General features: G+C 39.1%; 1 protein-coding gene across 1 annotated transcript; it reads right to left on the bottom strand.

Annotated features, from left to right (window-relative positions):
• Positions 1 to 49,076: 49,076 nt before the first annotated feature.
• LOC127653051 (leucine-rich repeat-containing protein 4B-like) lies at positions 49,077 to 119,080 on the bottom strand. Its single transcript, XM_052139556.1, has 4 exons — positions 118,993 to 119,080; positions 90,439 to 90,603; positions 55,750 to 56,268; positions 49,077 to 54,256 (listed from the first exon to the last, which is right to left on the bottom strand). Exons 3-4 carry the CDS (start codon positions 55,993 to 55,995, stop codon positions 52,298 to 52,300), a joined length of 2,205 nt encoding a protein of 734 aa, XP_051995516.1. The 5' UTR covers positions 55,996 to 56,268; positions 90,439 to 90,603; positions 118,993 to 119,080; the 3' UTR covers positions 49,077 to 52,297.
• Between the last annotated feature and the right edge of the window lie 999 nt (positions 119,081 to 120,079).

Here is a 120,079-nt window from a genome sequence, read left to right as displayed (position 1 = left end):
CTCCTCTGGGAGAAGCTGCGGCCCAAGGTTCGCCAGCACCGGTTCAATCTCACCAGGACTGCGCTGCTGTTTCCTGGAGCCAAGCTGGATAAGGTGGGTTCAAGTGTTTTCCCACGAGGAATGCTCCAGAAAGGAGAAAAGCCATAATAAATTAGTTGATTTTTAACAGTACCACCTTTTTTTTTTTTTTTTAAATGGAAAGGATGTGAAGACATGATACGTTCCTTTTAAACCAAGTAAAAAAATAAAAAAACACACACAAACTAAAGCTACTCCGAGTGACCAGCAGATGGCGCGGCTAACTAACTAAAAGCAGATGACGTTGCCAACACACGCTTTCAGGCTGTCTCTGCCAAATAACAAGACAACGTGTTTCAATGTAAAATTTATAAAACATAGCAATAAATCTTGCTCGAAGGATTTTTCCATCATCGTGAGACTTGAATTTCCGGGTCGCTGAAGCAAATTTACCACTGCAAAGCACATCAGCGTGCTCCTGAGATGCAACAATTGAGCGATTCAACAAGCATTCCATCGATGTCTCAGCGGAGACCACAACACTCATGCAATCCATTTAAATTCTACAGGGAAACGTCCACTTTAAAGAAATTGTTCACCCCAAAATGAAAATTCTCTCTCCATTTACTCACCCTTGTGCCATCCCAGATGTATATGACTTTCTTTCTTCTATTGAATTCTAGTGAAGATGTATCTCAGTTCTGCTGGTCCATAAAATGCAAGTGAATGGTGGCCAGACATTTGAAGGTTCAAAAATCACATAATGGCAGCATAAAAGTAATCCATATGACTCCAGTGGTTAAATCCATATCTTTAGAAGTGATATGATGGGTGTTGGTGAGAAACAGATCAATATTTAAGATATTTTTGACTATAAATCTCCACTTTCTCTTTGACATTCTTTTGTTTTTTGAGATTTCCATTCTATGTGCATATTGCCACCTTCTGAGCAGGGAGGAGAATACAACGTATCTCCTCCCCACCATACAACAATTGTACATTATTTGACTTCTGTTAAATGTCCCAAATAGATTGATTTAGCCATTCTTTTGACTTCTGACCAGGCTTTAAAAATCACTCAGAACAGAATGAAGAGGTTTTAAGGTTACATTGAATAAATAAATTAATTTAGAATATTATAACTCATTGTCTTTGTCAGCTTTTCTACTTGTGCATTTACATGTTAAGCAATATAATTATCAATCAAACAATGACACAAAAATAGAGATTAAAACACATTTAATAAAAACATGGTAATAAATGCTTTACTAGTCTCTTTCAACCTTCTGTTATTTGCGGTTCAAGCTGATTTGTTTGAACAGTCATTTGAGTTCAGAATACTCTGAAAATGTCTGGACCTTAAAATCATCTTCCAAACAATCATTTTAAGTGGAGTTTCAGGAGATAGGCCACTATAGCATATTATAAACACCAGTGATGAATTCTCAGGGCCAGCAAAGCCTTCTCTGCTGGACTAACATGCCAAATAAATAAAAAATTCTCAATCACCCTTTTGCCGATGTATTTTTAATTGCTTTCCACTCTTAATTAATCTACCACAAATAGAAAAAAACAAAAAGTTAATCAAGTCAGAATTTATTCCTTGATGCTTCAAGCGAAGTGTGACAGCTGTTTCACAAATCGCATGCCTGAAGCTGTGCGTGAGTTTGAGCTCCACCTCCTCAGGCCTTCAGAATTTCCACAGAATCCCTCAACAGTGCAAATTAATGAGCAACTAAAGTCAGATTGGCAGATTCATCAGCCAATCAGATTAATTTATTTGTTCTTGGTGGGTGTGATCTTTAGGATATGTCCCGGTCAAGGCCTTCTATCTGTCCGTGAGTGATGCAATCATGCTTTAAGTGACGTAATTTGAAAGCGAAGATTACTGCCGCTATTGCCATTGAGAAGGAGTTCCTTATGGATTTGAAAACACAATATGTTCTGCATGACTGTGTGATTGCTTAATTTATTAATCAGGAAAGGAGGACTGACTTTCACTTCAAGAAATTTTTGAATAGTGCTTTTTGCATTGTTATATAAACATCAGGAGTTTTCTAAAATGTTAAATGATCTGCACTTATATATCCTTAGAGGTTACCAAAGCGCTTTACATTGTGTCCCATTCACCCACACACCAATGGTGGCAGAGCTGCCATGCAAGGCGCTAGCCTGCCATTGGGAGAACTTGGAGTTCAGTGTCTTGCCCAAGGACACTTCAGCATGTAGAGTCATGTGAGCCAGGAATCGATCCGCCAACCCTGCGATTAGCAGCCAACCTGCTCTACCACCTGAGCCACAGCTGCCCTAAGTGTAAATTAGCCTGCTTGAGCATTCAGTGTCAGTTTTGAAAAGTAGTGCTGCATTCCATTCAACTCGGAAAGTCGGATTTTACAACATCCTACAAGGAAAATTGCAATGGAATGTATCTTGAAGACAGAATTACAACTTGTGCAGAAATTCTCAACACCGATTTCGCCGAGATGCAGGGGCATGGTGTAACACAAACATGTCAATACTCAGGGAGATATACAAAGTAAGTGATAAACATTCACTTTATTAAGTAATATAGATAAATGACTTAATTGCCACATTACATGATATTAAAGCTTGTTTAACCTGTTGATACGCTCCTGCTTTTTGAGCACAAACCATAAAAATGACATACCTGAACTTAAATGGTTGTATTTACTGAACTCTTTTGAGTATGGACACAGTTGTAGGATCTTTTGAAAGAAGACACTTTGGGCTTTATTTCCCAAGTCTCAGACTTATTATATGTTGTTATTTTTTTAAGGTTAGAGAAGCTGAAATTTATAGTAACGGAAATATTGTTTTGCTGAACATGTTTCTATAATCTAAAAAAATCAATAATAAAAGTACCAAGACAACACAGAAATACAATGTTCTCAAAGCCACAAAAAATTAGGTTCCTGCAAGCTTTTTTCTCTGTAAAATCACTGGAAGTGTACAGAGTAAACTTAAGGCTCCACCTTTCAAGATAACACACAATCTGACTGCAGTGCTTGACTATTGTGAATAAAACTATGCCCCATTTTTACATCATGAATGCTGCTCAGATTGCATAGTTTGTTGAAGAACGATAACGAAGGGTAATTCTTTCAGGTGAGATCTCATGTAAACAATGGAGTATATATCAATATTTCTCAGATTATCACTTTTATGGACAAAATGCTATTGGATGTTTTTCAATGAATGCTTGTCATGGACAATTGACCCAAGTGTGGCAAACTGGATTCATCTGGCGATTGCGTTTTCATAATAAAGGTATGAAGTCCCGTTTTGATATTGCATGTTTTCATTTGTACTCCTGGCACTAATAACTAAATTTTTGTTTCTGGAGCATTGCTATGGTGAAACCAAGATTGGAAATGTAGGATATTTGGTATGCTACATTTAGAAGGGAACCATTAATGTGCCCTCATTCTCACACCATTATATTTAAGGGTATTTGGTACTGATGAATTTAGACGGGAACCGTTAACGTTAACACCAATATATGTAAGGGAATTTAGGGTCTCGAAATATGTGAGCTATGAACTAAATTAAACCATTCTTATTGTTCATTATTAGGTAAAGAACTGTATAATGGAATTAGTTGCATTTCACAGCCATTATAAATTAGATAAATTATAAATAACTAGATTATTTGTCTGAATAAATTCTCCACCATTAAAATCATAATACAACATCTCGTTGTATCCGCTCACAATTTCTAATGTAAGGAATTAGCTTTAATAAGTGAATTATGATTAATTCACTTATTGGAGTGATTTTATTCTCATGGCTTATTGAAAATAATATCACATTTTGGCAGGGCGGAGGGCGGGGCTGGGTTGTGATTATACACACCCGGTCCCTTATCAGGCTAATTAAGCCTCCGAGAGGGATAAAGGCCGATGACAGACGGTGGTGCGAGGAGAGAGAGATAGTTTACGGACATGTACGTCGTGTGTGTGTGTGTGTGTGTGTGTGTTTGTTTTTTATTTGAGTTTGAAATTGAACTATTATTTATATTGAAAAGCCGGTTTTCGCCTCCTCCTAAACATGTATTTAGGTACAGCTTTGAAGCTAAATCTTTTAGAAACAGGGATGAGATTATTTATCAAAATATACCACAGTCATTCATCTTTGAATACAGACAAACTTTATTGCTATTCTAAACATAAATCTAATCTAACACATATATACATAAGACAGGTTGGTGAGAGGAGTGACATAATGTGAAATAAATGATTAATACAGTGAAAATGAACTTTATGGAGTCTGTTGACATTGCCTTAAGAACCATTTAACCTTATTTGAGTCTAAATCGATTTGCTATCAGATTACCCAAAGTATTTAACAAATACACTAGCACTTTGAGCACAATGTTGGAGATGTACTTGCACGTATCCTTGTACTTGGTGTTTCCTTGCGTTCTTTGTGTGGCTTGGTTCTTGGCTCTTGGTCAAAGTTCGTTCCGTCGATGTTTGGAACTCTGTAAGATCGGAGTTATTGTCTGTATGAATTATGAGGTTGGCTTTGAAGCGAGGCCTTCTCATGGGTGTGTGAACCGTAGAGAGTGACAAGCTTCCTCGGGACTTTGAGTCCTGAACTTCCTTGGACCTCACATGGCATGGATCTGTTTCTGCCGAGATCCAGAGAAGACCACATGGGAAGCGTTAGAGTGAAGTCTGAGCCGTCAGAAGAGCAGCAGAGACAAACAGCGAGGGAAGAAGATAAGAGAAGCGAAGAAGAGCGCATTTGTCCTGTTTGGAAACATTTGAACTGAAATTTGCCACATCCCCAAAGGTGTACTGTTTTCAGAGTCACATGGTCAACTGGGCTGTCTTTTCCAACAGTGGATATATGGTCCTTTGTTTTGGATTCTTACAAATCTCCCACTCAAGAATACTGCATATTTAAACATGAACTTTTATATCTTGAGAATGGTACAAGAGACATGATATTCGTTGTCATCAGCTTCCTCTATGTAACCAAGCATACTAAACGACATTCTTTCATTAATTGAAAGGTGTGAAAGGTGAAACATTGTAGGTGTAGGTAACAAAACATGAAAATCCCTGGTTACAAATCATACTGGTTAATTCATTCGTAATACAACATGGATAAAACATTACACACATTTTAAAGAGGTATATCAGGCTATAATTAATTTGTCAGTTATACAAGTTACCACAGTTCAAAGCAATTGTCAGAATTACCTAGCAAGCCTAGGTATTGTATAAACCGTGGATTTAAATGCATTCTGTACATTTTAGAAGGTTAAATCTGTAAAGTACTGGGTCTTTGTGTGAGATGTTTCTGGATTAAGGAATGTCCTTTTTAAGATGCTGGTTGCTGAACAATGATCACGATGGCATGTGATCTGATGAGTCTAAGTGTAGGAAACTGGTTTATATTGGAGGACAGAATCTTGTGTGTCCCGAGTCTCTTGAGAACTCCAAGAGTGTGTTTTGAAACCTTTGAACTTAGGGAATGTATCTTTGTAGATATATCTAAAACTTCTCTTTGTAGAGAAGTTTTCAAGTAATATGAGATCTAGACAAGTCTCTTTGTTAGTTTTATTGTCCAGATGTGAGACTTACTGGCACTGATGTCTTTCCATTTATGACGTTGTGGAATTCCAGGATTAAGATTGGGCATTTCCTAGATTCAAATCATGTTGTTTCAATTCTTCTGCATGTATAATACTACATATCCCCATTTCGATTGTTGAAGATGTTTGAAGTGGAAGCAAACATCTGCAGTCCCTGGAAAACAAGCAGAAGAAGACAAACACAAACAACAACAAGACAACACCTCCATCCAAGCTAAAGCACTAGTGTAGAATAACTAGTTATTCAGGAAGTGTTCTAGCATTGAGGATTCTTGGGCTGTTTTGGTACTCTTGGACTATTCTATGATTGTTCATGTTTTAGAGTCATCCTTAATCATCTTAAGTGTTTCAGAAACCTGTAAAGTGTAATTTGGTTTTTATTGCGGTGAATCCTTATGAAAACGATTAAACTGATTAGTGTCTGTTCCGTTAGATGAATTCTTCCGCCTTGTTTCTGTCGCAATTCAGAACCAAAGGTGAAGGAGTACCCATTTAAAACAAGGAGGATTGAGTTTCATTTGACACACTTCACTCGGGAAGTACTGATGGCTAAGTCATAACATGAAGGTTTACGTTCTTTTGGAAATTGATTCGCATGGTTCAGTTGTATAGTGTAACGTGTTAAGCTCCTTCAATTTAGTTGGGACAGTTTCTTTGTCCACAATATTGTGGCATATCATGGATAAATGTCTTATTCGCTTTGTGAATGCTCTATGAATTCACGGTGGCTCGTGAACGAAAAGCATAAGGAGTCAATTTTGATATAACGCCCTTGAGGTGGGTTGACAGTTACCTGGTGCTTCTCTCTGCAATTTATTTCCAGATGTGGCTGCGTTTTGGATACCGGAATTTGGATTGCATTGATAAACACAAAGAAAGTAGTTAAGACTAGGGAGAACACACACAATTTGGTTAATGATTTGACATTTCAAGATGACTATTATTGATGACAAATATTTTAACCAGAATTATCTGTGGTTCAACAGGCTATGTCTCTAGACTGTAAACAGTAGGGATAGAGAAGTTAGAGGAAGACAGAGATTAAAAAATGTAATGGAAAATAAAGACCAAATGAACAAAATCCACCAATGAATATTCTGTTGTTATGCTTGATAGTAATAACAGGGATCCTGATTGAGGCTTTGTGCTCGATGATCGTGATTGTGTAACAGAATTTTATAGGAGGGATTTGATCAATTTAAAATTTCACAATGGGGAAGTTTTATTTCTGTATTGTCAGAAGACTGAGTTATTTATGTCCTAAGTGGGGGCCCGTTTACAGAACAGAATCACTCAGTGCCCAACACACAAGTTACATAAATGAAAACTGCCAATAAGTAATTAAAATAAACTGGAAACTAATGGGTGGCAGATAAGAATGAGAGGCAGCTATAAGTTTTCTGTAAACGTACACTGTTTCAGACTTTTTATCAGGTAGTTCAGCTTGGATAAGAAATTGATTAGTGGATATAAAGGAAATGTGAAGAAAATATAAATTTTAATCGGCTCTCCAAACTCTTGTGTTTGTAAAATGAGATAATGGAGAGGGAGAAATTGAGTAAAATGCATGAGAGAGAGCGAGAAGGTTAAAGTTTGAGATAAAGGGTTAAATTGCTTAAAGTTTGTTCACAAACAATCTGTATTTAACTGTTACAGCTATTTAACTGCTAATCACTAGCTTTTGGTGCTAGGGTTATTATAGAATTTCAATGAAAGATTGCTAACTTTAAACTAAGTTTAGTGGTGCTGTGTTATACTGTTAGCTTAGCTGTGTTTTTTTCTAATAGCTTAGCTGTACTTTGTTTACAATATGGCGTCGGCACGTTTTGCATGCGTGGTAAGTTGCCCCGGAAGAGTCTCTTTAGGACTTCCCGTGAACTTTCGTCGTCATAGCAACCAACACCAGTGAATGATCTTGGTTCAGCACTAATGAAATCAGTTTAATAGGTGCATATGAATGTAGGCACGTTCCACAATGCACAAATAAACCGTGAACTTAGCAGTTTGCAGTGTGGTATTATCACTAGTTCTTGTAAAGAGCAATTATTCAGCATTGCAAGTTACAGAAAACTGTAGTAATCCGTTTACGGAGTGGCGCTTATCCTTTCAACTAGTTTGGAGCGAGATTAATCTATATTTAAGTGGCACGTTAACTGCGAATGTTTAAACAACTAAATTTGATCAGAGCGTATTTTGTGTCAGATTTTTGATAAACAACAGGGTCTTTCACTGAGGTTAAACCAGATTTACTGCAAATCTTTAGCAATCAAACATTTACACTCCCATTCAAAATTACACTCGGAATGTTATTTTCAAATTCGCTCAGCGAGCAGACACAAAAATATGAACATTTTCTTCCAACGATTAACCCACAGACAGTTAAAAATAGTCTAGTTGCACTGAAACATCGCAATGTCATCAAACTAGCTATCAAATAAGGCCTTTCAGAAAGAGATAGAGGAACATCACTCATATCTTTTCTTTACCTGAAATTAAACCTTTATTAAAAGATGTATAATTTGTTAACATTAAGTATTCCGTAAATGTCATCTTCCGAATATTGGGGAATGGAATGCATTTATGGTTTGAGATATGATGTAGGAACATCCCACATCCAACTTGAATGTAACGCAGCATAACTTTGTTCCCTGATGAAATGAAATTTATTGCAGCCACATTTAAATTGCAAATATTATTTTATAGATTGTTCCAGTTATTATAAACCTCCTTGGTAGATTAATATGAAAAATGGTGATTTATGTATGTCTGTGACATAAACAGTCATGCTGCAGTTAAAATTAGGCTTGCTTGAGCATTAAGTGTCGTTTCAAGTTCTGACTTTCGTGTGTGGCAACATAATGTAGGGTGTCTTATTCATTGTGAAACTGTTTACTTAATGGCATGAATCACACTGAAGGCCTAGACTTTTAATGCACGGCCCACCACTGGTAAACGCATATAACCGTAATCTAGTGCGCCAGATTATTTCAAAGTGGAAGTACATCATGAAACAAGACAAAGTGCTTACGTCTCTCTTCCAGATACCATATTAAAAATATATATATTTCATCATACTAAAAATCATCCTTGCAAATATTGCACATTTTCCCCACAGTACATTAAATTTAACCAATGACATGTTAAGACCAAATGACTAATGCTGCATTCACGTGCTATCGGAATTATCGTAAATTCGAATTTCCCACTCAGAAGTTGCACATGAACGACCCCTCAAGTCGTAATTACGACTGGAAAACTCTGAGATAATTTTGATACCCGAGTTTCAGAGATGGGATTAGTTCTAAACTTTCAACATGGCGGAGGAGAGTTCTGTAGTGAATGACAGGTTTTGTAAATATTTTAAAATACAGCTAATTGTTAGTGCTTGCCGTTTTGGTCAGATTTATTTATGTATATCAGCAACAATTCTATGCATATTGTACATTTTTTACACTGTGAAAATAGCTTGTATTTGACCAAAATTCCATTATCGTCAACAAACTAACTGGGTGATATGTTTTATAGTGTCAAAATAAAAGTCCCTCAAGAAATATGTAGGAATGAACCTGGCATCGTCCATGTTTCCCATTGATAATTCTGATAGCACAAGAAGGCTGCATAAGTTCAGGCATGCAAATCTGAATGGCACAAGCTGGTAGGTTCTTTGCACTTATTATCTGTTAGCCAATCAGCTCACATGGTGTAAGCTGATAGGTCTGAATTTATGTCTAATTGCAGCAGCATGTCATATATGCTTGATGCAGCATGTCTTGTGTTTTCTTTTTAATTTTGCAGCAGCAGCATGTCCACATGCTTATCTCAGTATGTCTGTGTATGCTCTAGCAGTAGCAAGAGTCCGTTCTTGTTCTGCAGCAGAAGCAGCAGGTTAGCAGATTTGCAGCTTCCGTGCATGATATATTTCTGCATTTGTGTCCAATTTTATCAGCTGATTTGAAAGAAAATGTTCCCTATATGCTTGTTATTTTAATGTGTTTTAAAATTAAAAACACACCAACACACGGTTGGGATGAATGACACAGGAGCTGGTATTGCGCTGCTAATAGCTAATTATTATCTGTTACCCAGATGGATGGAATTGTAAAATTTCTGTCAAGGGGTGGGTTTTCCAATAATGTTGCAACTATAATGCTTTTAATGTCATACCGTTGTATGTTGTTTTAGGATGGAGGAATGCCTGTTTCCCAAATCAGCACATAGATCACTTATTCTTCATTCTTCATATAAGTTCTTTGTATGGGAAATGTCCATCTGAAAAGGTGCTGAACTAAGCCCAATATTGTGCTGATTTTTAGCTCCCTGGCATGGTTATGTTAAGGGGTAGGGGTGATTAAAATATTCTTTGGTGGAATGAGCTTCCATCCTCCACACGATATGTTTAACAATAAAAAAAATCCTTGCCTGTCTCTTTCTTCTCGCTAGCATCTTTACTACTCCAGCCACTTTGAGAACTTGGCAGTGCGATACTGAAGTAATTGTTGACTTTTTTATGACAATTGCTTATGTTCCTCATTTGAAAGGTGCTTTGGATAAAAGCATCTACTTTATGACTAAATGTAGGGACCAATGACTCATTACTATAGTTAGGGGTTTGAGACGGGGTGTATGGGGCTTTAGAGATAGAGACCAGTTAGAATGAAGAAAATAATCTGGCAAGGAGTCGGATTTTGGCATAACACATGAACTTTCGACAATGTCCAGGAGTTAGTTTTCTCAACATAAAAATAGTACGGAAACTACCAAACATGGACATTTTATATAATCTTTTCAATGAACTAAAAGTTATTAAATGGTAATTAAATTACATAAAATAAATAATGAGACTTTGGTAAAACAGGGTTTCAGATGTACGGTATGCCTGTTTGTCAAATATATGCTTATCACGCTGTAATACGCAGATTGTTTTAAATGCCTTTTCAACATGTTATTTTATCCTATTATATATCAGTGGTACAATTGCTTTCACATAATGGTGTTACGAGTGGTCTAAGGCTCCAGTTAATTTATGATAATTTTTACATGCTATTGAGACATGCTACTTACATGCAATTAACACTCTACTGAGTGCTTCAGTAAACCTTTATTTTTATCCATTCTAATGTCTATTTTCATTTAATTTCTGATAATTATATAGTTATGCCATTCCATTTACGTATGTTCATTTAATAATATAGTGAAGTGCAGAAAAGCACAGCTCTCAAATCTATTAAGAAAAGTGTGGCATTGCACTTCCTAATCTAGCTGTCATGGTTCTATCAGTGTTCCACTTTAGCTTTCCATGCTCCTTTTCAGTGACATTCTGTTGCTAAGCAATCATACTAATTGTACCTGCTGGGACGTCACATTCACATTCTCTCCATAAAAATCAAATGGGTAAAGTTGACATCCTTGCATCTCTCTTACCAAGGTCTCTTAACTTCAGAGCATAAGGACTCATGCAAACACTACACAAGCAGGGACTTTACACTACTCTTTCTCAGCAGGCTCTTTCAAACACTCAATTTCGATAGTGTTCTGGAAAGGTTTAAAAATAATTACTGTAACCCATACAATAAATGTGATGATAGAATGGCCTAGAATACAGTATATGCCTCTTGATCATTGTGAATGAGTGAGAGAAAGACAGCTTTGGTGAGCAAGACAAAACCATAATGGCAGAATGGAGAGAACTATAATTATGCAAGTAAATATGCATGAATTCCATGAGAGAGAGAGAACAGGGGGAGATTTTCATGCATGTAATTACAGTATAGAAACTTGGGAAGACAGAGGAATGAAACGCTGTAACATTATCCACCTCAACCTCATTTATGACAAACAGTGACACACACATACATATACACACAGATATTCTTGCATTTGCATGTACTAAATTGTGCTTAGCTGTCTCACGCAGCAGCCCATAGTCAAATACGGACATGCATTTATTCACAAATTTTCCACATTTTTAATGGGTCTTGGTGTGTTATATTCTTTCTGCTGTTCTGATCATTAAGGTGGCCAGGCTTTGACTCCACAAATGACCCATGTAATGAGCTAAACATATCAGGGTGAGTGTACTCATAACATTGGTAGATTCATAATTTTATTTCATACTCTAGTAATACAGATTGCTATATATCACTTGTATGTGTTCAGTCAGTTTGTTTATTTTCCAATCTGTTAGTCTTGTATGAAATGTTACTTTAAAGGGGTCATGACATACTCTTTTTCTAATAATTGTATTATCTTCCCTAAGTTCCACTTAGAATTTTCCACCTTGTCATTCATGTGAAACGCTCGGTTTTAAGCTGTCTGGCCCTTTAAGACTTTAATGTAAACACCCACTGTTGTGATTGGCTAAAATCATGAAGCCCTTCTAATACAGGCATATTTGAAATGCAGTCCGAAGAAAATAAACCAACTCCGCACAACATTAAAAGTAAATTTTGCGGTTAACATGTACATGCTGTGGTTGTGATAGTTTATAAGCCCATATCACTATTCTGGTATAATAATCTTTTAGTTATTTACACTGCTAGTGGAACTTTGTCACATTCACCGGAAATGCGGCTACTGCTTACTTCCGCGTTGTAAATTAAGGTGGATTAAGAAGTTTTCAGTTCTGAAATTTACAGTATGTTTTTTTTATAGCACAATGGCTTATTATGTCAAAAGATCAAGGAAAATGTTATTCCTCATGTCATGACCCCTTTAAACTTTATGATTTAATTCATAGATGTCTAAAATCTGAAGTGGAGCATGGCAGTCACTACATTACCAACAATTCAATGAGCCTTTTCCCAATGTAATCACTGGCTTGCCATATGTCCTTGAAATTCTACATCAGATCCTTGTTAAAGTCCTACACAATCATATTCTGGAGACTGCTGGACCGCATGGTTTTGCTTTGTTTGGCTAATTGTCAGTGACACTTCTGCTGTAGGTGTATGGGCTCATCTGCTATCACAGACTGTCTAAAAAGGCTCTGAGGTCTTTTAATTAAAAGAATTACGCTAATTACAGTTTAGTGGCTGTAGGAGAAAAGGAAAAGGCCTTTTATTTCAGGTTGAAAATGAGAACAAAGACAACACACAGGAAGCCTTAAGACAAAGAGGTGTGTTGTGTTGTTGACGGTCATCTGTTGACATCCCTGTGACCCTTAGACATCTCTTAAGCTGAGATGGTTTTAGAAAACCGAAAATAACCAATATCTTCCTGGATTTTTGACACTTGACTCTGGCTCCTAAGCTTTTTCCCCCCACATCTTATAGAGTTTTTTCCATGACACAGTCCTGTTTGGCTTGCTCTCTAGTGGCATTTAGACAGTTTCATTTTATGATGATGTTCTATTTGTTTCTCTGAGTTACCAACATAGTACATTGACAGTCTTGGTCTTGGTCAGAACGATCAAAATAGCACTTTTAAAAAAAAGAAACAACTTTAAATATTCAACTTTGACAAGTGTCTTTCTGTACATGGAAGCAAACACATCCTCATTTACAGCAGTAGTGGCAGGCATCATGCTGGGACTCGGGACCCAATTTAGGTCCTCACTCACAGGCACAGTGGGAAAACAGCAGAGGTGGGAGTAACTCACACATATTCAAGTCACAAGCAATTACTTACCTTCAAGTCTTGAGTCAAGTCTCAAGTCTAGTGCACACAATCAAGCGATTCAAATTGAGTTCTGCTAAGAATCGTGTCAAGTCAGTACCAAACAGAACCTAGCTGAGGTTATACCATTTATTAATTTCCCTCTTGGAATTATTAACTTTCTGAATTTTGAATTAGACATATCTGGTAAGAAACATACTGTTGCTTCTACATTACATCAATATCTGAAAACTTAAATGTTTAATTCTGCCAGCTGTTTATAATTTACAAGGTAGAAATATACAAACAAAATCACAAACCCGCTATTAGAGAAATATTACAAACATTAGTAATATTGTTTGTAATATTAGAAAAAAATTAGACAAGTAAACCGAGTCTAATTTCATTAGTTAACAGACATTTGAACATAAAAAATACCTCATATTTGCATCTGGACTAGCCAAAGCAAACCTACCACTTACCACAGGCTTTTAAAGAAATTGTGAGTACATTTTGTGCTTTTAAGAGACTTCATTAAATAACATACTTTCAGTACACATTTGTGTTCTATTGTTGAAAACATCCCTTTTTATGTGTCCGGAATATAAATTGCATTTGAACTAAGATGTCTGTCACATGTCAATAGTTCTTTCCCATATAAAGTTGACAGAATGCATTGTAATTGGCAACAGATGAAACGGATGAAAACATGCTTATAAAATGGCCACATATATTTGCAAAGTATTTATTATTATTATTACTATTATTAAAGTATTTGGACACTGAAGTCACACATACAGTATATTGCATGAATTTCATTGCATTACATACAAAATATCAAACCAAATGGCATTTTGCTAACAAACACTTTTTGCGATTTTCAACCAATGGTCCTTTTGGTCATTTTTAGAATAAAAAGTTGACATCCTCTTTGGGTGTCTCTCTGGCACTCTTATGTCACAATAAATACTGTTGGCTTACTTGATCAAACAATTACTGATGTCTGCACATTACACTGAGCAATACATTTATTCAGCTCTTATTGGAAATTTGTAAATTGTGTACTGTGCTGTAAATGCCGGCAGTGTGTTAGAAAGAGAAGCATTCCCTTCTTTCTTTCAATTTGCTGTGGGTTTGTTTTAAGGCTCTTGATTGGTTACCCCTGTTAAAGAGCAACTACAGCTGTGAGATTAAATTTTGGTTACAGCAATTTTCATTTACTTACACACAAAATCACTGTCACATGACAGATGCATTTGTTCTAACATGTGTCTGTTGCTCTTCTGCTGAAAGTGTGGTACTTTTCATCAGATGATGAAAAAGGACGGTCTGATTTAAGGCCAAACTGAGCTTAACACAGCACTAACCCCCTAACCCCATTTCAACAGTTTTTCATCAGTTAAAATTCCCCAAAGTAGTATCTTATTATTTAAATGGAAATATGATCATATTTTAACAGGCTTTGTGTGCCTTTTGTTAACACCTGCCTGCTACATTGGTTTTGATTCGCTTGGCTTTCCTTGATCTTTGGTTGATTTTAGATGCAACATAAATTTTTAATCTATTACTTCTGCTTAAATATATTAAAAAGAGTCATTTGAAAATCATTTGGTAATCTTTATTAATGCTCTTTTTAACTTAATCTTGAAGAATTGGGCAGTCATTTAAAGCACACACATGTATTTAACACTCTGCTCTCTAAAGACTGTCCCACAGAGAAAATTAAATTTGGAGATGATAGTGGATCCAAGTGGAAATAAAATAAAATACAATGAAGCAACTTCACTTTAAACACCCCAAAATAACATTTTTGGCTGCATATTTTCACTGGATCTTGCCGAAAGCTGTCAATGCAGTCTATATTAGTGGTGCAGATCTATTAACCATAGAAACGATTCACAAATATTTCATCAGACTTTTTCCCGCTGCATTCAATTAGAGATCTCTGTCCCTGCAAACAGGGGACATCCCCACAGTATTTTTTACAATGTCTGCTTAGGTTTGAATTTGGTTAATTTATTAATGTTTGACACAGGACGTTTTGGACGCAATGTTCTGAAAACCACGTTCATGGGACATTTGCGAACCTGACTGTTTCGCCCTTTTAACATATGTTTCTCTTTGGTCCCTCAACCGACGTTTTTACAACATTCTTGCATCTTGCATTGAAAGAATGCTTTTAATTGTAGGGATGCATTTTACAGATAAGGGTGTATTTACTTCAACTTCAAACATTTGCAAAACATATCCACCTGTATCCATGTGTTTCCTTCTCTCATCAGAACTACTGACACCTTGTTAATCTTTCAGCAACATGTTTTACCACAAATAAAAAAAAAAAAACAGCATTTTGATATCTCAGGCTTTTTAAAGATGTGGTAAGTTAAATATGTGCCACAAAGTTTTATTAGGCAATAATGCAATGGAAACAGACACCATTGCAAAGTTATATATTAAAACTATCAGTGTCAATATTACAAATGAATAGTGGTAAAATTGATACATTAATTACAAACAATAATTACTGTGTCCCCATACACCTTGATATTGTCAAGTCTGAGGTTCTTTTTAACATAAATTGAAAAGGATGCTAAAGGACTGGTACCGAACGTTCCCTAAAGGTCCCCGAATGTTCTCTGGAAGTCCTAGGCACGTCATTCTGAATATCCTTTTAACGTTTTAAGAACCCTACACAAAGACGTTTAGAGAACATTCGCAGTTGCCATTTAGGGGAAGTTCTGGCAACCTTTTTTTTTTGTTAGCTAAGATTTCCTTAAAAAGCTACACTTTCATTTCAGCATATTTAATGTCAAAATGTGAGTAACTCTGGCTACTTTTCTGGCTAGATTTTCACCAGTTGATCTGCCATGGTGTAATTATCCTTGAACATGAAACGCACAGCTCTTGCGATATTCTTGTTCCCCATTTATTATCCCATGCTCTGGGACAATGAGGGCAAGTACATCTTCATGCTTAATCATTAATACTGTAGAGCGAGAGTTCATACATGTTAATTAGAATGAAGGGGGAAAGGTCACAAGTGGTCCTCTCATCCCTCCAAACACTGTTACTGTGCATGAACAGTCTGTTTATATCTAGTCGGCATAAGTGAGCTGAAACGGAAAACATAAGCAGAACTTTGGATGAAACTTATATTAAACTGACTATTTGCACAAGATGTAAATAGCACCTGCCATATATTTGTACTCCAATAGTATGGTGGAAACATATAAACCTTCCCCCATACTATATAAACCTTCATATAAACCTTCCCCCCACCCCCCAGTGTTGCTGTAATGATATAGTGTGTAAAGATGGTGTGGATGTGCTTTTTCATGCAGACGAACCTGGTTCGATTCCACGTTATGTCCCACATTTATCCATTTGTATTTCCTGTCTCCACTCTTAATATTTCATTTAATACTACTTATAATAATTTAAATAAATATTAAATATATATAGGTTGAATTGCTTACAGTGATTTGGTCACAGTGAAGTTAGGAGTTGAGAGAAAGGTTTGATCCGTTTAAAATTAACCATGGTTTTACTATAATATAGTATAATAATATAGTAGTTTCCATGTTTTTGGCGGAAGCCAGTTTTAATGCCATTTAACCATAGTGTTACTACAGAAATATGGTGTGTATATAATAAACCATGTTTAATTCTGTGGTTACTACGGTTTTCCCACAAAATACCATAGTGATACTTTGGTTTCTGTAGTAAAACAATGGTTTATTTTGTAGATTAGGGTTAGGTTTATGGGTAGGGGTTGGTATAGGGTGTCTGTGGGATTCTAAATGAGCACAATAAACAATTACTTAGTGTACATCAAGTCCTTTTTCACCACCATGCCACTTCTTACTGACCTAGTCTTGATGAAATGGTTATGTAGTTCTTTTTCCATTGTGGTGCTGCAAAATCAGGCTTAGAATGGCCTGACTGAGCAAGTGACCACATCACTATGGTAGAAAAGAACCTTTGAAGTAAGCAGAGAAGGCTGCACCTTTTAGAGAGGAAATTGGCATGGTATTTAGGGAGAGTGTGGGGTGAGATGTGCCAGTGTGTTCGGTCACCTTGTAATCCAGGGAACTGTGCAAAATGTTTGTCAAGTAACCATATATTTAAAAATGTCCTATCATATACAGCTGCTTGTGGTAGAGAGATGCACATGGGAAAGCGATATGTATCTTTTTATGCAAAAATATTATTTTTGCATTTCAAAGTAAGTGTTCTATAGCAGGTAAAAAAACCCTACTGTATGTTATAAATGCATCTAATTTCAGTTGATGGCAGACATCCTGAATTATAATTAGGTGTATTAGTTTTACCTCTACTGTATCTCCTTGACTAATGGACAACATAAAAAGTGGCACATTTTACCACATTACACCATATGCATACTGCAGGCTTTCCTTATATTGTCAAAATAACACCTTACCAAGAGAAAGTGAACACAGGCATGCCGAAATACCCGTATAGCCGAAAGACATGAATAACCTGCTGAAAAGACCATCATAGGTCTCCAGTGTATGTTGTGTTTTGGATGCTGGTCATCAGCATGGGATGCTTGTGTGCTGGTGTTCCCCATGGCTTCTTAAAATAGCTCAACCAGCAAGATTTCCTTGGTCAACCAACTTCACCAGAATGATTATGAGTCAGGCTAGCATCATCAGCTATGTTTTGTTGGTGCACATCATGTGCTAAACCAAAATAGCATCAACCAGCGTGATTACACAGGAAATTTACATGTAGCTTCAAAAAGATAATGTACCCTGAATTCAACCCCATACTGCCAATTTACTGCCAAAAATCATCCCCCATCAGACATTTTTTGCATTCACACAAACAATGGTGACCACAATTTGGTTGCATTTTGGCACTCATTTTTTTTTCAACCGATGGTTAGGTTTAGGGTTAAGGTTTGGGTTGGGGTTAATATGCATTTCCTGTTGACTGTTTTGCATAATTTACAACTAAAATGACAACTGGATTTTTGGAAGTACACTCTGGACCTTTCTCCTGTAAACCTGAGCTCATACATGCCCATACATTCAACTACACTTCCAGCTTGGCCACTGGGGGAAGTGATTTGAATTTCGGTAAGCACAGACCAATTTCAGTAGGTGAATTTTAAGTCAAGTCAATTTTATTTGAATAGCGCCTTTCATAACACACATCGTTTCAAAGCAGCTTTACAGAAGATCAGGAATTAACAGACTATAAAACTGTAATGTCTATCTTGTCGATGAATCATCATTACTTTAGTGACTACATATCAACACTAGAATTTTAGACCTACTGTTGCTGATTTTAGATTTGTCTGAACCAGTCTACAAGTCTTTTCAACAGGGAAGTATGCAGTAATAAACTGAAATGATTGCTCTGACCTGTTGATATGATTGTCTGCATGTGTTCAATCATTTATACAATTGTATACATGTACACAATTTTGGTTTCTAAATGTCTCTTGAATTTCAATGGTTTCATGCTCTCGGACAGTAATTCACTGCACAAAGCAAATTGTAGTCGGAATAAAACATGTTTATCCTCGCTGCAAGTATCAAGAACCTGTAATTAATGTAGTCTGGGTTGCATTTTTTTCTTTTTTTCTAGCATAACATTGTACATGGTTTACAAGGATGAGGGAATGTCATGAGAGACACTGAGTTAGAATATTAGGGTTTGCATCCATGTGGGAAGTGTGCACATTTTCTGTGAGATGATATACATTCGAATCACTAATGGAATTTCTTTTATCATCTGAATGTTCACATGTGACATGAATGTGGCACTAGTGGAATTTACACATGTTCATGTTCACATGCAAACAAGTCACATGCTCATTTATACACACAGAAGTGTGCATGCACTGCCTGACTAGACCCTCAGAGAGTGGGGGAATAAATGCAGCAGTTTTGAAAGCGCGTTTGGCTCAGTTCAAATAGTTGCCATGGTTTCAAGATGTTGCCATGGAAACACAAGCTGCCAATAAAATGAATCTGAACACAATCTTTGCAGGGAGAGGGACAGAGGGAGGAAAGTGAGGATGAAATAAGAGTAAGCAGAGAGAGAGAGAGAGAGCGACAAAAAGTGCAAGAGTTGGTGCCCCTTCCGTATTGTGTCCCGCAGTAAAGTGAGCAGTGAGGTAGATGTTTAGGAGGGTGAGGAAGTGTGCAGGGAGGTAAGAGTAGAAAACAACACCACAGAGAAAGCAGGGGGTGAGAGCTAACTATTTTAGGCCACTTGTCGTCATAGTAACGACGGTCTCGCCATAGCATAAGGAGGTAGTGTGAGAAATATGGTGAGGGAGAGAGATAAACATATAGCAAAGATTTGAGGGCTCAGGAAATGTGTCCTATTTGAGTCATGGCAATGACTCTTCTCAAAATGCCATCGCTTTTATGTGCGTGTGTGTGTGTGTGTGATGAGATTGTAACTTCAATTGTTTTTCAGATAAGGCCTTTAATGCAGTCTGTCAGCAGCACAAATTTCTCTTTCATATCTATAAGCATCCCTGCTGGAAGAAAAAAAAAAACCCTGACTTAAAGCAGCCTGAGATGGTTCGCTGGTCTTTTTTGGTTGAAACATAACCTGCTTAATCCCGTTTTATCTAGTTTAAGCTGGTCTCTCAGCCTGACCAGATGAAATGTTTGATGGTAGGCCATCTTAAACCAGATAAGACCAACAAACAAATGTGTCCCTATCTCCTCTGAAACCGGCCATCAAAAAAGCCTAAACCAGTTTTAAGCTGGTCTCCTAGCCTGGCAAATTTGTTCTCTCAGCCTGACCAGTTGAAAAGTGCCCAAAATCAATCTGAAACCAGCCAACAGTCCAGAAACAGTTGATATGATGGTCTCCAATGGTCTCCTAGCCTGACCAGAAAAACTGATCTTAAACCTGCCATCAAACTGGAGACAGACTGAATAAAAATCTTAAATCAGCCTAAGATAGTTTGCTGGTCTTATCTGGTTAGGTTAGATTTATATATTTTTTATCTGGTCTCCCAGCCTGGCAAAGTTGTTCTCTCAGCCTGACCAGATGAAAAGTGCCTAAAACCCCTATAAACCAGCTGAAAGACTGAAAACAGAGTGAAAATAGCTTAAACAAACCTAAAATAGTTTTCTGGTCTTATCTGGTTTAAGATGGACTCCCAGTTTGGCCAAGTTGGTCTTCCAGCCTGACCAGCTGCAAAGTGCCCATAACGCTTCTGAAACCAGCCAACAGACTGGAAACAGATAATATGATGGTCTTAGCTGGCTTTAAGGTGGCTTATACCTGGTGTCCTAGCCTTACCAGAAAAACCCCTCTGAAACCAGCCAACAGACCAAAAAGAGACTGAAAAAAAAAAACTTAAAGATGGTCTCTCATTCTGAAAAGCTGACAAGTGTCTCCCATACTGAACAGGCTGGGAGACCAGCTAAGATCAGCAAACCATCTTAGACCATTTTTTTTCTCTCTCTCTTGCTCTCTTTTTTTGCATCCACTTCCTCTATCTCTCTTTCTCCCCGCAATCTCTTTTTCTCCCTCCCTCTCTTTCCTTCCATTTCTTTTCCTCCTCTCTGAAGGACAGTAGTATTCCCACATTTCTAAGTCGTCATGGCAACGTTGCAGCAAGAAAGAAAGAGAGGCCACGAGAGAGAGAGAGAGAGAGAGAGAGAAAGAGAGAGTAGGGTGAGAAGAAGAGATGAGACTGGGGATGTGTGAACAATGCTAATTCTACTTCACTGATCGCCAATTGTGTATTTACTCCTCCTCTTCTCTCTCTCTCCCCTCGCCCTCACTAGCACTGTTTATCTCTCTCTCCTCTCCCGTCTGTTCTCCCTGCAAGCTGAAAACTCTCTTTTTAAACAGTGCTACCATTGTTATCTGTATTATTGTTGGGTCATTTAGCCGACGCCGGTATCCAGGGTTACCAAGGAGATGTGACATTGGTTCCCCATGTGAATACAAATATAGACAAGTATTCATCAATATCCAAAAGAGCCATTATGGGTGTAATGGCCGAGGCATCCCTGTCAGACCGCTCTATAAATAATGCAGTTTCATTAGAGAATCCTGCTGTACGTCCAGCAGACTTAATTTTAACCTAATATAATTCTGAAAACTCCAATATGCTGATTAATCTCAAAAATCAGCTTATTTAAAAAAATCTGACAAAGAAAACCATGTTTACATGAGATTTGAAATAATCACAGTATTCTCCGCTTTTGATGTCAAACTGTGAAGAGACATACGATCAACATGTGCACACATTGGATAAGCCGGTGAGAACACCGGTAAAGGTGTTTACATGTCACACGTAATTGGTGTAAGTGGCAAAAATGGGAGAGAATTTGTAGTAAAAAAAACCAAAAATATTGATCTGTTTCTCACTCACACCTATTCTATTGCTTCTGAAGATATTGATTTAACCACTGGAGTCTTATGGATTACTTTATGATGCCTTTATTTCCATTTTGGAGCTTGCATTTTGTGGACCTACAGAGCTGAAATAGTTTTTTGCAGAAGAAAAAAAGTCATACACATCTGGGATGGCATGAGGGTGAGTACATGATGAGAGAATTTTCATTTTTGGGTGAATGTTTCATTTAACATGTAAATGATTTAGATCGCCATGAGAAATATAATGACGCTACAAATATTTAAATTATATCAGTTAGAGAATTAACTTTGGCATACCTAAAATACTAAAGCTACAAATAGAATATATATGTTCATTTATGGCTATATTAAAAAAATATAGTCCATATATTTGAACATACTGTATATTTACATAATCAAATGTAATTCGGGAAAATGTTACATATATGAACCATTTTTGTCTAGATTATGTATCCGATTATAATTATATAAATCACATACTGTATTGTCATTTCATTAAATGTTTTTTTATGGATTAAATGATTACATGCTGATTACAAAAATCGCCTGAGAGATAGCAAATTGTAGTTTGATTTAACGTTTACCATTTATTACTTATTAAATTAAATCATCAAAACATGCAATTAGTAATAAATATGTGACTTTCGTATTACATACTGACAATATATACACATAGTTTTTTCATATACATGTATATTACTATACGTATATCAGATTTCTGTTTTGGTAAAACTAAATATACTAAAACATAAAAATAAAGTGAAACAAAAAACACAGGGAAAAATTTAATTATTACTAACAATCATAGTCATTAAAAGGACAAATTGAAAATAAAACTGAAATCAGAAACTAAATTAAAAATGAAAACTATAAGGATTTGTGTGTGTGTGTGTGTGTGTGGGGGGGTACAAACTGGTAATTACAAGGGAATTATGCTATAAATGTGGTTCCCCGTCTGTTGCTCACTTCGACGTTGTGTCAGAGAAGTGACACTAGGGGTCTCTCTTGAGAGCCTTTTGCATCTCTGATCTATGAGAAAAGGCCAATGAGAAATTGGCAGACAGAATTTGCCGGGATTGAGGACGACCTGGCTGACGGAGGCGATTTGGGGATGGTAGCGGGCGCGGTTTCACCTGGTACGTCCCCGCGAACCACTCGCCCCGTGAACCACCCGCCCCCCGACATGCTTGTTAACTTCCGTCCGGGCTTGAGGCAACGGCGGCTCGCCTCACGGCCAGCACACCCAGTCTGAGGCTGACGCCCAGATGTCCGACATGCTTTCCTGGGCCGCTGCCAGCGTGGGGCTGGACTGGAACAATCTGTCCTCCCCACAGCCTTCGCGGCTGGATGATTGGTTCCTCGGGTCTGCGTGCCCCTCCAGGACGGGCCGTGCCCCGTCTGCCTGCCGAGGGCGTCCTCCTGCGGCACCTAAGAAACACACAGCTCCGCCTCAACCCGGGCCCAGCTCTCAGCCCCAGCGTGGAGCACCTGGCAGGAGGCGCACACCCCCATCTCATGAACCCCTTCAAGGACCCGGAAGGCTCCCAAGCGTTCCTGAGACGGACGACCCAGGGACCAAGGTGTTTGCTCCGGAGCTGGTAAGCAGACCACTCCGTCCCCCAGTGGAGGGCCGGAAGGAGAATTTTCAGTTAAGTTATTTATTTTGCCGCACCCCCTTTGGGCTGCGGTACCCACATTCTCAATAAAAGAGCTATTCCCTTTGTCTCTGGGTCACCTGGCCCGCAAATGCCGTTCTCACGGCACTCTGCCGCCACACCTCAAAAGTCCCTGCACATTGGACGCAGACCTCTCACATCCTGTCCCTACAACCGAGATGAAGAAGGGTTTCTACAGCCCTTACTTCATCGTACCCAAGAAAGACGGCGGCTTACGACCGATCTTGGACTTGCAAGATTTTTCCAGGCTTTGCACAAACTCCACAGATGCCTCCAAATTGGGTTGGGGCGCCGTGTGCAACGGGCACGCAGCCGCGGGCCATTGGAAAGGGGCCCTGCTGCGCTGGCACATCAACTGCCTAGAGCTGTTGGCTGTACTTTTTGCCCTGCGGAGGTTTCTCCCGCTAATTCAGGGCAAACATGTCTTGATCCGATCAGACAGCACCACCACGATAGCGTACATAAATCGTCAAGGTGGCGTACGCTCCCGCCACATGTCACAACTTGCCCGTCGTCTCCTTCTTTGGATTCAGCAGCAACTCAAGTCGCTGCATGCTACTCACATCCCGGGCAACCTCAATGTGGTAGCGGACGCGCTATCACGACAACTCTTGCCCAGTGGAGAGTGGAGGCTTCACTCCTAGTCGGTCCAGCTGATTTGGTAATGGTTCGGCAAGGCCAAGTTAGTCCTGTTCACCTCCCAAGAAATCTCCAAATGCCCGCTCTGGTACGCCCGAACAGAGGCTCTCCTCGGGGCAGTTGCGGGGTTGTGCAAGTATGCATTTCCCCCAGTGAGCCTGCTTGGCAAGGTTAGGGAGGACGGGGAACAAGTCATTCTAGTGGCTCCCTATTGGCCCACTCATACTTGGTTCTCGGATCTCGTACTCCTTGCGACAGCCCCTCCCTGGCAAATCCTCCTGAGGTAGGACCTTCTTTCTCAGGGATGGGGCACGCTCTGGCATCCGCACCCAGACCTCTGGAACTTCCACGTCTGGCCCCTGGATGGGATGCGGAAGATCTAGCCGATCTACCACCTGCTGTCGTAGACACAATCAACCAAGCCAGAGCCCCTTCTACCAGGAAACTTTACGTCCTGAAGAGGCGCTTGTTCGCAAATTGGTGTTCTTCCCGGTCTGAAGACCCACAGAGGTGCGCAGTTAGGTCAGTGCTTTCATTCCTGCAGGAGAGGTTGGAGGGAAGGCTGTCCCTCTCCACCTTGAAGATGTATGTAGCTGCTATCGCAGCCCACCACGACAGTAGATGGCATGCACAACTTAATTATCAGTTTCCTAAGAGGTGCCCGGAGGTTAAATCCCTCCCGGCTGAGCCTGTTCCCCTCCTGGGATCTCTCAGTGGTCCTCTTGGGCCTTCAGAGACACCCCTTCGAGCCGCTAAAATCAGTCAGACTCAGGGCCCTCTCCTTGAAGACCACTCCCTTCAGGGACCAGGTAGTGAACCTGCAAGCGCTGCCCCAGGAGGAGGCAGGCCCAGTCCCTTCAATGCTGTGTCCGGTACATGCTTTGCATATCTAATTGGACAGCACCCAGAGCTTTACACATTCTGAGCAGCTCTTTGTATGCTTTGGTGGACAGCGGAAAGGGAACGCTGTTGCCAAACAGAGGCTTTCCCACTGGGTAGTGGACGCCATTATGTTGGCCTATCGCAGCCAAGACGTGCCCCCCCCCCCCCGCGGGTCCGAGCACACTCAACAAGAAGTGTTGCATCCTCATGGGCACTGGCCAGGGGCATCTCCTTAGCAGACATATGCAGAGCAGCGGGTTGGGCAACACCCAATACCTTTGCGAGATTTTACAATCTCAGGGCTGAGTCTGTTTCATCCCATGTTTTCTCAGGTCCGAGCCGGTACAACTCTGTACACACTGACAAACTGACCAGGTGGACCGTTTGCATATAGCACCCTTTCCCTCCGCTGAGGTAATATCGTGCGCCTTTACCCCAGGAGATCCCACGAACTCCTCCCTAGCCCTCTGGTCCGTAAATTCAGCAGAGGAATTTGCCGACCAAGACCAATGCGGGTACTCAATTGACCCTGTACTGGAATAGGTGCTCCACAGGACGGGTTCCCACGTGGACTTTTCCCCCGTGTGTATTTTCCACAGTACGGTCCCCTTGCGAGCGGACCCGCGTCTCCCTTGGGCAGTCCTCACGGACCCCCGGTCGCCGTGTTTGTAGCAACTTCTCCCTCCCAATGAGGTATGATCTACCACCGAGCCATTCTCCACATGTGACCTAAAAGCCCATGTGATTTATTTCACCACTCTTTACCTCCCCCAGTCTGGGCAGGTGTGGTCTCCGCAGGGTCTTTCCCCCCTTAAAGAATAGGAAAACTGGGGAAGATCGCCTTCCCCAATGCGTATGCTAGCGTTAAGATGGCCCCAGCCGCTTTAACTCTATGCGAGAAACATAGAGAGAGAAAAGGTGCGGCTGGCACGGCCTGCTCCCATGCTTGGCACATCGCCTTGTTCCCCCCTGTCGGGGGTAAAGAACCAGAAGGCTTTGACGATTTTATGGGGCGTTGGGTAAGGGTACATGCAGCCTGGCACAGCTGGTCGCTTTGGCACGTAAAATACCTGCCCGCTCCTATGTCAGCAGTACACATACACGGCTTCGCGCATGGTGTGATTTAAATTGGACCCCTAGTGTCGCTTCTTCGACACAACATCGAAGTGTGCGAAAGACGGGGAACATGTAGGTTACGGATGTGACCTCCGTTCCCTTATGGAGGGAAAGAGACGTTGTGTCCTCCCGGCCACGTCGCTGAACCGAGCCACTGTTGTGGCCGAACCTCATTGTCGGCTCCTCAGAAAAATCCTGAATGAAACAGATGCATTTCCCTCCCTTTATACCCGTATGTCCATGGGCGGGACATGCAAATTCTGTCTGCCAATTTCTCATTGGCCTTTTCTCATAGATCAGAGATGCAAAAGGCTCTCAAGAGAGACCCCCAGTGTCGCTTCTTCGACACAATGTTTCTTTCCCTCCATCAGGGAACGGAGGTTACATTTGTAACCTAGACGTTTATGAGGACATTTCTAGTGTTCCCATAATTCAAATTGCTTAAAAAACATACTAAACAATGTTTTATTGAAAATGTAAAAATGCAGAAAGTTTTTCGTGAGGGTGAGGGTTAGGTTTAGGGGTAGGGTAGGGAATATAATCTATATTTCGTACAGTATAAAAATGATTATATCTATAGAGTCCTCATAAGGATATCCGCACCAACGAGTGTGTGTGTATGTGTGTGTGTGTGTGTGTGTGTGTGTGTGTGTGTGTGTGTGTGTGTACAGCCCAAGCAGCCGATGCTAATATACTAGTGGGAATATGAGTATGCTGTGTGTGTAGCTGAACACCTGAGCCAAGAGAAGATCCATCTGTGACATTCAGTACCTGAATGAGTAAATAACCCTGCCATTAAATCAACTCAGGTACTGTGCACGTGTGCCTCTGCTAGTATCACCTGTATTTACAAGCAGAATTCTCTTTCGTCCCACAGCGTGCATCTCTTCAACTTTTCTTGGTTTAATATAGATAATAGATCTCCTTTGATATCACTAATTTGATTGAACTCAGCCTGTTAACACCTCCTGAAGCCTGTTGAAACAGCCAATTTAATATAAAGGTAGCCCAATCCATTAAAACAGAGCATGAAGACTACTTTGGATGTGCATTTATTTTTCATGTGTGAATTAATGCCTAACCAACCTGCAAAAGAGTCCGCTATGTGCAATATGCTCTGCAATCTAGAGTGTGAACTGTATTGATCCCTTAACGATCCATGTGTGTAAATGCATTTATGACTAAGACATAACATTGCCAAACTGCAATGTTTAACATATGTACTGTATATGAATATAGAGTTGGTAAGAACAGTATGTTTCCATTAAGCACTCTGCATTTCTGTGCGCACTATACCCAGAAAAATTATTTTGAACTCCAAACACACCGATCCTCAATCCTCTCTGTGCCATGGAAACAGCATATCTCTGATAGCAACAGTGACCGTGGTGATATTTGTGATGTCACTTGATCTTCTTCCATTTCTACAATGAACAAATGTTTATGAATCTCCTTTTTCACCATGTTTGTTATAAGAACATGCTTATTGATGTGTCTCTAATTACCGATCATTTAGACGTGTTACTTGTCTGATCTGGTCTGTGTTTATTTAGAGAAACATATTGAAATAATTTATTCAAAACAGAACAGGCTATATTTACTACCTTGTTGGCTCAAATTATCCCATTGTCTGACAGAGGTGTGAACCTAGAGACCTGCAAATTTAGCTGTCTCGCATATATTTCGCAAGCTTCTGTGAAAGCTTTTTAGTCAAGCCGTAGACAACATATGCACTGGCTGAGTTTCACATCTATATCACCATTAGTGTGGAAAGGCACTGCTGTAAGTAATATTTTATTACAGTACATGCATGAGTTTCTGCAATACGGTGTACGTTACAGATTAAATTGTCATTATGTAAAATTGTACTCTCTCTCTCCCACTGTCTTTCTCTTTCTTTCCCTCACTCACTCACTCATGCAACCTGCTTGGCAATCAATAACTCATCTTTCAGCGTCGATTTTCCTTTTCCCCACAGAAAAACAAACGTCCTTCTACAGGACAAACAAAGAAAGAGAGAGATAATGACACACCAGAAAGAGAGGACAGGATGTGAGGGTTGATCATTGGAAAATTCACGAAAACCCAGTAAATATACTGAAACTGATACATGCCATTATTTAAAGACCCCTGAAGTCAAAATAAGAGTTTTGTGACTTTCAGTCCATGTGTGCTTGCTTTGAGGTCATCTGTATGTTAGTGTACTCCTAAACATTGACAAATATCGTTCTGTCCAGATATAGCATTTAACGGTCTTTCTCTTCCCAAAAAAAAACAGACCAAAAATATTGATGGCTCATCCTGCACTACACAGATTTTAGAATGAGAATGATACTCCATCTGCAACTGACCAGCAAAAGGAAATGGTTCAAAGCAGTGACAAAACTAACACCTACTGGCTATTTTTTTTAAAAAAAAGTATGTCTGACCCAAACTTCCTGTTTCAATAGGAAATATGTGAACACAGGAGAGACAACTGCACTCATCAAGTGATTTTATTGAGTTTTTAAAGGGAAGGAAAAATTGGTGCCAGAGCATGGAGTGATTGGTGAGAGCAGGAGATTGAAAGGGTAGTTATGGGATAGATGATTAGCCCTTGTCTCCAAGGTTACCCTTTAATGCTATAAAGGAGCAGATTGGAAGAGATGAGGAGGGGTTGATTGAGGGGATGGCATATGGAGGGGATGGATCTTAAGTCAGCACAGAGATCAAAGACCTGTATTGACCTATGCTACAGCTGCATTAATTTTATATAGCTCAGGCTGCAAAAGATAGACATGTTTTGAGGCACAGAGACATGTGACAACTCCACATCTGATTTCAAGAAAGAAATCAAGGTAGTGCTAAGTTCATGAAATTTGCTGACAAATAGCAGGTTGGCTGTTTAGACTCACTTGGATGCTAATAGTGGAGATGTAGTGGCTCAGATAACATAATAATGATGCATCTCAATTCTTCCAATTGTGCCTTGCCTTTATAAATATGTATACTTAAAGTATTCTTGTATTCTGAATACATAACTTTTTATATGAGGTATCAGAATGCAATACTTAATATTTTTAAGAGAGTGTTTCGTATTCGGCTCAAACCTGCACTCTAATGCCTAGAACGGACACCACGTGAGACGGTGTTGATAAGACCAGACCTGGACCATTTCAGACATTTCTTTGATGAGATACAAAGAATGAACCAGAATTCAGGGATCCAGTTTAACTCTTTTAAAATCTTTTGCTGTTGGAAGCAGATTTAACATTCTGCATGTTAAGGTGATCAAAAGAGCTGTGAACTCGGGGCCCAGCCAAGGCTGTGGTTAACGCTAGGGTACTGTATGCATGTGTGCAGAGATTAGAGAATGAGGATTGTTAAGTTGCTTACATAATTTATTCAGTGCGTGTGTGGATCAGGCACCCTAGGTGAGGTGTGTGTGTCACATCGGCATTGTAAAGGGCATACTCATACCTCTGGTAGCCTTGACTTTACAGTACCTCTGAACGGCTTAATAAAAACACAGCGATGATTTTAGAGCTTTGAGATTCGATATTTGTGCATCAATTTTGTTTTAGACGTTTATGCAATTTGTAGCTTGTATGCTAATTTAATGTTTACATTTGATAAAATTTTGTTTAAGAATTTCAACTGAAAATAAGTCTCTGGATGTTTAAACCATTTTTTATTTTAATTAAAAATGTAAATAAAAATCAAAATAGTTTTGTACGAAACTGAAAACATGCTCATTATAGTAGAGGTGAATTAAATGAATTTATAGTAGAGGTCATGAAATGCATTTTCAAATCTTTATATAATGTTTTTAAAGGTTAGTTTATGAAGTTAGCAAAGTTTTTTGCTCCAGTAAAGTTGAAATATTTGTAAAAATTATATTTTTCCATCCTTTTCCATTTTCCATATTGTTTTGTGTGAATTGCATTTTAATGTGTTTGAATATCTTGAATAATATGCATTATTCATTATCTAATTATAGATCAAGACAAAAAATTATAATGACCCACATAATATATATATCATGGTAGTATAAGATTACCGTATTCATATACAATTTGATTTATGTTATACTCCAAGGTACTTCTAATAAAACCATGCTTTGTCTATTGGAGAAGTGAAAAAAATTGGTACCATGTCCAAAAAAAATTACAAATAAAACATTTGGTATTTATTTATTTATTTTGATAGTGTAGTGAATTGAGAATAAAAAAACATCTGCTTAAAGCTATTCTTTCATAATACACATGTACTCATGAACGTTATTCTTTCATAATACACATGTACTCATGAACGTATGATCACAGACACACTCCTTTTTATTGATGTTATTAGAAAACACATCTACTGGGTTGGAATAAAACTTCACCCCAACCTTTATGCAGAAACATACAGAGCAAGTAGAGCAGCGTTCTTCTCTGGAACATTCTGAACTTTCCTTGTTTTTTACATCTAATATGCAAAATACAAATGGACATGAAGGAACACACACACTATGTCACCCTTGGGTTAGCCAATATGTCACACACACCCTTGGGTTAGCCAATAATTGTAACCCAGAGTCAGTAGTATTCTGAAGCTGACCCCATAGCTATCCCCCACCCATCATAGGAGCCATGTAGACTGCAGGCAAAACATCATCCCAGAAACACACACACACACACTCACTCAAAAAACATACAGCACAGGAGGAGGTCAGCCATCACGGTCAATCTAAACACCCTACAGCTAGCAAGTCACAGCTTTAGTGTCAAAGCAGCTGTAACACACTGACACAATACTTGCTAAACACATATATACCAATTCCTTTTTTTTTAAGAAAAACCTAATAATGGAAACATTTCTTAAAGGTGTATTCAGTAACATTTGTGTTTGTGTCATCTTGGATCAACAGTGACACCTAGTGGCGTGGATGCAGCATCATTCAAAATCAATAGTTTTAGTAGATGCCATTGTAGAAATTCACTATTCACAGTCAGCCATGAATAATTTAATCCAAAAGTAAAAGTGTCCAATATCTAGGTGGTAACTGAGATTAAGTGAGTGTATTCGACTGGTCACGTGATTGTAACATGGCAGCCCCCATGAGGTGACCCTCTCCATATAGAATAAAACAGGTTTTACTGATATGACGGGAGTCTTCTTTTCATGTGATTGCGCATGACTTAATACCTATGTTTCAAAATTACAATACATTTCTTTAGGAGTTCAACTTTTTAATGAGGAAATAAGAACTGAGTGCACCTTTAATGGCTGATAAATGATACAGATGTTTAAAGGTGAAGGTGTGCAATTTCTGCACTACTAGTGAAACAAAACAGAATTTCAAAAATAATGATTGTTTTCAAATTGGTTTCCCAAACACACCAACATATGTCATTGGTCAGACAAACAGATAGTCCCGTGCCGTACTCCGGTCATTGGTTGAGACAACCTGTCAACAAGAACGCTGTTCTAAAAACAATGTTTATTTTTGCAATTGCGTTTGGCGGTGCAGAAATTACACACTTTAGGTTTGACATCCAAAAAATTAAACACTCAAGTCAAATTAAAATCAAAATTAACTATTTACTTTTATACTTGTTCATGGTTTAAGTGATGTCAATCAGCCCTCTTATTTTTCGACTTCTCCACTCCAACCACCTGCCACAACTTTTCACAATCTAATCAATTTCTGATGGGGAATACTTTTCTCTTTCAACTGGAAATACATCACACTATGAGGAGTTGGAAAATGTGTTATGTTGCCTTTTAAAGACATCTAAACTCATATACAAGAAGACATACAAAGCACACACACATACACTTACTCTCACATCCGCCATGTTACATTCTGTTTGTTTGTACCTGTTTTTGACCCAAAAAACATCCAAAATAACCACCCACAGTTCAATACGCATTTTGTGAAGAAAAAAAAAAAAGAACATCTTTTTTTATTTGATAAATTTATCAGTATGGCACAGAAACAGAGCTTGAATGATCTGAAAAAGATTTGGCACATTACCATTACAGCAGAATGAATCTGCCCTCCTCCTCCACAATACACACACATTCAAACAAACAAACACACGCACGCATATAAACACACATGACACATTTCTGATTTTAATAAAACACACATTCCAGAGCGATTTATCTAACAGGTTCAAACAGAGTCAGGAGAAACAATCACATCAACTACTTTCAATAATTCAGAGGGAATGTTTAATTGAACAGAGGGAAGGAAATATCTGAGGAATCAGTTTGCTTCTCTGTTGTGTTTTTGTTTTTTATTCCTTTCAAGAGAGGATTGTGGTTGCATTGAGTGTGTCTGTGTGTTAGAAAGCAGACAGTTGAGAATTTCTGTTCTCCTACAGGATGAAACAATAAACAGGAGGCTGATAAGAGAGAGAGAGAGAGAGAGAGAGAGAGAGAGAAATCTGGAAGAATTTGCCACTTTCCATGAACGGGGTACAAAAATAGGGCCTGAAACTATTGAAAAAATAAATTTTTCTTTTTCCTTCTTCAACAAATGGTCAGTAAAAGCAGGTGTTAAACCTTAAAGGGATAGTTAATCCAAAAAGGAAAGATCTGTGGGTCCATACAATGCAAGCAAATAGTGGCTATAACTTTGGTGGTCCAAAAAGCAAATAAATATATAAAAATAATCCATACAACTCCAGTGGTTAAATCTATATCTTTAAAATCAATATGATAGGTGTTGGTGAGAAACAGATAAATATTTGAGTCCTTTTTAAAAACTATCAATTTTTTTTTTTACTATAAATCTCTAGAAATTGACACTGAATGTGGAGATTTATAGTAAAAAAGGACTGAAAAATGTATCTGTTTCCCGATTAAACCACTAGTGTCTTATGGATTATACCATTATGCTGCCTTTATGTGATTTCTTTTTTTTTTTTTAGCTTCAAAGGTCTTGTCACTGTTCACTTGAATTGTATGGACCTACAGAGCTGAAATATTCTTCTAAAAATCTTCGTTTTTGTTCTGCAAAACAAAGAAAGTCAAACACATCTGAAATGGCATGAGAGTGAGTAAATGATGAGAGAATTTTCATTTTTAGGTGAACTATCTGTTTAAGAGAATGTTGATCGTCAAGCCAGTAAATTGAAATATTACATGAGCCATTTTATTTTATAATGATTTTATATATAAAAACACTTGGGATATGACTAAATATAGTTTAAAACCCTGATTTGTGATTCTTTTATATTCTAGAAAAAAAAAAAGAAAAAAAAAACACTATGCCAGAATGGGTAACTGGGTTGCAAATGTTATCTAAAATAAGTTGCCACACAGTAAAGGCTAGTTTGGGACAAAATGTTTTGTGGTTATCGATAAGCTTACCCATAAAATAAAGCAAAAATATATGTTTTGTCACCTTTTCTTTCAATAACTTAACATGGGTGAAAGTTTGATAAATGCAGTCAGTATGACAATTTCTGTAAAATTGGGAAAATGGAATGAGATCATCTAATTCGTCCAAATAAAGCTGAACAGCTTAAGCCTCTGAGGTAGGACAGGCCCATTTTAAAGGAAACTTTTCATGTTAGGTTAATTTGATCTTAGGTTACAATTTATCTAAGATATTTTATATTTCCCACAACAAAAGCATTGGATTGGTGTCTCAATTACTTAAAAAATGCATACCAAAGTGCACTGTATTTATGTGCCAAGAAGGGAAAGGAATGAGATTCAGTAAAGGGGTTCTAAATTAAAGGGCAGAATGAGTAGGAAGAGGAAGGGGAGGAAGAATGTCCCTCTTTTTCCTCATTCTCTTTCTCTGTAAGCTGATGACTCTGAAAGAAAAGGTCTGATGTGTTATCCGCATGTCAAAAGATATAGACATAGGGAAGGAGAGAGAGGGTGAGAAAAGGAGAGAGAAGGGTGATGTCAGCTGTGCACCTCTCATTTCTGCAGGTTACAAACAGTAAGGTCATCACAGCCTAAAGTAATGCTTGACATACATGACAAGCAATGTCCCTACATACACACACACAGACACACAGATGACTGCTCAATTTGGCAGAGAGACAGACTTGTACAATCTTTCGTACACACAAGCTTAATGTCAATGAGCAAACGCACAAGGCTCACATAGTGGAAGCAAGTTCACACAGAAATGTACAACATACACTACATCACACAGATGACAAAAACACACACAGCGGTATATGCCCAAATAATCACTGTAATCTGGACACCTGAATTGACTCTTTAAAATGCTGAAAGTGTGCTCGACTACACTGTTCATCTAGATAAACACCAGTTATAATGCTCATCTACATCATTTGAAAATCACTTGATTAATTGCTGCTGCCATGATCAATACAAAATGTAAAAACATCTATTTTTAATAAAATTCAGTTTAACGCAACATTCTGCAGGAAGCACAAGGCAAAAAGTGTTGTGTTTTGTACATAAGGCCGGGGGTTAAATTGGGGTGGAACAGTCTGGAACTGCATTCCGGCACCTCCGATTCCAAATTTCTTTTTTTTGTTGGCAGTTTGTCACTTCATTCTATTTCCATTTGCAGGCTCCAGTTCAGTTTTTGATGCATTCTGTCTCCATTTAGCAAGTGTGCTCATTTGAAAACACCTTTGAAGTTCTTTAAAGTTAATTACGTAAGTATTATGCCTCCGTCTAGTCTGTATCAGAACCTGGTCCACTATATTCTCCAAGAACAGCACTCTTTAAAAGGGGTGTGTTAAACCAAGTGGGATGAAATGTGTGGTTGCAGCGGGGTGTGTTGGTTTGGGGGGTTGGGGGCTTACTTTAAATACTTACAGCGCTATTTTAGCACATTTTGTGCCTCATTAAAGGAATATGCCCTCCATTTTCTATAAAAAATGCAAAACAAAAATCAAGGTTGCAGTGAGGCATTTGGAAGTGAATGCAGACAATTTTTGGATGGTTAAAAAGGCAGAAACGTGAAGCTTATAATTTTACTAAAGCACATTAATTCTTCTTGTGTATTTTTTGAGCTGTTATGTTGTTTAAATCGTTTTTATAGTAATTTTAAATTTGTAAAATTGGCTATAACTTTACACAGAAAAGGTTAGAGATTTCATAACATTAAAACACAGATTGGCCCCATTTACTTCCATTGCAAGTGGCGCACTGTAACCCAGATTTTTATTTTATTTTATCGAGGGAAACGTTTAAATACATTTTTGTATTTGGTTATCAAAATTATGCCACAAATGCTTTTTATAGAGCTTGACCTGACTGAAACTGAAATATTTTTAGGGATTTTGCAAAAGTGCAACATCGGTTTACTGAATTTCCCCCTCATTGTTTGGTAGATGTATGAACACCTTTCCTTAGGATACAAAATCACTGATGCAGGCAAGTGTATGCATGCATGCGTGCACACACACGCACACTGAAATAAGACAAAATGTGAAGTGACAAGACATGTCCGAACGCCCTATAACAGCCAGCCTCATCGCTCCTATTTCCCCGCTTGATTATCAGCAGAATTATAATACAAGACACAAGGGTATGCCTATGATAAAAAGTTTATTTGAAGGATAAAACATGTATGTATTCTAATGTGACGTGCTCTATGATTAGGGTTTTGCGAAAACCACATTTGACAGGGAAATAGTTCTAAAAAGAATTACGACTCTGCAAACCTAAATCAAAAACTCAGCTCTGACAGAAGAGGGGAAAAGTTAAGTAAAATCAATAGTTCTAGTTAAACTTTATTTCACATTGATAAATGTTTTCTGTTATGCCGCTCTGTGCCTTTTAAAGTTTTTGCACCAAAATCTGTGTGCGATTTCATGTTCTGAGATAATGGCATGCTTTTGCTTCACCTCTTCTGCTAATCTTGTTCCACGTACCACCACTCTGCACTGTAACTGGGTCACATTCAGATCCTTCATTTCGCTTAGTGTTAGATGGCAGCAGTGCCCTGACCCCGAGAACCCAGATGAGGTTCTCCTGTAGCTCAAGTGTGGGTAGCTCTATGCCAACACAGCGGGAGTCGGATCTTCATAAGATGATCAGGTCACAGCTCGTTGCACTCTCACTAGTCCCTCCGCAGGGAGGCTGGCTGGAGATTGCGCACTTCAAAGTTTTTCCAATGCACTGCCTCTCTGGCATAAACCATCACTTTCCAGCTTCTCTTAAACAAACCTCACACAGGGCATTTAGGCATTACGATGGCCATAACCCATGAACAATAACTGTAGAGCCACAGTATGAATGGAAAGTTCATCCTTAGAGAGATGCTGCTTCAGCGATTTTAACAGTGCCAACTCACTCAGGACACTGGCACACCCTTCCAAAGCCCTAACAGAAAAAGATGTAGTGTCATAAGACTTTCTAAACCAGACAGCAGAATCACACGGTCTCTAAACCAAAGAGCATTGTGGGAGGACACACAGGACTGAAGAAGAATGAAAACAGTTTTTCAAATGGTTTGTCCTGACAGATCTATGAAATAATCTATGAGTGCTGAAATTAAGCAATATTATTCATTACCATAAGCAACTCGCTCAACTGTCACTATCCTCATAGCCTTTGCAGAATCCAATATAGCTGTTTGTTTTAAAGACGTCAGTCACACAGAGGTGGTCTATAATTTATGGAGGAAACTATCCATTAGTATTCCTATTCATCTCAATTGATGTTGCTTCATACAGAATTCTCTAAATGCACCTCGAGGATGCTTGAACGAGGAAGCGCATGAGCATCCTATGCTAAATAATTTTTGGTTGCACACACAAATTCTCCTCCCCCTTCACACCTGACACAACAGTTTCAATTCATGTTGGCACATACTTTACCTGTGCATCTTGAATTATTAGACTTTATTATGAAATTATCAATTCACCAAGTTTCAACAACATAAATGCAGCTTCACAGAGATGGTGCTCTGAAGTATAATGTGAGCAGGAAATTTCATTTTACAAGTACATCTTGCTTCGATTCCTCCATCCTTGTTTTTACTTTCCTTGCATCCTTATCTTGTTTCCTAAGAGAGAGGAGCTAGGACTCAAGAAAGGAAGCAAGGAAAGGAAACGAGGATGGACCATTTAAGAAATGAGAAGGTGTTCTTGCACTTGGGAACCACAGAAGTTTTTGAGCCAGTCATCTGGGCCCTAGAAAACAAATCACTCTGGAACCGCTACTTTTGAATGGCCATCAAGATAGGAGAAAGATACTTTTTGGGTCCAGATGGTGTAGTAATGGCACAGCTAGATCTCATAAAAATTATGAGACTTTGGCAACATTTTTGAAAAATGACATTACGTGGTTCATTACATTACGCAAGTTCCTTGGTGAAATACCCATTGTGTGGCGCTAAAAACAAGTTTAATGTTTTCCCCAAAAAGTTTTAAACCAACCAAACCTATCGTACCTCTTCACCTTCAACCTAAACCTAATTGATAGTGTCATAAAAAGCAAATATGTGATGAAACACAGATGAGGATTTTAAGGTTAATGCTTTATCGAGTTTTCAATCAACATTGCAGGGTAAGAAATTAACTTTTTTGCCCACCAGCCACAATGGCTGTTGAATGCCCAAGCCACGTTGTTTATATATATATATACACTCACCTAAAGGATTATTAGGAACACCTGTTCAATTTCTCATTAATGCAATTATCTAATCAACCAATAACATGGCAGTTGCTTCAATGCATTTAGGGGTGTGGTCCTGGTCAAGACAATCTCCTGAACTCCAAACTGAATGTCAAAATGGGAAAGAAAGGTGATTTAAGCAATTTTGAGCGTGGCATGGTTGTTGGTGCCAGACGGGCTGGTCTGAGTATTTCACAATCTGCTCAGTTACTGGGATTTTCACGCACAACCATTTCTAGGGTTTACAAAGAATGGTGTGAAAAGGGAAAAACATCCAGTATGCAGCAGTCCTGTGGGCGAAAATGCCTTGTTGATGCTAGAGGTCAGAGGAGAATGGGCCAACTGATTCAAGCTGATAGAAGAGCAACTTTGCCTGAAATAAACACTCGTTACAACCGAGGTATGCAGCAAAGCATTTGTGAAGCCACAACACGCACAACCTTGAGGCGGATGGGCTACAACAGCAGAAGAACCCACCGGGTACCACTCATCTCCACTACAAATAGGAAAAAGAGGCTACAATTTGCAAGAGCTCACCAAAATTGGACAGTTGAAGACTGGAAAAATGTTGCCTGGTCTGATGAGTCTCGATTTCTGTTGAGACATTCAGATGGTAGAGTCAGAATTTGGCGTAAACAGAATGAGAACATGGATCCATCATGCCTTGTTACCACTGTGCAGGCTGGTGGTGGTGGTGTAATGGTGTGGGGGATGTTTTCTTGGCACACTTTAGGCCCCTTAGTGCCAATTGGGCATCGTTTAAATGCCACAACCTACCTGAGCATTGTTTCTGACCATGTCCATCCCTTTATGGCCACCATGTACCCATCCTCTGATGGCTACTTCCAGCAGGATAATGCACCATGTCACAAAGCTCGAATCATTTCAAATTGGTTTCTTGAACATGACAATGAGTGCACTGTACTAAACTGGCCCCCACATTCACCAGATCTCAACCCAATAGAGCATCTTTGGGATGTGGTGGAACGGGAGCTTCGTGCCCTGGATGTGCATCCCACAAATCTCCATCAACTGCAAGATGCTATCCTATCAATATGGGCCAACATTTCTAAAGAATGCTTTCAGCACCTTGTTGAATCAATGCCACGTGGAATTAAGGCAGTTCTGAAGGCGAAAGGGGGTCAAACACAGTATTAGTATGGTGTTCCTAATAATCCTTTAGGTGGGTGTATACTCTATAGATCTTTTCCCCCTACTTTATATACTAAAAATAGTATAGTTGAACATAAACTCAGCAAAAAAAGAAATGTCAATTTTTCAGGACACTGTATTTTAAATCCAAATATTTTTACAGATCTTAATTGTAAAGGGTTTAAACAATGTTTTCCATGCTTGTTCAATGAACCATAAACAATTAATGAACATGCACCTGTGGAACAGTCGTTAAGACACTAACAGCTTACAGACGGTAGGCAATTAATGTTAGTTATAAAAACTTAGGACACTAAAGAGACCTTTCTACTGACTCCGAAAAACACCAAAAGAAAGATACCCAGGGTCCCTGCTCATCTGCATGAATGTGCCTTAGGCACTGCAGATGTGGCCAAGGCAATAAATTGCAATGCCCGTACTGTGAGACACCTAAGACAGCTGATTGTCCTCGCAATGGCAGACCTCATGTAACAACATATGCACAGGATAGGTACATCCGGATATCACACCTGTGGGACAGGTACAGGATGGTAACAACAACTGCCAGAGTTATACCAGGAATGTACAATCACTCCGTCAGTGCTCAGACTGTCCGCAATAGGCTGAGAGAGGCTGGACTGAGGGCTTCCAGGCCTGTTGTAAGGCAGGTCCTTACCAGACATCACCAGGAACAATGTAGCCTATGGGCACAAACCCACCTTCACTGGACCAGGCAGGACTGGCAAAAAGTACTCTTCACTGATGAGTTGCGGTTTTGTCTCACCAGGGGTGATGGTCTTTAAAGGAATGAGTGTTACACCGAGGCCTGTACTCTGGAGCGGGATCGATTTGGAGGTGGATGGTCCATCGTGGTCTGGGGCGGAGAGTCACATCATCATCGGACTGAGCTTGTTGGCACTGCATGCAATCTCAACGCTGTGTGTTACAGGGAAGACATCCTCCTCCCTCATATTATACCTTTCCTGCAGGCTCATAATGACATGACCCTCCAGTATGACAATGCCACCAGCCATACTGCTCATTCTGTGTGTGATTTCCTGCAAGACAGGAAAGTCAGTGTTCTGCCATGGCCAGCGAAGAGCCCAGATCTCAATTCCATTGAGCATGTCTGGAACTTGTTGGATTGGAGGGTGAGGGCTAGGGCAATTCCCCCCAGAAATGTCCGGGAACTTGCAAGTGCCTTGGTGGAAGAGTGGGGTAACATCTCACAGCAAGAACTGGCAAATATGGTGCAGTCCGTGAGGAGAAAATGCACTGCAGTACTTAATGCAGCTGGCCGTTACTTTTGATTTTAACCCCCCCCCACCCCTTGTTCAGGGACACATTATTCAATTTCTGTTGCCCACATGTTTGTGAAACTTGTTCAGTTTGTCTTAGTTGTTGAATCTTTTTATGTTCATACAAATAACTACATGTTAAATTTGCTGAGAATAAAAGCAGTTGAAAGTGCGAGGACGTATATAGATAATACTGTACAACACATAAAAATACCAACATATTACTATCATAATGATAAATTTGCAACATACACATAGAGGCTAAACAGTAGACAAGCACAAAAGAGAAACTTCTTGTTCGAGCACCATTTCTAAGCTGTACTGAATTATTATGACTACACGTGACAATTCACCTGAAGTACCCAACGTCGCTGCATGCATAGTTTGAACAGTAACATATACAGCAACAAATATCTGGAATTATAATGTCAAAAAAAAAAAGAGTGCACCTGCAGAGATGCATTCACAATGCATGGAAAACATGAACTGCTCAGTGGAACTAAAGCTAACAAAACTCCTCTTGATATGGTCAGTGATCACTTGCTGTGTTCACATATACACACCAAATCTTGTGAACTGATTCCACATGACTGACAGAAAAGAAAGAGTGAAAACCTATCACATGCATGTTTTCGGTGAAAAGCAGTCGCACTGTGCACGTGAGAACACCACTGAACCTCCACAAACACTGTGAATCAGACATTTGCACCGACCACTTTTCTTCTGTCTGTTCATCACAATATAATCAGGTGTGTTGTTTGTTCAAGCATGAGTCTGTGTGTCTAAAGGCATTTCTTTTCAGATGTCACACTAGATGTCTTACAGGTCGCCTACCACAGAAGACTTGTGTTTCTGCAGAATTAAAATGTGTGTTTCCCAATCAGTGGGCATTTTCAAAATGTGTGTTTTTGAACCGCTTTACACAATTTGTCTATTACATTGAGATTCCCTACAATTTTTCATTGGATAGTTGAAAAAGGCACATTCCGGTTTGAAAACACCCACAGATTGGGAAAAGCCCATTGTTTTTCCGCAGAGACCTATATTTCCACCACAGTGGTGGGCAGATGACCAAAATGACCTCCCACTGCACAAAAAGTCCCTGCATTTGGTGTGTGACTAGTGCTAATTTCATACTCTGAATATAACGTACCTCTAATCCCTACCCTAAACCTAACAGATAGTATCGTAAATTAAAATGTGAGATAAAAAAACAGAACTGCTGAAGCATCCATGTCATTTTGTGATACTTCTATGACAGTTTCGGCTCATGTGTTTAAAAGAACTAATACCCCAGGTCCTTTGCATCACAAGTGCAATGCTCTATTACATAAGCTACAGTGCAATTCAGTTGCGCATGAATAAGCTTAAGCTTATTTATGAACTGATAATCTGCCCTTGCGATTTGTGTTCAATGTTGTTGTAGCACCTCTACTTTCACCAGGAATCTGCCGCAATGCGTACAACGAGCCACTTAAAAATAATTTTGAAAAAAATGTAGGTTTAGTAATGTGATTGTATGAGCCCAGGTTGTTATGGCATCTACCAACAGGGACTAACTCTCCTTTGCTAAACAGCCAAACCTTGACCCCTTGGAATAAATAAATGAAAGAGGGTTTCATTCAGTCACAACAGCGAAAACTCATTCCATCCTTCAAAGTTAGAAACAGCCCGTTTAGGAAAAGCAGCTAAGTAACAAAAAGCAATCTCTTAAGCCTCACTTAGGCACATGCTGTGGATGGATATTACTGCAGACATAAATGCCCTTTGAGCCTAAGCTCAAGTATGCATACATACATGTCAGACTCATGTGCACATAAAACATTTGCACTTACCAGCCAGTCAAGTGCCATCCAATCAACAATTGCAGTGACATTTAGGAAACCTGCACCATGGATGATTACATCTGGTGACGAGGCACAAGCTACAGTATACAAAATGATATAGAAGACATTAATGTGGTTTCTGAATCCATCCACTGAGATGTCACATGTAATTATCAATCCCCTGTCCGGAGGTTTTGTGACTGTGTGTGTGTATTTGAGGGGAGAGGTGAAAATAAGCACGCTGTATTTGCATACGCATGTGGCCGAAAGTTTGGAATGATGTACAGATTTTGCGCTTATGGAAAGAAATTGGTACTTTTATCCACTGGTATTCAACAGATCACAATGTATAGTCAGGACATTAATAATTTGGAGAAAAAAAAAAGTCAGAACTTCTTAAACTACCGTAATTTCCGGACTATAAGCCGCAACTTTTTTCCCACGCTTTGAACCTCGCGGCTTATACAATGACGCGGCTAATATATGGATTTTTCCCGCTTTCAAATTTTATAAAATTTTTTTTAAAAAAACATTCTGTGACGTGCTCAGTTTTTTGGCGGCGTGAAGCTTTCATTAGACCAATGAAATTGCCGAACGGGTTAAGGTCAAAACAACTTTTTTTGTTTACTGTTTAGATTAAATAGAGCGCGCTCAAACTTCCCATCATTCTGATTACGGTAGTAATTTTGTCACCCTCACCATGGCAAAGACATGGAGAAATGCATATGATGCAGCTTTCAAGTTGAAGGCGATTGATCTGGCTGCTGCACGGGAGCTTGGTCTTAATGAGTCGATGATAAGACGTTGGAAACAGCAGCGTGAGGAATTGACTCAGTGCAAAAAGACAACTAAATCTGAGGCTATTTAACTCCGACACCGAAGGAGATGACTTCAGTGGTTTCAGTGCACAGGACGAGGAAGATAGTGACCAATGACTTTATTGGTAGGCTACTGTTTACTGCAAATGTTTTATTACAAGCCGTGTGTGGCAGCGGGGGCGTGGTCAAGCGCCCGTCCGGGAGAGAAAAGCTGTAAGGGCGCTTACACCTGCGCTAAATTATGTCTAACACCGGTGTCTAATTTCAAGTGCCCTGCTTCACGTGTCCTTCTTGGGAAAACTGTCACACGGGCACCAGTGTGACAGTTTTCAGCAGGGCACTTGACGTTCCAGGTAAGGCTTTTAATGGCCACAGCAATGTTTACAATCAATTTTATAAAGTTTCTCAATTCTTCTATGCGCCAACACTAGACTGACGTGTGTCACTCTCTCAGCTTTGTGGCTGCTGCATTTTATGCCACTCTCCCCATACTTACTGAAATTAGACACCGGTGTTAGACATAATTTAGCTCAGGTGTAAGCGCCCTTACCGCTTTTCTCTCCGGCGCTTGACCACGCCCCCGCTGCCACACCGTGTTTCGTTAAAGCCTGAGTAAAGTTAATTTGTTTCAATGTACCGGTAGGCACCTGCGGCTTATAGACAGGTGCGGCTTATTTATGTTCAAAATAATATTTTATTTAAAAATCAGTGGGTGTGGCTTATATTCAGGTGCGCTCAATAGTCCGGAAATTACGGTACTTAAAAGATTTCTCATTAAAAATCCTCCACATGCAGCAATGACAGCTTTGCAGATCCTTGGCATTCTAGTGGTCAGTTTGTCCAGATACTCGGGTGACATTTCATCCCACGCTTCCTGTAGCACGTGCCATAGATGTGGCCGTCCTGTTGGGCACTTCTCATGCACCTTACAGTCTAGCTGATCCCACAAAACTATATAGATCTCCATAGAACACACTTTCCAATTATCTGTTGTCCAATGTCTGTGTTTCTTTGTCCAATCTAACCTTTTCTTTTTGTTTTTCTGTTTCAAAAGTGGCTTTTTCTTTGCAATTCTTCCAACAAGGACTGCACCACTGAGACTTCTCTTAACTGTTGTACATGAAACTGGTGTTGAGTGAGTAGAATTCAATTAAGCTGTCAGCTGAGGACATGTGAGGTGTCTTTCTCAAACTAGAGACTCTGATGTTCTTATCCTCTTGTTTAATTGTACATCTGGCCTTGTTAGAGCCAGTTGTCCTTTATCTTTGAAGACTGTATTGTACACCTTTGTATTGTGTTTTTTGAAAATTTCAAGCATTGAATAGCCTTCATTCCTCAAAACAATGATTGACTGATGAGTTTCTAGAGGAAGCTGTTTGTTTTTTTGCCAATTTTTTTAGCCTTAACCTTTAAAAACTTTTTATATTGACCTTAAGACATGTCAGTCTATTGCATGATGTGGCAACTCAAAAACAAACACAAAGACAATGTTAAGCTTAATTTAACAAACAAAATAGCTTTCAACTGTCTTTGATATAATGGCAAGCGATTTTCTAGAACCAAATTAACAATTTAGCATGATTATTCAAGGATAAGGTGTTGGATTGATGGCTGCTTGAAATGGGGCCAGTCTAGATTTGATCAAAAAAGACTTTTTTCAAATAGTGATGGTGCTGATTTTTACATCAGTAATGTCCTGAATATACTTTGTGATCAGTTGAATGCCACGTTGGTGAATTAAAGTACCAATTTCCTTCCGAAACAGCAAAATCTGTACATTATTCCAAACCATTGGCCGCCAGTGTAGGTGAGGGTGTTGGTCTACCTATCATTATGAGGACTTTCCATAGATATAATGACTTTTATACTGTACAAACTATAGATTCTATCCTCTAAACCTAACACAACCCCTAAACCTAACCCTCACAGAAAACCTTCTGCATTTTTACATTTTCAATAAAACATTGTTTAGTATGATTTTTAAGCGATTTGAATTATGGGGACACTAGAAATGTCCTCATAAATCACATTTATAGCATAATACCCTTGTAATTACTAATTTGTAACTTACAAAATTGTCCTCGTAAATCACAAAAACACACACACACACACACACACACACACACACACACACACACACACACACACACACACATATATATAAATGTCCTGATGGGTATCAGGAAGCCAACACAACAACTACAACAGCAAACTAGGCACACGTTCAAACAAACCATGCAAACACACTCACGACTAATATTATAAATCGCACACACTCAAGATGGTTTAATGCTCAATTCCATATCTGTCACACACACACACACACACACTCAATCTCCAGGGCTATATAGGTCCTCTGAGTTGAACAACACACTGGTCCTCTCTCTCTTTCATCCTCCAGAATGAAGGACAACAGTTCTATGAGCAATGAGTGGCAAAAAAAAAAGTTGCTGATTACATCAGTCATGAATTATTCAACAGGAGTTTGCCAATTAAGACCAAGCAGATATTTTATTTTTTATTGGTATTCCATAAACAGCTAAACTGACACCAGGGTCAGAAATGTACTTTTTGCCCACACCTGCCAAATGTGGGTGATTTAAGGATATTTCACAAATATTTCTTGCCAGCCATGAAACTGTATTTTTTTTTCTGTATGTTTGTTGGAATTATTTAGCTGGTTTTCTTTGCATATTTGTGATTAGGTCAATCACAGTATCAGAAAGGAGATAAATTGATTTAATTCAAGGAATATTCCAAATATGTGTAACCCAAATGGTGTTCTGAAGAATTAGAAATAAACATCTTAAAGTATATTTTCAGCTGAGGTAAATGGTAGTCTATTTAATTGCAAAAATCACATTTTTAATAGCATTCTGTTGGTAAGTGTTAATGTTGGACCAGGGCTGACACTGCACAATCAGAAATAATTAATAATGCATGGTGATAGACTGGTGGTGCAATGCTGTTTTTTTAAAGCCATGGCCACAATTGGTAGTGTCAGTGTCATAGCGCTGTGACGGGCTGTGGAACTGTGGTAAAAATTGTTTGTTAGAGACACCAGCTACATCCACACCCTGTCATGGAAGATTTGTCTGTTCTCTCAGCCCTGACAATTACAATGGACCAGTGTTATACATAAGGAATAACACCATCCCTCGCAGTTTGTTTAGGAATAAGACCGTCACTAAGGCATTTACAATGACCTGGGCTGAAGCAAGATTTTTGGTTAGGATGTAATTTATATTCTAGAGATGCACTCTCTCCAGAGATTTGTGGTTGAGTGGGTGCTGGTTGTGTATATAATATTCTCCAGGTCTTCCTATAGTCGGCTCACTGCTTATTCTAAATCAGTTTTTGTCTAGTTTTCCAATCAAAATATCGAAACATGCTTAAAAAAAGAATGCAAAAATGTGATGCAAAATAGTAATAAGGCATGTTTATGAGAATGTCTTGAAATAAAGGAACTTAAGCTCAATTGACAGGATTTCTGGCATAATGTTGATTACCCCAAACAATTATTTAGACTTGTTCCTCCTTTTCTTTAAAAAAAAAAAAAAAGAAGACGAAGAAGAAGCAAGAATCGTCACTTACAATGGAAGTGAATGAGGATGATTTTGGAGTGTTTAAAGGCAGAAATGTACAGCTTATAATGTAATAAATGCACATACCGTACATTATTTCTTTTGTTCAAAAGTAGTTTAAATCGTTGTTTTTACAGTTTTAGGGTTTTTTGGTTTACGGCACTACATCATTATGGCAACAAAGTTGTAAAACTGGCTATAGTTTTACACAGAAAAGGTTAGTAAGTGATTTTATTACAGTAAAATAATGTTAAAAAGCATATTGTTTATGTCTTGTGGCTATAATTTTGAAACAGTACTTTTTTTTTACGTTTACAGATTGGCCCTATTTACCTCCGTTGTAAGTGCCTCACTGAAACACACATTTTACCAAGAATAGTTAGACAAAAATACTGATTTAGAAAATGATTGTTTGCCCAGTTGTGCATTTTGGATTTTGCCTTATTTAAGATAAAAACAACAGACTTATTGTTGATGAATCCAGAACCAAAAGTGCAAACGAACAAATACAAATGTTTGAAGTAAATGCTGGAATACGATCTTTACCCCAATGCCCAAAAGCAAGAGCTGCCCTAGATTTGTTTGTCAAAGCTTGAGCATGACTGCTACTATAACACAAAAAAGGGGACCAACATAATGTCTCTGAACTTTTGAGAATTATCATGGCCACTAACAGGGCAGTAGAACCTGCGGTTTCAACCAGTTGAAAATCAGCAAGGCTGCCCCCTGACTTATTGATTGGGGTTAAAGGAAAAACTGTGGAAAATGAATTCCAAAATTATGCTTTTTCCTCATTTTGGGTAAAAGCCTAATTCAGAAGATCATGCATAAGCCTCGAGCATACGAAAATATACTAAAGTGATTTAAACCGGGGATTTAAAATGGATGTCTGGCTCTCACCTTCTCTCATGACAGCCTCTCTTTCTTAAAGGGATAGTTCACTTAAAAATACAATTGTCTGTCATTATTTACTTTCCCTCATGTTGTTTCAAACCCATATGACTTTATGTCTTCTGTGCAAAACAAATGGAGATGTTTGTAAATTACCATTCACTTTCATTCAATGCAACAAAAAAAAAAAAGATGCAATAAAAGTGAATGGTGACTGAGACTAACACACTACCTAACATCTTTTGTCTTCCACAGAAGAAAATCATACAGGTTTGGATGACAAAATTTTCAGTTTGGGTGAACTATCCCTTTAACACCATAAAAACAAACATGTGCAAACTTACATACACAGAAAGACACATGCTTTCCGCATACTGTACTCGCAGCACACATACACTCTTTTACACACTTAAAGACACAAAGTAACAACAGAAACACGCTCTCTTATTGTAAAACATACACACTTAAAAATATCACATGCACGCACGCATGCATGCAGAGGGCAACGAAAAAATAGATCAATGAGAAAACATTGATTGAAATACATGTTTGTCTTCAGTTAAGCTTACAAAAGCTGAAATGGCAATTTTCATGAGCAATTATAGTTGTCAAACTCTCTCACACACACACACACAACACATGGTTTAGCCAAACCCGCAACACCACATTCTCGGGTGCTCTTTGCATAAATCCTAACCATTAGGTGGGCAGGGTCTTTCTCCGCAAAGCGTGTTTATGAGAGAGCTGAGACTCACCGTTTCGATGTGTATGAGTGTGTGTTTCAGGCTCTCATCCCTGTGACTCAGATACTGCAGTGCTTCGATGGAGAAAGTCTTTATACCTTTGTCACAGCTTTTACAATCTATATAAAAACATTTGTATCTGAGATTGCAGGCTATGTAAAAATCCCAAGTGATTAGGATGAGTTATGTGATATTTTATAACAGTCTTTGCCCTGTCCGACTACCAGTCTGCTTGACAACACTTTCTTATAAGTTGCTTTGGAAAGAAAGCAGATACCTTGAGCATAAATGTAATACGACCACTGTCTGGTACACACATATGCACGCACACACAAACAGATGTGTATGTTAATCATTTGAGAACCAAATGAGCATATGCAAATCATGGGTATGAGAGGGAAAATATGATAATGGATGTGCCTATAGAAGATCTCACTAATTGCAACTCAATGTTCATGAATGTCATTGACAAAAAGATTTACTGATCGCAAGGGCTGAGGCGCAGTTTAAGTGCTGGTAATATGCTAATGTGTGATTTAAGAACAAGGAGGACAATGGGTAGGGTAAATGAGATGGTTATGTCCTCATAAATGGTGTCCTATACTGCCTCAGTCCTCGCATTTGCATTTGAGACCTGAATGCCATGATGGGGACTGTCGCAGCAGCAACAGTGACCAGGGAAACCTCACCATGGGAACCTGTTGGGATGCCGTGCTAGAGTATGGATGCACCAATATGTCGGATGACAATTGACATGGTGGTGGCAATGCATTTGGGTGTGAGGACATGCGTGTGGTTATTTGTACGTGTTGTTGGGTAACAAGGTTTGACGAACACAGACGCGGGGACCCACGAATATGGCACCCTGGCTTTCACAGTGTTTGGCACATTAGTGCGAAGTCGTGTTGCTGTGGCAACAGGGTGTTGACATGGCACAGTCACACTTCTTGGCACTGATAATGGGTGAGACGTTGAGAACAAGTGAATATCAGAAGCCTGGTCTCTCTCTCATATCTTTTTCTGTGCAGAGAACGACGCTACCAACCAGCCACATCACATTCTCTCTGTTTCTGAGGAGAACTGTCCCCAAGCTTTTAGCTCCAAGGGTTACATACAGTGATACCTCAAATACACGAAAAAAGAAAAGACAAAAACATCAAACAAATCAATGCCACCAAGTTTCACAATTTCAGTTGCCATTTTGTGTGCCATATTTATATATTTTTTTAAATTTCGAAGTGACTTCTGCTAACAGAACATTTTTCATAATTATAACGAGTGTAATATTAGCTAATTATAATAACAAGAACAATATTACAATTAAGATAACTCTTGATTTTGAAAAACAAAAAACAAAATGAAACTAGATAAAAACAAGTAATGAAAGACACTTATTATCATAATAGTTTTGTTTTTAAAAGAGCTCTATAAGTTTCTATAGTTTTCATTTATTTGTCCATTTAAATTTTTAAAAAAGTTTTCCAAACTCCAAATCTCGCTCACTGAGTGGGTTGCTCTTACCTTTCAAATGCTGTCCTCCATTTGCTTTCAGAATCTCTGCTCATACAGTAGTTCCGTCCACATGTCCGGACACAGTGTTCACTATAATCCATATTACCCCTGCAGGAATCACCAGAGTTTGTGTACTGTTCTGAATCATGGGCAAAAAGGTAGGGTCCTGATAAAGTTTTGTCTTGTACAAAAAACAGAGGGTACAGGCCATTGAGGGAGCCATTTTAAGGCCCATCCATTTTTTTTTTGTCACTGTAGTTATTCATGGTGCTTCAAGCTAAATGTTGTCATTGTCAGTCCTTCCACTGCTATTCCAACGAGGGGATTATCAGCTGTAGCAACACTTTTTACACAATGAAATACAAGCATCACCTCTAGGTAAAAACAAAGAAACTGACTAAAACAATTTCTATGCTTTTGATACTTTTCAATAATGATGATAGTACGTGTAATGTAATGTCAACATTAACCTGTTTTTGAAATCAGATTTCACAACTTCCCATTTTCCCTGTATAGCAGCATGTAGATCAACCGTTACAGTTTATTTTCATTGCATTACATAGTGTCATCATTATTGTCTGTATCTGATATTGACACAATTTGGATCAATTTGAACAAAGACCTGTAGATTCATACAGTAGTGTATTTATAATGTGAATTAAAATCACCTCTCCTCAATAACCCTGTTAGTTATAGAACAAGAAGGTCCCTTTTAAGGAAAACAAAGCCAAAGTATCTGAAGTCAAATAAATTTTCCAGAATTCTTAAATGCATCCCTGTACCTTTGTCTCCTCAGCATATCCCTTAAGTCCCACAAGGGTGTAACAGTTTCAGATGTGTTTTTAAGCAGAAAAAGGATTTATCAGTGACAAAGCACTACAACAGCAGTTGGTAAATTCTTCAAAAGCCATGGCTTTCATTCAGAAAAATTTAAAGATTCTTCTTAATTTATTTCTCTGAATTAAAATATATTTATATAGGCAGAGGCTATTTGCAATAAGTGTAAATAGCCATAGATGCTATTTACACTATGTGCAAATAGCGACAGATGCTATTTTCACTAACTGTAAAAAGCAAAAAAAGCATGTTCTTTGCACTAAGTGCAAATAGCGTTACACCAACCACTACACCAACCTCTACCCCTAACTTACAAAAATTAACCATGGTTTTACATTTACATTTACATTTATGCATTTGGCAGACGCTTTTATCCAAAGCGACTTACAGTGCAATTATTACAGGGACAATCCCCCCCGGAACAACCTGGAGTTAAGTGCCTTGCTCAAGGGCACAATGGTGGTGGCCGTGGGGTTCAAACCAACGACCTTCTGATTAACAGCCCTGTGCTTTAGCCACTACACCACCACCACTCACAAGTAACCATAGTATCACCACGATATTTTTCTAGTAAAATCATAGTAACCACAAAATTAAACATGGTTACTATTAACTACTATTAACAACATGTTACTGTAGTAACAACATGGTTAGTACATCAGAACTATATTGGTTACTGCAATATTACTACAGTAAAACCATGGTTAATTTTAACCAGATCAAATCCTTCTCTCAACTCCCCGACTATTACTGTGACCAAATCAATGCAATTCATCTCTTTAATTTATTACTATAAGTAGTGTTATAGGAAATATTAAGAGTACAGAAATAGCGAACAAGTGTCAAAGGGTGGGTTTCAAACCCAGTTCTCCAGCGTGACAACACATACACATACTGTCATTACACCCAGAGCTACTACAGCTGCACATGGGGGGCACTTTGAACTTTTGGAGTGCAAATAGTCACTTAGTTATCCAATATCTTAATCCACTAAATGTCTAACCTGTTAACCAGTGTAATGTCTCTGCCCCATCATGAAAAATACAAATGTGCCTACATTCATTGATTAGCAGTTGACCACAAATAAATCTGTCGTGACTGTCTTGAGTTTGGTCTGAGCGGTGGTGGGAGTTGGTGTAAATAGCCTCTGCTAACAAGATAGGCTATTTGCACTTAGTGTAAATAGACACTCTGATTTATATATCATGTATACTTTCATAGTTGACATATTCTCTTAAAATTTGTATATCTTTCATTGTCTTTTTGCACTTTCGGCACATTTTCTGTGAGAGCCATTGGGGAGAGAGTCCATCATCACAAAACACAAGCCCTATACACAGTGCTGGTCTATTAATCCACTTTCCTTCAGCAGGACTGCGAACCTCTACAAAATTTGAATGATCCATTTTGTTATCTTTTGCACTCTAAACCGTTAGCATGGGTTACCTTTCGTTCTCAGCCATTTGTGTCTGTATTGGAAATACTTAAAGGTTCATGTATTCCTATATACACTTCCTACCTGATGGTGCCTATGATGTGTTTTTCATTTTGTAGTATCTCTGCTTTATTTATGGAGTTCTGTGTATGAGGTTGTATATGCACATATGTATTGATCTTTTTATCTTCTGAGATTGTGTCTGTACATATGCGTATTTATGCTGATGTGCAAAGATTTTGCCTTGGCACAGATTGGTGCAAGTCTGGCACATAATTATCAATCTTGCATTAAAAAGTAATGTATTGATTCATATTGTTTTGGCAAGTGTGTTATTGTTTGCTGATGTTCGATGATCCCCTTAATATGTGTGGATCAGAGTGTGACAAAGACTGTGATTTTTACTGCAGTGTGGTTGCCTTCTAGAGACTCCCACACTCTCTACCAGCGCATTTACTTTGTAGTGGTTTCATAGCTGTGCCTTATTCTTCTGAAGATAATATTTCATACAATGCTGGGCTTAACTTTCTCATTACTCCTGAGAACATACCCATAGGGGTTGAACAGCCAATACCCTTCATCTGTTTCGGTCTCCCTGATACTACTTCTCAATCCTTTATTTGTACATTTACCATTCTCTCTCTCCCTCTTTCTCTCTCTCTCTCTCTTCCTTGACTTCAGATCTGGGTTTCTTGGACATTCTCCTTGGAGCCACTCTTGAAGAGCAATGGCTCAATCTGTGGGTTCTGCCCTTTGCCTATCAGGCCTTTCAGTGACCCATGGAAGCCAAGGGTCGGCAGGGGCATTGAAGAAGGCATGGGGCATGGTGTGCTACCTGCAGAAACTGGCACCTGTGTGCAAGAGATGGGGGTAGTCTGGGCCTGGGAGCAAGGAGAGGGGTTGTTGTTATTGTTTAGGCCTCCAACAGAACCTCCACCAAGGCCCAGACCCATCATGTTATTGTTGAAGTGATGGGCCTTGTAGTAATGGTTGAGATGCTCTGCTCGTGCAAGGTTTGGGAGGTTGACAATTTCAGGGTGGTGAAGCCGGAAACTCTGACTGCCTCCACAGGATCCTCCTTGTGGTACTGTGGAACCTCCTGAGATGCCGCTACCACGAAGGCCTGTTCCTGCTCCAATCTCATCTTCGACATTAATGATCTCTATGGCTCGTGCCGGCCCATGGTGTTTGTGCAACTGGTGCTGCTTCCTCAGCTTGTAGAACACCACCAGCATGACTGCAGCCATGAAGGTGATGGCCACAAAGCAACCAATGATGATCTTAGTGGTCTTCATCACATCATCAAGACCAGAAGGGTAGTTGGGTTCAGATATGGGAAGGGTTAAAGTGGGTTTGGTTGCACGGGGAGAGGACGATGAGCCAAGGATTGAGAGAGAAGAGGCGGTAGTGGGGACAACCTCATGCCAGAGGTGCCCAGAAGGTGTAGGGCCAGGAATATGGATGAAGGTCTCATTGATGGCACGCAAGGCAGAATCTTCTTCTCCTGTGGTCTCGACTGTTTCCACAGTGACCGTGGTGAAGTAGGTGTAGTTGACATTGACATCTGCTGCAGTCACATTCAGGACAGCAGTTGCCGTGGTGTTTCCTGCTGAGTTGGTCACCATGCAGGTGTACTGGCCCGTGTCACGCAGAGTTACGTTGGTGAAATTCAGTGTGCCATCATGCAGCACGGAAATCCTGACACGATAGGAGCCATGGGTCATTAAGGTTCCGTTTGGGGTTATCCAGTTGACAGAGGTCATGGAGGTACCAGTGCGACACTTGAGCTCAGCAGCCATGCCCTCAGTTACATTAAGGTCAGTGGGTGGCTCCACAATGACAGGGGCATAGCAGGTGAAATGGCTCTGGTCGAGCTCTCCAATGTATTTTCCCTTAAGGTAGGGTGGTGCATGGCACCGTGCACAGCAGGTTGTGTTGCTCGGTACAGTTTCTTTGAGCCACCAGCTTAGCCACAGCACGTCGCAGTTGCACACCCATGGGTTATGATTGAGGTGCACCCTCTCCAACTTCTGCAGAGGTGTGAAAAGATCATGGGGCAATGAGTGCAGGGAATTATGAGATAGGTTGAGCTCCTCTAGGTTCTTGAGATCATCAAAGGCATTGCGCTCAATGACAGACATTTGAGAATGCATGAGCCACAGTTTGCGCAAAGATTCTAAGCCCTGAAAGGATCCAGGTCTGATGATTTCCAGACGGTTTCCAGACAACTCCAGCTCCTCTAATCGCACCAGGGGGGTCAAGTTAGGGATGTCCTTCAGACCACACATACCCAAGTTTAGGTAGCGCAGGTTGATGAGTCCAACAAAGGCTGCATCAGATATATAATCCAGCTTCTTGAGTTCGCCTAAGTCAAGACGCCGCAGGGAGGGAACACGGTGAAAGGCGTAGCCTGGTAAGGTCTCAATGGGATTGTTTCGTAACCACAGCTCCCGCAGCTTGCTGAGGTACTCGAAAGCCTGTGATGGCACCAGCGTGAGGCGGTTGTCAAACAGTTCCAATGTGTTGAGGTTTGGGAGGCCATTGAAAGCACCGACCTCTATCTGACGAATCTGGTTCTTGGAGAGCTGGAGGATCTCCAGGTGCCGTAAGTGTTTGAATGTGTCTGACTTTATCACCTAAGTGAGAAAATTACAGGTACAGGTTTAGGGTTGAGTTAAGTGTGCTCAATTTACATGCCCATGTTGGCTGCTTCATAACATTTTAGACAAACAATAAAGTCAAGATAAAGTTAACAGTAAGCACATTCATTATTGACTATGGTGCTTTACAGAAAATTGTTTTGCAACAATTTGCCGTTTGTTTTCGATTAGGTCTTTTTCATGGAAACACACATTAAAACAAAGGCAACAGGTGAATTGTATAAGTTAGTAGAGGGATATTTCACAAATAAAATGAAAATAGTACACAAAAGGAAATGTTAGGCAGAATGTTAGTCACAGTTACAATTCACTGTCATTCCATCTTTTTCCCCATTCAATAATAGTGAATGGTGACAGAGGCTGACATTCTGCCTAACATTTCCTCTTGTGCTCCACAGGAGAAAGATACTCATACGGCTTTGAAACAACATGAGGATGAGTACATTATGACAGAATTGTATTTTTGAAGGGAACTTTCCCTTTAACAGTCATCCTAGGAGAATTTGCAAAAACTCAATGAAACAATAAGGATGAAAAGACTATAGCAACGCATCCTAACTGCTATGAGGCTCAGTACATTTGATACAGCTGGAGCTGCTTTTCTTGGGCAGAGAGAAGCGTTCTCCTGGCCTACTGCCACAATCCCCTCTCTATATAGAGCAGGGGAGGGGAGGAGGGTGTTAAACACACTGGGTTGGGGGGGCGTTGAAGAGGAGGGTGGAAACTGTCAGAGCTGCACTCTCGTGGTATAATACTAAGGGAGAGAAAGAAGCCAACGAATCTAGGATGCCTTCAGGTATTACATTTTTTTTTAGATTTATAATCATTTAAAGTGGGGTTTGAGGACATAAACCAAATCAGAATTTTTATGCTCAAATGGAGGCTTGATGAAAAGCAATTATTATTATTTATTATTTATTTTTAATAAGCTTGTGTTTAGTTAACTCTTTCTGTGCTAGGGTTATTTGGGTATTTGCTGCTGCAAATTCTATATCTTAAGATATCCAAACCTTCAAACTTAAAGTAGGTCATCTTAAAGAGATAGCTCAACCATAAATGAAAATGAAAACTTCCTCTCTTTTAATCCTGTATTACTTTCTTTGTTCTATGGTACAGAAGAGATGTATGGCAGTATGTTATTCTCAGTCACCACTAAATTTAATTAAATCCTTTTCCCATAAAATGAAAGTGAAGTGACTAAAACTCATTCTGCCTAATATCTCATTGTATGTTCCACAGAAAAAAAGAACAAAAAAGTAATATGGGTCTGAAACAACATGATGCTGAGATCAGAGAATTTACATTTTTGGGTGAACTTAATTTGATACCTAACTCTACATTGAAACCTCAGTATTTGAGAAAGGCTGAGAAAAATAATTTGTGCTTACACAATGCAGTGTTGAACAAACATTAGTGAAAATGACACTCAATATTTTAGTGTGTCAGCAAATAAACAAACCTGTATTTACCTGTATCGAGTTCTCCTGTAGGTTGAGGTATCGTGTGTTGTTTGATATACTCTCGGGCACCTCGTCCAAGTTTCGTCTTGTACAGATTACTCGACTAGCTTGATTAGAACAACTGCAAGGGGTGGGACAGGTAGAGACCGCTCCCACTGTCTCTTGGCCTGGGAGGATGAGCCACAACAGCAGCTGGGCAAATAAGAGGAGGAGGGGGGAGGGACTAGGAAGGCTGGTCACCGTGGTGATGCGCATGGCAACTGGGTCATGACCCTTCCTGTGTTCCAAAGAGGTTGATAGGCTGATTTTAAAGGTTCAAATGTCTTTTGAAATTTGTCTGTTCACTTTTGTAGCGTTCTCAAGGCTTCAGTTCATGGCTGCATTTTTCAGTGGAAATATTCAGTCTCCTTGGTTGGTAAGCTGATTTGATGTTTTTCAAAGTACAGATACAATTACATGAGTTGTGCCTTCATTCCTTTAAAGGGTCTTCTGATTTGACAGGCCTCTTTGTGATGAACACATGTTTTACTGCAAAAAGAGAAACAAAGGAGAAATAAGACAAGAGAAGTCATTTTGTTACTCTTACACCATGTTCTGGCCAGACAATAAAGCATAAACAATAAAAGTTCCTTGTAAATCCGAGTTTTTGTCCTAACCAGCCTGACCGTTTCAAGCTGCGAGCAGCGGGACATCTTGCCGGTCACTTGGTTTCTATTTAGGCGACATTCTGCCAACCCTGAAACCTCATATGTCCAAAATCCTGCTCCACATAACTACATTAAACAGTGGTGATTTCTCAGGGCCAGCAAAGCCTTCTCTGCTGCGTAAAAATGCCTAAGAATTCTTATTAAACATTCTCGTTGAGCTTTTTGCCTATGTATCTTGACCTCCTATGTATTAAGGAGGACTGATTTTCACTTCAAGTAAATTGGTAAGTGCTTTTTGCATTGTTATAACAACATCAGGAGTTTTCTAAGTGTATTTTAGGCTGTCAATTAGGCAGATTGAGCATTCAACTTGAAGCTCGATTACAGCTCTTTATGCTTGACGCATGCAAAGAGCACTGTACATACTCACTGTGCTGGTGTTGAGCACAAGGAAGTATAAGATCCCATTGACTTGCATTGTATTGACAAACAGACAGCATATATCCTTCAAAATATCTTTGTTTGTCATCCGAATTAAAATCATACGAATTTAAGACAGCATAAGGGTGAGTAAATAATGAAAGACTTATAATTTTTGGGTGAATTATTCCTTTAAATATTATACATTTTCTATTTGGCTTGTGTTTGATGGACAAATTGCTTTTCGCTGGAATCATATTGCATCACGCCTGGTTAGGAAACCGAGTCAAATATGGATTTTATTTCAAGTTCACAGAAGTGATAAAATGCCTCATAGTTAGTTGCAATAAAATGATAATTAATAAAAAAAATTAAAAGATAATTAATCCATAAAGGTGACAGGGACTAAAGTAGCTTTAAGTGATACAGAGGAAATATGTTTCATATGCAGTCTCTCTCACACATCTTATTCGAATTATATTTCAGGTCATGTTACTTAAAAAGGACTTCAAAGTTTGAATGAGTGTCTCTGCAGAACTTGTTTTAGTAGTAGTTGTTTTTCTTTGTTGCAGAAGCCCATTATAATCCTCTGTATGCAGTATACAGAACGTCATGGTTACTGTTATATCCTCCGTTCCGAGGGAAGGAACGAGACGTTGTGTCGAATGAAGTGACAGAAGGGGTCTTCCCGGGATGGCAAACATACCTCTGAACCTGAGAAAAGGCCAATGTCAAGTTGGCAGACAGAATTTGTATGCCCCGCCCCAGACATACGGGTATAAAGGGAAGCGGGGCAGCGAGTGCCAGTCAGGATTTTGCACTGAATAGCCGAAATGTATGGTCGTTTACAGTGGTAGGTCTAGTGCTGTGGCAGGAGGGACACAATGTCTCATTCCTTCCCTCGGGGAACGGAGGTTACAACAGTAACCATGATGTTTCCCCTTCTGTCACTCACTCGATGTTGTGTCGAATGAAGTGACACAAGGGGTCCCATATAAAAACACCACGCACTGACCGTGTTACATGAACTGCAGAGACAGGTGCAAGCAGGCTACTGCGTGCTAGAGGCAACTGTGTCGGCTGCACATAGCCCTCCACAAGGCAGCCGCGCCTTTAATCTCATTATATCTCTCACATAGGACGTGAAGCGGCTGGGGCTATCTTAACGCTATGAAATGCACCAGGGAAGGAGGTCTTTCCCGGTCCTATTCTTTCAGGGGGAAAAGACCCTGTGGAGGCCACATCCTGCCCAGTCTAGGGGGAGGTAACATGTGGCAAATACACCATGAGGGTTGTGAAGCCGTACGTGGGAAATAGCGTGGTGGTAGGTCCTGCCTAATGAGGGGGGACACTACAAGCACGGCGACTGGGGCAGCGGGGCTGCCTCCGCCGACAGGGGGACTGTACCGCGGGAAATACATCACTGGGAGTTTGCCTGAAAAGGGAACTTCTGAGTAAGCTTGGAAAGAGTGATGTTAATCCTTTTATTATTAAGTGGTTTTTCTCTTTCTTAACCAAATGTACTCAAATTGTAAAAGTAAATAATACACTCTCTGATCCAATACCTATTAGTATTGGTGCGCCTCAAGGTTGCGTATGCTCTCCTTTTCTGTTTACTTTATATACAAATGACTGTTTTAATACAAATAAGAATAACTATATAATCAAATATTCTGACGACACAGTAATATTGAGTCTTTTGGCGAAAGATCATGATATATCAGTTTTGCACAACCGTTCGGCTCCGAAGAAAAATTCTGACTGGCACTCGCTGCCCCGCTTCCATTTATACCCGTACATCTGGGGCGGGCATGCAAATTCTGTCTGCCAAGTTGACATTGGCCTTTTCTCAGGTTCAGAGTTACGTTTGGCATCCCAGGAAGACCCCTTGTGTCACTTCATTCGAGTAAGTGACAGAAGGGGAACAGATTTGGCTACTTACACCTTCATCAGTTCTAGATTTATATTCTCAAATCCCCTGTTTTTTAATACAATAATTATGTGTGTGTGTGTGTGTGTGTGTGTGTGTACTATGGTACTAATCTTTATGTCTATACTAGCCCATGGACTTTAAACTCATGGGGTCTTAGAACTGCATCAACTGGTGCAATGTGTTAAGGCTGACAGATGGCTAATTCAACCCCGAACCCCACATGAGGGTTCAACTCTCAGTGCAGGTTATTTAGATTCCAGTAACCTTATAAATGGATATACAATGAGACACAGGCCATTACTTATGATGAGGGGCCTAATTATCATACACTGACATGCATGTTCATTTAACATAGGACTTTACTCTTTGCACAGTAAAAAAGAGAAAAGGAGAGACAGAAGGCGATGGAGAGAGGGTAGAAGGATGGAGAGATTATTAAACTGATAGATGACTGTACAGCTGCAGGGAGAGAAAAGAATCATCAACACTAATAGATGAATACTGAGAGAGAGAGAGAGAGAGAGAGAGAGAGAGAGAGAGAGAGAGAGAGAGAGACAGTAAGGAACAGATAGCAAGTGATGAATGTTATGAAGATGAGATAGAGGGTAGAGAAAGAGTGAAATTAAAGAAAAGAAAGGAGAAGAGAGGGATATCAGAAGAAGAAGAATACATTAATATCAATAATCTCTCCCAGAGAGAAAGAGGGATGAGGAAGGCTTAATAAAAAGGAATGAATATGAAACATACAGAGAGATAGAAGGGGAATGACAACTTAGGTGCATCAAAAACAGAGCAAAAGAAAGTGATGGAGAGATGAGGGAGAAAGACAACACAAGGGAATAAATATAACAGGTGGAGATAGAGAGAGAAGAGAGATAACTGTACTGCAGTGTCTGTGTGTGATAAAATTGGTCTGATCTGTCAATTAAATATACATAGACTACAATAACAATACAAACACACACACATACTGTTCAAGCATGCAAACACATGGGTGTCATTCATTAATAACTGCATACAAGTGTTTTTATACAGTGGCAAGAAAAGGTATGTGAACCTTTTGGAATTACCTGCATTTATGTTTAAATTTGTCTTAAAATCAGGTTTGATCTTCAAGTTAAAACAATGAACAAACGCAATCTGTTTTAACTAATAACAAATTATTGTATTGCTTTTGTACATATTGAATACATCATTCAAACATTCACAGTGAACATGGAAAAAGTATGTAAACCCTAGGCTAATGTTGTCAACAAAAGCTAATTAGAGTCAGGCGTTGGCAAACCTGGCATCCAATTTATGAAATGATATTGAAGGTGTGGGTTAGAGCTACTTTGACTTATAAAACATTTTGAGTTTGCTATTCACAAGAAGCATCTGCTGATGTGGACCATGCCTTGAAAAAAGAGATCTCAGAAGACATATGATCAAGAATTGTTGCTTTGTATAAAGTTGGAATGGGGGGGTTCATTTATCTCGAAGAGCTTAGATATTCATCAGAATCAGAATCAGCTTTATTGCCAAAAGTAATGTGCAAAAGATGTAGAAAATGGTGTGTGTTCTCTTATATCTTTAAAGGAGCACTAAGTATGTTTTTTTTTCTTCATTAAAAAAGTTTAACTCCTAAAGACATGAATTGTAATTTTGCAAAATATGTAGGAAATCATGACCGCTCACATTAAAATGAAGACACCAATCATATCAGTAACTTTATAAAAGCTGTTTTATTCTACATGGTGAGGGTCCACACATGGGGGCTGCCATGTTAGAATCACATGACCAGCCGAATACTACTCACTTAATCTCAGAAACCATCCTGTTACTGGGCTTTACTCATTGATTAAAGTAATCATGGCTGACTGTGAATCCTACATTTCTACAGTGGCATCTGAAATTGAAAACTATTGATTTTAAATGATGCTGTATACAAGCCACTAGGTGTAAATGTAAATCCAAGATGACCCAAAGACAGAAGTTACAGAGTGCACCTTTAACACTGCTCATATTGTTATTTTAATGAGTTTATGCCATGTTAGATTAGTGTGCGTGTAGACAGAAGACTTGTTTTCCAATGCAAACTGGAGGTTTCAAAGTGCCCTGCAGGTGTGAGTTGTTTACACGTCTGCATGTGTGTGTGCCTGTGCTATGGTACAATCCCACACCGTCATCTTTCATCCCTATCCATAACATCACTGTACAAACCTCTCCGAGGCCTGCACTTAAACTTAATGTCACATGTGAGAGGAGGATCTCTCCTCTCAGCCCAAGTCCAAGATGACACAAAGACAAAACTTACTGAGTGCACCTTTAATATAAAATATACTGCAGCATCTTTGCCTTTATATCACTTTTTTTAATAAACAACTTAACGGATCATAAGTGTTTTTCTTCGACAAATATTGATAATATTAATACTATTGCTGGGACTTGCAGTTTACTCTGTGTGCCTTTGAATACCAAAAACTAAATCTTTTATTACTTTTCTATTTTTTATTGTTGTTAGCAGTATTAAAATATCTAATAATGGGTAAGACTGAAGATGGGTTTGTTGGGTGGGATCTGTGTTCTAATGCTTGCACTCTAGAGCATTTAAATTTCATCACGTTTAATTTACAACATGCAGGGTTTTAAGCAAATATAACACAAGTAAATGTACGTGGCATTAATATACAGTCAAACATTAGTGCTAACAGTCATTATGAGTGTGCACTACACAGTGATTTTAAACAAATGCACTTAACACAAGTATAAACAGTATGCGTGACAGTGGCATACAATGTATATTGTTCCAAATGATAACATGATTTAACAGTTACACCGTTTTTTTTACACTTGACTCTTTCTTCTCACCCCTCAAACTGTGCATTCGTGATAATAATGTCATGTTGTCCAGTAGGTGAATTGAAATAGTTTGTGAAATGTCTCAAAAGTTTTCTTTTTCATTGAGAAAATCAACAAAAACACTCATCATCACTGTTTCAGCTGGTAGAGAGATGCGTTTTGTTTCTTCAATTTTATCTAGGGCTGAAACGTTATCGACAACGTTGACAATAAAAAATGGCAGACAAAATGTTTTGTTGTCGAATACCCGTTTGATCTCATTTAACCTAACATGAGATCACATTAAACTCTAATGATGACACACGAGAGCAGCACTGCAGATCATGTTTGACTGAGGAGAGAAAGAATGACACAACTCACAGTCCAGACGCACTCCAAACTTTCCAAACTGCTTCAGGTGATGAAGATTGCAAAGTATGAGGGAATTATAATACAAAAATACAAAATAAGTAAATACAGAAGCACTCTCATTGTGGAATAAGTGGAGCTGGAGCAAAACTTGCATGTCAAGTGTCTTTAAAGGAAACACCCTGACATTACATCTTAAATACAGTTATATATAATGAGTTATAGGTTTAATAAAATAAAAAAAAGTTCAAATAATTCAGAAGCAGGTCATGTAAATAACTACAAACTCCAAAACTGGCATTTCTCTGTGCGGTCAACGCCTCTTCTATGAGTTGCGCGAATGTCCCGATCTACGAGGGAGAGATTGAAAGCACAATAAGGGAGCATAAAGTTATCCATACTACTACAGTGGTTAAATCCATGTCCTCTGAAGCATTTCAGTTGGTTTTGGGTGAGAACAAACAAAATCGTAACTCATTTTCACTGTATATCTTGCCATTGCAATCTTTAGGCACAATCATAATTCCAGCTTGATTTCACTTACCAGTGATTGACGCATGCGCAGCACCCTAGATGGTGCTATAGGAAGTGTAATCAAGCTTAAAATCCTGATCGCCAAGGAGACTGCTAATATCAAGATTCATAGTCAAAGAAGGAGTTTTATTTTGGTCTGTTCTAACCCAAAACCAATTGGATCTGTTCAGAAGACATTGGTGAAAACACTGGGGTCTTATGGATTACTCTTATGCTGCATTAATGTGCTTTTTGGAGCTTCAAAGGTCTGGCCACCTTTCACTTACATTGAATTGACCTACATAACAGCAATATTCTTTTATTTGTTTGTGTTCTGCAGAATTCTTTTTTTAAGTCATACACATCTTATATTGAATGAGGGTGAGAAGATTATGAGAGAATATTCATTTTAAAATGAACTATCCCTTTAATGGCTTATTCAAGTCACATCAGAATTATCATATTTATGGGATGAGTGTAAATGAACACCACAGCCCATAAAAATTGGAAAATTGAAGGGGAGAGTTGAGTCATATTAGTGACAAGAACAGAGACTTGTGGGGGGTGGGCTCTTTTCATTTGGGCCAATAAGCAACCACCCAGAACACCCTGGCAACCTAGCAATGTCCTGAAACACAGTTAAAACAACTTAACAACAGCATAGCAAACAACCAGACAACTACCTAGAACACCCTGTAAACTGCAGGGCAATGTGCAAAAAACACAGAAAACAACTTAGCAACAGCATAGCAACATTACATTTACATTATATTACATTTATGCATTTGCATTTTATCAAAAGCGAAATACAGTGCACTTATTACAGGGACAATCCCACCAGAGCAACCTGAAGTTAAGTGCCTTGTTAAGGACACAATGGTGGTGGCCATGGGGATCGAACCAGTGACCTTCTGATTACCAGTTATGTGCTTAAGCCCACTAATACACCACCACTCCCAACAACCTGACAACCACCTAGAACACCCTGTAAACTGCAGAGCAATGTGCAAAAAACACAGAAAACAACTTAGCAACAGCATAGTAACAACATTGCAACCACATACTGTAGCAATGTGCCAAAACACACAGCACCTTGACAGCTGCATAGCATGCCCTAGCAACCATGGACGTAACAGCAAAATTAGCTGCACAAATAAAGGGCATCTTGTGGAGCACTTCTATTTCACACATTACAATAAAAGACTAAGCACAAGCTGGTCCTGAATAAATTATGTAATCAATTACGATAATGACAATTGTGCATGTGCACAGTTACATTTTCTACTCTGTGCTTGTGCATTGTGGGATTTAAATGTATCCAAGTGGCTTGAATGTTTTGACTACGTTCACCAAAATTCATTCAGTTCCATTTAATGATTCAATGACCATTTGTGGTGATGCCAGAAGGTGGTGACGAATGAGTGCCTTGTGTGAAATGAGTTAGTTACTGAATCAACGATCAAAAGACAATTTTAATCCTTTAAAATTTGTGTCTACAGACCTAAAAATTGAGACTTTATTAAAGGTTTTATGAATGATAAGAACAAGATTTGAAATCTATCATTTCCCTATAGTTTTATGAGCTGCTGAGCATGTCTTTAATCAAAAGACAACAATAATAGTCTTATAATAATTATGAGTTTCAATAACGTCTGTAAATTTTAATGTTTAAAAATAGAATGTCTACATATCTATTCCCTTCAGTAAAATGTGTTCTAAGAACACAGCAAATCTATCTTTTTTCCCCACCGTTTGTCGATTGCACACCAACATATAGGTAAAAAAACATGCTGATATTAAAATAGCTTTACAGATTTAACACAGATCTAGTAATCTGCTTAAATTGGCAAAAACAACCTAACAAACTATTGCCTCACAAAGATAATATAAAAAGCATATATTTTTGAAGACTCATGTGCTGATAAAAACTCCGCTCAATCAGCCCAAAGTAACAAAATGCAAAGAATACTGTATACATGTCCCCATGTCCCCTGCGGCTGCTATGCACTTGCTAGCAACCATCCAGAAAACCCTAGTTTCCACATACACTTTTTCTAGTAGGAAGTTGTAAAACTGGACTTTCCGAGTTGACTTGAACGCAGCACTACTTTTCAAAACTTGATCTGACACTGAATGCTAAAGCAGCCTAATTTACACTTGAAAACTCCTGATGTTTTATAACAACGCGAAAAGCCCTTACCAATTTACTTGAGGTGAAAATCAGTTCTCCTTTCCTGTTTAATAAATTAAGCAATCAAACAGTCATGCAGAAAACCTTGTGTTTTTAAATCCAAAAGGATCTCCTTCTCAATGGCGATAGCGGCAGTAATGACAGTCGACTCGTCAGCAAGATCTCGCACTCGTTTTCAAATTACGTCACTTAAAGCGTGATTGCATAACTCACGGCCAGATAGAAGGCCTTGACTGGGACATATCCTAAAGATTACACCCACCAAGAACAAATAAATCAATCTGATTGGCTGATGAATCTGACTTTAGTTGCTCATTCATTTGCAATGTTGAGGGATTCTGTGGAAATTCTGAAGGCCTGAGGAGGTGGAGCTCAAACTCACGCGTTGCTTCAGGCATGCGGTTTGTGAAACAGCTGTCACACTTCGCTTGTAAGCATCAAGAAATTATGACTTATTCTGACTGGATAAACTTTTAGTTTTTCTCGATTTGTTTGTAGATTAATTAAGAGTGGAAAGCAATTTAAAATACATAGGCAAAAAGGTGATTGAGAATGAATGGATGAAAAAAAAAAAATTTGACATGTTAGTCCAGCAGAGAAGGCTTTGCTGGCTCTGAGAATTCGCCACTGTTCATACACATCATACCTTGTTTAAATGTAAAATGTTAACGTATGTGATTGACTTTTATATGAATCGGTCTCCTGGAAAGGTGGGAGACTGATCACACATAACTTCATTATTTAACGGCTTTCATAATGATTAAGCCTAAACTTATCAAATTAATTTGTCCAAAAAGTTGTTTCTCGTCTTCTCCAGTGGAGAAAGATGATGGAACGTGTAATCTGCCACGCGCTTCTCTTGTGATTTTGATTCAGATTCATGATTCGATAAAACTAATCATTCAGACCGCTTTTTGAAACTTTTTGTTCAGTTCAAAGGAATAAAATGTAAAAGGTTAATCTCAAATGATTCTTTCAACGAATCACACATCACTATTTCCGATCTGCATGCATTGTTGCGCGTACAGCTGTTATTTATTTGTGGTGTTCAGTCGCAAAGGTAACAAAAAGGTCTGGAGAGTAAAAGTATACATTTTCTCTTCAAAATGTAGTGAAGTTAAAGTAAAAGTCCAAAGAAATATTTATACTCAAGTACAAATATAAAAAAAACTGTACTTGAGTACAGTAACGAAGTATTTGCACTTCGTTACTATACACCTCTTATTATTATGTGATGGCTCAAAGCTTATTGAATCATATTCTTGATTCTGTGCATTTCTTATTGTGAAGAAACTTGGCAATACACAGCTTTATTAATAAGAAAGAGTTAGTTTTTTTGTGAGTTAAAGATGGATTGAAGTGAAAAGAAAGGTCTTCGCCCCATTATACACTGCAACAAAATACGTTTTTGATTTGTTTGTTTTTTGGCTTGTTTTCCAGTATGAATATCTAAAAGATCTTTAAAACAATGTACAGTGCATCCGGAAAGTATTCACAGCGCTTCACTTTTTCCACATTTTGTTATGTTACAGCCTTACTCTAAAATGGATTCAATTCATTATTTTCCTCAAAATTCTACAAACAATACCCCATAATGACAATGTGAAAGAAGCTTGTTTGAAATCTTTGCAAATGTATTAAAAATAAAAAACAAAAAAAAAATCACATGTACATAAGTATTCACAGCCTTTGCCATGAAACTCAAAATTGAGCTCTGAGCACTGATCATCCTTGAGATGTATCTACAACTTGATTGGAGTCCACCTGTGGTAAATTCAGTTGATTGGACATGATTTGGAAAGGCACAAACCTGTCTATATAAGGTCCCACAGTTAACAGTGCATGTCAGAGCACAAACCAAGCCATGAAGTCCAAGGAATTGCCTGTAGACCGCCGAGACAGGATTGTATCGAGGCACAGATCTGGGGAAGGGTACAGAAACATTTCTGCAGCATCGAAGGTCCCATTGAGCACAGTTCCCTCCATCATCCGTAAATGGAAGAAGTTTGGAACCACCGGGACTCTTCCTAGAGCTGGCCGCCCGGCCAAACTGAGAGATAGGGGGAGAAGGGCCTTAGTCAGGGAGGTGACCAAGAACCCGACTGTCACTCTGACAGAGCTCCAGTGTTTCTCTGTGGAGAGAGGAGCAAATTCCAGAAGAACAACCATCTCTGCAGCACTCCACCAATCAGGCCTGTATGGTAGAGTGGCCAGACAGAAGCCACTCCTCAGTAAAAGGCACCTTAAGGACTCTCAGACCATGAGAAACAAAATTATCTGGTCTGATGAAACAAAGATTGATCTCTTTGGCCTGAATGGCAAGCATCATGTCTGGAGGAAACCTCATCACCTGGCCAATACCATCCCTACAGTGAAGCATGGTGGTGGCAGCATCATGCTGTGGGGATGTTTTTCAGCGGCAGAAACTGGGAGATTAGTCAGGATCGAGGGAAAGATGAATGCAGCAATGTACAGAGACATCCTTGATGAAAACCAGAGCTCCAGAGCACTCTGGACCTCAGACTGGGGCAAAGGTTCATCTTCCAACAGGACGACAACCCTAAGCACACAGCCATGAAAACAAAGGAGTGGCTACAGGACAACTCTGTGAATGTCCTTGAGTGGCCCAGCCAGAGCCCAGACTTGAACCCGATTGAACATCTCAAGTCAAGTCAAGTGGTTTTTATTGTTTTTATTTTATTGCATCTCTGGAGAGATGAAAATTGCTGTGCACTGACGCTCCCCATCCAAACTGATGGAGTCTTGCAAAGAAAAATGGGAGAAACTGCCCAAAAATAGGTGTGCCAAGCTTGTAGCATCATACTCAAAAAGACTTGAGGCTGTAATTGGTGCCAAAGATGCTTCAACAAAGTATTGAGCAAAGGCTAAAGAATACTTATGTACATGTGATTTTTTTTTTTTTTTAATACATTTGCAAAGATTTCAAACAAAATACTTATCATTATGGGGTATTGTGTGTAGAATTTTGAGGTAATCCATTTTAGAATAGGGCTGTAACATAACAAAATGTGGAAAAAGTGAAGCGCTATGAATACTTTCCGGATGCACTGTACATTTTCTTTAGCAGCTATACTGCAGAAGCAGTTATCTGAGAATGTTGAATATAATATTAAAAATTCTAATATTTAAAAATATCTTAACATCCTTTAAAAAAATAGGCATTCTTCTGAGAAGCAGCATATGAGATATTTAGACTTGCTTTTAGAGAATAGACCTTGAATAGAAGTATATTTTGTCTTAACTGCACTCGCAGAATTATAACCAAGTAAAAAATAAATGTATATACAAAATACTGTATATTTAAGATACATCCTCTTCAATCAAGTCTAAATATCATATATGTTGCTTCTCAATTAAATGTATCTTGTTTTAAGGATTTTTAGACAATTTTAAATGGAAAACAAGAATCACTTGAAAACTATAGGATTCTTTGCAGTGAATTTCTTTACTGAATTAAACTCCCTGAATAAAAATATTCCCTTTTATTCAGTGAATGTCATTTAGAGGTATTTTTAAAAGATGATTTTGTCCTCTTTTATTGTTAGTAAGCACATTTAATACAAGCTTTTAAGCCAGGGAACAAGTTGAATAATCGGTTAAGAGCTAATGATTAAGCATTACAATAAATGCTGAATAGTCGAATAATCGTTCTAATAATCGTTAGATTACTCGATTATCAAGATAATCGTTAATTGCTGCCCTAATCTGTTCACTAGAGAATCATTTGCTTTTCATGTTTGTTTTGCAAACTTGTCAAGTGTTTTTGTTGTTCTCACCTGGATTCTCACCAGCTCAAAATTGCGTTGAGCCGCCTACCAAACCAGGGCAAAATTGCTCGTCAATTAGCACCATCTATTGTGAAGGCATAAATGTGCTAACGGTGAACACTGACTTTGCTTTCTATGGAAAAGGGCCATTCGCTGGCAATTCGCCTTTCATAATCACGTTGCGTTTGGTGTGAAAAGGACTTTACACTGACCCTTAATTATTTAATTTCTATATATATATATATACAGTGACTTTTGATTAGTAAATAAACAAATTATTTATTTGAAGATGAGCCCAGAATTATAAACACATACTCCATTCAAGGGAACAAATGTGAAGTTCCCTTCTGCTGCTTGACTGTGACCATAACCAGTGTTTTACTGTAAGCATTAGCATGTTATGGGCAAAGCCATTTGTAGAGCTGTCATATAACAGGAACCCATGCCCGAGCCCCTATTCTATCCTCAAGCATCACTAATACAGTCACAAATACCTGCAGCAATACCTGCCTTACTCGTTCCTTACTGCATCTGTTTGCAACATTGAGTATTGTGAGGCAAAAGAATGGGGCAAGGGCACTCATCATAAAGCAATTATTAAAACATCATCATGGAAATTACAGTCACCTTATTTTATCTATCTGTGTTGTGTCATCATCATGCATGATTGACATGAGCTACAATTAGCCAAGTGTGCCGACTGCCAATTAAGTGCTTGTAATGGGAGATGGCATCTGCTGTGATGTTGATGGGAAACGGAGTCCAAAATGACAGTGATGACAGGAAATTGAGTCAGCTGTGAGTATGTTGGGAAATGTGGTTTGAGTTGTTGGCTCCCTTTGCAAAAACATTTGCGGCTCACACACAAGACAAGGTAATATGGTCCCTGCCTAACACAAACTCGAACCCCAGGGCTCAATAATAAGGATGGCCTAGGGCCAATGTGAAGAGATAAAAGCTGGTTGATGAAACAGTCTCTTGAACTTTAAGGTCAGTTTTTCTGTTCCAATGATGTTAGTTTTACTGATCATGTACATTTGATTTTATACCTTGCAAATGTAAACATTTGGTTTTCTATGATGTTTTGAACATTGCTTTGCAAATGTTGCTAATGTAAATATGTTACCAAGATAACGTCATAGACAAGGCTAGTTTACAAACTGGTTTAGTCATATTTCTCAGGATAAGTATATTTTCCTAATGCTGGAAAAGTATATTTTCCAACATTTCAATGGGGGCCTGTGAAAATGTTGGCAGGGCAATACAAAATATGAACTAATGACCTGACTGGGCCAACAGGAAAAATAAAATCCTTATTGTTGAGCCCTCAATTCTCAACCCACCTTGAGCCATTGCCTTTATCTGATGCTCTTTCTCAATCCATACCTATGTTAAACTCCAGGCCTTTGTCCTCCTCCCTTTCTTTGATTTCCCCCTTTCTTTCATTTTCATGCTCCATCCATCTGTGTGTTATGTCTGCGTGTGTCCAGTTGGTCTGTAAATATGGTGTTGGCCTTTTTAGTCTAAAAGGTTTACCTGCCGCACTGAAAATATTTAACCATTTCGCCTGTGTTCTGCATCACTCTCCTGGAAGATCACAGAAGAGTCTCCTCTCTCTTTTCAAATCTTAGCAGAGAGAGTTACCATGGTTACCTTTTCACCAAACTTTCTCTCTCTCTCTCTCTCTCTCTCTCTTTCTCGTTCTGTACCAATGAGGTATATAGTACCTGGAGAAAGCTTTCCGTTAGCAGTCATATTCATCTCAATAGCAGTTGCTCAGCTGGTGCAAAACAACCCTGAAGTACACTATTTTATATCTTTTCTCATGGGCACTCAGAACCATTTTGAGCAAACCATCACCTGAACCGGAAATGTGATTAAATCACTCTGGACATCAGGAAAATGCTGATAGGTTGATGACACCAAAAGTACAGGCACAGGCACCCTTCTCTATTGATTATTAATATTTCTTTATGCACTTTAAAGGGGCCTCCAAAACATCCAGTCATTGGCAAAAAATCTACTGTAATGTAGATGTAATGAAGTATTTTGCCTTTTTATTGCTTGGAAAAAATAAAAAAAGATTTTGCAAACATAATAGTGTAGTTACGGGATCTACCAGCAGGGGCCAACCTGACCATTTTAACCAACTAAACCCTGACACCTTGATCTGCTTGTACAGCTTTATCTTCTTCATACCACCATATCCTGTTCTTCATTGTCTATAGTACTTTTCTATAGAGCCCCTTAGAGAGCAGGGCTGGAATTTTTTTCTGAAATAGATTTGCATGGCCACCCAATAACTTTTGTATTCTCGTTGGAACGCAAACTATTGCGAGGGTGCGCAAAATTTATTGCAAATGAACGCAAAGCTATTTATTTATTTTTAATTCCCACCCTGTCCTCTAAGGGACTCCGTACTTTTCTCATTAACAAACACACAATTACAAATCAAATTACTGGTGGACTAAAATCTACATTGCAGTTACATTAAAGGTGAAGGGCACTAATGTAGCCAAATGAAATTGCAAAAATAATTGTTTTGACTGTTTTCAAACAGGATTCCGAAACACTCCCTTTATCTGCCATTGGTAAAAAGAAAATCCCACACCAAACTCACACTATTGGTTGAGCCAATGTTGCTGTTTCAGGCTGGTCAGGAATCTCAAAGAAAACAAAGCAATGATTTGATAGTGCCACAGAGTCACAGTTTGTACACTTTTCGGGGAATCAACCTACAAATGGTTTACTTGTAGTACACATCATCTATAACTGCTTAAGGCTTAAATATACACTCACAAAATCTCTCTCTCTCTCACTCGCACACATACACACACTGTTAACTGTCACACAGAGCTATTGCAGCACGTTGCTTCCTCCTGAGGGAAAGTCCAATTTTAGGAATAAGACTTGGATTCTGGGGCTTGGGATGTGGCCTCTGTTTTCTGCCACAAAACCCTCTATTATATCATCTGTAATAGCGAGGTGATTTTTAGCATTACATGTAACATCCTGCCTTGAACAATACACACTGCAGTGAGACATAAAGGACAGCAGTGTAAAAGTGAATCTGCTCCTCAGAAACCCCCCCCCCCAACCGTTTGTCTGCCAGCTGATGCGGAGAAGAGATGCCTATTCTATTTTTACTTCAGAGTTCAGTCCAGTAACTGTGTTCATTCCCTTTAAAGGAAATTGTTTGAGGTGGCACGTTGCAGACAAGGGGCTCTGCTAAAATGCAGAATACTGCCGTGTAAACAGAACCCCATAGATAACCCATTCATCTGCTGTTATACAACTAAACTTGGACCTATGATGAAAAATGGTAATTATTGGTCGGGCAGACTGCCATTCACAGATGCACTGGCACAACAACAATGTGTATGTTGAGCTGTAACTGTTTTCTCTGTAATAAAACTGTGACAATTAATTTTAGCTGTAGTTAATGCTATCATGTCGGGCTGCTGCGAAACTTCAGCTGACACAAGAATATTCGGCTGCAGTTAAGGAAGGCAACATTTCTTGGTAAAAAAATACATCAATAAATGTTTGTGGAACACTGAAAACATTCAACAGAAATTATACTGAATAGCCTCTGGTATTCAGTGAGCAATATCTCACAATCATGTTTCTGGAGTGTTCAGCTTCACAGCAAATGACATTAATGGTACAAATAACACAAAAAACCTCTGCCGTATAACAGAGACTTCTTATCTTAAGTCTTAAGATATGAAAAGTTCAAGTTTGGATAGTGTAATTGATAGGATTCTACAGTTAGGATGTTCCGTAATACAGCCTCTGATCCTCTGTTGCGATGGTGTTAAAGAAATGTAACTAAATCAAATAACTGGGCCATACATACGTTCCTCCACACAGTACTGTACAGTGTGTTAACTAGACTCAGCAGTCGGCCAAGTACCTTATCATCACCACAGACAGTGAGCAAGCTAACATAAACTATTCACAAACTCTACAGCAGCTCTCACCTTTGGGGAAAGACTCTGGTTATGCAAATATTATGAAAACAAAGAAAACATACTTAAGTCTCTCCTCAGCATTGGGATGGATTTATACTCTACAGCATGCATTTTACTATGTCTTTGTAGGCTGAGATGAAGTAGTATTTCCAAAATAGAACTTGATTAAGGGGCTATCAGACATTTTTTTGTGTGTAATTGTAGTTATGAAGACATGATGACCCTGACATGACTTATAAAACTAATTTAACGCTTTATTAATGAAGACACTGATTAGGGATATCAGAGGACTGCGAAAGCACTCAGACAACCTACAAAATTAGAAACTACATCCCAAATTATTTTTAATTAAAAAAAAAAAATTGCTGTCTATGGTTTCTTGGTGTCTCCTAAGTACATTTGAATCACCTACATAAATCTGTCATTACAGTATTTACAAGGCGGCACTGCAGAACCAAGCTTACCTGCAACTTGAACTCTATTTTCTGGCTACCTTGCAAGCAAGCACTGTTTTTTTCTCTCAGGAAATGTGCATCTAGTTAATTATTAAATTGAGTTGTACTAAAGATTTGGAAAGTTTGGAATGCATAAGTGTATATCAATGTCTACAATTAGTATTTAGTAAATTTTGAACACTTAAAACACTTCAATTGCATGTATTTCATTGCATTAGACACAAAATATGTAAGTGGCATCAGCAAACAAATGATGCTAAACCTTTCTATATGGGTGCTAGATCTAACTTCACTTCTCTGAACCATTTTTCAATTACATTTATCATCACATTTCTGAGCCATTTTTAATCAACTGGTGTAAAGATCACTTTAGTGGAGGTATGACATTCTCTACGTGACTTTGGAGTGGTTTAGAGTTGCAAAAGTTGCAGACAAGGCTGTATTCTGTCACCACACTTGTTCAAACTTTACGCTGAACATAGTATGAAAATCAGAACTTGATGATGATCAAAGTGGAATCAAAATTGGAGGAAGAATAATCAGCAACGATGACACAACTCTAATTGCACGAAGTGCAGAAAATCTCAAACCAATAATTGTCAACATCAAAGAAAATAGTGGCACAGCTGGACTAAAGCAGAACATAAAAAAGTCAAAAATCATGTTAACAGGAACCTTACAAAACTTTAGGATTTGCAGACCATCAATGATCTTATTTCTCTGGGATCACAAATAAGACATCTTGGATTTGGATCCAAGATGGCGCCGAGTATGGCTGCTGCGTCGCGGGCTCTGTCAAAACACTGCAGTTTATTGATTGTTTTGTTTACGGTTTTGTGTTTTTTTGTCTTGGATGTTGTCTGCCTTATTGTGTACGACAGACAAACGCTTTTGGACATTAGTTTGGCAATTACACACTGAAAACCGGACTTCAAATTCCTCAACGCCGACCCGCTGTTTACAAACACGCCAGCGGAGCCCTTTCCAACGAGAGACGAGGGACTGCTGCGTTATATGCCTTACAGAAACCTGGCTGGCTGCGGAGATTCCAGACTCGGCCATTGAACCTGTGGGGTTCTCCGTGCACCGAGCGGACAGAGCGAAAGACCTCTCAGGTAAAAGCAGAGGTGGTGGTGTATGTTTTATGATCAACAAATCATGGTGTGATCAGAGGAACGTACATTTTATCAAGTCTTTCTGCTCTCCTGACCTGGAATATCTCATGCTTCTGTGTCGACCATTCTGGCTACCGAGGGAATTCACAGCGGTCATCATCACAGCTGTGTACATCCCCCCACAAGCCGACACAGACCGGGCACTCAAGGAACTGTATGGGTGTATAAGTGAGCAGGAAACCGCGCACCCTGAGGCTGCGTTCATTGTTGCCGGGGACTTCAACAAAGCAAATTTTAAAACAATAGCACCAAAATACCACCAGCACATCAGCTTCAACACACGAGGATGCCAGGTCTTGGACCACTGCTATTCTCCTTTCCGAGATGGCTACAAATCCCTCCCCCGCCAACCATTTGGCAAATCGGACCACTCTTCCATTCTGCTTCTGCCCGCTTACAGGCAGAAACTGAAACGGGAAGCACCCACCCTCAGAACGATCCAGTGCTGGTCGGACCAATCAGACTCTGCGCTACAAGACTGTTTTGATCATGCGGACTGGGAGATGTTCCGGTCTGCCTCTGATGACGACATCGAGGTTTACGCTGATAGCGTAACGTGTTTCATCAGTAAATGCGTAGAGGACAATACGGAAAACAATACGGATCTACCCCAACCAGAAACCATGGGTTAACGGCGAGGTTTGTGCGGCACTCAGTGCACGGACCTCTGCTTTTAATTCCGGGAACGCGGAGGAGTGTAAACAAGCCAGTTATGCCCTCCGGAACACTATCAGAGCAGCCAAACACCAGTACAGGCACAAAATTGAAGGACGGTTCAACACCACAGACTCTAGAAGCATGTGGCAGGGAATTAACATCATCACGGACTATAAACGGAATAAAAACTCCGCCATGAACACCACTGCCTCTCTCCCGGACGAGCTTAATTAATTTTATGCTCGTTTTGAGGACAACAACACTGCCCTCGCGGAGAGAGCACTCGCGGCTGACGCTACAGAGGTTTGTTCACTCTCCGTCTCTGTTGCGGATGTAACCCGATCCTTCCGACGGGTGAACATCCGTAAAGCCGCGGGTCCAGATGGCATTCCGGGCCGTGTCATCAGAACGTGCGCAAACCAAATGGCTGGTGTTTTTACGGACATTTTCAACCTGTCCCTCTCCCTGTCTGTAGTCCCCACATGCTTTAAAACATCAACCATTGTGTCTGTACCTAAGCGAGCCAAAATCACTTGCTTAAATGACTGACGTCCTGTTGCTCTGATCCCCATCATCATCAAATGCTTTGAGAGGTTAATCAGAGATTACATCTGCTCTGCTCTGCCCTGCCCCCCTCTTTGGACCCATTGCAGTTTGCCTACCGCAACAACCGCTCCACTGATGATGCCATTGCATCTACACTACACACTGCTCTCTCCCACCTGGAAAAAAGGAACACATATGTGAGAATGCTATTTGTAGACTACAGCTCAGCATTCAACACCATAGTGCCCTCCAAGCTTGATGAGAAACTCCGGAATCTGGGCTTAAACAGCTCGCTGTGCAGCTGGATCCTGGACTTCCTGTCAGGCAGACGTCAGGTGGTTAGAATGGGCAGCAACATCTCCTCATCACTGACCCTCAACACTGGAGCCCCGCAGGGCTGTGTTCTCAGCCCACTCCTGTATTCATTGTACACACATGACTGTGTGGCAACACATGGCTCCAATGCCATCATTGAGTTTGCTGACGATACGACAGTGGTAGGTCTGATCACTGACAATGATGAAACAGCCTACAGAGAGGAGGTGCACACTCTGACACGCTGGTGTCAGGAGCACAACCTCTCCCTCAATGTCAGTAAAACCAAGGAGCTTGTAGTGGACTTCAGGAAGAAAGACAGAGAACACAGCCCCATCACCATTAATGGAGCACCGGTGGAGAGAGTCAGCAGTTTCAAGTTCCTCGGTGTCCACATTACTGAGGAACTCACATGGTCCGTCCACACTGAGGCCGCTGTGAAGAAGGCTCACCAGCGCCTCTTCTTCCTGAGATGGCTGAGGAAGTTTGGAATGAACCAGCACATCCTCACACTGTTCTACACCAGCACTGTAGAGAGCATCCTGACTGGCTGCATCACCGCCTGGTACAGCAATAGCACCGCCCACAACCGCAAAGACCTGCAAAGGGTGGTGCGAACTGCCAGAAACATCATCGGAGGTCAGCTTCCCTCCCTCCAGGATATCTATAACAGGCAGTGTGTGAAAAAAGCTCTGAGGATCATCAGATACTCCAGCCACCCAAGTCATGGGCTGCTCTCACTGCTACCATCAGGCAGGCGGTATCGCAGCATCAGGACCCGCACCAGCCGACTACATGACAGTTCTTCCCCCAAGCAATCAGACTTTTGAACACTTGATCTCTCACGATCAACAATCAGCACTGCACTTTATTAATCATCATCTTGTACTACACACTGGACTGTCAAATATATTCTCCCAATTCAATGACTGACTGTATATATATATTTTTATATACCCTTACCCATATTTTTTTTTTATTGTACGTGTATTCTATATTGTGTGTATTGTTTACTGTACATTGTATATTGTGTTGTATAAGTATGTGTACAATTGTTATGTAAATGGTGTTGTGTAAATATGTTGTTTATTGTAATTGGTACTGCCAATTGATGAAATGCAAGGACATCTTGTGGACAACAAAGAACCTAATTGTCAAAGCAATGGTCTTCCCTGTAACAATGTATGGATGCGAAAGTTGTACAGTCAAGAAAAATGATAGCTGAAAAACGCTGGCGTTGGCAGAGGCTTCTGCGCATTCCTTGGACTGCCAGGAGAACAAATCAATCAACTCTAGATTAAATCAAGCCAGAACTTTCATTAGAATAATTTATGACCAAATTAAAGCTCACATATTTCGGGTAAATAATGAGGAGAGAAGATTCCTTGGAAAAAAAATGCTTGGGATGATGGAAGGAAAACTTAGAAGAGGAAGATGTAGATCATGGATGGTTGGACTATGTCAAGAATGACATGAACAAGAGTTTGCAAAACCTAAAGAATGCCATCAATGACCATGACAGTTGGAGGAACTTTATCCATCGGATCACCAAAATTTGGACATGACTGAATGGATGAAACACACATGAAGTTCTCTAGCTGAGCTACTACAGGTGTAGTTCCCGACATTAACTATGCATTCCACTAACGTTTGACAAACAGCAAGTGTCCAAATACTTTGATCTGAATTTTAAACAAAATATCTATTGTTATATCATTTGAAACCTAATAAATTTAATTTTGTGAAATAGTCTGCTTGAAAAGTTTGCTTGTGCTATCTTTCTTTAAAATAAATGCAGCTTTGATATATTGCTATACTATATTGTAAAAACATTCAAATATTTTCAAGTGTGGCATAAGTGTCCAATAAGTGTCCACAAACCTTTTGGGGTCATTTGTTTTTGAGAGGACAGAAATTAAAAAAATAAATAAATAAAAAGCAAGGGAACATAATTCAGAGCCGGTTCACTGGTATCTGTGGAGCTTTCAGTGGCACTTGCAGTGAGTGGAAGCTTCCATTAATCCAACATATCCTCGATAATAATCTACCGGTCAATTTTCTGACCAGAAATTACAGTGCGCAAAACCCCTGGAGTGGGCTTTTTCGGATCTGCTATAGAGTAAATGTGCCTGATGAGCCTCACTGAAAGACAGAAACTTCAGATCTTCTGACTGAAAGGAACTGATTGAAAAAGATAATCGCCAATACAGGTTATGTCAGTCAGCACACTGGATCACACTGCACAGACTGCAGTAAAATGTATGCACCCTTAAGTGTGAAGCTGATTTTATTTAAATAATGTCTTTCTCAAACAGCTAAGTGTGCAATTCAATTCAAGAGTGGATCAAATAAATAAATGAATCTATTTTTTATTGACACCATGTTTCATATGCTCAGCATTTTAGAAATTCCTCTGAATCTTTGATGCATTTCGTGGATGTGTATTTCTAGAAATCAAATGTCTCAATCCATGCTTGCGGGCTTGGAATGCATCAAAGACTCTTTTGGGACAGCAACATTTCATCTTTTCTCCTTGGTATGTTTTAATAGCACACATCATTGCTAACTAAATATGTTATCTAATGTTTATAGCATATTTATTTCTAGGAAGAATTAAGCTCTGTTGTGCTAATGTAATGTGACGTGTAAGGATATTTTATTTTTAGTCAGTCACATGGGAATGAGGCTGTCATGGCTTTTATACTTTTGTTTCACTATGGGCAGTAAAAGTGGATCCATCAGTATACTGAACTACAAAAAGGTCTGTTTTACAAATTATTTAAAGTTTTCTCTACATTTTTTATTGATTCAGTAACTTTAGAGAATAGCTGCATTATTAGAGTCTTGCTGCATGCCTTAGGTTTGGAAAGTCCACTAATCTTTGGTCTAAAGAAGAGTGTACTTGGCCTCATTTTCATCAGTATCTTGTCTCCCATTATTGTTCTGGTTCTGGGGATTCAACTGTCATAATGGTGAATCCAAAAGCGAAACATTCCTTAGAGATGCACTGAGCCAAAGCTTTTAAATAAATAAATGTTCTCATTGTGCAACGTTAAGATTATTGTATAGACTGGATAAACACATATCAAACTAAAGACTTCAAGACTTCAATTTCTAAAATTATACAATACATGGCCATCACTGATGCCATTGTGTCTGAATGGGAGCAAATCCCCTTAGCCATGTTCCAACGTCTAGGGGAAAGTCTACCTAGAAGTGTTGATTCTGTCAAAGCAGCAAAGGAGGCCCAACACCTTATTAAATATTCAACAAGCACATTTGGCTGTTGTTTGAATGTTGGTCCACCAAATGGGATGCTGATGTGCTGGTGTTCCAGCAAGACTTCCTTAATTATCCAGCATTACCAGAAAAAACACCAGCTAGACCACCACACAACCAGCACAATAGCAAAAACCAGCTTAGACTAGCATGGGAATTGCATGCTAGTTAATCTGGTCTGCATTTTTATACTGTAGAGGACAGTGACTTTCTGAGCTGATGGTATTAATAAAGTCCACTATGCTTGAATTGCTTTAAGAAGATTCTTAACTGTCTGCAATGAACTAAGCTGTTTAAGCCAAGTGCGGAACTTTCAACTATGAGTAAGGTTTTGACATCGCGTACCCACACACACCAAACACTCCTTCTTACACGTACTCTTTCACGTATACACAGATCTCGTACAATGTGGCCGGCTACCGCGGTAAGAAACATGACTACTAGTATGCTAACTCACCTGCTTTGTGCTGCCTGTATAGTGGCTGATTTATGTGTAGGCTCGTGGGAGAGGAGCCCCCCAGGTTACTGAAATATTCTACGTGGGGTTGGAGGCTGAATGTTTGTACAAGTAAATCGATGGTGGCAGTCGATACTCTACCCACGGCTAAGCGAGCCAAGAGGGGAGCATGGCCACAGAGGAGCCAGTACCAACACGCACCTCCATAAAACCGACTGAGGCCTATTTCACACATCTTGAATTTGTGTCACATGAGCGTAACTGCAACAGAAGGTTCTCATTGTGCTTTTACACTTACATAGTATCTGCTGCATATACAGAAAATAAAACTATTTCTGGGTACTATATTGAATATTCCCTTTAATAACATCCATGTATTATTAAATGGTTATTGGGAGTGGGCACAAATTTGATCATCGTGAAATCTAATTTACATGAGGTAGCGGATCACATTTACATCTGAAACAGAACCCAAGCCCCAATGTGGGGCTTTAAAATGCTTGAAACCTCTGACTACAGACTTACTGAATAGAAAGTGGTGATTGTATGGATGTCACTGTGTGTGTAACTTGAATCAAGCACGACCAGCAGTGGCTGGTGCTTTTCAAAAGTGGGGAAGCCCAGATTATTGTTTTTGGTGTCTGCAATGTTGCTCCCAAAGCTGCTCAATCTAGTATTCAAACAGCAAACATTTCTTAACAAAATTAATTAACTAAACTCAAAACTGTTTTTGCAGCAAAATATCTGATTATGAAAGCTTAAATATGTTACATCTCTGTTTCAAATACAGCAAAATTACACCTCTTCGAGAGCTCGGCAAATCATCAAATAGAGAAACTAGACTAGCAGGCGTGACAATAATACATTGACTGAAATATGCCTAATGTTCAATAACCAATCAGAAACAGATCCAATGCAAATATACCTCACAAAGCTCCCATAGACTCCTAGATAAGTACGTCATTTGGGCAGAACCCGAAATGTTGCATTTAGGCTCACTTTTCCAATGAACATTGAACTTTACTGCATTGAAATCTATTGCTACATGTATATTCTATTGACTCCCATTAAAGCACAAGTTCAGTGATGCTAAATGGTCCATGAATTCACTGTTTTCTCTGGACATATTCATGTAGAGCAAAGCATATTGCCAGGGGTGAAAATTTCATAAAAAGTTTGGGGGGGACAATAAACATAACAATTCTGAAGAGCAATTTTTGAAGGGGACACCAAGGTTTTTTTTGTTTTTGGCCCGTTTGCATTTGTATTATTTTATTTCTTAAACAATTATTTTAAGAATATATCATTATATTATTTACAGTACACATATTTTAATGATATTTTAGGGGGGGACAACCCTCAGATGGGGGGGTCCTGACCCCCACGATTTCCGCCTATGCATATTGCGTTACTTGAACAAATAGTGCAATAGTGATGTGTGATATTACTAATATTAATATTAGTAATATTTCATTCGCTTAAATATTGAAATTCCCAAAGAGTAATATGTCATTGATATACATTATATGAGCATGTATTAAACTCATAAAGACTACATTCCTGTGCTGTCTTAAAGCAATCGCCACTGAGCCTGACAAACGTCTTTTTTCAAACAATGTGTCAGTAGTTTGCTCCATTGCTTTTATGTTAATTTATAAAAGCCTTTACTGCAAAAGATCATGTTGATAAATAGGTTTACAGAGCATTTTAAACATGGTTTCTACTGAGTTCTGCATGTGAAGAATGGCAAAAAGAGGCCTGGCACCGAAACTCTTCAAGTGTGGTCACATTCACCCTTGCACAGCAAAATTTTACTGGTGAAGAAGGCATTGCCATATGTAAAGCAAGTGTGAAACCTGCATGAGCTATTTACAAAGGTCCAACCCACAAAGATGTCACTGCCAAACCAAGCAAATTGTTTTCGTCAAGTATATCACAAACTTTAACGCACAAATTCAAGTGAAATTTGCAAAAGGAAATTGCTCTACTATCGGAAGTCCATCAGGCAAAAACTTTCCTGACAGCATAGATTCCCATAGATCACCATACAAGAGTAAATGTGACCAAGCATTTAACTTTCACGCAATGTCTTTTCATGCAGACAGTGTATAAACATTGTAACCTTTTAATATGGGTGCCAAAATAAATATGCCCTGCTCCTGCAACACAGACACAATAAATGTGAAACAAGCCTATAGACGGTCATATAACAGCAAATTAATCACGATTCGAAATCAGCCTCCATTTTACATTCACACTTTATTTTTACATGCTGGAGTTCCACCACCATTTGCTAAGGACATGATATGTGTGTCCCCGCATTTGAGTGGTCTGTGAGAGACTGCAGGGCTGAATGATATCTGATGGGATGTGATTGGGAATGATGGGACTGCTGATGATAGAGGAGAGATCCTCCTCTCACATGTGTCATTAAGTTTAAGTGCAGGCCTCGGAGAGGTTTGTACAGTGATGTTATGGATAGGGATGAAAGATGACGGTGTGGGATTGTACCATAGCACTGGCACACACACATGCAGACGTGTAAACAACTCACACCTGCAGGGCACTTTGAAACCTCCAGTTTGCATTGGAAAACAAGTCTTCTGTCTACACGCACACTAATCTAACATGGCATAAACTCATTAAAATAACAATATGAGCAGTGTTAAAGGTGCACTCTGTAACTTCTGTCTTTGGGTCATCTTGGATTTACATTTACACCTAGCGGCTTGTATACAGCATCATTTAAAATCAATAGTTTTCAATTTCAGATGCCACTGTAGAAATGTAGGATTCACATGATTACTTTAATCAATGAGTAAAGCTCAATAACAGGATAGTTTCTGAAATTAAGTGAGTAGTATTCGGCTGGTCATGTGATTCTAAAATGGCAGCCCCCATGTGCAGACCCTCTCCATGTATAATTTCTCCATGTATAATAAAACTGTCACAAACGCCCACGAAGGCGCCTCCTCGATTGGCCACCGGAGATCCGATTCACCTGAGTTCTAATTACCCACATACCGGGCTTAATTAATCCACAGCTGATCTCCATTCATCTCCCTCTATTTAAGCTACACGCAGTCTCACACTCACTGCGAAGTCTAGTTAGTCCCGACTACTCTACTGAGCGTTCTAGTTACTATCCCTGTTGATTACCTGCTTTCCGACCTCGCTCTCCCTTCTGACTACGATTGATTGCTGCCTACCTACCTGAACTCTTGCCCGCTTGCTGCCTGCCCTGACATTCTGCCTGCCTCACTACGCTCTCAGCCTGCCTACGAGTGCCCTGCTTCCCCATTGCTTGACCATTGCCTGTTCATATCTGTGAGTTCAATTAATAAACTGCTTATGGATCCCAACTTACCTGAGTCTGTGTTACAAAAACGGCTTTTATAAAGTTACTGATATGAGTCTTCATTTTAATGTGAGTGGTCAGGATTTCCTACATATATTGCAAATTTACGAGTTAAATGAGTTAAACTTATTTTATGGGGAACAAATTACTGAGTGCACCTTTAATCTCATCAACAAAATCATGATGAAAATGTTCATTGACAAACGGTTTGTTTTTATCTCATCAATGATAAAGTACTAAATGAAAAAATTATGCATCATGATAATAATTAAAGATTTTAATAATGCTGACGAAAATATGCAGAGTAAAAATAATACTGCAAGATATTAACAGTGCAAGGTATAAACAGAAGAGAAAAATCTCTTTATAGAATAAGATATTAGGTATGGAATCATCTAATATAATGCTGGGATTTCCCCAATTGAGCTGCATGAGTTGAAGTAATGAATACCAGCAAAATGAACCAAATTGGGTTAACTGCCTCACATAAATGCATCCTACTTATACATGAGGTTACAGACACGTATCTACAACATATACGTAAAAATTACAACATGTATCCACACAGACACTGAAGTGAATGAACAGATAAACATAAACTAAGTTACACACTAATCATAATATGCATAACTTGCATTGTGAATACACTCTTTCCATAAAAATCACACTGCGCAATGCAATATTCTAAACTGGCTAAACACGGAAAATTAATAACCAGTCTCTAAAGCATAAATAATTTACAATACAGGAGGCTAACTTCTAAAGAGTAGCTACAACATATTCATTATGCTATTATTTCAGGATAGGTTTTCACAACAAGGACAGTTGTACAGTATTTTGTGTGTACTAAGTAGCCTATCTTTTTTATATTTTACATGTTTAAATTAAGAAAATGTTTGACATTATTTTCTAAATGTTTGATTATTTGATTAAAGTTTGGTCTGTTACAGTTCGATTCATGTTTTTGTCATTTTGCACACTAACATCAACTAAATCTATTTCTTTTTTTTCATCAAAGAAAGGACTATGACTAAAACAAAAAACTGTGCAAAAACAAACACTGAATATGAGGTAAAAAAAAAATCACAATCCTGACCTTTTTTTTTAAGAAGAAAATGCACAATGCGCTCTGCCGCAAATATCCAGGAAAAGAGCCAAGTATTTTTTTCACTGGGACAAACATATATATTCTAAGGAAATTATGCAGTTTCTTGGCTGGTTAAAAAATATTTACTGCTGTTATATTTTCTCAATTCACCTGCTAATTTTAGGCCCTGTACGCAACACACTCTCCCACAGATACATACAAACATACACAGAGACACAGATTTTTCTTTCTTCCTGATTTACTCTGCACTAACATTTCCTCTCAAAGACCAAAGTTACTTCCTGTCTTACTGCATTGCTCCTCATTAATACGCAACCGGAGTCACAGCTTTATTCAGGCTTGGTGGTATAGCGCTGAGCTTTGGCCCCTATTTGAGCAGCAACACTCAAATCCAGCACATTAATAGGGTACCTTTTACAAAAATAAAAGGAAAAGTGCTGGAAAAAAAAACAATGTTACATTATATGGGAGTGACAGTTATTTTCTGTATCAGCATAGGTCTTACTAAGGATACCTATGAGGGACGTTTTAAAGCCTTTGGTGAGTTTAAGTTCCAGAATCTCCATTTTTCAGGTTGATCTAAAATATTAGTCAATTTAAACCAAGAAAACTTCTTCACAAATACTTTTGTGATGATGTACATCTATAAACTAGATCAAATTTGTAGCAGGCATATACAACACAGGTGAATAATTTTTTCTTTACATTTTCAGTTTTTCAACTATTATTATTGCTCATAATATTTCTAAATGTAACTCCTACAGCTTTTAAGCTACATCCACCAAACTCGGCACAGACCTTCAGACTCATCTATCATTTCTAACTAATAATATATATATATATATATATATATATATATATATATATATATATATATATATATATATGAGAGAGAGAGAGAGAGAGAGAGAGAGAGAGAGAGAGAGAGAGAGAGAGAGAGAGAGAGAGAGAGAGAGTGATCAGCCACAACCTTAAAACCACCTGCCTAACATTGTATAGGTCGCCCTCGTGCCGCCAAAACAGCGCCAACTCGCATCTCAGAATAGCATTATGAGATGCTATTCTTCTCACTACAATTGTACAGAGTGGTTATCTGAGTTACCGTAGACTTAGTCAGTTCGAACTAGTCTGGCCATTCTCTGTTGACCTCTCTCATCAACAAGGGATTTCCGTCCACAGAATTACTCCTCACTTTTTTATGGCACCATTTGTAATTTTAGTAATAATAATAATAGTAAATTCTAGAGACCGAGATCAGCAGTTACAGAAATACTCAAACCAGCCCGTCTGGCACCAACAAACATCCATGCGATTATCTAATCAGCCAATTGTGTGGCAGCAGTCCAGTGCATAAAATCATTCAAATATGAGTGAGGAGCTTCAGTTAATGTTCACATCAACCATCAGAATGGGGAAAAAATTTATCTCACTGATTTTGACCATGGCATGATTGTTGGTGCCAGACGAGCTGGTTTGTCTATTTCCGTAATTGCTGATCTCCTGGGATTTTCATGCACAACAGTCTCTAGTATTTACTCTGAATGGTGCCAAAAAACTTTCAGCGTGCGGCAGTTCTGTGGACGGAAATGATTGTTGATGAGAGAGGTCAACAGAGAATGGCCAGACTGGTTCTTCTATGGTAACAGTCATTCTACGAAAACTCAGATAACCACTCTTCAATTGTATTGAGAAGAATATCATCTCAGAATGCAATTTTTGAGATGCTGGATGGCACCGTGTTGCCGGCATGACGTGGGACAACACGGTGGGATTGTGGGACCTACACAATATTAGGCAAGTGGTTTTAATGTTATGGCTGATCGGTGTATATATACAGAATATAAACATGTTCAATCAGTATTTCTTGAGTCATGGAAGGTTTGTGCAGTCTAGTATGATTTTCAAACAAACTCGTAGACTGACTTGATCACAAACTATTACCATAATGATGAAGTAAGTGTCCCTTAAGTGTTCAGGTGCAACTGCCTTGGTGGAACAAGATTTTATATTATATAATAATATATAATACAATATATGTTAGGGCAGTCAATCAAGTAAAATATTCAATCACGATTAATCTTTTTTTTTTTTTATAGTTAATGCATTGACAAATTCAGTCTCTTTTAGTTGGTTTTAGCAATTTATGTGAAATGTATGTGCATACATATACAGTAAAGACACTGGACAGAAGTAGATTTCTGCTGAAGCACTCTATCTTCTTACTTGCACAAAAAGTGCATCAAAACACACTGGGCATGTAAACACAGTCCACAATAAAAATCTGCAATAATTAAATAATATAACAACTTTTGCCACACTGCTGTTGGTCTGCAGTACTTTTTTGAGGTATACCCATGGTTGCCTGTGATCATTGTGCACCTGACTAACTACATCAAGTGTCACTAATAGTAAGAAGGAAGTCCTACAAGATGCAAAATGTTTGACAAAACATATCAAGTCAAAGCAAAGTAGCATATCTGCCACCGGACGTTCTATTATTTCTTTACAGACATGACATACAGTGCATATGCACGAAGGCTGAACTCACCTCCAAATTGAGCCCGACAGTTCTAAATGTAAAACTATTATTGTAGGCTTACCAAACTGACTTGGACTGAGGCAAGAACACAATTTTAAACATCTTTTTATGTACTGACTCAATAATGGTACTGTATTTTGTTCCTTTCTAACAAAGCATTTAATGATAAGTCCTCTGTAGTGTACCTCTAAAACAAATATAAACTTTGCCTATCCAACTTTTAATGCTATATAGCATAGATCATATGGTATTTAGAGTATACAAGGTCAATAAAACCAGGAATTATATAATGATCAATCTTCATGGCTTTTGAAACTTTTAGGCAAGGCTTTGTCAAGCCAACATCAAAGTTTGTCTTGATGAATATTCCTTTTATAGCTTACTCTACTGTTGCTGAGGCAATGCAAGCAAAAGTTTTAATGTTTTCCTTCACATGACTATCTCTGCAATACAGCTTTTGTGAAACAAAATGCCCTTAGGTTGTGAGACATATATACACGTGCTTCTGGCAAACAATTAATTGGCACTTTGGAGTGCTAAATGTGTTGATACACTTGATTCCTGTTTGGCTAGGAGGGGAGCAGAGCAGCAGCAATTAATCAGAATGTTTCTCAGACATTTACAGAAGCATGTAAACAATCACACTGTTGCAGTGGCACTGCAGCCTTAGCTCAGCTAGCAAATCACAGCCATCCATGTTTCCAGGACATTCTGTGAAAGCTCCCCCATCCCTGCTATTTAATGTGGCTTTGCAGACTAGAACCATGTTCTAACTTGGTATGTCTTATTCAGTGGGGTGTGAAAATCAATACTTCTGGTCTGACTTGCATACTGTATGAGCGTGTGTGTGATTTGTTTTAAAAATATTCCTTTAAAAACATGGTTGTGTGTGTAATTTCTCTGCAATAGCGGCAACAAATAGAATCATAAAAATAATGTTTGTTTCTGAACAGAGATGTCCCAAACACTCCATTGTGGAGTCTCTTAAAGTGTAATAATCAGAATATGTTTTACACACTCACACGCACTTTGGCCCTGGCCTAAGCAGGCCGTATGTCCTGAGTGACACCGTGACTAATACATAGATAGAATAACACCATCACAGACAAACATAATAAAAGTGCATAGTAAAACTCACTGACAAACACCCCCAGATCCACATCCCCATGGAAACGCTGACATACACTGACTGATGGCTGTCTCCATGGATACATGTTACCGTGGAGACAGACACCATGTCTCTCTCAGCGCAGTAACATCAGAATCAAAGTGAGCGAGTAAAGCAGCAGGGAGGGAGGTATGGAGAGATGGACATGAACAGAGGAGAGCAAAGAAAAGCTGCGTTTGTCTGACAGCCAATGTTGCAGTGCTTTTTTAGAGCTTTGTTTTTTTTTTTTTTTTTTGCAAGTGGACATCGCTGCAAAAAACCAGCTTTAGAGAGTTTGCAGCATGGCCACGCTGGTCTTATTGCTAGTTTTAAAAGGTTTTGGGGCATTCTGTTTAACGTTTAAATCACTGTAAGGTGAAGCAGAGACAGTTTAGCTGAGATGGACCACTTGTATTAAAATGAATTGGAGAAATTGGAACAGCCAATATGGCAGGTGTAGAAAAGAATCCCGCCTTACAGTTAAAAGAGCTAATAAAGTTTATATATATATATATATATATATATATATATATATATATATATATATATATATATATATATATATATTTATATAGAGAGAGAGAGAGAGATCACTTGTCAGTAAACTAGAGAATGTGCATGTGCATTAGCTTGATCAGCCTTAAACATAGCATTTTGTGCATGGTCTGAGCTAAAGACGTACAATGAATGATACCGTTGGTGTCAAATTTTACTGCTGACATGGAAATTTCAGCCTTTCCCTATTCAAGCAGATTGGAGCTGCACCTGTTTGCCACTTGTATCCATAGACAATAGCTGCCTAGAAGCGTTCCCAAGCTGGCCATCGAGTGGACTGACTTGGCTTGAAAAGGACTTTGGGTCAAGTCAAGTAATTTTTATTTGTATAGCGTATTTCACAACACACGTCAAAGCAGCTTTACAAATAAGATGCTGTAATATCTGTAATGTTAAAGTCCTCATTAAGCAGTTTAAATGAAAAACATGATGGAAAATCATGCTATAAAAATTATTTGTAAATAACATATTATTATTTATGTGAAGGGAGTTTCTAGTAGATTCAGTGCTTAAAGGGATAGTTCACCCAAAAATTAAAATGATCTAATAATTTACTCACCCTCATGCCATCCCAGATGCATATGACTTTCTTTCTTCTGCAGAACACAAACTAAGATTTTTAGAAGAATATCTCAGTTTTTTAGGTCCATACAATGCATGATTCCAGTGGATTAATCCATGTCTTCTAAAGAAATTGAATCAGTGTTGGATAAAACAGACCAAAATATAACTGCTTTTTCACTGTACATCTTGCCATTGCGGTCTCTAGGCATGATCATGATTTCAAGCTCTATTGCACTTTCTAGTGCTTGAAGCATGCGCCGCATGCTCTATGAAGTGTAATGGAGATTGAAATCATGTTCTCCAGATTTTTAGTGAAAAAGGAGTTACATATCAGTCTTTCCCATTTTGGTCTATTCGTATCGCTTCAGAAGATATGGATTAAACCACTGCAGTCATATGGATTACTTTTATGATGCCTTAATGTGTTTTTGAAGATTCAAAGTTTTGGTCACCATTCACTTTCATTGTATTAACCTAAAGAGCTGAAATATTCTTCTAAAAATTCTGCAGAAATCAAAAATAATTATTGTTTTCAAACAGGTTTCCCAAAAATTCCTACCACCTGTCACAGAATGAGGTGTTTAAGGAAGGACCCAAGCGCAGATGGCGTCAATGAGCTTTAATGAAATAAAACAGAAAAACATACAAAACCAAAACTCTCTCGATGGAGAAAAAAACAATAAAAAATCAGACAATAAAAACATAAGAAGCGCTAAACTAACAGGGAGGCAGAGAGCAAACACAAGCACAGGATGACAGGAGTGAACGAATGAAGTGAAACAATTTAGCACAGGGCAGCATACACCAGGAGCTAATAAAAGGGAGAAATCAAACAGGTTAAACAGGGACAGGTGCAAACAATAAAATAATAATGAGGAGACAAGGAGGTGGGATGTGACGCAAACTGAGAGACACGTGGCAATACAGAAACAAAACAAAGCCACGCAACACCCGAATGACAAAAGCGCATATCGCCAGAGACAATGGTAACATAAGCTCATGCCAAACGACAGACAAGACGGGACATTTGTGCAAGGGTTCGGCCATGTATAAACAGGCACCCAAGACCAAAGCAGCAGAACCCCAGCACAACATGACAAAGAATCACAACCCAGACGCACTGCGCAAGGCGAGTGCAACACGAGTGCAAAGTGAAGCGTGCTCAAGGTCATGAGAAATAAACACATACAATTGACACGATTGCATGCCGTAGCAATGACATAAGAGCAATTAACTACTGCCAACAACCAACAATACAAGAGAATGGATGACAGTGCCAAAAAGGGCAAGCCATGCATTCTCACATAGACTAGACAAAAACACTAAACAAGGATTTCAGAGCTCAGCCACAAAGACAACAAAACACAATCAACATAAGTGGCTGAACTCTGACACCACCGTTCTGAACCAGCTCTGCCTCCCATTGTTATGACAAACATGTAGTACCTCCATAAAATGATACCAATTGTTTGAGCCAGAAGTTGACATGTTTGGCCACTTAAACAAATAGCAAAGAGCCACAGTGTTTACACTCGGGAGTTCAGCCTACAATTGGCTTACTTACAATTGTCTCTAAACTTTAAACTGGTATAGGAAAGATTATTTTAACATAAAATTACACTTTTCTCTTTTAATGACCCCATTAAAACACTTGACATGCCCACTTTTCTTTCATGTGTTAAGGTGTTTCCTATTGAAAGCCATCACTCTTCACTCTCTCTGCTCTCCAGGCCCTCCCGGAACTCCCTAAAGTATCTGGCACATCTCTCTCTCTTTCTGACTAACTCTTTCTCCTTCAATGTTCTCCTCCCATTCTTCTCTTCCACACTGGGTGAAATGGAAGCACACTCTGAGAAGCTGGGGTTGCTATAGTAACTTGCTCACTCACCATCTTGCATGTCACCATCACATGAGCATTGGCTCCTGATGACCATAGCCCAACACCAAGGCTATGTAACAGGGATGGCTCCATCATTCGGCTCTGGGGACTCATAACCTCTCCTGGGACTCCCTGTCTCCCTCTCTGTGCTGCCACTGCTACATAGGGCTGTATCTATACAGGGAGAGATGACAAGGTCGACCAAATAATTAATGAACACACAAGTTACTTTAATAAATAAACGCACACACCTGAGTCAACCCTCAGTAGACTTGAAGCACCCACAGGATCCCTGAGCATACTGAGTGAGGGGGGTGAAGAATGGGACAGAAATGTACGTGTGGGTGAAGGGATCAAGGCCAGTACATTCGCATGATGACACTGCATAGTCATTCTAAACATGGAGCCAATGATCTGATTTATCACACAAACAAAGCTGACATCACACCAAGGATACTTGCGGTCTCTTTCTCTGGCTTTCTTTATTATGTGGATCTCTGGAATACTTGATTCTGATTGGTCAACCAGGTATTCAACAGTCAAATTAAGGAATCAATTTACCTGGTTAACCTGGTCCAGTAAGCTATTGTTACTACACTATCTGGTTGCTTTGTTTCTCCGTTGACGGTTATTCAAAAGTAGCCATGTATTCTTCTGATGATGTTCTAGCAATAAACATGCATAGTATAAACAGAAAATATTTCATTATAGGCACTTAGATGTTGTACCAGTGGCCAATTTTTTTGTAAGCTACTTAAAGGAATAGTTAAACTCAAAAATTAAAACTCTCATCATTTACCTACCCTCATGCCATTCCAAATTCTTCTGTTGAAAACAAACACAGATTTTTAGATGAATATTTCAGCTCTGTAGGTCCATACAATGCAAGTGAATGGTGATCAGACTTTTGAAGCTCCAAAATTCACATAAATGCAGCATTAAAATCATTCATATGTCTCCAGGTCTGATCACCATTCAGTAGCGTGGACCTATAGAGCTGAAATATTCTTCTAAGAATCTTTGTTTCAAAATCTTTGAGAAATAAAGTCATACACATCTGGGATGGCATGAGAGTGAGTACTTTAGGGTGAACTACTCCTTTAAAAGCATGACATTGACTTTTTGTGGGGTAATCAGCCAGTCATAGTATTGTGGGATGCTACTGCCATTAAGATAAATAGGAATAGCTGATAGCTTTCTCCAGGTATTTTAGTCCTCACTGGGTTAAATATGTAAGGTATAATGTACAGTCAGCCGGTCATTATTGCAAAATAAACCCTGACAGCGTGGTCAAGAACCCATCGCGGAACAGAGGGGTCTAGTATAACCCCGAAGGGGTTTATTTTGAGATAATGACCAGCTGACTTATTATCCTTCTTATTACAGGGCTACATATCAAATAAATAATTCAATGGACATGAAATAATTATCTGCGTTATGTGAGATGAAAGAGACTGCAGAGTATACAGAAGCAGCTGAATTCATCCTCCAATTTGTGTTGGAGTTCTGTTGGTGTATATTACGATAATGACCATCATACTGCTGATTGTCATACTTATTACATGACTACTTGCCAAATAAACAAATGGTCATGAAATGTATTTGAATTAAAATTATTTTATTAGCTTACTTAGAGATCAGAGTGATACGAGAAGAAAGAAAGATGAAGGCTTGCAATCCCAGGGTAACTGGTGAAATATTACTTTTTCCCCAGATGTGATGAATATTCAGAAATATTTAATGCTGGATGGAGCAGTTGACAAATCAGTATCAAGTAAGGAAATTAGGTCTGAAACGATTAGTTGACGTTATCGACAACAAAAAAAATTTGACAAATATTTTCATTGTCGAATAGTCATTTGATCTCATTTAACTCATTATAAACCTTCTAAACAGTCTTAAGCCGCCTTTTCACTACCTCTGACAAACAACAGATGGTAGACCGGAAGTAATTAATTTCCAATGGAGAGTCGCACAGGGGCTGCATGAGGTTCTGACTGTCTCCGGATGCTGCATTTTCTGATCCGATTTGAGCCTCGGCTGCGATAAAATACAATTAAAAACTTGTGCGACTAGACCGTATGTGACTGACTGACTGGAAGTGATGTATTCATGCAAAACTATCAGCACAAAGTGAGAAATATCAATAGATTGGTGATGTAGGTCACAAAGTATGAGGGAATTATGAGGGAATTATAGTACAAAAATACAAAATAAGTAAATACAGAGTGGCGTCCTGACGTGAAACAAAATAGAACCTTACCTCGCGTTTCACTTGAGCAAAACTTACATTTACATTTACATTTATGCATTTGGCAGATGCTTTTATCCAAAGTGACTTACAGTGCCCTTATTACAGGTACAATCCCCCTGGAGCAACCTGGAGTTAAGTGCCTTGCTCAAGGACACAATGGTGGTGGCTGTGGGGAACAAACCAACAACCTTCTGTCTACCAGTTCAGTGCTTTAGCCCACTCCGCCACCACCACTTACCTGCCAGAGCATCTAAAAAGATAACCCCCCGGCATTATATCTTAAATGCATCATTTATTAAAGTTCAAATAATAAGGAAGCAATGTGTAAATAAGCACAAACTCCGAAACACGCATTTCTCTTTGCAGTCAGAGTCGCTTATATGAGTTGCATGAAAAACAGCGAGAGAATTTCAGACTTCTCCCGGCTGATAAACCCTCCCCTCTTGCGTGGAGACCCTCATCCGTCACGCCCACTTGCTGCAGCTAGATTATAACATGATGGCTCGCGATGCAGTGAATCATAATATACTGTATATATTACGGTGTGTATATTAGCGTACATAAAATGGCCGATACGCAGCTCTATAAAGAAGAGAGTTTGTTTTTTTGTGAGTTAAAAATGGATCAAAGTTAACAAAAAAGTGAGAGTTTAGTCTTAGCCCATTATGCAAAGCATTTTGGTTAGTTCTCCAATATAAATATCTAAAACTCCTAATGTACATTTACTTTAGGAGCTATACTGCAGAAGAAAAAATTGTCATTGGAGAATGTTGAATTTAATGTTTAACATATTTTAATATTTTAAAATATCAAAAAATCCTTAAAACAAGATTAATTTAAATGAAAAGCAACATATATTATATTAAGACTTTATATTTTAAAGTATATTTTGTCTTTACTGCACTGGCAGATGTATGAACAAGTGAAAAAATACAATTATACAAAATACACATATTCGAGACACATACTCTGAAAACAAGTCTAAATATCTTATATGTTTCTTTGCAAGTAAATTAATCTTGTTTTTAGGATTTTTAGATTGGGGGCCTTGGTAGCTTATCAAGTAAAGACGTTGACTACCACACCTGGAGTCGCAAGTTTGAATCCAGGGCTTGCTGATTGACTCCAGTCAGGCTTCCTAAGCAACCAATTGGCCTCGTTGCTAGTGCGGGTAGAGTCACATTTGGTTAACCACCTCGTGGTCACTATAATGTGGTTCTCATTCTCCGTGGGGAGTGTGGTGAGTTGTGCATGGATGCCGCTGAGAATAGCGTCTCCGCGGTAATGCGCTCAATATGCCACGTGATAAAATGTGCAGATTGACGGTCTCAGACGTGGAAGCAACTGAGATTCGTCCTCCGCCACTCAGATTGAGGTGAGTCACTATGCCACCACGAGGACAATGGGATTTGGGAATTCCAAATTGGGGAGAAAAAGATGATTTTGTCCTCTTTATTGTTAGTAAGCATGTTTAATACAACCTTTTAAGTCAAGACACAAGCTGAATAGTACGAATAGACGAATAATCATTAATCGTTAGATTAGTCGATTATCAAAATAATCGTTAGTTGTAGCCCTAGTTATAATGTCGTATAATAAAAAACACTAAACTGTATACTGTTTGACAGTTGTCTCAGGCAACTTTTATATAGATTTCCTATATAGTTGTGTTACATCTCTTGTATGACTCAGCAGTCTATTTCTTCTCACATACTTTCAAGTCAAATCAATGGTTTATAACCATTTATAAAACTATTTGTAAGTACACTGTAAAAAATTCTCTTACAAATTACAGTGATTTTACTGTAATTGGAATTCAGTAATTTTACTGTAAAAGCATTTACAGTACCATCCATCTTAGCTTAAACTGTTACAGAGTAAAATGTACAGTATTTTCTTGCACCAGTTTTGTACTACAATACAATGAATAGATACTATTACACTGTAAAATTTACAGTAATTGGCTGGTCACTTTCTCCAGTTTATTTACTGGAATACAATATATACACATTATAGAACAGCAGCACATTAACAATGCAAGTGAATAAAGAAATATAACAACAAAATGAGACTTCAATACATTTTATTGTACAATGGATCTTCAAAATGATGTCAAATCATCAGTTATTTCATTGTATCATAATTAAAACAGATTTTTTTCACTTGTTTTGACTATAAAAACTAAATATCTTTTGCAGTGTTGTTTCTAAAACAAGATAAATCTAATTGATTTTGTTTTAATGATTATTTGATATTTTTACAGGAAAACAATACGAAAATGATGATCAAAAATACGATTTTTACCCTAATATTAAAGGTCTTACTAGAAAAGAAGAAACGTGAGTTTTCTTGATAAAAAATCTGATCGTGACTGGTAACGTGTGCATGTAAAATGGCTAGAATTAGCATTTTAGCTTAGCATAAAGCTGACAATTTACACAAGGTTTATTTCTATTTATTCTGCTCCAAACTTACTTCAAACTTACTTCTCTGTCTGCACGTATGAATGTAACACATCATAAGACAGTGTTTCACCACTGTTCAAATGCACTTTGGATCGCTTATATGTATAAATGTGCATCTGAAAGGATTAAATAATGAATGACAATAAAATGCAAAGTAATGTCTTCAGTAATCAAAATACTTTTTGAAGGTAACTAGCAATTATTGAAATTGTAACTGTAGTGGAATACAGTTACTTATATTTTGTATTTTAAATATGTAATCCTGTTGCATGTAATCCGTTACTCCCCAACCCTGTCCATACTAATAATTAACCTTATTCACACGTATGCAAGCATTTTCATTCTTGCAATAACATTTCAACTTTATGCAGTTTCATTTTTAACACTCCGGAATAAATACAGTCATTCACTTAAAAAAACTTTCTTACATAAACTCTCATGATCACAACATACTCTCTTGTGGTAGATTAATAATTTTAACAAACTCCCTGATGGTTGGAGGAAGCAACACTATGATTCAGGCTAGAGTTTCTTCGTTTGCAATGTCTTGCCACTTCTGGTGCACTTGGATTGTCTGGATTGATCCTCACAATGAACCTTAGAAATAAATTATAAATAAATATTCTATGAGACATGACCAATTGCGTTTCAACATTTCTCTCTAATGTCACTCCAAACTAATATATATTTATATTATTTTATTCTGTTAATCACACAAAGTGAACATATAACTTCAGACCTGGAATATGACGAACAAGCTGCATGAAGGCATTGTCCACTGCCATTGTATTGATAAGATGTCTAGAGATATTTATTAAAATATCCCCTTTTGTCTTCAGCATAAAAAAATTCACATGGGTTTTGAACGACATAAGGACGAGTTAATTATGACAATTTGTATATCACCTCTACTAATATAAAAAGCTTTCTAACAAATTTAAATATTATGGCATATTACAAGATGTGCTTACCTTTGATTTTGCTTTCAATAGACAGCATCCATTTATTTACAGGGCAGAACTGAATCCCCTGAATAATAAATAAATTAATAAATAAATAAATAGTCTTAATCCTGCTAACGCATTCAAAAGCATTGTCCTTAGTTATGTGTAAATGTGGGAGCTTTTCTCATAATGGTTAGTTCACCCTGAAATGAAAACTCTCTCATTAATTACTCACCCTCAAGCCATCCTAGACATGTATGATTGTCTTTCTTCAACAGAACACAAACAAAGATTTTTTTAAAGAATATCTCATCTCTGTAGGTCCATAAAATGCAAGTGAATGGGTGCAAAAAATGTTATGCTCCAAAAAGCACATATAGCCGTCATACAAGTAGTCCATATAACTCCGGTTGATTCATTAATGTCTTCTGAAGCGAAATGCTAGGTGTATGTTAGGTTGATATTTAAAACTTGTTTTTACTAAAAATATTCACTTCCGGCCAGCTGTGGTTTACTCGTTGACAAGGGAGGTGTGGATTTCAAACTGCCTCGTGCGTGACTTAAGCACAAAAGCCTTCTCCGCATAGATATTCATGCATAGATCCCTTATTATCAGCTGTTCCTATAGACCGCAATACTTTTACCACACAAAAGCAATTTATGCAGCGGTCTGAGCAAGGAGCTCGGTCTGAGGCATCTCCTCCATTCACTTGCATACAAACCGATTCAAACAGTTCTCCTTGTTGACTGTTCCAAGATGATGCCACAGTTGACATATCTAAACCAGCCGAATGAGGCACCTATGTATGTATGTTTACCTATGCTCCTGTGTTGTAAACAACACTGCGCTCCCACGCTTAGGCTTATGCACCATACATCACGCGGAAGGCTGTTTGAACTCCACCCTTGTCAACAACCTGGTCAGAAGTGACAATTTTTAGAAAAAAAAAAAGGTTTTAAATATTGATCTATTTCTTACACAGACCTAGCGTTTCGCATCAGAAGACGTTATTTAATCCACCAGAGTCATATGCATTACTTGTATGATGGCTATATGTGCTTTCTGGAGCTTAAAAAATTTGGCACCCATGCACTTGAATTTTATGATCCTACAGAGCTCAAATATTCTTTCAAAAATCTTAATTTGAGTTCTGCTGAAGAAAGACAGTCATACATGTCTGTGATGGCATGAGGGAGAGTGAATGATGAGAGAATTTTCATTTTTAGGTGAACTAATCCTTTAAGATTTCAGCATAAGAAATTCATATGGGGTTTGAACAACATAAGGACGAATAAGTTATGACAGAATTTGTATATCACCTCCTCCAATATAAAAGCTTTTTAACAGAATAAAATATTATGACACATCACAAGATGTGCTTACCTTTGACTTTGCTTTCAATTGCCAGCATTCATTTATTCACTGGGCAGAACAGAATAAGAAATATATATATATATATATATATTAGGGTTGTGCCGATGGACGATATCATCGTCCATCGTGATGGCTGACCAACATCACGATGTAGAGCCACCATCGTGATGCCACGCCCCCTTTTGCGAGTCTTGCTAGTGTGACTCACTAATCCTAGTCTCTTCTATAGTTAACCTAAAAACTTTGCAGGGATTGCTCTGTAAATTAAATTGAGAATATAACTAATGCATATATGCTATTTTAAATACTGTAGTATATGCCAGAGACGTGACGTGTTAGTCTGTGAAAATACCGTGTCAGGCAGGCTACACAAATATTGATCTTGACATTGTTAGCTTCTTGTCTTTTTTTACATGTCTTACACTGTACATTTAGATTAAAATATTTTATGTTGTAGGCTACAAGAAAATAGCCTTTATTAATTAATAATTAGTAGTTGTAGTGTCTCAGAAAATCTTGCTCATTGTCACATAGCTCTTGTATACACTGAAGCGGCAGTTTAAGATAAACCCAGACCAGCGAACGTCAAATAACTTTTGTCTGGTTAATACTTTTAAAGAAAAATTTCCTTGGCCATAAATCCATAATGTCAAATCAAATGAAAGAAACAAGTTGAATATGAATAAAACACATTTATTAAAACATAGAACAACAAATAAAGAACAAGAAAACGGGACTCAGACCGAAACTCGGCATTAACATTTCACTTATAATTAGCAGCGCAATTAACTTCAGCACAGGCTACAAAATAAATTATGTTATTGAAATATTGTAAAGTGGTCATATGAACTACACAAATGAACGTTTAAAAAATAATACGCAAAATCGAATAGCTCCGCAACGGATGGCGAAAAATGCGTAAAGAAGTCTAATATCTTTCACCATAGACCATGTTTAAATTTCGATGTTTCTGGCCAGAAATACCAACATATTCACTTTATCTGGTTTTAATAAGCTGCGGATTGGAGTAACTACACTACCCGCTGTGCTGAAGACCCGCTCTGATGGAGTAGGCTGGTAGCACATATGCACAGATATTTCCGTGCTAATCTTGCAATGAACGGAAACATTTTGTCGTCCTCTTCCCCATCAATGGCCATTTCCTGCAGGTACATGGTCATTTCTGCCTCGACCTTTTGCTCATCAGTGAGCGTGGCTGTGGCTGCTCTCTTCGCAAAAAGGCTGCCCAAAGACGACTTTTTTTTCTTAGGCACAATATATTAAAAAGCCCGGATGAGTAGGCTACTAAATAGTTGGGCTAGTAAAATAATGAAATTATAGTTTTTCAGTAAAAAAAAAAAAATATCTATGTAAAGAGATATATTAAAATAAAAAGTGCTTAAAAGTGCACAACTCTTCTTAAGTGGAAGAAATATTTTTCCCCCTTACGTGCAACCTATTGGAAAGCGCGGATGAGTCAGTTTGGATAGTAAAATAACGAAATTATAGTTTTTAAGTGGAAAGTAGTATTTATGTAAAGAGATATATATTAAAATAAAAAGTGCACAACTCTTCTTAAGTGAAAGCTAAAAAAAAAATGCTTCACGTGTCGTGCAACCTACTGATAAAGCGCCGACGAGTCATTAGTTGGGTTAGTAAAATAACGAAATTATAATTTGTCATATCATTTTTTTAAATTATAAGATATAACCCCCCCACCGAATAATTAGATTATTGTTTTAAAGGATCTTACCAAGAGTGATTAGCTTTGAAGTACTCGTGAGTGCAAATCTCTGCATCAGATGTGTTGATGTGGCCTAAAACACACGCACACACGGTTAGTTTGTTTGTAGTAGACAGATTTACTAACTGTTATATCAACTGTAAATTATATCATGGAATATGTCACTTTTTATATGAAAAGTACTTACATCTGCAAAAAAGAACAGTGAATCATCCTTTTCTTTCAAGCAAGTCATCAAATGGTATCTGGAAAAACAGTGAAAAGCTCAGGCCTCTGCACAGATAGATTTCTTGTAGAACATTTATGATTTCTTCTGTGATGAAAGGGATGACCTCAGTCAAAAATAGTTATTTTTACAGTTACTATTTAGACATTGAAATTCATGTTCTTCAGACACCGTCTGCAAGCAGTGTTGTTCTCTCTCTCTCTTTCTGGAGAGCACATATGATTTTAATGGGATGCAAACTTCAGGGTTTCATGCACTGTCTGAATGCCAGCGCACATTCAGATATTAATTATGTCACATATGTACCGAATCACAGAAAGCCCGTAAAATTAGACCAACTCCACAATAATACATTTGCATTTTGAAAATGATTTCCATTACCACATCCTTTGGAAAAATGATAGTGGTTGCATTCGAAAGTTTTGGGCAGCTGACTTGCTGCCTAATCAGTTAATGGCTTAACAGACAGCGTGTTTTTTATTTATTTATTTATTTTGATCCCCTTTTCTCCCAAGTTGGAATGTCCAATTCCCACTACTGCCCAATCAATAATGTGATGAGAGTCGCGCAGCGCATGCATGCCATTCACGCATCACGTGCCAGCAGTGCCGCTTTGCTCCGGTCAGTCTGCGTGGATGACAACCTACATTCCATGTTTCATTTGTTTCTTTGTGCTTTCAGAACAACACGTGATGTTATAAGGAAAACACCACTATTAATCCTTGAGATTTCCAACCCAGCATACCGGTACACCCTCCTAAACCATGGCCACATTCAAAATTACATTAAACGATTAAAAGACAAAACATAAACCCACATAGTGGGATTCCAAAAACACACATGGCAAAATATAAACTCTGCCGCCATACCTCAACAGTCCCAGCACGCTGGATGCGGACCCTCACGCAATCAGCCCCATAACTGTTACCTGGCCGGCCGGTACAGACGAGTCCAGAGGACGCCGCTACAGGACCTCCTCCTCAATCACGAACCCGCCCCCTGCCGGGAGTGCGGAGCAAGGTAAGTGCTTTGAGTCTTTGAGCCTCCCGACGCCATACTAACTGCTCTGCCCCGATGCTCCGCCCCTCCCCTTGGTGCCCCTAGCACGGAGCTTGGAATGCGTGGCTCTCACTTCCCAACTCGTCACGCTGGCTGGCCGGACCATCCGACTCGGTTATGCAATTCACATGCCAAATCCCTGCGCGCGGAAATCGCTACTCTTCTACTCAAAGACGCGATAGAGCCTGTCCCTCCAACCAAGATGAAGATGGGTTTCTACAGCCCTTACTTCATCGTACCCAAGCGGCGGCTTACGACCGATCTTGGACTTGTGAGTTTTCAACCGGGCCTTGTACAAACTCCCATTCAAAATGCTCATGCAAAAACACATCCTAACTTGCGTCCGGCAACTAGATTTTTTCCCCTGAGGAAGGACCTTCTTTCTCAGGGACGGGGCACACTCTGACACCCGCTTCCAGACCTCTGGAAACTCCACGTCTGGCCCCGTGGACGGGATGCGGAAGATCTAGCTGGTCTACCACCTGCCATTGTAGACACGATCAGCCAAGCCAGAGCCCCTTCTACCAGGCAACTTTACGCCCTGAAGTGGGGCTTGTGAATTGGTGTTCTTCACGGGCTGAAGACCCACAGAGGTGCGCAGTTAGGTCAGTGCTCATATTTATGCAGGAGAGGTTGGAGGGGAGGCTGTCCCCGTCCACCTTGATGTATGTTGCTGCTATTGCGGCCCACCACGACGCAGTAGACGGCAAGTCTTTGGATAAGCACGACTTGATCATCAGGTTCCTAAGAGGCGCCCGGAGGTTAAATCCTTCCCGGCCAAGCCTGTTCCCCTCCTGAGATCTCTCAGTGGTCCTCACAGGCCTTCAGAGACCCGCCTTCGAGTCGCTAGAATCAGTTGGACTCTCTAAATACAGCCCTGCTGATCGCGCTCGCCTCCATCAAGAGGGTCGGTGACCTGCAAGTGTTCTCTGTTAGGGACACCTGCCTGGAGTTCGGTCCGGCAGACACCCATGTGATCCTAAGATTGCAACCGGGCTATGTGCCCAAGGTTCCTACCATGGCATTCAGAGACCAGGTGGTGAACCTGCAAGCACTGCCCCGGGATGAGGCAGACCCAGCCCCTTCGTTGCTGTGTCCGATACGTGCATTGGATACCTACTTGGACTGCACGCAGAGCTTTAGATGTTCTGAGCAGCTCTTTGTCTGCTTTGGCGGACAGCAGAAATGGAACGCTGCCTCCAAACAGAGGCTCTCCCACTGGGTGGTGGATGCCATTTCATTGGCCTACCACACCCAGGCCGTGCCCCCTTGCAGGTCCGAGCTCACTCAACAAGGAGTTTTGCGTCCACGTGGTCACTGGCCAGGGGAACCTCCCTGACAGACATACGTAGAGCAGCAGGTTGGGCAATACCTAATATCTTTGCGAGATTTTACAATCTCAGGGTTGAGTCAGTATCGTCCCGTGTCTTCTCAGGTCCGAGCCGGAAGAACTCAGTAACACTCTGACGAACTGACCGGGTGGATCATTTGCACCTAGCGCCCTTTCCCTCGGTCGAGGTAAAATTGTGCGCTTTCTCTACTAGGAGATTCCATATATTCGGATCCCTGGACGAATCCTTCCTAGCCCTATGGGTCCACAATTCAGCGGAGGAATTCGCTGACCCAGTCCACTACGAGTACTTAATCTACCCATACAGGTATAGGTGCTCCACAGGTCCGGACTCCTGCGTGGACTCCTCCTTGTGTATTTTCTGCGGTACGGTCCCCTTGCGAGTGGACCCGCGTCTCCATTATGCAGTGCCAGCTGCCCTCCGGTCGCCTTGTTATAGCAACTCCCCCCTCCTCGAGGCTGGATCTACCACACGCCATTTTTTCCACATGTGATGTATCTCGCCACTTACCTCCCCATTGCTGGGCGGTGTGGTCTCTGCAGGGTCTTTTCCCCCTGAAAGAATAGGAAACTGGGTAAGACCCCCTTCACACGATGTGTGTAAGGGCCCCAACCGCTTTGCTCTATGCGAGAAACATAGAGAGAAAAGAGGCCCGGCTATGCTCAGCCCATTCCCAGATGGGCAAGCGTCGCCTTGTTCCCCGGCTTAGGGTAACCAAAAGGGCTTCGACGTCTTTTATGGGGCATCGGGGAAGGCCACGTGCAGCCTGACACAACTGGTCGCCTTTGCACGTAAATATACATGCCCGCTCTTTTGTCAGCAGAACATGTACACGGCTCAGCGCACAGCGTGATTTGAATTGGACCCCTAGTGTCGCTTCTTCGACTGTCCTCCCGGCTACGTCACTGAGCCGAGCCACTGTAGTTGCCGGACCATTCCGGCTCCTTCGAAAATTTGCCCCCTTTTATACCCGTATGTCCGGTGCGGGGTATGCAAATACTGTCTGCCTAATTCCCATTGGCCTTTTTTCATAGATCAGAGGCATATTTGGCGCTCAAGAGAGACCCCTAGTGTCGCTTTTTCGACACAACGTCTCGTTCCCTCAATCAGGAAACGGAGGTTACATCCGTAACCTAGACGATTTTGCAGGTTTGATACACCGTAAAGGGCTAAACAGTTGATTAGCTTGTGATACGCGAATGGATTGCACTCGCAGCGCGAGTCTCGTCACATTTAAACTTTTTGTATAGCCTCCCATTCAGCTCATGAAAACACGCTGCATGATCATGCAGAAGGATTACATCAAGATGTAGATTAGAATGCAGGTGCGAAAAATTGCATATAAAATAGCCTGCTCCTGTCTCACTGTTGCTTGCTTGCTAGTGATTACCCCTCTGCGGCCATTTTTATTTTGGTTGGCACAGCCATTGACCAGGAAAATGAAAAATGGCATTTTGTGTTTTTTTGACAAAGCTGACGTTAATGTACAATGGGATTCAGACATAGACTAGAACATGAAAACCTGAAGTTTGCAAAGTTGTGCCCCTTTGCAAACGTAATAAAAGCACATATGGTTTCCAGAAAGAGACAACATTGCACGCAGACGTGCATTTTTTATAATTTATTTAACATTAAGCCCAGCAAACACATAATACATGTAGGCTATCAAATATTACGATTACATGGTGATTCAAAATCAAATCGCCACAAGCTAACTATCTAGTAACTAATCTTTTGGGGGAATTTACATGTGGGAAAAACATGTAAAACTTAAACCCCATAAAAAATATGCACGAATTGCCTCAACAACACTCACCTTTTTGAGCCGTTCCGCAAGTGGTTCACAAGAACCAGCATTGAGTCCTTGCTGTTAATTTTCACACAAATACTGGTTGACAAAAATGTTCAATTTCTGAATGTTGAAATTTAGAAAGATGATGTTTATGTTGAAAAAATCGATCCGCTCTCTGGTGGCCACACAGTGAAGCCTGAGACAAATGGGAAGCCTAACACATTGTGAGAACTCCTTAAACGTTAAATAATCAATTACTTAAAGATTTTTTAAAGAACTATAAATAAAGGTGAGGAAAAAATTGTATATAAGAGAATTAAATATCAGAAATATAACAGCAAACTCCCATTACGTTCTTGTTTCTTTTTCTCTCTCTGCCTTTTCAACGTGAAGAACGGTCTCCTGTCATTGGTCAGTTTCTTTCAAGCCCAATTTAACTGTATTTGGATTAACAGTAAATTAAAAATGCTGTATTCTAATACCACTCTGAGTATATTTACCCATAATGCAACTGTGAAAAACAGTAGAAAAACTGCTCATAATATAGTAAAATACTTCCTGATTTACAGAAATTGAAATTGCCCCCCATAGCTCTGTTTTTCTTTTTATAGTACTCTCACCTGAAGACTAAAATTTTCACCAACATTTCATCACTTTCTAAAACACCTCACTCACCTTTTAATCAGATAAATTTAAATGTGCAAAAGGCACATTTCTCATTTGCAACTTTCTCTAATGGACCTATCTATAGCAGATATATTTATATGGCACTTTAAATTACAAATATCTAATTCAAGACCCTTCCTCTGCATGAGACCCTCTTTTCGTGACTACTTCTTCCTCCTACCCCAGCAGACGCCATTAAGATGAGTCTTCAAATGCTCACAAACACACCTCGTGGTGACCACCACTTCACAGTAAATCAACTCTCCCCCAGGGACAGTGTCTGCTTAAAGCCCCACAAAAAGCAGCACAGACGAAGCTCCGAATCCACACTGCAGCCAGGGAATTCTAATCAGACATAATCATCATCATTGTGATATATTGTATTCTGGCTGGCTTTCTTTGTAAAACACAGTTAACACGCTTAATCACACACACATTCACACACACACATACATACATGCAAGCATGCACGCACACACACACAAACATGTACAACTGCAAATGCACATGCACCATCTTTCTATCTCTCAGATGTATGTATAAACAAACTAATTTACTTAAAGTAAAACAAAACGTTTTTAAAAAAAGGTTAAATGGACATTGTTTACACTTTTTATATTATTACCTTTAAATCTCTCTCTCTCTCTCTCTCTCTCTCTCTCTCTCTCTCTCTATACATTTTTTTTTTTTACTATATATATATATATATACAGTAGATGGAAATACACCCACAAATAATTTATATGTTTTGCTGGTGAATGACATGGATTTTTTAGACAATTGTCACAAAACTATAGCTAAGTATGTACACAAACAAACACTCACTGTCTATCTCTCCCACCCACACACATTTACAACAGTAAAAAAGCCTAATCGCCTTAGTCTATACTGCTGCACTGAGCTCTCCTCTTGCCCTAGCTCACTTACTCTGCCGGTGACCCGAAACAAACTCCTTCCAGATAGTGTGGCTCAGTGCGGTGGCATGGCCATAGGTGCTTGCATTGAGAGGTCAGTGAAGCCTGAATGCTATCATTACCAAACTGCCTCTCCAAACACATGAGCTAACTGTAGCTTGACCACTTCCATTACTCCAAATCAGCTTTACTCACACATGATCAAACCATTGTCTGACTACCCTTGCAAGCCCGGCTCTAGCTGTTTACTCCTGAAGTAAGCAATTCTTGACTGTCTCCATAACGCAAATATTAGTGTGACTATCCATTATCAAATAACATCATCTTACAACCACATTCATAGTAACGTTTCACAGAAGTGCTTGCCTTGCAATCAATGACTTATGAACACATGGGTTGACTTGGCATTGACCCAGTGCTTTTGCCATTATGCATTAGGATCATGGCTCAAATGCTTCCACATGCACAGTTCTTCGTGTTTTGAGTCAAACATGATGGGCTAAACATAGCGCCATCACTTGCAGTTAGCATTAATCACACATGGATAAATCTCGGCATGGCTGCAGTCACTACAAACACATGGCACGCATTATCCGTTTTGAAAACATCTCGGTTACCAAGCTTACATCAAATAGCCAAGCAAAACTCACATGCCAGCATCTGTCATGACTCAACTTATTTTATAGAAAAATTGCAAAAATACATTCTAAAAGTACAGTATGTGTGACATTAAAGTAGACCAAAATGGACCTTATTTACATTTATATTGCACAAGGTCTACTAAGCATGATTCATCGGATAATGCAATTCCAAATAAAAAAATTAATTGTCCATGTAAATTTTTTAATACATTGTTGCTTTGTCTATGAAACCTCTTTCCTTTTTGCATGATGTCATTTTCCCCTTACTTTTAAAACCATCCCCTCCAATGGACACTTATCACAATTCAATCAATTCCCTTACATATATCATTCCATCCATTATTTTACAAAAAAACGTTTTTTATGTGAGCTTAAAAATGCTCACATAAAAATTACAAAGCAATCATGTTTACATGCATGTTCTTACACTCGTAAGGCTATGATTAATAAACTGACAAAGTATGTGGTAATGTAAATGGCTTGAATGGCTTTCCTTTATTAGATAAGGTCATAAGCGGTTTAAGCAAAAAACCATCAGCACACTTAGATTTTGGCCCATTGTCCTGATTTCATGTTGCATGTAAAGACCGTAACCAACATTCTTACCGGCTATCCAATGTGCTCAAGTGTTGTGCGTGACTGTTTAGGTTTTGCCATCAAAAGCAGAGAATAATCAAATGATTTTAAATCTCTTTTCTTGTCAGATTTTTTTAATAACTGATTTTTAATAGTTAACAGTGTATTGGTGTGCATGTAAACACGCTCATTGTTGATCTACTTGTAGAATTAAAGCAACACCAGCACTAAACTTATTTTCATGAATGAAGTCATGATAAAGTCATATTATCTGCCTTATTAACACATGGCTACATACATATTTTACCTCCACATGAGTGCACTTCTATCGCTCCAGTGGGTTTCCAGACTTCGCCATGGGAGACTCTAGCACCATGAACACTTCCTGCCTGGGGAGACATTTCCACTGTTTTCAATTATGTCACTTTGGGGCTGGATTACAGAATTAATTTTATATTGCTAACCACTGCCATTCCTTACTGACAATTATTCAATAATTAAAGGTCTGACAGTCTTCATTGTTCCCTCGAAGGGCTAGCACATAGGCATGGACTGGGGAACTCAATCAAAGCAATCACTGCTAATTACACCGTGGCCCTTTTCCTCCACACCCCCAATCTGCAGGGAGAGATGGAGGCCAGCGTCAGCACTATGGATTGGTCAGTGCTTGCATGGCTCAATCAGCTCAATTATTGGTTTTGAAACCATGCCAGAGTATGCAGACCACTCACCGTGTCTCTTCTACCTTGTGCCTGAGCACACAAGGTGATGTGATGATTTATACGAGGCAATCTCCATATCGATGGTGACGCCTCGGATCAGATATATAAGGTTTAAAACAATGAGTGTGTCCACAGCTTTTCTAAGTTAGGTAATGGTCAATTCAGCAGCTACAGGTATTTCATATCTGAATTGCAAGTTCCCCACGCTCACCATTTTGGCATAGACCTTATTCACAGTAGTGACATATTTGATTTTTAGAATGAAAACAAGGCTGAAGGTTAGAATTACAAGGTATCATATCACAGGACTCCAGACTAAACAAGATAGAAAGCAGAAGGAAGACAGCTGATAACCCATTAATCAGAGGTTTAATAAACAGTATATATAGTTAAGAAGAACCATAAGTTTGCATTCCCCTTTTGTCTCGTCAGTTTTCAAACCCCTTTCATAATTTAAACAAATATAAGAGATACAATTTCTTTTTGATTTAGTACTGCCTTTCAGAATCTACATAATCAGATATTTACGTAAAGCATAGTATGCATATATTATTGTGTTGCCTTCTTGAGCATCAACAAACGTTTTCATGTTGTGTAATAGTTGTGTATGAGTCCCTCAACTATCCTATATATATATATATATATAGTGGTGCAGGACTTAATTGTTTTAATAATAAAGAAGCACGAAATACACATGGATCTCCTATTTTGGTCTGCGCATCTAGTTACAGATAATTCGCTGAGAAAGTGACTAATTCAAACAGCTAACCTAAGCTCCTGAGTTTACACTCTCAGTTCTTTTCGGGTGATTCATGAAAATGACCAGGTCCAAAAGAGTAATTTGTTCATGACTCTCTCGCGTTGGGTTTGTTGTTGTGTGCGGTGCAGCGAGCTCATCACAATAGAACAGGTGAAAAGCAGCTTGAGATAGACTGGTGCGTACTCTAAAGATTAATTCAATAACTCACAATATGATATCTGACTGAACGCACACAACCTGACTGTCGCCAATGGCGACTAGATTTTTATTGTCACCATTAAAGAGACTGTAAATCTATCCCACACAGCCTCATTTTCATTCCCGTCCAAAATTTAAGATGGCGCATCTGAATAATGTCCATTGAGAAATCATGAGAGCTTGTCTGAGGTGCCCTGGTGTAGCAATCGTTGCCAGACTGTGATTAGTCTAGATGTAAACCATTATATCGGTTTTACCGATTAATCTGTGCCAATAGTTGCTTTTTGGAACTATTAGATATCAAAAAATATCTATGCTGATAGTTGTCGATAGTTTTTTTAATTATCCATTTTCCTCTGATAATAAAATTTTTTCAACTGACATTAGGGCATGAAAAGAAAAATGTGACTATATATAAACATATACTTCGTGTCTCTAACTTAATATATTGTGAATAACAATAATATATAGGCTATAAAAAGCTTAATTTTGTAAATATGAACTATATTGAATTGTAATGGTGCCAAGTCTCTGTCATTTCAAAATAAGTGTGTTTCAGGCCTGTTTAGTATTAAAAGTCCTAGAAAAGAAAGATTTTATTCATTTTGGACTAATTTTTAAATGTTGTAACATTCCATTAATTGATTTTAAAAACTATCAGACGATGAATAGTTTATCTGCCTTTTCAACCACCTTAGTTATCGGTATGCAAAATCCACTATCGGTCGACCTCTAGATTAGTCAGTCAATTTTTTTGGAGTGTGGTTTAGCAAATGGTCAATTGGTTGTACTGTTTAATACCTTGGTGTTGAACATTCAGCTGACGAAACATTAAAAATATGCTATACCAAAATAATTCCAGGGGACAAAAACCCCTGAAAACATAGGTTTTAATAAGTATGTATGTCCTTCATAGCCTCATTTTCAATTGCACATGGTGTCTATTTTGACTTAGGTCTATAAAGGCTGCAAGATGGCCTTCTCATGATCCAGCCAAGAGTGGCGTGCCCTGAATGCAACTGAGGCATTTTGTACAAAAACTCCATGCACCATCAAGTCAGCAAGTCGTTCAAAATCAGTTGAGAATAAACAACAAAAAGGGTCATCTTACTCCCTCAGTTAAAACAAGGTGTTTATATGTTATGTGCATTAAAATTAGATAATGTGCTGTTATCTCAAGGGGGATCGTCCTGCAATGTACTGGCTTACAGATTAAGGAAGATAAAACTATTCCATACAGACAGATTTTTTGGCTTTGTCAGTCCATCATTTTATGTCTGCATGGCTCTTTCAGTCTATAAAAGCATGTAACTCTCCAACACTCACTCTAAAAATTCCTACTTAAGATTGAGATAGTAGTAGCAGAGTTTGAATGTTGCTGCCAATCAGCTGTATTCAACAGCAATATTTCTCTCCATTTCATCAGACTTTTAGAATTTAGCTCCAGATCCCATGACACAAGAGCACCAAAGACTAGCGGATGGCTAACATCATCTAACAAGTTACAAAAGCCTCCCACGCCCCCTTAGTTACTCTTTTTTTTTATCATAATTTTAAAAGCAGACTTTTTTGTGCAGAGGTTTTCCCAGAAAACTAACTGGGAATGATGTGTCACCTGGCACACAAGGCTGAGAAATGATGAGAAGAAGCCCATGCGGTGTAGGTGTGTGTGTGTGTGTGTACTTAGCAGTAGTTTGAGGACAAATTTGTACCCAAAAGTGAGCTAAATCAGACAAAAACTCCCATTGGGCACATTGTGGGATGTTTCATTTGGAAAAACGATCCATACATAAATCAAATATATAATATGTTTTAAAAGTAATAATGCAATCGGTTTTCTATTAGGGTTAGGTTAAGGGTGTGGGTTAAGCCTAGTGTACACTACATGACTCAAGATCATCTCCTTTGATGTTTTGAGTCGGTGACTGGTCTGCGACGAGAAGTCTCGATCTCACGACGAACAGTCGTGTATTGTATACTCCTGCAACAGGCTGAGACTAGTCCCAGACGCTGTGAACATTTTCAAAACTGCTTGATATCTAGATATCTTGTCTTCAGGTGTGCGGACTGTCCCGACAAGTGAAAGATGGCCAATGTGCCACAGCCAATGAAATATAGAAAGAATGCAAGAGGAGGGCAAGGTTTTAGGAACAGAAGGCAAAAGGTAATTAAAAATAAAAAAAAAACCATCATCCACATCTCTATCCCCACTGTCTTTATTAATTTCAGATTTTCTTATTCTTTTTTCCTTTACAATTTAGCACAAATATGCATTTTGAACTATCCTTTAGGTACGGGATGACGGCAGCTGTGACAGCCGGCTTTTTGCCGGTTACGTGCGGATTCAAATGGAAATAAGCATATGATGTTACAATTTTAAAAAGCGAATGCAAGAACATTAGGGACACAACAGGGACACAAATATGAGCAGCATGCACATAAGAAGTTCAATTACAGGTACTGCACTAAAATAACACTACATAACTCAATAAATAGCTGCTCTAAACATCATGTTTGCAAAAAATTAAGAGAAATTGTGTGCCTGAATATTTTCAGAATTATTTTTTAAAATATAACTATTTATAATTATTTAATCATTATATATTGAATTATTATTTGAGAGGCTTTCTTAGCAAATATTAATATGCACTTAATTGCAATTAATTTGATTAATAATACCATGTAATTAATTCGATTAAAATGCATATTGTAAGTGTGTATGTGTCTTTTTGCTAATCATTGTCATTGTCTATGAGTAAACAACAGTGCTCTAGTTTTATTAATTAATTACTGTACATATTCATACATTTTTCTTGATGAAATAGGTAAATAAGGGTGGAGTAAAATAAATAAATCTTAAATTAAATGCAAAAGGTTTACTCCCTGGACATCCAAATGTTATAGGCTGATTCTGCTTTATTAACAGGGCTGTACAATTTGGACGAAAGTCACATTGCGATTATTTTGAAAAATTTTACAATTATGATATATCAAATTTTATTAAAGTTATTCCTTTGACCAAAATTAGATAATGTTTTGCCCATACTCCACTGCCAATAAAAAGACTTTATCAACGAATATTTGACATTATTATTATACTTTGTCAACAAATTCTAGAAATGAACACTGAGAAAATAAAGAATAAATAAAAATACAATAAATACCTAAAAAAACATCAGTACTGTTTAGTAAATCAAGAGATTGCATGAGATTTGAACCACTCTTAAGTCCATTAAGTGCAACATAAATGTTTCTTTCTCACATCGTTCACAGTTTATCAGAGACAAAGGGACATTGAATAAATTATATTAATATATTTGTATACATTGTTTTAGAGGATTAAAAAAGTGTGAAAAAAATTGCATTGAAATCAACTGGCAGTCTCCAAATTCAATGTGATAGGTCTAAATTAGGTCTACAGATTAATCTAAATTGACATAACACATAATACAGTATAACATTTTATTGGCATTATTTGATCATCATAACTATAATAGCAATAGAAAGATTATCTTATTAAACAGATTTCTTTAAAAATTAAATAAATAGGGCTAAATAAACAAAATAGAGCGAGTGTGCAATGAGAGGTTCCCTTCATTCTGTTTAGAAAGGTCTATGAGTAGTTCAGTACTGATGTCCGTCATGTTTGTTAGTATTTCCACATTATTTTCATTTTGAGAAGACAAACACCTGGACATATCTGCCAAAGTGATCAGCAATTTTGGACTGGACAGCACTTGTAACGAAGCACTTAAGTTCTACTTTATAACTAGCGATCTATGTGCTGGTTTGGGAAACAGGTGTTACTCCATCCTAAAATAATGAACAACCTCAGTTAGATGATCATAAAGGCTGAAGATGCAACGTTATCGGGAATCCCAGCATTATATTTCCCCAAAGATCCAATCTTTCAAATCTGACAACTCTCCTTTGGCTTACGTTCTGTGCTTCTTGGAGATGCAGCAGAGTCGCAAAATATTTATTTTGATTAGTAGTCTATGTTAATTAAGAGGTCTGGTGAAAAACGTAAGTGAATTAAATGTTCTATTTACAGCTGTCCTAAAGAGTTGGGGAATGTTACATTCAAATGGAGGCTAAAGAGTAGAATAGCACAGAGTAGAACCATCTTGTTGTAGCTACATAATTATGACACATATGACAATTGACCTGTCGTCCCAATGTCCTTGCATCCTGAGATGGTTTGAGATCACATTCAGCGTTCTCATAGACAACCCTGATCCTGCAAATTGTTCCCAGATTACAAACAGGGAAGAAATCGTCATGGTTACCGTTGTAACCTCTGTTCCCCGATAGAGGGATCGAGACGTTGTGTCGATTGTAGTGACACAAGGGGTCTTTCTTGAGAGCCTCGCATACCTCTGGATTTGGAAAAGACCAATGAGAAATTGGCAGACAGAATTTTCATGTCCCGCCTCCGGACATACAGGTATAAAGGGAAGCAGACGTGCGTCTGTCAGTCAGGTTTTTGCACTGAGGAGCCGAAAGTAAGGTTCGGCCGTTTACAGTGGTAGGTCTACAGTCATAGCAAGGGGGACACAACGTCTCGTTCCCTCCATCAGAGAACAAAGATTACAACAGTAACCATGACGTTCCCCTTCTGTAACAAACCTGACGTTGTGTCGATTGTAGTGACACAAGGGGTCTCAATTAAAAACGGCATGCAATAAACCGTGTTACGTGAGCTGCTGACACAGGTGCAAGCAAGCTACTGCGTGGTAGAAGCAACTGTATCGGCCGCATGTAACCCTCCCCAACACCCCAAAAAAGTGCCATATACAGGTCTTAGGTTCCCAGCACCCCTGAGGGGGAAACAAGTGACATGACTATCAAGGGAGCAAACTGGCCACCGTGACCTTTTCTCTCTCTATGTTTCTCGTCATAGTAATGCTATAAAACGCATCAGAGAAGGCATTCTTAATTCTCAAGCTCTACAAACACACCGACCGGGGCAGAGAGACTGCCCAAGGGAGACGCGGGTCCACCAACAGGGGGACAGTACCGTGGAAAATACATCACAGGGAGTTGCCTGAAAAGGGAATTAGGCCTGTGGAGCCCTACCCCAGTACAGAATACTTGAAGCTCGTAGTGGGTCTGGTCGCAAATTCCTCTGCTGAATTCGCAGGCCTGATGGCTAGGGAGGAGTGATCTAGGGAGCCGAGTTAGTGGGATCTCTTGTGATAAGAGCACACATGTTCGCCTCAATAGAGGAGAAAGGGGCTGAGTGCAAGCGGTACACCTGGTCAGTTGTTCCGCGTTACCGAGTTCTACCGGCTCGGACATGATAAAACACGGGACGAGACTCGACCATGAGATTATAGATTCTCGCAAAGGTATTGGGTGTTGCCAAGCCCGCTGCTCTGCAGATGTCTGCTAGGGAGGTGCCGTTGAACAGTGCCCACGAGGATGCCACACTTCTCGTTGAGTGTGTTCGAACACGCAAGGGCAAGGCCTGGGTCTGGTAGGCCAGGGAGATGGCGTTGACGACCCACTGAGCTAACCTCTGTTTGGAGACAGTGTTCCCTTTCCACCATCTGCCTAAGCAGAAAAAGAGCTGCTCAGAACACCTAAAGCTCTGCGTGCGGTCCAAATAGATACGCAAACCACGTACCGGACACAGCAACAAAAAGGCTGGGTCTGCCTCCTCCCGGGGCAGCACTTGCAAGTTCACAACCTGGTACCTGAAGGGGTCGTAGGAACTTTGGGCACGTAGCCTGGTTGCGGTCTTAGGATGACATGAGTATCTGCAGGACCAAACTCCAGGCAAATGTCGCTGAGAGAGAACGCTTGTAGGTCCCCAACCCTCTTGATGGAAGTTAGTGCTAGTTAGAGGGCAGTCTTCAAGGAGAGGGCCTTGAGCTCTACTGAGTCAAGCAACTCAAAGGGGGTTCCCTGAAGGCCCGAGAGGACCACTGAGAGATCCCAGGAGGGGAACAGGCTTGGCCAGGGAGGATTCAGTCTCCGGGTGCCTCTAAGGAACCTGATAATCAGGTTGTGCTTACCCAAGGACTTACCGTCCACTGCGTCATGGTGGGCCAAAATAGTGGCTACATACACCTTCATGCTGGAGGGGGACAACCTTCCCTTCAACCTTTCTTGCAGAAATAAAAGCACTGACCGAACTGCGCATCTATGCGGGTATTCAGACCGGGAAGGACACCAATTTGCGAACAACGCCAGTTTAGGGCATAAAGCTGCCTGGTAGAGGAAGCTCTGGCTTGGATGATCGTGTCTAAAACCGGCAGTGGTAGGTCCAAGGGCCAGACGTGGAGGTTCCAGAGGTCTGGGCGTGGATGTCAGAGGGTGCCCCGTCCCTGGGAAAGAAGGTCCTTCCTCTGGGGAATTCGCCAGGGAGGTGCTGTCGCGAGGAGCGTGAGATCCGAGATTCAAGTCCAAGTGGGCCAGTAAGGGGCCACTAAGGTGACTTGTTCCCCGTCCTCCCTGACCTTGCACAGCACCAGTGCAAGTAGGCTCACTGGGGCACAACGTCGAGTGAGTGACAGAAGGGGAAAGTGAGAACTCGTCATATGTGAGCTACAACAAACCTCTAAACACACACAGCAAGTCATAGACATGAATTGACGGCTTCTCTTTCATCTCTTTTCCAAAATATGATCAATTGTGCTTCTTCAAACACACATTTTTGTGTCTGACTGCATTTCTTTTCATTTGTCACTCCGAGAAGTCTTAAAGGTCACCTGCCACACAGCTGCGGGTCTACAGAAACATCTACCTCATCCTACATAAAATAATAATAATAAATTAAGTGAAACAAAGTGGATACATTATCTTGCTGCTAAGCGCAGTAAGCAGATCTGTTTACAGGCATGACTGTAGAGAGCTGAAGTGAAAATTAGCGACTTGGTACGAAGTGCGCCAAAACCCATTTCAGTTCACCATAATCATATCAAACATTTTATTTGAAATTATAAAAAAATATATATATTATATATATATATACACACATCATATATTATAAAAATATATTTAACACTACAGTAAATTACTTTTTCTTTTAAATTTAAAAGCACCTCAAACACTGGGATTCCAATGGTCAAGTCATCCAATAGATCAGACTGAAATTTTAAATAATACCAAGCAATAAAAGTTTATATAAATAAAAGTTATTTTTATCAAATTGATTATCGTATTTGCAAGAGTGTTAGTTATACAATCTAACCATGTTAAAATAAAATTATACATTATAAATATTGAATCTATGTACTGTTGAGTCATTGTCCCATGGTCCAATCATCATCAGCAGCCTGAAACAGAACTTTTGATTGGAAGTTTGGACTGAATGCATATAGTGGCATAGAGAGCTGTAGGATTCTCCTTTGCTCCCTATTGAGTGAATGACAGTGTTGTCTGTCTTTACTGGTTTCAGAACAGTTTAAAATGCATATTATTTTCACCCTAAAGCCTCTATAAGCAACATTTTTCAGCCTTTGGATGAACCCACTGATTCTCAATGTAATAATGCACAGTAAATATATTATTTTGAAGGAAAAAATTGGCTAAAGTACACATTAGTATACATTGTGTTTAGAAGTGTGGTGTTTCACAATAAAATCGCTAACATTTTTAAAATGGCATATCGGATGAAACAAGAGACTAATAGCTCAGAACTGTCTTTCATACTTGGGGCTGAGGTAGGTCAGAGCAGGCATGATTTAGTCTGGCTTTTATGCTTCTTTACACAGAATTTTGAGAAGGAACAGATTAGGCTCAAATTGAAAATGCAACCTCTGATACGCACTCATCATTGATGATGAGAACGCCATTAGACCGGAACCAGTGTCTCTAGGCTGGTCACACAACTCGCTGTCAGTAGCGCCACATGAAAAGCTTAACACATTTGAATTGATGCAAAGATGTCTGTTGGGAGATAACGCTTATCAGTAACAGAATGGGGTTGATTTCAGGTACTGAACATTCAGTAGCAACATCTTGAGTTGAATAGATGATCAAGTAGTAAGACAAGTTAAAGATGGCAAGATTTAAGCTTGGCAAAAAGCCTGTGTAAACTCCTAAAACTATTTTTAAAGTTGACCAAATTAACTTTTAGTAGGTCTTCACATCTACACTCATTCTCTGGGAAAATGGACCAAAAAATATTGATGACTCATCTTTCACTACAAGTTTTTGTCCTATAGAATGAAACTGCCCCTCACCACAATAACACCTGCCTCTGACTAGAAAGAAGCAAAACATGGCTGGTCGTGGCTGAAGCTGTGCCTAAAGCCTATTGGCTTTTTAATAAATATAACAAGTGCTTTGATATATTCGGTACAATCACAGGAAAGAAAATTGCATTTGTCAAGCAGTTTCACTCTTTAACATGCAACACTATGCAACACCTTACTCTCTGCATGCACATAATCCAATCCCAGTAAGGCAGCTGGTTCTCTTCTGCAGCTGCATCTTGTTTTCCCTTGATGTTTCATCCATGTTTGTCTCTGAACCACCTTTTAATCATTATCTAATTATTTAGATCTAGTTTTGCCGCAGGCATTGAGCAGCAACTTGCTGAGTTGCAGCCCTGAAGGGCCTGATTGGAGCAGAAGGGTTGAGGGAGCATTGCCTATGTGTTCTCTGTGAACTGCTCCCTCAAAGCATGTCTGTATAAGCCTTCCTCTCAGACGGCTGATGTCTGTCACCTTTTGACCCACTGAAGTTAAAAGCCCCTTCATACATTAAAAAAGGATACATGAAACGCAAAAGTGAGATCAAGCATCAAAGGTTAACTTGCGCGCACGCACACACACACACACACATAAAAAGGTTTTTATAGCAGGAGAAGCTTGAAGCCCATCCAGGAAAATGTATATATCAGTGATAATGTCACATGGTTGTCCAAGTCAAGGAGAGGAATAAGGCATGAATGAAGGCATTAGAATGATTATTCATTAAAGCAACCCTCCTCTATTCTGTTGAGAATCTGCATACAACTTTTTCCATTCACGGGTCAATTGTGACCCGGTGCTTCTCAAGCCTATAGTGAAAAAAATTACCTGAATACAATAGGAGGGTTAACACCTGTATTTTTAAGACAACCCATTGGAAAATCAGCAGCAGGCAAATGTCTCACACCAAGAAATTCAAAGAGCATCATAAAGTTATTCATTTGCGTTAATTCTACCATGGCACTCCTGAGAATAATTCTTCAGGGCCTATGGCTCCTGTTATTATCAACGGTGTATAGTATTGCTACACTGGAACTAACCAGCTCTATGCAGATACAGGAACTGAAAACTGCTATTTAAATGCTCTATTTCTTAACAAGGTGACTTGCTTACCAACAAACATCCGTCATCAATATTCTGATTGCAGCCATTTTGGCCCAGCAACACCTGGCTTGCAATGTGAAATGTCTCTCTCAAAGCTGTGTTCAACTAAATGTATTTGTGATGTGTCATGGCTTATGTTGCCAAGGGAACATATATGATAATGAAAGCACATTTTGCCTCTCTCAATATGCCGCCTGAGGTCTCTGTAAAAAAGCCTCAGTCATTCTCCTTTCTAAGAAGGTATTGCTCAGTACCCACATTGACTCTCATATCTGTCACACACGATTTTGGCAATAAACTTAACCAACAAATCACCCTTTATGATTTCGAAATACATAGATCTACAGTATAGCTACACAGAAAAACAGCCAACATTCATAGTTTAATTTATCACACAGTAGTACAAGCCTATTGTAGAGCATTATCATTAGCAAGCAACGTGTGAAGAAATGCCCCAGTGCCCCGTATGCATCCTCTTCCTACAGCAACAGATGCCCAAGTCATTACCACTCATGTCACACACACACACACACACACACACACACACACACACACACACACACACACACACACAATCAGAGCTCGCAGCATTTTTAAAACCTTTGTATTGTTGTGTCACAGTTAGCAGCAGCAAATCTTCATTTATTGGACTTAATCGGTTTGTTGCTTGTTCGCGAGCGGTAAGGCGCGCGCTTTAGTGATTTATACCAGGCCACATAGTGTCTTTGTATTTCAAGCCATAAATTTGGGGAAAGCGCCTTTCAAAGTGAAAACACTCAATCACTTCAAGAAAATCCAAAGTCAGAGTCGCACTTTGAAGGCAACAGATTTAACCCATGGTGTGCGTTGCACATTTAAATATGGTAATTACATTTGTAAACCAAGAACAAGCGTGACAAATAAACTAAGAAAATGGGCATTTGAGCATCCTTCCCTCTTCACATATACGAATGGGTATTTATGTGCCGACTCTTTCGTGTTATAGACAAAAATAATATATTCCGGCATACAGCAATAACTAGCATAGACTTAAATAATGGTTGTTTTATTAAATGCAAGCCCTGTAATCGTCTTAAAACGAACAACCACTCCTTTCTCATCTTGTAAAAACAAACAATCCTGTATCCAAAAGTAATACATCCATAATGTATGGCTCTAGGTCACTACATGTTGATGATAAGGTGTCTCGCCAGCACAAATTCATTAGTTTACCTCGATGTGCGCCACCGCGCGTAAAACAGGACACACGCGCGCGCGCGCGCTCAACTTCACACATACACAGAGGCAAACACATTCTGCCGCATTCGTTCTAATGTTGTAATATAGGCTACATTATAAAATCAGATTTGTGTTCATGTAGTCGTTGATCAAACTGGCAAATAGTTAAAAAGAGGAATTCAGCCGTATTGAACGCATTTGTTCAGCGAGAGCCATTTATGCACAATTTTCCTGGACCACCAGCATGACAAGAAACATACAAAAACATTTCCCAATTAGTGTTATATATAGGCCTATGTGTTATATATTAGTTGTATGTGTGTATATATATATATATATGTACCCTTACCTTTTGTCTTCTTTATTTGTTTTTAATTTAAATATATTCCTCAGAAGCTCTGGCGCGGAGTCGATGTCTCCTCTTCCCTGTCTTTCTCAGTTTCCCTAGCTCTCTCTCTCTCTCTCTCTCTCTCTCTCTCTCTCTCTCTCTCTCTCTCTCTCTCTCTCTCTCTCTCTCTCTCTCTCTCTCTCTCTCTCTCTCTCTCTCTCTCTCTCTAGTTGCGTCTTACGACGAACAACACATCCTTAAGCTTGGAGAAAACACATACTGTCCTTAAAAATTCGTAACTAAAATAACAATTAAACAGCAAAAGCCGAAAAGGCCACAGTTTAAAGGAATAGTTCACCCAAAAATGAAAATGTTCTCATTATTTACTCACCCTCATGTCATCCCAGATGTGCATGAATTTCTTGCCTCTGCGGAACACAGAGATTTCTAGAAGAATAGTTTAGCTCTGTATGTCCATACAATGCAAATTAATTGTGACCAGAACTCCAAAAGCTAAAAAAAAATAAACAAATCACAGCATAAAACTAATTCACGAGACTCCCATGGTTTAATCCACGTCATCAGAACCAACATAGGTGTGGGTGTGAAACAATATTTAAGTCCGTTTTTTTCCATTAATTCTCCTTCCCGCCCAGTAGGTGGCGATCTGCACGAAGAATGCAAATCACCAAAAACAAAAGAACGTGAAAGTGGAGATTTATGGTAAAAACTGACTTAAATATTGATCTGTATCTCACCCATACCTACCATATTGCTTCTGAAGACATGGATTAAACCACTGTAGTCTTGTGGATTATTTATATGCTGTATTTATGTGATGTTTGGAACTTCAAAGTTCTGTTCACTAATCACTTGCAATGTAAGGACCAAAAGATGCTGAGATATTCTTCTAAAAATCTTTGTGTGTCTGTGTGTGTGTGTGTGTGTGTGTTCTGCATAAGAAAGTCATGCATCTGGAGAGGTATGTGTGTGCAAATGATGAGAGAATTTTTGGGTGCCCCTTAAATGTGTCAAATTAAAAGCGGATTGTAAACTTAATTGAAGTCCAAAAAACAATAGATATCGCCAGAGGTGGACGGTAACTAAA

Source organism: Xyrauchen texanus, chromosome 12, assembly GCF_025860055.1.
Source record: "Xyrauchen texanus isolate HMW12.3.18 chromosome 12, RBS_HiC_50CHRs, whole genome shotgun sequence".
Classification (NCBI taxonomy): domain Eukaryota; kingdom Metazoa; phylum Chordata; class Actinopteri; order Cypriniformes; family Catostomidae; genus Xyrauchen; species Xyrauchen texanus.
Note: the sequence above shows the minus strand (reverse complement) of the source record. Positions and strands in the feature narration are given on the sequence as shown.

Excerpts from the sequence above, each read along its gene's own strand:
- LOC127653051 (XM_052139556.1), bottom strand. The coding sequence starts at position 55,995 with ATGCGCATCACCACGGTGACCAGCCTTCCTAGTCCCTCCCCCCTCCTC. Across the intron at positions 54,257-55,749 it reads TACAGGAGAACTCGATACAG|GTGATAAAGTCAGACACATT; the intron begins GTAAATACAGGT and ends TTTCTCACTTAG.